Source organism: Sminthopsis crassicaudata, chromosome 3, assembly GCF_048593235.1.
Source record: "Sminthopsis crassicaudata isolate SCR6 chromosome 3, ASM4859323v1, whole genome shotgun sequence".
In the NCBI taxonomy this organism is placed as follows: Eukaryota; Metazoa; Chordata; class Mammalia; order Dasyuromorphia; family Dasyuridae; genus Sminthopsis; species Sminthopsis crassicaudata.
This window is the reverse complement of record NC_133619.1, coordinates 407,053,714-407,185,976: the sequence shown is the minus strand read 5'-3', so window position 1 is coordinate 407,185,976 and position 132,263 is coordinate 407,053,714. Positions and strand designations below refer to the sequence as shown.

The following is a 132,263-nucleotide window of genomic DNA, read 5'->3' as shown; positions in this document are numbered from 1 at the left end:
CATTAATTAAATTTTAAGGAAACAATTAATTCAATGATCCTCCTCTCTCTAAACAAATTAACTAAAAGGATACTTGATGTCTGTACTGAGTCTGACATCAATACTGGGAGCTCCTAGAAGAGGGGGATGACCAACCAAGATTGTAACTGGAACAGGTCAAAGATTCTATGCTGACCTGCAATAGGATAAAGCCATGAGTGGCTACTGAACTTCCAGCCCTCTTATGAAATAGGGAAATGCAATCTAAATACACAAAATATTCCTCAGTACCATCTCTCCAGTGGAGGCAGATGGAAATCTGAGGCAAAGTATTTGTAGAAATAAGAAAAAATATAAAGAGAATCATAAAGTATCCAACTGTTTGATGGCAAATCAGCTCCAGCTGCATTACACAGCTGAATGTTTTGATAAATCAAATCCTCATCAATACTGTATGTGTTTAAAAACAAAAGGAAGCATATTTTATAATTTGTTATTTCTTAGAAGAGCAAACTTAAAAGGGCTTTTTCCATGGTAAAGATCTGTTGTTTGTAGAAATAGAATGAAATGTTCAACCTTAATCCTCAAATTGAAGATCTGGGTCTCAGAAAGAAAAAAGAAACAATTAAATCCCTAAATTGAGCTTGTTGGAGTTTTGTATTAATTAACAGGAGGAAGACAGAGATGCTTTTCTCTCCATTTAAGCAGAAACAAAACATGGTCTGTCTTCTTCCCAGCATAATTTTATCTATTAAAATGAAGTGAATCTCCATTTGAAAAATTAACTGTATGTAACACATTGAAAATTCTGCCAATGAGGATTTCTGTTCCCATGAAAATAGAGGAATTATAAGATGTGGTATGTCCTTATTTCCCCTCTGGAGCATTGGTTCTAGTGTATATGTGTGTGTGTGTGTGTGTGTGTGTGTGTGTGTGTGTGTGTGTGTGTGTGTGTAACATGGGTCCTTTCACAGCCTGGTAAAGACTATGGACTTCTCAGAATAAAAATTTTAATTTCATAAAATAAAACATTTAGGATTATAAAGGAAATCAAGGCCTAGTGAAAAAAGATGTTGTTTTTTTGTTTTGTTTTTTGTTGTTTTTTTTTTCTCATCCAAGTTTATAGATTCTTCTCAACTCAGTCCACAAAAACATTGTTGGTTCCCTTGGGTGTAATGTGTTTTCTAGAGCCCCCATGCTGGGGTGCCAAAATATACTGTCTGAACTAACTCTCTGGAGGAGTCTTAGTGGAGGAGTGAAGGAGATGGGAGACTCACAAGGATGGATGGTCAAAGATGGAGTTTGGAGTCTGAGCCAAGCTCAAGCACACCCTCACTCAAGTCTGCTCATCCTCAAGTCCTCTCAGCCTTTAAATACCTACATTGCTACAGCACACTGAGCATGTGCCAACTGGAGAATCATTACATGCTAATGTACTAAATATATGTGAACTAAAGGACATTATCTCATCAATCACACTGAGTAAACACCCTTCTGTAAGTATCCTTGTTTCAAGTATACTTTTCCAAAGTTCCAGTCCTCTACATCTCCCCCTTTCTTTTGTTTTAGAATAGAGGTGGTCACGCCCTCCCTGACTTCTCAGGAAGAGAGATGAAAAAACAAAGGGAAGTGGGAAGTCAAAAACCAGATATTATTAGCAGGTTTCCTCTGGGGGTAAGGGTCTTACTTGAAACAAGTATACATAAATGCATCAGCATGGTAGATATTACACAAATATATAGTAATATAACACAGGATAGTAGTGATGTAACAAATAACATGAATCAACATGAGGAATTATACATGTCCATAAGTCCTAGAAGCATATAAATAACAATCACACATACACCTCCTTCAGCAGCCAAAAGATAGTCCAAAACCAATCTATTGTCCATTACTTCACGTGTTAGAGAATCCAATGATATCCGCAGGTTGAAGTCCTGCAACAGATTTATCAATTTTTGATGTTCACTGTCATGCTTTTTCATTGACACATGTAGTTAGAGATGGAACCACCTGATGTTTCTTGGATCTTTTCCTTTGTTTCGAGGGTCTTCTCTTTTTCTGTCTCTTTCCAATGGACAAGGCAATACGGCTCATTGGCACCCATCTGATTCCTTCTCCATCTGTGGAGATACAAGCAAACCCTCTCCCCCAACCAGTTAACCTATCTGGTCCCTTCCAATCATCATTTTCTGGATCTCTCCACATCACCTGGCGATTATCTAAAGATAGTGGAGCTGCTCACACTGGATACTGCCCTTCTGGTGGGTTATAAAAATTGTCTGCTGGAGCCAGTGCATCTTCGTCAAAAATAAAAATAAAAAAATAAATGGTATAAAGAGCTAAATTTAGAAGTTCTCTAGGATTACCTGTGGCTCCCCCTTTTGTTTTTGGAGGATTGTCTTGATTTTTCTGTTTCTCCTCTCTACTATTGCCTGTCCTTGGGGATTAAAGTAGTGTGTAAAATATTATACTGTGCACAAAAGTGTGCAAAATGTATAGAAGTATATACAGGTCCATTATCTGCTTTTATTGCTTGTGGCACACCCATTTGCAAATGCTTATTTAAGGAATTCAGTGACCACTCATGCTGTCTCTTTTGCTGCTGGTATTGCAAAAGTGAATTCTGAAAAGATATCTACTACATCATGGATAAAAGACAGATGATCAAAAGATTTATAATGGGTTGTGTCCATTTGCCAAATTTCACTGGGTCTCAAACCATGAGGGTTCTTCCCTAGAGAGAGTGTAGGAGTGTGGAAAAGAAGGCAAGCTGTACAGGCTTTTACTATGCTCCTAACTTCCTCTTTTGTTATCCCAAATTGCAAACATAAAGCTCGAACAGCCTGATGATATTTAGAATGATATTCTTAGGCTTCCTGAAATAAAGGAGTATTGTCCAACATGGTTAGAAGGCTATCTGCCTTTGAATTTCCATGAAAAATAGGACCTGGAAGTCCACTATGAGAATGGACATGCAAGATATAAATCTTACCTGAATGCTTTCTCACTTGCTCTTGAAGTTCCTTAAAGAGCTGATATATATTAGAATATACAAATTTTATATGGACTGTGGCAATTCTTTGTACTACGCCTACTGAATAGGCTGAATCAGATAATACATTTACATCTCCTGGATAATAAGAACTAGCATGATTTCATACAATTCATTCTGCTGAGTGGACTGAAAAGGAGTTCTGACTACTCTCTTTATAGTTAAGTCATAAGAGTATACAGCACAAATGTTATGTTTGGATGCATCTGTAAAGAGAGTTGGCACTTTAAGAGGAACTTTAGAAACCTTTTCTTTAAGAATCCATTGCCAATTATTTAACAGTCGGGTTATCTTTAATGGAGACCCGTGTGTAAAATTTGGAGCTGTGGCCAATAAAATTTGCCACTCTGGGATGGTTTCACAGCGTACATTAATTTGTACATTGGTATAAAAGGTGTATATCTTGTAAGGTCTTATCCCAGATAATTGTACTGCTCACTTAATGGCCTTTAATAAAATTCTAGCCACAAGCACTGGGTAAGGAGTAAGGCTTTGTTCTGGTTGTGCTGGGAGGTTCACCCACTCTATCACACTGTCTCACTGTCTCCTTGATGAAGGACTGCTGTGGGTGCCTCTTTTGTAGCAAAAACTGATATTTCCAAGGGTTTTTTGAGTGACTCTTTCAACCACATTGGATAAAGCCAGTTCAACCTCTCTCAAAGCCTCTTGATCTTCTTTTGTAAGCTGGCATGGTGAGTTTAAAGCACTGTCTCCCCTTAAAATGTCATATAATGGTTATAATTGATAGGTAGTCAAGCCTAACACTGGATACATTCATTGGATATCTCCTATCAATTTCTGGAAGTCATTTAACATATTCAGCGTCTTTGTTCTTAAGGAGAGTTTTTGTACTGTAAACACCTTAGGGTATACTTTATATCCTAAATATTGAAAAAGAGCATGTCTTTGAATTTTTTCTGGAGCTATATGCAATTTGTAGTTCCTTAATGTTTCTATGGTCTTTTGTAAACATGCTTCTAATATTTGCTCCTCAAGTACACACCCCAAGATATCATTCGTATAATATAACAACATACTTTTGGAAATGCTTTTCTTACTGGAGTAAGAGCAGCAGCAACATACATTTGACACATAGTAGGGCTATTTTTCATTCCCTGTGGCAAAACTGTCCATTCACATCTTTTATAAGGCTCAGCTAAATTAATGCTGGGTACTTAAAAAGCAAATCTTTTCATATCCTCCTTATCTAGAGGGATAAAATAGAAACAATCCTTAATGTCTAGAACCTAAAGAGGCCATTCTCTAGGCAAATGAGTAGGAGATGGAAGTCCAGGCTGAAGAGTTCCCATAGTTTCCATTTGTTCATTTACTTTTCTCAAATCAGTCAACATCCTCCATTTTCCAGATTTCTTTTTTTTACAACAAACACAGGGGAATTCCAAGGACTTAAAGAAGGTTGTAAGTGTCCTTAGTCAAGTTGCTCCTGTACTATGTCTAATAGGCCTGAATTCTTTCACTTTATAAGGGCCACTGTTCTACCCACACTGGTGTATCAGTTTTTCATTGAATGGGAACAAGTGAAAGTGTTGGCAGGCCTTCAACAGCAGCCCTGCCTAAAAAACCAAAGTACTCATTTGTAATCCTAATTGTTGTGAAATGTCTTCCCCACAGATTGATGGGGAATTTTTCAATTATAGAAGGAGTAAAAACTCCTGTTTCACCTTCAAAAGTCCATCTCAAAGGGGTAGCACTAACTTCTGCTGCTACTGATCCTCCTACACCAGACATGTAGGTGTCTGCCTTAATCTTTGGCCAATGACTGGGCCAGTTGGCACTTCTAATGACTGTACCATCTGCATCTGTGTCTACCAATCCTTTTAATGATATGCCATTTATATAGATAGTAAGCTTAGGTCGGTCAGCTATCACTGTCTAGAATATTCCTGGAGTCAGTTGCTTGGAGTCAGAATCTGGGGGACTATCGGCAGATTGCCTATTAGGAATCTGTATCAGTAAACCTGATGCTACTACTTCTCCTGGTTGATAAGTCACACATTGTCTACCTGTATTAGTGACTGGGATATTATCTACACATTCCCCAGTTCCCCACATCAATGTATGGATGAACACTGTTTTTGTTAAGAATTCTCAGGAGATGAAATGGTCAAGCCTATTGTGCCTGGAGGCAAAGGATCCATAGGCTGGAGAGGAACAGATTTCACCTCTCCAGGCGGTATCTCAGTTGTCCCAGCTGAATACAACTCTATTCTCCCCAATTGTAATCCCTTTCTCCCATTAGATTGCTTCCTGGTTGATTGGTCATATCTGGGTATTGAACTTCTTTTTTTTTAATTTTGTAATTATAACTTTTTTTGACAGTACATATGCATGGGTAATTATTTTTTTACAACATTATCCCTTGCACGCACTTATGTTCCGATTTTTCCCTTCTCTCCCTCCACCCCCTCCCCTAGATGCCAGGCAGTCTTATACATGTTAAATATGCATAACCTAGATACAATATATATGTGCAGAACCGAACAGTTCTCTTGTTGCACAGGAAGAATTGGATTCAGAAAGTAAAAATAAGAAAAACAAAAATGCAAAGTTTACACTCATTCCCAGTGTTCCTTCTCTGGATATAGCTGCTTCTGTCCACCATTGATCAATTGGAACTGAATTAGATCTTCTCTTTGTCAAAGATATCCACTGCCATCAGAATACATCCTCATACAATATTGTTGTTGAAGTGTATAATGATCTCCTGGTTCTGCTCATTTCACTCAGCATCAGTTGATGTAAGTCTTTCCAAGCCTCTCTATATTCATCCTGCGGATCATTTCTTACAAAACAATAATATTCCATAACATTCATATACTGCAATTTACCCAACCATTCTCCAATTGATGGGCATCCATTCATTTTCCAGTTTCTAGCTACTACAAAAAGGGCTTCCACAAACATTTTGGCACATGCAGGTCCTTTCCCTTCTTTAGTATCTCTGTGGGATATAAGCCCAGTAGTAGCACTGCTGGATCAAAGGGTATGCACAGTTTGATCACTTTTTGGGTATAATTCCAAATTGCTCTCCAGAATTGTTGGATTTATTCACAGCTCCACCAACAATGCATCAGTGTCCCTGTTTTCCTGCATCCCCTCCAACATGCATCATTATTTTTTCCTGTCATCTTAGCCAATCTGATTTTCCTCTTTTCTTTTTTTAATCAGATTTACTAAGGGTTTGTCTATTTTGCTGGTTTTTTTTATAGAACCAATTCTTAGTTTTATTAATTCAATAGTTTTTTTATTTTCAATTTTATTAATTTCTCCTTTTATTTTTAGAATTTCAAGTTTAGTGTTTGACTGGGGGTTTTTAATTTGTTCCTTTTCTAGCATTTTTCGTTGCAAGCCCAATTCATTGACTTTCTCTTTCTCTATTTTATGCAAGTAGACCTCTAGAGATATAAAATTTTCCCTTAATACTGCTTTGGCTGCATCCCACACATTTTGGTATGATGTCTCATTGTCATTTTCTTGGGTGAAGTTATTATGTTTATGTATTTGCTGTTTCATTCAATCATTCTATAGGATGAAATTACTTAGTTTCCAATTATTTTTTGGTCCACTTTCCCCTAGCTTTTTATTGAATGTAATTTTCATTGTATCGTAGTCTGAAAAGGATGCATTCACTCTTTCTGCCTTACTGCATTTGAATTTGAGGTTTTTATGTCCTAATATATGGTCAATTTTTATATAGGTTCCATGAACTGCTGAGAAGAAAGTGTACTCCTTTCTGTGTCCATTTAGTTTTCTCCAAAGATCTATCATATCAAACTTTTCTAGTATTCTAGTATTTACCACCTTGCTTTTTTATTAACCTAACTATGCATGCTATACACTTCCCTTGGGGTGGGGGAGACTCTTTTGTTAGTATTTTCCCCATTTCAGCTGAAAAATGAATGTGACTAGTTTAGCTATTACCAAAATTTCCTGCTTGTCTATTTTTGTATTTAACCTATTTCTAGGCCACAGGGACTTCTCCACTGAGCTTACGATCACGTCAGTCAAACTACTGAATATAGGTCCTTACATCCAGAGCCTCAAAACGCAGTGTGCTTCTTTCAATACATCTCCAAAATGTAATGTGCTTTCTAGAGCCCACAAGTTAGGGTGATAAAATATACCGTCTGGATTAGCTCTCTGGAGGACCTCAAGACCAGCCCTAGACCTTGGTCTTAGTGGAGGAGTGAAAGAGGCAGGAGACTCATAAGGATGGATGGTCAAAAGATGGAGTCTGAAGTCTGGAATCTGAGCTCAAGCTCAAGCACACTCTCACTTGAGTCTTCTTATTTCAAGTCCTCTCAGCCCTTAAATACAATTACATCACTATAACACACTGAGCATGTGCCAGTTGTAGAACCATTACATCACCATGCTAAGTACTAAGTATATGTGAACTAGAGAATGTGAAGTAGAATGTCATGAGAACTATCATCTCATCAATCACATTGAGTAAACACCCTGTTTCAAGTATACTTTTCCAGAGTACTGGCCCTCTACACTTGGGGACCATAGGTTAAAAATGTCCCCTATGTTAAGAATGCGTTACTCCAGAAGCAATCAAATGCAGTAGAATACTACAAAGAGCTACCTGCTTATTTTCTGTGGCATGCAGAGGATGTCATTTTTCCTTTTCCTTCTCAGTTTTAAGCTGAGAGCAATAGTCTAGTGATATGCAGTTCCTGGTGACTCCACGGGAAGTAGGGTAAAATGGAAACTTATATGGTTAGCTCCAATTGTTTTGTTCATCAAATGAATCTGAATTTCTCCATTCTTGTGAACTTGAATAATTCTATGACAAGTAAGCATAAAATAAAGCAACCTTGCTTCTCTCATTCCTTTTAGGAACTTCCTCTTGATGAGTTATTTTCCTGTGCTGATTGTCTTTCTTGAATCAGCAGAACTCTTTTTTGCGATTACTTCCATTCATAGAAATAATGCTCAATATACAGGAAAGGTATGAAAATCTATTACTACAGACATAGATTTCCTTTTGAATCCATTTGTCTGATGTTTGCAAGAAATTAAAAAGTACAAATTATTGTGTGTCCATAGGTGCAGGTATGGAGGAGGGAAATTATTTCCATTTCCTCTAACCATGTCACAGGTTGGCTGAGCATCAAGCCAAAACATAACATTAGATACAGTTTTCCACACATATAGTCCCCTAAATGTGCAAGAAAGCAGGGGAGAAATGGAGGTAAGTGAAGTATTTTCTGTTTCATGCTGAGCTGGCCTAATGCTGACTGATATAAAGCTCAACCAGTTTGTGACAGGAAAATAAAGGAATATCATTTAAATGGGAGGCAATATTTTCTTTCCTTTTGCTGACAACGTAATGAAAAAGTTCTATATAGTATTCCGAGGACAGAAGCATTAGAATAAAAATGAAAATTCATAAAAACTCTGTTCTTCTAGATCTCCCTCACTACCTTGCTGTTTGTTTTTAAATGTTTGTATTTATTTTGTTACATATTTTTCAATTATATGTAAAATTTTTAAACATTCATTTTAAAAACATTTTAAGTTTCAAATTCTCTCTTGTTTTTCTACCTTTTCTTCTCCCCTTGAGAAGGTAAACAATATGATGTCCATTATACATGTGAAGACATTCAAAACATTTTCATATTAGCCACATTACAAAACACACACACACACACACACACACACACACTCACATGCACACACAAAGCAAAAAAAAAAAAAAAGTATACGTATTCAGTGTTCATCAGTTCTCTCTCTGGAGGAGGATGGCATTTTCCCATCCCTATGGAATTGTTTTGAATCATTGTTTTGGTCAGAAAAGTCTTTCAGATTTGATCCTCCTAACAATATTCCTATTACTGTGTGCAATTTTCTCCTACTTCTGTTCACTTTGTTTTGTATCTTGCCAGGTTTTTCTGAAATCATTCTACTCATCATTTCTTATAGCATGATAGTGTTCCATTACAATCATATACCACAACTATTCAGCCTTTCCCAAATTGATAGGCATCCTCTCAACTTCTAATTCTTTGCCATCATAACCAGGTGCTATAAATAGTTTTGTACATATAGGGCCTTTCTCTTTTTCTTTGATCCTTTTTGTTTACAGACTTTATAGTAGTATTATTAAATCAAAGATACGGTATGCTTATGGGCATATTTTCAAATTGTTTTCTAGAATAGCACTAGTTCACAACAATAGTGCATTATTGTCCTAAGTTTTTTATATTCGTTTCAGTATTTGTAATTTTCCTTTCCTTCTAGTTTTATTTATTCAATGGTTTTCTTACACACAACCTTATTAATTTCACCTTTAAATTTTAGGATTTCTAATTCTTTAATTGGCTATTTTAAAATTTATCTTTTTTTTCTAATTTTAAAAAATTGCATACAGGATTTATTTGTCTGCTATTTCTCTTATTGCTACAAGCATTTAGAGATATAAATTTTCCCCTGATTACTGTTTTTGCTGTATTCCATAGGTTTTGATGTCATTTCATTATTATCCTTCTATTCAATAAGAATTATTTGTTTTTATGACTTATTCTTTAACCTAGTCATTCGTTAAGATAAGATTTTTTACTCTTAGTTTTCAATATGATCCCATATTAAATATAATTTTTACTGTAGTATAGCCTGAAAAGAATGAATTTAATATTTCTGCACTTAACTAGAAAGTTTTTATGTCTAACAAATTATCAATTTTATAAAGGTACCATATACCACCAAGAAAAAGGCATATTTCTTTCTATTCCTATTCATTTCTCTTCAGATATCTATTGTATCTAGCAACTTCTATTCATTTCTTTGACCTCTCTCTCTCTCTCTCTCTCTCTCTCTCTCTCTCTCTCTCTCTCTCTCTCTCTCTCTCTCTCTCTCTCTCTTTCTTTCTCTCTCTCTCTCTCATCAGGAAATGTATATCATCACATGTTTAAGATTGACATCAATAATAGGGTGGCTCAAAAGAAATATTGGGGTAGAGTTAAACTAAAAATACTAATCATATTTTACAAATTAAGTGCAGAGGAAGAATAGACACAGAGGATTGGGGTGGGGAGGTCCTTGTAATTCTGAAAACATGGGGAATGGGTTAAATAGGCAACACTACATGTATACCATGAAAGGTATAGCACCCTTCAAAATCTATAAAGAAAAAAGGGGAGAGATATGGGCAGATGAGGAAGCAAGGGTGGCCGAAGACGGGAGGGATTCATGGGTGAGGGGAGATTAAATAATAGCAAGGCAAGTTAAGGAGCAAAAGAATAAAGTAAAAAAGGTGTGCAACAGAGAGCAAAAGAACAAGTTACAAGGAAGTAAAGAAAAGATGGACACTAATGAATATAATTTCTTCTACTAATATGTGTATATACTTTCTTGAACTGGTAATTATTTATTATATATTTTGAATTCTGCCTGGATATTCTGCACATGACAATGTTCTCTTTTGTTTTGTATTCCTTTTCTGTTTTTATTTTTTCTTCTGTTTTTAAATAAAAATAAATTTAAAATTGTTTAAAGCGCAAAAAGATCAGTGAACCTAATAAAGCAAAACAAAACAAAACCCACAAAGGTAAGGCTAGTTGAAATCCTCTTGAAAGTTCTGTACTAACCTAAATTATATGACTCCTTACTCTCACTCATTCTTCTGTCATAAATAGATGAAAATTCTTTTTCATGAGTTGAGTTTTATCTTCACCAATCCAGGCTTGATTTTTAACAGAGGCAAATGTACCCATTTACATTATGTAGAGCAAGAAAAGTCAGTGGTTGGAACTGGCAAGTCAAAGTATTTCCTCTGAAATGTTCTGTCTAGGAACTGGTCTGCTTCTGTAGCTGAACTTTCTGGCGTGAAAATTTTAAGTTTTAAAGATTTATTTATTTAGAAAAAAGAGAAGAAAAGGAGACCGTTATCAAATTGTAAAGACAAAGGCTTTAATTATCATTTGTGGCTTAGTTTTTTTATTCTCCAAATTTTTAATAAAGAGAAATTACCTCTAAATCCCACCCATCCCTCCCTTTATTTTGAGACTGTAGGTTGTTTTTGTTTTGAAATAAGTGAATAGCATTCTGCTGTGGCTTTTTTCTGGATATCTAGAGAAAGTGTCTCAGATAAATGACATCATTTAATAATATGACATTCTTTTAGAAGCAAAGATGTACAAAAAGGAACATTTTTTTTAACAGAAATATCTGAATGAGTCGGGGTTGCCATAAAATACATAGATGTTGCAACTAAAGATAAATTGGTGAATTTCTACATATAGGAAAATAACTACTAGAAAATTCTTTCATTTAGGAACTATTTGTGAGATATGGGGCAATGATGGATAGTTTTCCAAAGGACTATTATTCTGGAAGAGTAGTTGACTGATGTAAGTCTAATTAGGAAATGTCTAGGGATGTAATGCACAAAAAGATGCAAAATGGAAGGACATTATTTCTTGATACACTAATGATAACTCATTTTGAACAGATGTTCTTAGTTGACAAGAGAAATATAAACATGACCCTAATTAAAGAATTTACTAATAATAGATCTTCTGCATTTAGAGGCAGGAGCCAAAGCCAGCACAGAGGAGAAAAATACATAAGTCTGGAGAAACACAGAATATTACATCTAAGTTTATGAAGTAATGTTCTCAATTCAGCATTGAATTAAATTTCTGTAATTATTCACAAGTCCTTTGAATTTAAGTATCTCCTGCCTCACATACAAGTGACCTGTGTCACCCCATCCTCCTGATCATATTGTCCATCATCCAATTCCCTCAGGACACTGTCACTGCTGCTGACCCCCGAAAAGCTGCCATAGGGTGCTGGTGTCCTTTCTCTGGTCCAAGGATCTTGAGAAGGAGAGAGATGATGTTCCTCAGACCAGTGTCTGCTTTCTGTAGGGCAAGAAGTAGCTGTGTCTAGCCCGATGCTCCGGCTAGTTACTTTGCTTTTCTCTTCTCTTGTTTTTATCTGCCTCATGGATCTCTTCTGAAATACAAGAAATATTCAAACATTAGTCATAACCAGACACTTGGCAACTGTTAAACAAAAATAGAGAGGCCAGTGGTGTAAATTCTGGTCAGGGCAATTCTGGATGTGATTTAAGACCCTATTTGAGACACCAACTGGGGGGAGGGGTCTGAAAAAGTCACATATCCCTTTAAGTTCTTCATTTATAAAATGATCTTGACCTTGTCAAGTTAGTACTTTAAGCTTCATGTTCCTCATCTATAAAATGATCTTGATGACCTTGTCAACTTAATACTCATCAATGCTAAAGAGAACCTGAGACACCTTTTAGCTTTAGGTCTTAGCCCAAGGTGAAAGGTAGGGCTAACTGAATTCTGCTTTGGTTTGTCCTCAGTCATGGAGCCCAAATGTATCTCCAAACCTGCTTCTCCACAGTCTGGGAAAATGGGGATGTTAAGCAATATAACAGTGCCTGTGCTTTAGAACACTTATCAGTTGTGGCATCCTTAACAATAGATGATTAATGAGTGTTCACAGCATCCTTGACCTTGTTCAGAATAAAGATAACATCACATGATCTCTTCTAGGAACACCAATCTAAGCAAGAAAAATAACCTGATGAAAGGAGAAGGAAGGTGGAAGAATTGCTGTCCCCAATAACTCACATTTATTGAGAGCTTTGAAAATCCACAAAGCATTTCCTTTTCAACAATTCTTTGAGGTAGGCAGTACAGGTCTTGTTATGCCTATTTTATGGTTCCTGAAACACAGTGGGCACTTAATAAATGTTTTCTGGTTGAAAGATTACTATGGAAACTGAGGCTCAAAGTGGTGAAGTCCAAGGTCTGAACAGCTTTTCACTGCTTGTCTGCTAAGACCAGTGTAGTACTTTCCCCTTGACATCATGCTGTAAATGTAGTAATGTGATGAAAGAGATGGATATTCAACATATGCTCTTGGAAGTATTGAGTTCAGAGGGTTTGTCACCATGCCAACCTGGTTTTTACATGAGTGATGAAGACGTGATGCTTATGGAGCCCCCTCTCAAGGCTCACTCCTCTCCAATTCCTACTTACCTAGCATATTGGGTAGCAGGTCCCTTAGATTCTAGGGATAACTCCTATTGGGGTTCCTGAGGACCCACTGGTCCTTTGCATAATTATCCTTTTTACTTTTATTTAAATACATATTAATTTATTATATGTAATTTAGTAACAAATGAGAACAATAGTAAATATAAAGATGTTTGCATATATGTACATATATACATATAGGGCAGCAAAGTGGTAAAGATCTGGAGTCAGGAAGATCTGAGAGCAAAACTAGCTTCAGATACTTGGCAGCTGTGTGGCTCCGAGCAAATCACTTAACCCTGTTTGCCTCAGTTTCCCCATCTGTAAAATTATCTGAAGAAGGAAATGGCGAACCATTCCAGTATCTTTGCCAAGAAAACCTCAAATGGAGTTGTGAAGAACCAGACAGGGATGAAATGTTTGAACAAGGTACAAGATACATATGTATGTGCAACATTTGGTTATGATTAATGTTACTGCCAAATTCATCTCGGGAGGAGATATTTCTCAGGCAACAAAAGCTATCTTTAGAGTGTCCCCGAGTTTCAAAGATCCAGCTTGGTAGAGAAAGAAGACCCAGGACCAGTGGCCTTCTTGCCATATGCCCCCCATGTGATGCTCAGTCTTCTAATCTTATGCCGTTTTATTGATATGGAGCAGCTATTGTTTGTCCTACATTCCTGATGAGGACTATGACATCAGGGAGGTGATTCCGTGACATGTCAGTGAGTTGGAGTAAGTGGGGGAGGGCTGGGCAAGGCCACCTGCCTCACTTTCCCTTCGGAGCCATCTGGATCTAGGGGCCAGACACAATCTGGACGGCTGGAGATGGCCTGGATGCACTGGAAAACCTTGGTCTTCTTAAGCGAAGGCCTTTAACAAGTCTCAGGTGACTCAGGAGACACCCATTCAGTGATTAAAACTAGGTAGCAACTGAGGCAAAGAATCTCCTCTCCAGTCTAGTCCCCCAAAATCTAAATAAATGGAGCAGCTAGCTGGGTTAGTTAGATAGAGTGCTGGGCCTGTATGAAAGATCTTCTAAATTTCAGAGTCAGCCTGTATGTACCAGGACAAATCACTTAATTTCCTCAACTGTAAAATTAGCATAATGATAGTAACCTACTTCCAGAGAGGATCAAATGAGAGAATATTTGTATTAACATAGTGCCTGACCCAGAGTAATAGCTATACAAATGTTAGTGACTATTACTACAATTATTGCTAATAATAATATTAACATCTCCAATTCTTGGAATGCTTTTCCTCCCCCATTCTGCTTTTGGTTTTCCCTGGCTTCCTTCAAGAAGCTCAAATCCCATCTCCTGTGAGAAGCCTTTCCCATCCCTCTACTTCTAGTGCCTTTCCTTTTCCACCGTATTGTTTTTTAACATAGTATCTCCCCTTTGAGAATATGAGTTCCTTAAAGATAGGAACTGTTTTTCCTTTCTCTGTGTTCTCAATGCTTATCACTGTGGTTAACAAATAGAAAGCATAAATAAAAACTGATTAAGGCAGATACCTTTTCTAATGGCATTGATTATGATCCATTCATGTTTTCTCTTCTAATGGAACTCTTGTTCACTCTGTACTTTATAGGCTTAGAGTGCTGCCCCTGCCACTGGGAAGTAATGTGTTTTACCTGTGGTCACAAAGGTAGTGTGTATGGGAAGAAGCCAGACTTAAGCCTGGCTCCCATGCCATCCTATCATGGCTTCACCTATATCCTCCAGAGAGGAGCCACACAATATGACAAAGATCTTCTTTTAGTTTTTAAACTTTCTCTAGGTAGTGGTGTTATATTTGGGCTTTCCATCTGTTATCATTTGCTCTACAAAATAACTTAGGGGTTTTAAAATTTTAATTTTTCAACTGTTTGGACATGTATACATATATTGTATTTAATTTATACTCTAACATATTTAACATGTATTTATTGGTCAACCTGCCATCGGGGAGTGGGGGGGAAGGAGGGGAAAAATTAGAACAAAAGGTTTGGCAATTGTCAATGTTGTAAAATTACCCGGTAAATAAAAACTATTAAAATAAAAAAAATTTAATTTTGTTTCTGACATTGTGCTTCTCAGTGCTTTTAGGGATAGTCTTTCTTCAATGCTGAACTTAAAAGATTAAAAGATTTTTAATATTGGAATTTTTTTAAATGTAAGAAAAATCTAAACTTTCTATAGACCATCAACAAGAATTAAAGAAAACTGATAAAATCCTTTATAATTATGACAATATATACAAAATTTCAGCATTTCAAGACACAAAAGACCTCAAAATTATTTTTACAAAAATTAGACAAGAACTAAACAAACAGCTTATTCAAGGTTATGCCACACCAATATAGAAAAAACTGCCAATATTTCTCAAATTAATTTAAAAATTCAACACAATACAAATAGAATTACCAGCAGTATATTTTATAGAACAAAATAAAATTATTATTAACATATGGAAAAGTAGACAGAAAATGCACAGAGAGAACAGAGAATGTTAAAAGAAAATTAAATGAAGACCAGAAGGAAAAACCAAATAAACAGGATAGTTTTGAAAGCAACATGTTAAATTTATTATATATGTAAAAAGAAAAGCAAGTTTTACATAGTAGAAATTCTCAATTTTATGATCCAGCTTTTTTTTCTGCTCTACTTTGTAAAATGGAAATGCTTATTTTATGTGGTCTTTGTTAAGGTCAGAATAAATACATTAAAAAAAGAAAAGTAGATTAAGAACTAAAAAAACGAAAAGCGTACTTTAAAGCAATAATTATAAGAATTAGCATTGGAAATAGAAAGAAATAGATAAATGGGACATAAAGAAAATACCTATATAAAAGAAGCTAATATTTGATAAATCTATGCTTTAAAATGTAATAACCAGCCTATCTCTGGAATGAGAGGACCTGGGTTCAAATCCCATCTCTGAGGACTGCTATCTGTATGAACTTGGGCAAACCACTTAACTTCCCCCACCTCTGTTTCTCATCTGTAAAATGAGATGATTTCACCAGATGGTTTCCAAGGTCCTTTCCAGTCTTAAATCTACAATCTTAAATGGAATAGGGAAAACTAGATAACTGTATGATGAATGAAAATTGAATTTAGATTCACATCATAATCTAGATTAGTTATGCAATTAGGGAAAGCTATTACTTTTCCTTAAAAGGTACTGCAACTGTCCTTGAGGCTTTATTGGCATAGGGAATTGAGGTTCTGGCTTCTGAAGGCATTTCCTGGTTATCTGAGGACAAAGGTCCCAGCACAAGGAGGTCCTCTTCTGGAGGCTTCTGATGTAGTAGCTTCCCACACCAGTAGAGGGAAACTGCACTCAGCTAAATCAGTTACCACATCCTTCCCTTGATACTGCTGGGTAAATCTCCTTTTGTTAATTATGAGATATACTAAAGCTGTATCTTTTTCCTCTGATTTTCAACCTGAGGCACTCAATTAATTGCTAGCTTGGCTTATTACACAAATGATCTAAATATATATTTATTTAATCATTAAAAAAAAGAGAAGAAAAAAGAATAATATTTTTGATTCACTGATAAAGAGAATTCCTCATGAAAAGTCCTCCCCAAATCCCTCAGCATAGTGTGGAGATGACTGAGTTTGTAGCAAGTTCTATAGAGATGGTCTATTTTGGGGACTAATAGAGAAAGTAAGTCAGACAAATCTGACTTTTTACTTTACATTCCAGCTCTGTGGTCCATGGAATGATCATTTTAATCTAAATTTAATATAGATTCCTGGGCAAAGATGATTATGGTGATATCTCAAATTTCAACTGGTATCAAAGTAGAGAGAACACTAGATCTGGAGTCAGGAAGTCCTGAATTCAAATTCAGCCTAAGACACTTATTTACTTGTATGACCCTGACCAAGTCATTTATATTTGCTTCCATGTTTTCAACTATAAAATAGAAATAATAGCAGCTCTCTTACAGGGTTGTTGTATCAAGAATATTTAAGTGTAGCACCATATCTGATGTATAGTAGGTGCTATATAAATCCTTATTCCCTTTCCTTCCCTTCCTCTTTCAATCAACTGACTTTAGTACTGAATTCACAAAAATCCTTTGAAGAATATTATGAGTGAGCTAGGAAAAAGCTATTATATTAAATAAGCGATGAATGCTGCCATTATTAAACCCTTCTGAATCTTATGAATGCAATTCTTTTTTTAAAATAATTGATTTATTAAAATTTTGCATTCATTAAAAGAATTTAGAATTTCAAATTCTTTCCCTTCTTTTAGCCCCTCACTCACTCATTGAGAAGGCAAATAATATGTATGTGAGGTCATACAAAATATATTTCCATATTAGCCATGTTACAAAAAAAAAAAAAAACCAGAACACAAACACATGCTTCCATCTGCACTCAGAGTTCATCAGTTCTCTCTCTCAACAAGGATAGCTATTGTGATACTGGAACTACCTGCCAGTGGCTGCTGGAAGTCTAACTCAGACCTGCAAAATGGGTCTCCTGTTGTGAGACGATGATACAAGGAAACTTAGAGACTTAGGGACCATCATTCTACTTCCTGAATAGGGATGTATACTTCCTATACTTTCTTGGCAAAGATACAGGAGTGGTTTGAAATTTCTTTCTGTGGCTCATTTTACAAATGAGGAAACAGAGGCAAATAGTTAAGTGACTTGCCCAGGGTCACACAGCTAGTAAGTGTCTGAAGCTTGATTTGAATCCAGCTCTCCCTGACTCCAGGCTTGGCACTGTATTCACTGTGCCATCTAGCTGCCCAATAGATTTAGGGCTAGCTGCTAATCACATGGTAATGGAAGGTTTAGGATGCATAATTAATTTTTTTATCTATGACCCTGCTACATGTATATATGTTCAATGTTGCATCATCCTTGACACAAAACTATGAACTAATGTAACACACCTTATAAAATAAAGAAACTTGGCAGATGATAAACTAGAAAATTCTTTAATTGAGCTTTTCCTTAAGCATCTGGTTCTAGGAAAGATCTTGCAAAATAAGAACTTAAATGACAGTGAAGTACACCACACCAGTGCTGCAATATATATATATATATATATATATATATATATATATATATATATATATATATATATATATATATATATTTCCCCCACCTGAGGCTGGGGTTAAGTGACTTGCCCAGGGTCACACAGCTAGGAAAGGTTAAGTGTCTGAGACCACATTTGAACTCAGGTCCTCTTGAATTCAAGGCTGGTGCTCTATCCACTGAACCACCTACCTGCCCCCTCCCCCAGTGCTGCAATTCTAGAGGCTAAAACTTACTTTAAAAAAAATCACAGCCTAAAAGATTATCTATAATTACCTATATTATTCTATATTCAAGAAACATTTATCCAATCATATAATGTAGAAATTGCCATAAAGGAAAGTTCAGTCGGTTCAGTGTAAGGGAAAACTTTGGGGCTATTAGATGGCTTAGTAGGTAAGTGTCCTGGCTTGGAGGCAGGAAGACTTAGCTTCCTGAGTTCAAATCCACCTTTACTTATTAGATGTGTGACTCAAGGTAAGACACTTAACCCTTTTGCCTCAGTATCTTCCTCTGTATAAGGAACTAAAGAAGGAAATGACAAACCACTCCAATAGCTTAGACTTTAAGAGATCTTTCTTTGAGGGAGAGGTTACTACAAATTCCCATTTCACTTGGACTACACTAAGGCACTATCGAGGGATCTTCTATCAGGGATTCTCAAGCTACGCCCCGGGCCAGATGCAGAGGGCTGAGGATGTTTATGCTGATTTAATTATCACCTCTATGCTGATGGTTCTTAGATCTATTATATACTCAGTCCTTCTAAGCTAGAGTCAGGCATCTCTATCTGGGTGGTGGCTGATGGAGGACCTGTGTTTTCTTGGTGTTAATTCTTAGGCCAAAATTAACCCAGGCAGCAGAGAATCCATCCATACTTTGTTATGTCTCAGTTTAGGAGGCTGCACTGAGTGCACAGCCATTTCACACTAAAAAAACACAGGTCCTCCACGAGCAGAGACCACACTATCCCACATGGAACTATCAGTTACAGCAAATGGTGAAGTTTTGGATGCTGTGGATAAGTTCTCTCACCTTGGAAGTGTTTTTCCCAGGGATGTCCACCCAATAATGAGGCTTACACACTCATTGCCAGAGCTGGCTCAGTGTTGGGGAGGCTCCAAAAGAAAGTGTGGGAGAGGAGAGTATTAGGCTGACTACCAAATTGGGGTGCACAGAGCCGTTGTGCTGACCCCTTTGTTGTACACTTGTGAAACTTGGATAGTACATCAGCACCATGGCAGGAAACTGAGTCGCTACCATTTAAATTGTCTTAGGAAGATTCTGAAGATCACGCAGCAGGATAAGGCACCAGACATTGAGGTCGAATGAAACTACCAAATATTCCAGCTCTGCTGCAGAGAGCACACCTCAGTTGGGTTGGGCATATTGTACTTTATGCAAATGTGCACTTGCCAAAAAGATTATTTTATAAAGAAATCACACAGGGCAAGCACTCACAAGGTGATCAGAAAAAGACACTCTCAAAGTCTCTTTTAAGAACTTTGAAACTGATTGTATGACATGGAAGACATTGGTACAGGACTGCCCAACATGGTATACCCTCATCAGATAGTCACAGTCGGACACACTGTGACTCAACTTTAACATAGTGACATCATTTTGGTCCTCTTCAAGAACAGAAGACTACAACCAACCACCAAAACATGCATCTCCAACTGCCATAAAACATCTTGAACTGGATATCCTAGAAATATCTCAAACTAAACATATACAAATCAAAACTTGTACCCCCAAATTCTCCCTTAAAAAAAAAAAAAAGATTTTCCTCCAATAACATGTAAAGATAATTTTAATAATTTTTTTTTAAATTTTGAGTTCTAAATTTTTTCTCCTTCCTTTATCTTTCTCTGTAATGTCTGGGCTAGCTCTCTGGAGGGCCTCAGGATCAGTCAGGGTCAGGATCAATCAAAGTCCTTGGTCTTTAGGAGGAGAAGTGAAGGACACAGGCAAGCTGTCACTCGGCTCATTAAAGATGAATCCTGGACTCTGGAATCTGGAGCTTGAAGTCTCCCCTCCTGAGAGTGCTATGGCAGAGACTCTTGACCCTCTCCCTCAGCCCTCCAAACCTTCCCTACCATTACCTCACCACAACACATTCAGCAGGCGCCAATCTTCAGGAGAGCTATCACATCACCATCTCATCAAAGTATATGCTTATGGAACCATTATCTCACATTGAGTAGGGACTTAGCCTTAAGCACTCTGCTGTCTTAGATTCAAGTACACCTTTTCAGAGTTATATCCCTCTGCAATCCTTCCAGCCCTCTACATTTCCCCACCAAGACAGTTAATAATTTGATATGTGCAATCATATAATACATATTTCCATATTAGTGATCTTGTAAAAGAAGAAACAGACATATGATAAAAGAAAAAAAAAGAAAAGAAAAATTAAGTGAAAAGTAGTATACTTTGGTCTGCAATCAAACTCCATAAGGTCTTTCTCTGGATGTGTTTAACATTTTTCATCATGAGTCCTTTGGCATTGTCTTAGATGATTGTATTTCTAGGAGAGTAGCTAAGTCACTCATAGCTGATCATCATACAATCTTGCTGTTATTGTGTACATGGTTCTAGTTCTGCTTGCTTTATTTTGCATCAGTTTCATAAATGTTTCAAGATTTTTCTGAAATCAACCTGATTGTCATTCCTTATAGCATAAAAGTATTCCATTACTATGCTATATCACAACTTGTTTAGCCATTCCCAATGAATAGATAATTCTCTCAATTTCCAAATTTGCCAACAAAAGATCTGCTATAAATATTTTTGTGCAAATAGGTCTTTTTCTCCCCTTCCTTTTAAAAAATTATCTTTGGGCTATAGACCTAATAATGGTATTGCTGGTTCAAAGAATTGTAGTGAAATCTTCTTTACCCAGGAGTTTCTTATAGCAATGAAATAATAGAACCAGCCTCTATCCCTGTTGCTGAGATTTGCAGAACCCAAATCTGGAGATTGAAATTTTCTAAACATATCAGACTCACAGAAAATAGTTTCCTTCATCAGAAATATTTGTGTTCACTTCCTAGCTGTGTGACCCTGGGCAAGTCACTTAACCCCAACTGCCTCAGGAAAAAAAAAAAAAGAAATATTTGTGTTTGTTGTCTTTTAATCATATTTATGCCCTATGGTCCAGTGATAGTTATTTCTATAATCTTTATACCTACATCCTTTAGAATGCAAGAGAATACTTTGAAGTTTGTAATTTAATATTTTAAAATTCCATATAATTGATTCTTTAAATATGAAGGAAGTATACAAAGAGGTTATAAATAAGCACTTTACCCAGAAGAATATGTATATATTAAAACTTAACGCTCAATTTCTAAGTAAATTTAACTTGTTTTGCTTTGATGAATGTCTGATTTTTCTAACAGGAAATCTCAATTTACTTAGTCATTTCATCATAGTGCATATGGGTGGTTCAGGCTGGAGCTAAAGTATCTTGACAATTATAATAGAAATACTATTCTATAAAGTCTATTATTTTCCTTAGTTAAAACAGAATATTTTTATGTCAAAACTAAATATAGATAATAGCACCTGGCATGTAATAAACACATAATAAATGTTTATTGAAATGTTGAATAAAGTAATGCCATTGACACTGGAGAAATTAAACTGTATATCTCATCATTTTAAATTAGTTAAAACTCATATTATCTTTCAGTGAACCAGGTATTTGGTAATAATTTCATTTATTATTATTATTTTTTTATTTATTTTTAGCATCTCTCTTTGTAATAGTAAAGAACTAGAAATTGGGGAATGACTGAATAATTTATGGTATGTGATTGTAATGGTATACTACTTCCTGAATAGGGATGGCTCACAAAATTACAAAATCTCAGAATTAGATAGGCTCTCTGAGTGCCACTTATTCAATCTCCACTTCGGCAGGAACTGTCTTCAAAAATTCCTGATAAGTAGTTATCCAAGCTATGTTCCAAGATCTCTAGTTTTTGGCAATCCAAAATTCCACTAAAGTAGCATATTCTGTAAGCCATAAAAGAAAGCCACTAGATACACACATGCATTTTTCCAATTATGCCAATCATCTTCATCTCTTGAAAAAGAAAAACAAAACATGAATAAATATTGCATGTGCCACTTTAGACATATTAAATTTCCATATTTTGGGAACATTTCTATAGAGTCTTTTTTGATAACATATCTGGAAAGGAAGAAATACATTTTGGCAGCATTATAATATTATTTCACAATTTGTGAATTATTATGAGTTGTTGGGAAGGTAAAGGGAAGAGAATAAGTATTCATTAAATTCTTTATTTATTTATTAAATTAAGCACTTTATCAATGTTATCTCATTTGATTCTCACAACCCAGAGAAGTCAGTGCTATTATTATTCCAATTTTACAATTGAGGCAATGGAGGAAGAAAGAGGTTAAGTGACTTGACCAAGTTACATAGCTAGTAGGTATCTGACACTGGACTTAAGCTCAGTTCTTCCTGACCCCAAGTCTGGTGCTCTATTCAGTGCCCCATCCAGCTGTGAATAGATGGTAATTTTCGATTTGAAAATGGAAGTCAATATACCTGTTGCTGAGGGTAGGCTAGCAATTGTTGGCATGATACTATATAAAAATAATACTCTTGATAGGGATTATTCATAACTAAGATCAGGAATGCTTATATAAATAATTTGAGGGTTTAAAACTTTCTTATATTTCCTAATTACTACCCCATTCTCTCATGATCATATCTAACTTTTCAGGGCACAGAGGAAAACTTTAGATCTTTGATTTTACTTCTCTGTAGGGAGACTCTGGAGGTGGAAACATCCTCTGTTGAAATAAATCAGTAATATCAGTATGTCTTGCTTTTATATATATATATGTCTTGGAAAGTTGACCTCTAGACCCAGAGAGATTAAATGATTTGGGGAATAAATGCTGATTTAGCACTGTGCTAAGTACTTTACAAATATTATGTTAACTCTCATGTTTGGCGATTAACTCCTTGCAAAACCCAGTTTCCTTATCTGTATCTGCTATAAGGAAATTGGGATGAGGAGATAAATATTAATGGAATTTATATTGCTGTTATGTCCAACACACACATGTGTATGAATGCATATATACATGTATGTGTGTATGTATATTATATATACTATATCTGTATAAATATACAAACAAAAATAAAAAGTTTTAAATTTACCTCTGGTGTTTGAACAGCTGAATTCCACATAATAGGCCTTTGAAGGAATACAACCTGCTTTGTAGCCAAATTCCCTTCACTGCAAATGAAAACAGACATTAGGTTTTGAGAGATGACAGTACTCCATAACTGATACCAAATTAGGATATTCATAGATTTAGAGCCAGAAATGATCTCAAAAGTCACCTAGTCCTTTTTGCCCTCCTCCAAAGTTATTTTTCACTTCCTCCCATCCTTCTCTCTTCTTTTACAGATAAAGAAACTATGCATCTGAGAAGTTAAGTGACTTAGAATTACATACATAATGGGTAGTCTGGATTTGAATCCAGGTCACTTGACTCCAAATTGAAAATTGAGAAAATCTGTAAGCGATTTTACTTTATATCACTTCTGATTTTGTAATTACCTACGTCATGTTTCACTTGTATCTAAGTTAAATTTGGAAGTTCAGCTTTCCTGTTAATCACTCACTGGCTCTGAGTTGAGAAGTTCAGTTTTTCAGCTAATTACTGTTCTATTCTTATGTCAAGGAAATCTGTTATCCTTGAAGGATGCAGATGGATGCTGGGGAGTCTGGTCTGTTATCTCTGTAACACTGGCTGTCCTTCAAGAAAGTCTGGCTTGCTAATGCTGTGACACTAACTAGCCAAGAAGGGGATTGAATCAGAATTTACTGGTGAAAAGTTGTGGCTAGCCCCCACATTTTCCATTTTCTAGTTAATCATATTGTGCTCCATGCTTCAGACTTTGTAACCAATCATATTGTTTTCCCCATCTATGATTCTGCATTATTTTGTCTATTTTGTCTCCTCCTTTTGTCTATAAAAATGATTGGTTGACCTTTATTTGGGGCCTTATCTAACTAAAGGGACTAATACCTTGCTTATTGGCAAATTCATGCTTTGCTACTAAATTGATTATGCTTGGAGCTTTATACCTCAGTTTACTTTAATTCCAATTGTGACAAAATCCAGAGTTTTTTTCATTATTCTGTCCATCTATGCGTTCATATGTCTTTTCCACATTACTATATTGGCTACAGAATTTTCTTGGTTTGGAATGGTATATTTATTAGTACAGGGGCTTCTGATGTAAAAATCCCCTTTATCAGGATAGATTTGCTATGGATCTGTAATTTATAGTTTAGATAGTTTTCTGGAGAGGTTGGGGACCTGCCCATGGTCACATGAGGCACTACTTGAAGCCTGGACTTCTTCCAATTTAAGGACTTCCTCTGTCCATTATGTCTCGCTGTTATCTCAGTTGATGAATATAAAACAGCAAATTAGATAGGCATGGAGACATTTAGAATGCATGTTCAATCTGGAGAATTCAATAGCTTCAGGGTTTTTTTCTTCATAGTCCTTCCTTGTCGTAGTCTGTCTTTCTGAGTTCCTTCCTTATTCAACTACCATCATGGCAAATTATCTTTTACCAAAGAGGGACAGAGGGCTGGATTCCTCTTGAAATGCTTTTCAGGCTATCTCTGTGGATTTGTGGGTTTTGTGTCTGTAGCTAATGTTGCTCAGTTACAACTTTTATTATGCAAAAAATCAAAACAAAACCCTACTATTGTAGATGTCTATCGAATCCTGACCTCTTTTATTTAAAAACAAATGCAGTATTGAAATATAACAAAAAATGTGGATAGAACTCCCACAAAATCTGAAATTCCATGTTTTATTAAAGTAGTTTAATGTTAAATAGCTCCATCTTTCCCTAACTGAAGTATATATCTCTAGTCTATTTTTAATCTTCCCTCAGGGCCAGAGCTAGCAAAAGTAAAAAGATAACATTCAATTCAACTCTTTATTTACTTATTTTGATAGAGAAAAATTTAAGGACCTTCTGAAAAGTGTACTGAAAGGGAATAGACCAGGCCCTATTGCCAATATGCATGTTGTCTTAAAGAAATATGAGATGGGAAAGAATGTCTCAGGGTATATCTCCTACAGTATACATTCTTTTTTAAGCTTTTCATTTTCAAAACATACGCATGGATAATTTTTCAGCATTGACCCTTGCATATAGCCTTGTGTTTCAGATTTTCTCGTCCTTCCCCCCACTCCCTCCCCTAGAGGGCAAGCAATCCAATATATGTTATACATGGCATACATTCTTAATATGGGGTTTATGAACTTAAAAAAAAACCCAACACCTGTTTTTGATAATTGTATTTCAATGTAATTGGTTCATAATTCTACATATTTTATTTTATGCATTTTAAAACATTATTCTGAGAAAGGGTTTATAGATTTTATCAGTGGTTAAAAGAAGCTTTAATTCAAAAAAATGAAATAAGAACCTCTATTTTACAGGGAGAAAGCTAGGAATATGAGATGAGGATAGAAAAAGATGTCTTTGGCAATGTCTCAGGGTATTGTCTGGGTTTCAGACTGAGGATTACATGAATGTCATAGAATTGGAAACCTCCAGAGTAAAGGAGAAGGTATCAGAGTTCTTGAGCAGAGAATAGGCCTTCCAAGATGATGGTGAATAGTCAGGGGGTATTTTCCTCTTCTAGCACATCCACACATATCATATCTCTGAGTAGATGAGGTGCCCTAGGGTGGGCTATTTGATTTAGAGCTAATGGGCCATGTCCAAGAGAACTCCATGTTCATGGATTATTGAAGTTTCTTGATACTCCTCCACTAAATTCCTGTTTCAGTGCTTTATCATAATGTGGAGGTGAGCCAGGGTTCTCAAAATATATGTTAAGAGATAATAAACTTTAGCAAGTAAGTCTTAGCAAGCTGGAAATGTTTTAAGCAAAGACCCAGTGACTCAAGACCAACTGAGATAAATTTGGAAAGACTTGTTCACAGAAAGGTGACCAAAAGTAGACTTTTTTCACACTAACTTATCAATTAAGAAGTATTTATTATTGCTTATTAATATGTGCCAGGAACTGTATTGGAGACACAAAGGCAAAAAGCCTTTGTTCTTAAGGAGCTTACATTTTTTAATAAGGGAGATTATAACATCGAGAAATTATCACATATAAAATAAATCCAGAGTAAATGAAAAGTTATCTTGGGGGGGAAGGCACAAGCAGCTGGGGGCATTAGAGAAGAGAGCTTGTGAGCTGAATATTAAATGAAGCCAAGGACTCTAAAAGTCAGAAAAAAGAAAGGAGTGCTTTCCAAGCATGGGGACAAAGGCATGGAGATGGAAGATGGAGAATTGCGTGTGAGGAATAGCAAGTAGACCATTATGGATGGATATAAAGAATAGAAAAGTTAGGAAGGGACAGGTTTTGAAGAACTTTTAAGTACCAAATAGAAATGATTCTATTTGATCCTAGATGTAATGAGGAACCGTTGCAGTTTATTGAGTGGGATGTGAGAACCAGTAACATGACAGCTATGCTTTTTTTTTTTTTTTTTTTTGAAAAAAAAAATCACTTTTGCAAGAGTATATATACTGGAATGAAGAAAGATTTGTGGAAAAGTGTCCATTTAGAACACTATTGTAAGAGTCCAGAAGACAGCTGATGAGGATTTGAACTAGGTGGAGGCTGTCTAATGAAGAAATGGGGCACATGTAAGAGATGATATAAAGAGATTACAAATTTTGGCAATTCACTAGGTATATGAGTAGATGATAAGAGTCAAAGATGATAGAAAGGTTTTTAACTTAGTTGACTGGAAGAGAGATAATAGCCTTTGTGTTTATTGTCTAATTAATGGAGGGAATACAGTCTATGTTCATAGAGATAGTACTCACACTGATAATGTAATGGATTTTCTGAAGAACTTAGATATTCTTCATATCATACATAGCTTAGTTGCCCTATTTGATTGGCACAATTTGGGAACTATTACAGATTAGAGAATTATTTATTTCTCCATACAAATACCAGTTATTCATGTTAAAATATATCAAATGACGCCACTTGCTCTTCATTTTGAAATGTGTTGGGGGGGGAAAGCCCAGTGTTTACTTATTAGGGCCTTTTTCACATAGTACTTGAACTTTACTATAGCAGCTAATACTAAATTTCCATGTCATTTGAACTGGGACATTAGTCAGTTTGGTTTTGTAGATAATTTAGATAGATCAGAATGAAGTAGAAAACAAATATATTTCGCAAATTTTATTTTATAATCCATATTCTATCCCGACTTGTCTAAAACAAAGATAAACTTTGGGTATGGGTAAGGAATAATTTAAATTCAAATTACTGATTTTTATTTCTATGTCTCTTTGGTGCTTGAACTCAGATAGACAAAAATAGTCTCAAACCATAGGAAGGAAACTTTTATTTTATTTAAATAAATTAACATAACTTTTCAGAAAGGGAATAGATCTGGTGAATGACAGGTGACTGAAATAGTAGAAATTTCAGGATTGAAGGCTTTCAGTATGTTTCAGGTTCCAAAGTATTTTGAGTTCCAAAATATTGGCTTATATACTTTAGGAATATGATCCAATTAAAACTTCAGGACTGTCAATATTGAAGTGTTTCACAATAAGACAGGATTTAGAATTGGAAGGAATATTGGACATCATCTCATTTGCAGGTAAGATAACAGGCTCATAAGAGTAGTAAACTGACTTGTTCAGGGTTATACAGGCAATACGTAAGAAGAGAACCAGATTTGAATCAAGTCTACTGACTCTAAATTTAGTATGTTATATATTTTTTTTCAAAACTTTTTAAAACAAAATTTAAGCTAGTACCAAAATTAAATTTTATTATAGAATAAGATAATGATGGTTGCTTGGATGAAAAAGATCACAAAGCCCTAAAGGGCTTAATTCAAGGTTTAGGATTTCCTAATATTCCTAATATTTCCTAAGTTTTAGTCTGAATAGATGGAAAAAAGATCACAGCTCTGTTTTAAAGAAAAGATAAAAACTTAAGCTCAGAAGGGCAATCAAGAGAGCTGGGAGCATATAATAGGCAAACTGGCTTTTAAAAAACAAAAAACAGCCTTTTAAAAATACTTCTCTGGGTAAAATTGCTATGGTTTAATTCACAGTAGAATTACACCATACTGAGTTTTTCAAAGAATTTAAATTAGAAAAAAAAAAAAAAAAAAAAAAAAGGACTAAGAATGATACTTTACAATATCCCCCAAACTCTCTTTAAATTTGCAATCTTTCTTTTAGGCTGATAGCTATATGTGGTTAAGTTGATGGTATGTTAGAGCTGAAAGTTAGTTTTATCCTTTCCAGAGTATATAGCTGTTTGAAGTGTAAAATTGCCCTGCCTCTCCTATAGAGGCAATAATTTGTTCTAAGGAGCAGATGTGAGCAAGTCTACTGACATCATTTGAAGAGCTGTAAAGATATGGTGCCCTAAGAAGAGAGAGGGACAAGATGAGGTGAGGAGCTATAGTGTTCAGGATGAGTAAAACTGGTGACAGAAAATTGTTCATATAGCTAATATGACAGAAAATCATTAATACCAAATGTAATGTTACTTGTCACTTCCTAGTAATGTCAGAATTACAGTAATGTCTTTACATTTTTACTTTTAAAATATTTTGTCTGCACTCATGGGACATTTTCTATGGTGGCATATTTGCTATCCTGTTATTTCAATTAAAGATGCTTTATTTTTCAACTCATGACTTTGACTTATTTCAGGGCTTCACACTATGTGTCTTTTTACTACTGAAACTTTTATTCTCAAGATATGTAGGCAAATAAATCTAGGAGTAAAACTGTCTCATTTAATGAAAGAAAAACATTTCAGCAAAGTTATTGTATGAGTCATATTTTCCTATTCCATTTTAAAGTTAAATATGTATTGCAATAGTAAAAATTCTGGCTCTTGGTTATGACAAAATAACAGTTAAAATGAATCAAACCTCTTGCAATGATTTTTTAAAAAATAAATAGTAAAAAATTCTCATAAAATTGAAAATATTCCTAACATTACTCTTTGAATTACAATACTATGCTGAACTAGACCAAATTATAATTTAAACCTATTGAAAGTTTAAAAATATAGAATTGTTCAAGAAATGCTGGCTGCATCAGGTTTTGTCTCACACTGTCTCATTTCCATACAGAAATAGAAATGTCTATATTTTAAATGATTCAACTATTATTTACCTCTCTTTCTTTTTGTTGTATTTTTTGAAAGGAGTCTGTGGTTTCTTAAGTGTAGAAAATTCCTAATATTGGAGCACCTAAGTGCAGTGGATAGAGCACCAGCCCTTAAGTCAGGAGAACCTGAGTACAAATTTGATCTCAGACACTTAACACACTTCTTAGCTGTGCGACTCTGGACAAGTCACTTTACCTCAACTGCCTCAGCCAAAAAAAAAAAAAAAAAAGAAAGAAAGAAATTTCCCAATGCCATCTTTGTGGCCAACCTAAATTCTGCTTGGATTTATAGAGCTACTCTGTTTTTGGGTTTACTTCTTAGGCTTTTCAATCCACAGTAGTTCTTAATTGTATGTGGTATTTTCTTTTGTTTATTCATTGTCTCTATGCTTAGTTCATAGAGTGAGACTTTGTGCCATAACTGTCTTCTCTAGCATCCTTATTTTCTGGGGCTGGATCTAATTTTATCTTTTTTGCATCCTGCCTTATTATTTCTATTGCCTGGTTGTGGTTGTAGATGGGAGGTTCATTGCTGGTCTCCTCCTGTTTCCCCATCTGTAAAATGAGGGGGTTAAACTATACTTCTGAGGGCAGAAAAGTCTGGTTCTGTATCCTATATTCATGATCTAAATCTTTTTATTTTTCAATAGTTTTTATTTATCAGATATATGCATGGGTAATTTTACAGCATTGACAATTGCCAAACCTTTTGTTCTTACCAATGAGACCTATTTCATAAATGGGCTACTTCAGGGATCAATCTTTGAACTACTGAGTACGACTAAAAAAAATTAAGAATCACTGTAGAATGTTACATGCAGATATTAAGCAAGATATTATTGTAAGAGCAACAAAATTTGGGGTGTTTTCAAAGATAGGTATAACACCACAGCACAGCGTCATCTAAAACTGCATGTAGCTCTGGTCTATATAATATCCCAATAAGAATTTAAATTCCTTGTGAGGAGACTATTTCATCCATTATATTTATATTCCTAGTACCTAGTATAGTGCTTGGCACCTATTAAGTGATTAATGAATATTTGTTAGTTGTATGATAGAAACAAAGGATCCAGAAAAAAAGCAAATGAAAGGATCAAAGAAATGAAGAAGTGACATAATGGGGGCACCCCAAAATGCTAGATGAAGTAGGATGAAGGTTGAAAGAGGAAATGCTGCAAGTCTATATCATCATGAATGACACAGGTAAATGTATAATGTATGTTTGGGGCATATTCTTTACCTCAGAAACCACCAAAAACAGTCCACCATATTCTTTTGCAAGTCCCATAGTGCCTTTGTTAAGAGACAGATAACTGGAGTAAAGCTCAGTAAAAACATCTACATGGCACAGTAACTTATTTTCAGATTGACATCGCTATTATAGGAATCATAAAGCCAATCTACTGATTAGACCTTGAACATTTATATTTCTTGAATTTTGAATTTCTTAAAATTTTGTTGTTATTAAATTACTATTTCAGGAAGTACTCCAGTGGAAACCATTTTTATGCATAAATGTTCATCTTAGCTTGAATTTCAATGTTGCTCTGAACATTGCAGTGCTTTGCTTTAGAGAATTAAGTGTGTTACTGTTAAATCATTATCTGTACACAGTACTGTGGTAAGACTCAGTTGTCCCAAGCTTGCATTTGTTGGAATTTCTAACACAAACCATGGAAAACAGAAAAATAAAATCAGTCAGTAAACTTTATAGGTTAGTGGTTTCTTAATTGGTACTTCTAAGAGCTTTTAATATTCCATCTGGCCTCAAAAAAGAACCCCTGTTTTAGAGTCTACAAAGCTACCTTTTGTAATTCTACACTGAACACTCATTCTCAGGGACCCTATAACCACAAATCATGTCATATTACTTAAGCTGGTCTCATTTTTTTTTTAAATAAATGCAGGGAACAGAGATATACTAATCATGAATAAAAAAATCAACTATTAACATTAACTCACTTCTTTTTTCTTAATAAGCTACTGAGACAGAGTGGATATTATCAGAAGTCCTTTTTAAAGCAACCCAATGCCAAGCAAATTAAAATAATACAGCTATACAACAACAACTTGAGAGGAATTTTATTTTAGAGCATGTATAAAAGAATCTCTTCGCAATCAAGGATTTGTTATCCCTCAGATTGACCAAGGAATAAAACTGTAAAGATGTGGCAAATAATTTTAGTTTTGAAAAGGATTTATAAGGATTACTTTGCAGAAAGGTTCTGAATCTTTTTAATCGCATGGACTATTTTGACAGTGTGGTGAATATCATATCAGAATGATGTTTTAAAATGCAGAAAATGAAATACTTAACATTCATTCACATGTTATGAAACACATAAGGATCTTTCCATAGATCCCATAAGGAAGGTTTAAGAATCCCTGATCTAGTCCAATTCCTTCATTTTGTAGATGAAAGAACCTGAGATCTAGAGAGAACTGAATTGCCTAATGGCACAAAGCTAGTTAGGTTCTAGGTTTTCCGAGTTCCTGTCCAGTATTTTTCTATCACACATATTTGGACTATTCTCCAGAAAAGCAACCTATCTTATCCTAAATTCTTGCCACTTTGGAGGCAACAGTTCCTGGTGAGTAGGGATTCTTTAATGCATCTGTTAAGAGTATGTAAAGGGATTTCAAATAATTCTTTAGAGTATTTAAAGGGCTGCCACTTCAAAGGGATAAGTGAAGAAGCTGGCAAGCCTACCTATAGAATCACCAAAATGCTCACAGCTGTTGGCTCAGCTGCCTTATTGATCCCTGAGGTGTAGGGCCATGACCCTTTTCTGGTTTTCATGTACCTCAGATTGATTTGTTTTTATTTCTACTAGCTCCCTTCTATGTGGGGGTTGAAAAGGCAGTCAGTGGGAAAAAGTAAATATCAGTTTAGATAAACAAGAATATTACTGTGGAATCAAGTCTCTAAATAGCACTTTATCTCCAAGAAACTATTGGGGAAATTTGAGATTTGGAATCTGACCAATATAGAAACAGATCCTATTGCCACAAAGCACCTATAATTACAATTGTTCAGTTAATTTTGAACTTAGTTTTATAGTGGCAAAATTACCCTGCCAATTTTTAACAAATAAAATAACCATCTTCACAGAGGCTCATAAGTCATAATTAGTCAAAGGTCATTAAAAACTGCTGATGAGGAAATGAACTATGCATGGTATTTAACTTTCCCAAGGAGCATAGACCATCATAGTATTTTAGAGCTGGAAAGGAATTTAGAGACATTTGGCAAAGCAACTCCAAACAATTCTAGGAAGTGACATCCAGGGAAGAATGTAACCTGTTATACTTATAGAGCAAATGTCCTCCTGTTCTTGTGATACTGTACTCCCTGTTGGACATTTTTACCTCTCAACCAAAATGAACACCCAAATGGCAATATTTCTAGAAAAGAAACAGAAAGCTGTGAATAAGATCTAAATGAAAATGGGGTACAGTGGGATGGGCACAGATTCTGGAATCGGATGACCTAAGATTAGATACTTCTGGTGACAAGTATCTTTATTAACCTTCTTGGGCTTCAATTTCCCCATTTAAAAATGAGAGAGTTGGAATAGCTGGTCTCTGAAGTTCCTTTCCTTTTTTGACCTAAGAACCTAATCAATTCAATTCAATTAGCATTTGTTTAGCATATTTTATGTGCCAAGAAAAGAACATCTAATGAGGAAAAGCAATAAGGAATCTATCTTGGTATATGTAAAGAACTGGAAAATGCTATTTTTTGACAAAAATGAGGGGGGGACAAAATGGATTCAAGTTTGGGGTAGAGGGAAGCAAAGAAGATAAGAAAATATCCATCAGCAGCTTTTCCTATAGTACCTTAGATAAATATATTACAAGGAAGGATAACAATTTTAACACACTATCAACCATTTCATTCTGATAAATTAATCTATGTTAAGTTAGTGGAGAGCAGAGTAAGACACTGAGGAAATGCAATACATACACATATATTCTACTACATTATACATATTCAATTGTATATATTTTAATAAAATTATATATCACATATTAAATAATTTCTGTCTCTATTTCTCTTTTCTCTTGGGGACAGGGAAGAAAGATGAGGAAAGAGTGCTTGGCATAAATAAGGAGAGGTCCAGAGCATAAATGTCACTTGGTAGAATTATTACAAGGAATCTGGAGGTAACATAATTGGGGCCCTTGGGAAAGGGCACTAAAGAGAATATGGTGACTTTGTGTCTCTATATAGTGATTAGAGGGCATGGGGCTTAGGACAGACAAGTCCTGGACCAGTGGATAACGATGTAGGAAAGAGCTTCTCTGCATGCTTAATCCTAGTATGTCCTGATTTCATGGTATTAGCATGATGTAGTGTAGACAACAGAGTCCCAGCGCCTGCGTTTACTGGCTATGCTACCTTATATACCTAGCCTCTCAGATAGTTTCCTCATCTGTAAAATGAAGATTTAAAAAAAAATGTTTTCACTGTCTACCTATTGTGGTTATTATACAGCTCAAATGAGAATAATCTATGAGGATCACTTTATAAACTTTAAAGTGCTTATATAAACATGAATTATCATTATTACCTTAATGAATTCTGAAAAGCTGGGAAACTCTAAGGGGCTACAACTTGCATTTTGAGAAATGCTTCATAGTCAATCTTACATATTGAAAATCTGAGTTTGTTGAGTAATATTTTGTTACCCAAGGATTCTTAATTCTCTCCTTCCCTGAAATGTGGGCAGCTGTGGGTGGAACAAGATAAAGCATGTTATATATTTGAGGAAAGCTCACTGGATTGTAGTGCTTGTCTTGCTTATATTGGCTAGAGAGTGGCTGTCATTACCTAAAATGGAAGCAAGTGCAACAGCCACAATTCCTTCATTTGATGATTTTGCTGAATAGGAAAGTAGAGGGTACCCTGATTTGTTTCTTCTTTCTTCAATTTTAACATACATTCATTGAATGGTTCCAGGTGACAGAATGAAAGAACTTGGACTTGGGGGACCAGTTAAAATCTTAGCTATACAAATGATTATCTTTATAATTCTGGGTTTAAATGGATTAAATCCATTTAATCTCTGGGTTTCCATTTCCTAAATTGTAAAATGAGGTTGGTGGATGAAATGATGTCTAAGGCTCCTTAGAGCTAGCTCTATATGGCAAAACACACATACTAAGATAGATACAAGAGTGAATAAGGCATGATCCTTGCCCTCATGCAACTTGGAGTCTAGATGGATGTTCAAATACATATACAAATAATTACACTACAAATATTACTTGCTTTTAAGGCATAAAATTTAGAGCTGGACCAGCTTAGAAGGCCTAATCATTTCTTTATACCCAGTAAGTAGTTAGCTTATTCAATGAGGAAAAAAAAAGACAAGTCTTAAAACATAAATGTTTACTACTGGGGAGAAAAAATAATTAGGATAGGATGAATGGGACTTTGCCCTAGGATTGTGATACAGGGAGTAAGTTTTCTTATTCTCCATGGGCACTACTGCTCTTTCACCTCACCTCCTTGCAGCTGATACACTCTAAATTCCATCACTACCTCGTTGGTCACTTTCTCTGCTGGACTCGTGGATGGATTGTCTGCTCTCTAGTATCTTCCCTCTCTCCACTTCACTCCAAAGTATTTTTGCTTTGATGAAAAAATTTCAAGTTAGGCCTCTTCTGTTCAAGTTCATAGGAAAAAGTAAAAATGATTCAGGTTTTCCCTATTTAGCTCTATAGTATTCCTAGGAAATGATAATGGTAGATTCAGATAAGGGGAAGGGAAATAGGATAGACATGAATCTATGAAATTTTAACATTTACAGTTGTATGGATGTAGTAAAGAAGAAACCAAGGAATAATATTCATAGCATTGTCACTCGTGGTGAAAATTCAGTAGTTAAAGGTGCATATGAAGCTAAGGTCAACTTAAAGCAGAACTGCCATTGTAGTCCTTAGACTGCCTGTTTCTCTAAACCTTATCTCCAGATCCCAGACCAGACAATTGTGTCCTGAGAAGAAAAGATGGACACAGACCTCTGTGATTACAATGCAGGATACCTAAGCATTGGGTTTTTTGGGGATGAATATATTTTTTCTATCTGCAGTTTCTAACAGCTCTTTCTTTATTCAGCTTGTCCAATTGAAAAACAAAGATTCAATTTTGTAGAAATGATTTCACAGCCAATATGCTTGTTTCAATTCCTTGTGGAAAAGTTGGAGAGAGAGTGTAATAGAATGGAAAGAGCTCTGGACCAGCAGACCTGGATTTTAGTTCTGGCTCTGCTATTAAATAGTTGTTACTTTTAGCAAATGAATTATCTTCTCTATGCCTTAATTTCTTTACTTATAAAATGACAGGGGTAGACTAGATTATGGTGGCACTATAGTGCACAGAGTGCTGGACCTATAGTCAAGAAGACTCATCTTCCTGAATTCAGATCTGGCCTAAGACACTTACTAGCTGTGTGATTCTGGGCAAGTCACAAATTCTGTTTACCTCAGTTCCTCATCTGTAAAATTAACTGGAGAAGGAAATGGCAAACCACTCCAGTATCTTTGCCAAGAAAATCTCAAATGGGGTCATAAAGAGTTGAAAATGACTGAAAACAACTGAACAACAAACTAGATTGTGGTTATTGTCTCTTCCACATCTAAGACTAACTCTATAAAACTGATTTGGAAAATCCTGCAAAGTCCTGGTCTCCAAGAAATTACTTATAACTAACTTTTAGAATGTAATGCTAATATTGAAACATGCTTTCATAGTACCTGTCATGTCTTAATATGGGTGTCGGAAGTACACTCGTCAAAAGCCATCCAAATTCAGCCAGAGTATGCAGTAGAGGACCATAATCAGTTTTAATCTCACAGCCCTGCATAAATAAATATAGATACATGTAAGTGCTCTTTATATCTATTTTAGTAACAAGTGATTAAATATATATTATATGAAACAAGTTACATTAGAAATGGTCACTAATGGATGATAGATAAACTTATATCATGTCTAGTTGTAGTAGAGAACTGTGTAACATATAATTCAAACAGCTAACATGATAAACTGAAAAATAGTTATACTAATTACCTTGTATCTAGTAACTATTTTTCTTCAAGAAGCTATTGGGTGGGAATACTGCATAAATTTGTCCTTTTCTACTCCATTTTCCCCTGCTCCCAAGACCAGATGGTCTTAGAATATAGACTGCCTTTCCTATTTAAAAAATTACTATCTTTTCATATCACCTTAATTTCCCAATATATTTTTTTCTGTCTGCCCCATCAAGAAAGTGATTTCCTCATTAAAAAAAAAATGAAACAAAGGTTGCTCAGTAAAATTAGCAAATGCATTAATTAAGTCCAACAGTACACTTTGTATCCACTTACTTAATCCCTCATCTCTTTAAATGAGGAGGGAGGTGAAGGTACAATTCTCATAGCTTTTATTCAGGGAAGGGACAAGACTTAAATGCCTACTACGAACTAGGTACTGTGTGTTTTACAAATATTAACTCAGTTGATCCTCAAGGCAATCCTATGAAGAAGATGCTATTATGATCCCTATTCTATAATTGAATAACTGAAGCAGATAGAGATGTGAGCACTCACACAGCTAATAAGTGTCTGAGTCTGGATTTGAATTCAGCTCTTCCTGATTCCAGTCAGGACTCTATCTACAATGTCACCTCACTGACAGGTTTATTTTTTATTTTATTTTATTTTATTTTTTTATTCATTTTTCCAAATTATCCCCTCCCTCCCTCCACTCCCTCCCCCCGATGGCAGGTAATCCCATACATTTTACATGTGTTACAATATAACCTAGATACAATATATGTGTGTAAATACCATTTTCTTGTTGCACATTAATTATTAGCTTCCGAAGGTATAAGTAACCTGGGTAGATAGACAGTAGTGCTAACAATTTACATTCGCTTCCCAGTATTCCTTCTCTGGGTATAGTTATTTCTGTCCATCATTGATCAACTGGAAGTGAGTTGGATCTTCTTTATGTTGAAGATTTCCACTTCCATCAGAATATATCCTCATACAGTATTGTTGTTGAAGTGTATAGTGATCTTCTGGTTCTGCTCATTTCACTCAGCAACAGTTGATTTAAGTCTCTCCAAGGCTTATTTTTTATAATAAAGATTTTATAACCATAGCATTTAATTTCATTTGTCTGTTGCTATTGTTCTGTTTTCAATTTGTTGTAGTCATATAGAATGTTATCCTGATTATTCCTTTGCCTCTCTGAATTTTTTATCTTCATTTCTTGCAGTTCACTTTTATTCTACAAAGTGTTTAGCTATTTCTCAATATACATCTATTTTGTTTCTAGTTCTTTGCTACTACTAAATATGATGCTATAAATATTTTGGGCATATATTGGATCTTTCTTTTCCTTGTTTGAGTATATATCGTTAGTGGGATCTCTAGGTCAAAGGATTTGGAGGTACAACGTCTTTCGTGATTTGTTTTATTACCACAAAGATTGCAAAAGAAGTACATTTAGTTCCAATTTTCTAGATAAGTTTTGATAAAGAATTCTAAATGCTTAGTCAACTGCACCTGTGAGGACAAGCATGAATGACATTATTCTTCTCTTATCTAACTGACTATAAAGGACTGAAAGCTAGGCAATAAAATTTGAGAGCCTGCAAATGGTTTGCAGATTTATTCATTTAAATTTTGATTGATATTTATTTATTTAGAAATTACAGATTTATTTCATTCAAGTTTTATATGTTTCTAGAAGAATTTTTAGTTTCAAAATTTGGATGAAATATAAAAAAATATAAAAAAGAAACACACACATATGTGTTCATTTATACACACACACACACATATTTTATTTTTGTGGAGGGTATTCTGGGCAAAGATACTGGAACAGGTTATCATTTTTTTTCTCCAGTTCATTTTACAGATGAGGAAACTGAAGCAAGCAGGACTAAATGACCTGCAGAGGGTCACACAACTAGTGAGTGAGGCCGAATTTTAACTCAGAAAGATGAGCCTTCCTGACTCCAGGCCCAGACCTCTATCTCCTACATTACTTTAAAGCTTAAATTCTGAATTTTCTATTGACATTTTACTATTCTTTTAAGGTTAGGATAAAAAGTTTGCCTCTTCTGGGAAGGCAAATTTCCTGCTAACTTCAATACCTTTCATTCTTCCTTTCTCTGAACTGTTAAACAATTATTTTTCATTGTTTCACTTTTCAACTGGATCATGTATATAGAGTTTCCTAAAATTCACTGTAGTTTTAAGCTACTAATGCTTATTTACTTGTATTTAAGTTTTTAAAATTTATAACTACACTAAGACTTTTGAGACACCCTTGTCAGTCTTGAGATATCCCCAAGTCTCATCTATGAGGCTATAGAAGTTTTAGATTAGAAAACCTCTATGGTCTCTTCCAGTTCTAAATTTATGATCTGATGATCCTCCAGGAATCTAGACTGGGATCTAACTGGGAAATTGAGAGAAGAAAGGATTTTATTTTGTTCCCTGAGGCTTTTGCTGCCTTCTTTGGGTTTCTATAGGAATTTCAGGCCAGGAAAACAGGCAGGAAGAAGATGAGAAAGACTTCACTGTGTGTTCAGGCTTAATTGAAAAGTTTGTGCTTGAAACTATCCTTAATATTTTACTGCCTGTGTATTTTCTAGTTTCATCCAAAATTGATCCTACTTTTTGGTATATAGCTTGTGAAGGTTAATGATACAAATAAAATTCTCATATATATAAAATATCATATCTAAAAACAGTACTAGTGATAATAGAAAAAGGCTAAAATGAATTATGAGGTAAATGATTGGGACATGGATAAACAAATTGTGGTATATGAATGTAATGGAATATTATTGTGCCATGAGAATGATGAGTCTGAACAATTTAGAGAAAAACTGGAAGATTTTTGTGAACTGATGGAAGCAAAGAATGCATTTTCCTTTTTTTTTTTTTAGAAATTGGTACATCTTGTTTTGACATATCAATAATGCCCCAGTAATCCACACTGCACACACATCCATGTGCATACTAACAGTTAAATAAAATTATCTAATATAACTAGAACTAGAATTAGGATTGGCTGGGGAGAGCTTTACCACTAGGCACTGAATTTAGAGCAGGCAAAAACAACTAAGATTAGTACCGCGTTAACAATATTCCTAACAAATGAATAACATTCATTAACTATAATAATTAGGTAAAAATAGAATGTATCAATTTGCTAAACATAATTACTCCACTTCTTTATAGCCACAGCTCTTTCCTAACTGAGCCTTTCTCCTCTTCATGGTGTCCCAAAGTCTCCATTACCTGTGGTCCAAGTTTTCTGGCTTTTAAAAGTATACTAAAGATGATTTTCTCATCATTTATCCCAGACACATTTTTGATGCTTGTCTCAGTGCTAGAATTGCTCATTATAGAGTTGATTATAATGCTTATAACTGACAGTATAACATTCTATTAATAGTTTAACAGTTCTTAACAAAAAGGAAGGGAAAGTGTTTTAATCTCAGTCATCTAGAACCTCTATATGACCTGAATGTTTTTGTAGTCATCAATGTTCTACCCTATTGGTATCTTATTTGTAGTAAGTGATCCTGAATTTTTTTTTTTTTTCTTCCTGAGGCTGGGGTTAACTGACTTGTCCAGGGCCACACAGCCAGGAAGTGTTAAGTGTCTGAGACCAGATTTGAACTCCGGTTCTCCTGAATTCTAGGGCTGGTGCTCTATCCACTTCGCCACCTAGCTGCCCCCGTGATCCGGAATTCTTAACAGTTATATTAGAAGACTGAAAAGTCTGAAACACTCTACCATATTAGAAAAATTTTGACTCTGGTCTCAGAAATAGAACGTCTGCTCTCCAAGGGTTAACCTAACTAATATGGCTTCAGAATGAGAAATGAGAGAAGTCAAAGTCTTGTAGACTATACAGAGATCCACACCTATATATTGTAAATATATTCTTCAAGAAGAGAGCTGGTCTTCAGATCAGTGATACATGATAGGTGCAAAATGAGGCATATATTTTCAGACATGGCCAATGTGTTGATTTATTTTGCTGTACTATTCTTATTTATTACAAGGTAGGTCAGTATAGAGATGGTACAGTGAATTAAAAAAAGAAATAAAAGAATATGAATAAAACATGTTTTTAAAAGAGGGAAGGTAAGAGACACAATACATATTGGGCACTGAAAAACAACAACAAAATGAAATTATTATATCCTAATTGTCAGAAAATGATTGATTACTGATGTGAGAAATCATTCTTCAAGTAACTATCTGTGTACTGACAACTAACTTGTTAGATTAAAATTAGCACCAAATTAGGGGGAAAAAATAAAAAGAAGCTAATTCATGTAATTAAGGCAATTCGGATTGAATTAAGTCATCGTATAAAGACAAAAAACAGGAAATGGTTAAAATGGACATTGATATAGATACAACAATTTTCTCAGTTACTTTAACATATATAAATCAATTGCAATAAAAAGATCAAAAGAATGTAGGAACCACTTCATCTAGCAAACATTTGATCTCTCTGCCAAAAGAGTAGATGGGTCAGTCAAGAACAACAATTAATGAAAGAAGGTAGTGAAACAATATGGCAAAAAGCAATGGAGAAATACACCTCTACCTTTTTGTAGACACTCTACAAATGAAAGATACAGTAAGCTTAGAATTAAGTAGGAAAAAGATTGTGGGTTGAATTGCCTTCGGGAAATTATTTTAGTGCTTTTAATAATCCCAAGAGTCTTCCTGAAATAGAATATCATCTTGAAACAACAATAATCTTCTGATGATGACATCTGCTCCAAGTCATAGAATAAATTCCACCGTTAATAAAGAATTAAAGATGCAAGTCACCCAAAGGATGATGAAGAAATACAAAGAAACCAAAAGAAGTCTAAAGCATATCATCAATGAGTGGTGTAAAAGATATTAAAGAAATGTTTTGACTATAAAGCAAAAGCATGGCATTGAGGGCTAGCTGTAAGAGTAAGGAATACATGGATGGGATTAAAGTTCTTTCTTTGACCTATTTTAGATGCACTGATAATCTACTCTTGTGGGAAGTATCTCTATTGTGTAAATTTTTCCACAATGATGTGGGAGATCACAGATCTGGGGAAAAAAAGACTACAGAAAGAAGTGAATTAGTTATGTAATGAGAATGAAAGACAACTAACCTATGGAAACTGGTGTACCATTTGGTACACCATTGGTAAGCCTAGTAAAGAGATCTAGAACTCTTCTCTCTCCCCTTCCTCCTACCTCTCTAATCCCAAAGTTGGATAGACCTCCTATGAAGGATTTTTTTAGAATATATGGGCAAGATTCAGGCATGGATGAGATGCAATATGAATTACAAATGAAATTGCAGACTTATTTAAATATCAAAAATGGATAGTCTATTAAAAATGACAGGTACTGAAAGGAATGGTCTCAGATGCATAACAGAGTGTAAAGGGCTAGAACTGAGCAATGCACTTGGATGATGAAGCACGTGAGACTAATTGCCAATTGGACGGTTCCCTATTAACTTGTTTAAGGTTGACCCTCCCCAGCTGTTCTGTGCTGACTTGATTGGTGAGACAAAGAGAGGGAAGTGACTTGTGTGGGAGGAGCAAGAGAAACTTGGGTGGTGGAACTCACGCTCACTTGCACTCGTGACCTGGCGTTGGAGGCCACGGTAAAGATCTAGAATAAAGACGTTTAGTGATCCTGACTCCTGCTGATTTCTGGAAAGATAGAGTTCCAGCAACAGAGTATATTTGTACTGGATAATTCTGCCAGCCACACCCTTGTTATCTCAAGATAATCTGTCCTTTAGAGAGCACAGCATCTATAGAATTATCATATCTGATTGGGAAGCCTGATGTTATTATGTAAATTTCTGTGCCAGACCAAAGGGTTTTTTGTTTGGTTTTGGTATTCCAAGGTCTTTAAACTGTGCCTACAGTAATACTGAAACAACAAATCAATTGAATTTTTAAAAAAATCAAAGTGATTAAATGGGGATGGAGCATTTTATAGAATAATAAGTCTGCAGTCAGGAATATCTTAGGTCAAATCTGGCCTCAGATATCACTAGCTTGTGATTCTGGGCAAGTCATTTAATCTCTTTGCCTCAATGTCCTCAACTGTAAAAGGAAGAATAATAATAGTACCTACCTCCCAGGTTGTTACATAAATTGAATGAGATAATATTTGTAAAGCACAAGTAGGTACAACAGATATGTTAATATTATTATTGCTGCTGTTCCACAAATCAAGTAGTTGACTAACTGTATGTAGTGTTTCTCCTTTTTAACCATTTGTTGTGGGCATTGTGTAGAGATAGTGCCACAAGCCTTTTCATTTTATACTAGTATATCAAATCTTTTGAAGGAATGATGTTATCAAATTCTTAGCTAAATGTTTGTGTTTCTTTTAAAAGATTGATTTTTGTTATATCTGACTAAATATAAAGGAAGTAATTTAAATTTGAGAGAAGATTGTCAAAACATTTTGATAATCTTCCAACTATAAATAAACACATATCTAAGAATAATGAGGCAGCAAAAAAAGTACTAACTTAGAAAACAAGAAATACAAATAAAATTTTTGCCAAATAATTGCAATTTACCTCAATGACAGTCCATTGTTCTACCACAATAGCATCATTTCCTTTCCTGTTAGCACCTGGTACTCCAGAACCTTCTTCTTCATATATAAATAATCCTTCCAAAGATTTGGACAAATGATCTGTAGAGATAAAGGATATATTTATGGCTTTAAATGTGTAATTTCTCATCATACTATCATTATCCTTAAATGAGTTTATAAAAGGCTGAAATGAAAAAAGAACCCCAAACAAATGGTTAATAAGCACTTATTTTGGTTGACCCAATTATATCCTTTTCCTTTTCAGTTAAATTATAGTTATTTTTCTTTTTTTCAAAGGATACAGACAATGAACATTAGAGTGTTCTAAAGTAATCTTCTGAAATTAGAAACAACAGGAAATACCTTTCAACTTGAGAAAAGATTTTGGGTCATGCACATACTTTGGTTACATATTATTTAAGCCAGTAATAGAAACAACAATACTCTTCCGTCTTCTCCTTGTCCCCCACCTTTGAAATATGATGCAACAAATAATATTAAGACAAAATTAATTCAAATTATGAAAACACAAAGACAAAATTTAATCCAATGAGCTTAATAAAAAACATTGACAATAACAACAGGAAAACTTTAAGCAGAAATCATTGTCAGGATTCCTAATGGGAAGGAAGTTATAAGGGAGTGTCCATCTGACTTGTTTCTTAAATATTCTTAGTCAATTGTAACCTACTGTCCTAAAACAGATCTATTTCATGTTAGTTCCTTTGTTTCTTATTGGGCCTTCACTAGGGAAGATCTTCATGGCCAAATGCTAGTTAAGCTTTTTGGTTTTTATAAAACAGTGCATATTTTAATGATCATATCAAAACTCCAATTATTTATAATCTAAACATTAAGGACTTTAGAACTACTATTTCTAAATAAAGTATTTTTAAAATAATTGTTAAATTTTTTTATCAATTGGCCACAGATATGAGGAACAGATCATTTCTCTTTGAAATGACTCTATCATAGTAGAATACCAAATAAGAATCTACATGTTTTTGGGAAGGAAAGCATTTACTCTTAGTTTAATTTGATCTCTTAAAATCACTGGTTATCTAAATATAACAGATATGCTACTTCCTTTAAGTGTAATTTCTAGTATCACACCAAAGATTGCCAGAATAGTCAAATGTTTTTTGAATATGAGCTTAAGGTTTGTCTAGGAAATCATTACAAATATATATTTTGATGTTTATGCAGCTGTACGTAATCTGCTTCTAATTTTCCTTGACATTATATGATGTAAAGATGAAGGCCTTGTAGCTTTAACCTCAGGTTTTCAACACCTGGGTTTCTATTTTTGTTGGAAAGAAGTAATTTAACCTCAGTAGATGATTTCTATCTCCTGTTTGAAAGAACAAGTTGAGAAAAACCTACAGCAAGCTGACTCAATCCATTGTGAGATGGGAGCACTCCAGGGATCTGTAGGGTCTGCATTTTCACTGTTTTGTTTTGTCTTTTTAAACAGAAATGTTAATAATTGAGTGGAATGGGGGCAGGGGTAATATTAGGTCAAATCTTTTCTAGAAAGTTATGTTTAATTACAATCTCTTCCCCATCTCCTTATTATCCATTCATTCCTTAACCCATTGCCATCTGATTTCTGACTCTACCACTGTACTGAAATTGATTTCTTCAAAGGCCATAGTAGTTACCATTCAAATGCTACAAAAAATGTACTTTTCTCAGTGTTTATCCCCTTTGACCTTTCCACAGCATTAATAGGGTTGATTATGTATTTTTTTCCTAAGTATTTTCTCCCATGACCTCTGTTATGCTGCCATCTTCTGGTGTTTGTACCTATACAAATGTTTCCTCTCTGTCTTCACTGGTTGGTCATGCTCCTCCTGCCCAACTTTAAGGTGACCCATAAGTTTTGCCTATGGCCCCTCTTTCTTCATTTTACTCTCCCTGAGTGATTTCATTAATTTCTAATGATCCAATTATGGCTGATTTCCAAATCTATATGCCTAACCCTGGGCATCTCCATCCTGATGTATCAGCCACAGGTCATTTGTAGAATAAATGGTCTGAACTGAAGGGTTTCTTCCATCTCTAATGATTCTAGGTCCCAAACTTATCATTCTTCCAACCAGAATCTGTCTGTCTTCCCAATTGACTTACTTTTTCTAGGTCATCAAGCTCAGAACGTTTAGAATCATATCTGAGTGTTCCTTCTCTTTCCCTCACAGTTAGTTTACTAATAGTTAGTACTAATCCTACTGATTCTACCATCAAAGTGCCTCTCACATTTGTTCCTTTTCTTTACTCATGCTGTCATCAACCTACTTTGGGTCCTTATTTCCTCCTTTATCTGGATTATACTTTATTAGACTCCAAATGGTTAGCCAACCTGTAATCTTTGCCCTTTCTACTCTATCCTTCACATTTCAATGAATACATAATCTCATCAATTTGGCCAGCCTTTCAAGCAAAAAAGATTATAATCCATCCATATCACTCTTAGAAATGTTTCATAAAAGAGCTATCATAGTGTGGGATAATGGACTATATTTAGATTCAGTTTAAATCTAAATCTCTGCTACCTGTTAGCAGTATGACATTGAGATATTTCACTTAGTCTCTTTGTGACTCAGTTTTCATCACTCTAAAATGAGGGTCTCTAAAATCTTACATTCCCTTGGAGCTCAAATTGCTCTGATCCTATGACTCCATGATCTGAAGGCCTTTTTCTAGGTTTTACAAAAGCTCTATGGATACCAGGATATCCATCCATCTCTTTTTCCTTGTTTTTGTTCTATGAATGATTCACCTTCCTTTCTGATTATACATTTCCTTTATGATATCTTACACATCAACATTGGTAATAGGTTTCAATTTACTTATGCAGGGTACTTACAATGTTGATTCTTTGGAGATGGGGTTCCTCCTTGATTTTTTAGTAGAATGATATCAAGGTTAAAAAAAGATGCATTTATATATTAGGGAGTTGTTTGGGATTGGATAGAATTGTTCAATCTACTCCCTCTCTTCCTCATTATCAGTTTTGGGTCAAGAGCTTATCTTCAGTCTGTATGAAACATACTAACTTATGGCCTACTCATTGAACTATTCTATCTAGGTACTTGTCACAGTCGGGATATAATTGTTCATCTATGAATTGTTCATATATTTGCTGTGTCCTCTGTAATTGTGAGGCTGATTTTTTTGGAGTGAGCATGATGTTCACTGAAGAGACGTCATCTGTAAACAAAAGCATTTAGACCCTCTCATCACTTATGGAAAATCCAATTTTTCACAAAGAAATGTGCCTGGAGCAGTCTTCATTTGATATTAATATTGAGATCAACAAAAAAAGTTATTCCGTGATTTTATCTTTCAAGGAAACTTATATGATCACAACAAGTATGGGAGACCTCTTGCTAGAGGACTCCAAAAATTTAATTTGTCAAATGCTTTTCAAAAAACCAATAAAGAATAAGTATAGCAGGATCTTGTATTTCATATATCTTTCAATTAACTGTATGTTGATGAAGATGTATTCTGCTATAGAAAATCACTTAGGAGAGCCTGCCTTTTCATATTCTTATCAAGGATGTCTTCTATATGTATGTAAATCATTTTTATAAAGATTTTATATCAATTATGAAATGGACATCCCACATAGAGCTGCCAAAATAATTTTTTAAATGCTCAAGTATGGTCATGCTATTTCATCATTGTTGAAAAACATTTGGTGGTTTCCTATTGCCTAAGGCATAATAAACAAATTAATTAGCCTTTCACTTAAGGCCTTCCACAATCTGGTGCTAAACTACCTTTCCAGTCTCATTTCAGTCTTATAATTTTGCTTTATATGTTCTACATTCTACAAAAATGGAACTACAATTTTTTCATCTTCTCTTTCATATCATCCATTTGTGTATTACCTGTTTAATATTTCTCTTCCTTTAATGGTAACTGAGATGCCATATTTTCCATTAAGCCTTCTTTAATTCCACCAAGATATAAATGTTTTCTCCTCAGATTTTCTTAGGGAACTTTGGGATCACTTATGTGCTCATATCATACTTTATTTTGATTTAAATCTCTGGACATTTCTATTCCTCCCATAGATAGTAAGCTCCTTAGGGGAACAAAGGAAAGGGAGCAAGCATTTATTAAGCACTTTCTGCATATCAGGCTCTATAGCAAATGCTTTACAAATATTATCTTATTTAACTTTTGGAGTACAGGAAATTTATTGTTTTCATTTTTGTGCCCAAAGCATCTAGCAGAATACCTTAGCCATGAAGAGTGATTAATAAATATCTGTTGAATGGACTGTGGTAGATTGAAATTAAGTTGAAATAATAATAATAAGAGGAACTTTGAAAGGGAAGTTATTCCAAGTAGAAATAGTAGAGGAATTTATGGATTGCTTTGAATTGCCAGGTTTTTCCTTCGGGAAAAGGCCTAACAATATTCTCCCCATGATCCTGTTAGTCGTGAAATTTTCCAGTCTTTATCGACTTTAAGTTCAGGGTTAAATCAAGGAGAAAGCATCAGAGGATGAGTTGGTTACCACACATGATCAATGGTGATTTGTGCAGTATAACTGATATAAAGAATCTTAAAGTATGATTGGAAAATAAAGTAAGCATTCATCTCATACAGAGAGAATGAGAGATGATTGGTGGTTAGTCTCAAGCAATGTCAAGAGATGTAGAGGAAGTCTCCCAACAGTCTGGTTGGATCCTTTATGGAGGATTTATGGGAAGACATGTATAAGAGATGCAGTGGATGAAAAGATATGAATGAATTGTGATCGGCACCATTGGCAAGAATAACAGTATTAATTAGAGCAGATCCCTTAGGAAGAATTGCAACCATGACAGAATATTTGTATCATTGAAGCCAGCATCCACAGGAATGAGGTTAGAGAGACAACAAAACAGGTAGCCTCTCATAGCATAGTAAAAGTTGGGAAATAGAAAAATAATTTTATGAAAAGGGTGGAAGAGACCCAATTATGACAGATCATCAAGGATAAATATATAATTTCACTATATATACACATATATACATTAAACACATATAGATACCAATACACATATACATATGCATACACATACATACATTCATACATATTAAACCTTAAAGATTAAAAAAACCTTTAAGGATGAAAATGTTAGAATTCTACAAAAAATGGCAAAAATCTATCAAGATTATTATTACAAACTATTTTCTCTATCAATGATAATGAAGATAGCCTATTTGAGGGGCTACATGAGGAAGCAGAAATCACCCTAAGGAAGACAAAGACACAAAGAACCAAGTATACACAAAGAAAGTTTGAGATGACATAGTTTTAAAGACATTCAGGACTTGATTCTTAAGATATCTGAGAGAAAAAAAAAAAAGATATCTGAGAGAAAAGCGGATACCAAATGCTAGGGGAAAAAAATCAGGAATCTTTATTACTCTTTTTAAAAAATAAAATTCAGAAAATATCAATAGCTATGAACCCCTATGGGAAGTAATGGCTTGGAGTCAGGAAGACCTGAGTTCAGATGTGGCCTTAGATACTTATTGCGTGACCCTGGGCAAATTACTTAATCCTGTTTGTCCCAGTTTCTTCATTTGTAAAATGAACTGGAAAAGGACAGGGAAACCACTCTAATATCTTTGCCAAGAAAACCCTAAATGAGGTCACAAAAAGTTGTACACAACTGAAATGACTATACAAACCTATCCTTGTGCCTATTTTCCTTTATGAGATTGTTCTATTTACATACTAGGGTATTCTTAATAAGGTGTGAGAGAAAATAGCCAAGTTTTCCCAAATAGTACTCCATATCATACTAATTCATCTTAAATGAATGAATTGTAAAGGAGACACAAGATACTACTATGTCAGTAATTAAAAACAAAACAAAACAATCTAATACAGTGCCATGTTAAAGACTCACTCCCGATTTTTATTAATATCTTTTATATTTATGTTGCCTACAATTTCCCTTGTATCTCTCCTTCCCCTCCTAAAAAATCATAACTTATATAATTGTTTTTTTAAAAAGAGGAAGAATGAATGAAAAAGGCAAATTTATTAAAGTGCTTACTATGTGCCTACCACTAAGTGCTGATTATAAAGGCAGAAAAAGCAAGACAGGCTCTGTTCTCAAAGAATCCACCCTTTAATTGGGGGAGACAATACATAAAAGGAAGCTCAGAGGCAGGGTTGATGGAAAGGCCTAGAAACCCTAAGGGTACAGCAGTGGAGGAGCATATGGCAAGGCCCAAGGATCACTACATCTCATCAAAGAATCAGATAACAATCCTAGGGGTCGTTAGGGCTTAGACACAGAATAGATAGATAGTTAAGATCTGGAGGACTTTAGGAAACAGGGGTAAGGTATCTCATCCAAGTTCCTGTGAATTGTAAAGCAATCAAGATAGGTGGCCTATGTTGGGAAAAAGGTGAAGGGGAAAGGCAAGAAGAATGAGGATAATGTCTTTTGGTGGCAGGTCTTCCCACTATCCAGCCACCCCAGACTGAATGTTTTAAGAGAAACAGATTTAATCTTGGGAGGCAATGCCTGGTTTTTGCTCTCATTATCATGTGAAATATCTATTTCCATAGTGACTTTCGTAACATTCATTAATTTAACTCTTTCACAATATTAGTATTGCTCATGAGTCCTGAGGCAATTAGTAAGTAATATGAATGGATAGCTCACCCAAGTAGTTTTCAGAGACAGAAATGCCAAATAATACTGAATTCAGTAACTGAGTTCAGCTGTGGTCTTTTAGAGTTTCCAGATGTCCCAGACATTTTTTCATAGTTTCCCTCTCTATTTTGGGGCATCTGGATAGTCTTTATATACTCTTCGTGAAGCCCCTAATGACACACCCAATGATCAAACTGCCAAAAGGCTAAAGCTAGTTAGGGGCTCTCTTCTTGAAAATCGGCTATGTAGGGCTCTCTTCTTGAAAATCGGCTATGTAAAATGTCTAATGAGACATTCCATAGCTGCTGAGAGTGATGATTTTCCCTTAAGCCCTGACTGTAAGTAGTTTGGGAGGCTTTGAAACACAAAGGACCCACAGAGTTTCTTTAGTATAGCATCTGCTGAGGTTAATTTTGTTGTAATCAGGCAAGGACCCATCGAAAGTGCTGTAGGATAGAATTAGCATGGGGAATACTTTTCTTTCTCCTCCAGTAAAAAGATTACCACCAAAAATTAGGAAACTAATCAAGGGAGGCCCCAACTTGGACTCTGGAGTTGTATGTGTAACTTTATGAAAGGTAAACAGTTGTCCAACTAGATGATCTGTGAATAGAAATATTGCAGCTACATGTCCTAAAAGGACCTTAACAGAAAAATTCTTTAAAAGTCAGCAATCCCGTTTGGAATATGCTATTTATATAACTTAGAGTCCCACTAATGGCTTCATACATGTATCTTGGTTACTAAGCAATATGACTTATTGAAATGTGAATTTTTGTCTCTTCTTCCAAAACATTTTAAAAGTAGCTCTAGTGTAAAATATTTCTATTTAAATAAATCTGCAACTGTAACTCTGAAATGCAAATTGATTTGCTCTTATTTCATTTACTTTTTCATTTATTCCTTTTTTACCTCTTATTCTGTTTTTAAAAATTTATTACAGTAATAATTCATAATTGGGAGACTTCCTAATGATATTCTGTGAAACATAGCAAAACCATTATTATCCTCAATTTGTGATGAAGAAATTGAAACTTATAGAAGATAAATTCAATGCATTTGTTATTGTATGTCTCTAGCCACATTTCTAATCTCTCCACTATCTCTGTCTCTTCCCACCCACCTGAACAATTTTTTCTTGCTGAGGCAATTGGGGTTCAGTGACTTGCCCAAGGTTACACAGCCAGAAAGTGTTAAGTGTCTGAAGCCAAATTTGAGCTCAGGTCATCCTGACTTCAGGTGTGGTACTCTATCCACTGTACCACCTAGCTGTCCCTTACCTGACCAATTTTTATTTTTTTCATGGTTTCTCTAAAAAAAGATCATTTAGGGAGTTTTGGGATGATGAGAGATTAAGAAAAAGGAAGGAAAGAAGTTTAAAAGGTCTCACCTTGTACTATATTTTCATCACTAATACTTACTTACAAAATCCAATTTATAGAAAAGGTCAAACATCAACCATAATATAATATAACTTATCTCCAAACTCAAGATATTTTACACTTGGATATTAACTAGTGCATATGGTGATAGATGCAAGATAACAGATATTTATAAAGACAATCTGGCCTAGAATAATTCCTTAGATTGGAAGAATAAATGGAGACTAGAGAGGGAAAACACACTAAGCCTCTCAATTAAAAATGCTCAATTCAAAGCACTCAGAATCATGATAAGAGTTTTATTTAACCTAATTATCTTCAGATCAATTGCTTTCATTTTCCTAGGAAACCAGCCATTATTCTTGACAACTGTTGTGAAGACTCCTTAGGTAGAGCTATTGTAAACTTTATATTTGTTGGTCATATTAGTCTGTTTATTTCAAAAAAGGAATGATCAAATGGTAAGTATTTATTAGAAATGCTTCCCTATATAGCAGGGGTCCATTTTGCTGCCAATGGCATCTGAAGGAATGGCTAGATTGAATCTGCATATCTCTGTGGCATTTGGTTATGTAATTATCTTAGAAACCACACCTCTTGTTATAGGTCATAGAACTTCATTCATTTAGCACTTATTAAATACTTGTTATACATAAAGCACTGTGATGGGATTACAAAAAAACAAAATAAAATCTAACAGTTCCTGCTCTCTAGTAGGAAAGAACAATCAAATCACAATTCTTGACACAGTTGCAAAATCTTTTGATATCACAAGATCCCTTTCTGAAATAAGACTTACCTTTAGAAGTTTCCCAGGATACAAAGGAATCGATTAAGGACAGTCCTTGTTTATAATAAAATGTCGTCAGCTCTAGCCAGTCAGCATCCAGTGTGCTAATTACAGATCCTTTTTTTGTGATTTTCATTGATAGAATGCCTTCCTGATAGGTCCAGCATGTTGATTCATTATCAAAAACATTGAAGACTGTATATAATTTACTATCTGAGGATGAATATCCAGGAGAGAAAAAAAAAAAAAACTTTATAGGGAAATCTTTCAAAAGTAATTTAAATAAAAAGAAAACAACTTTGATAATGGCAGCTAAATAGCACAGTGTTTTGCTCTGGACTTGGAGTCAGAAAGACCAGAGTTCAAATTTGACTTCAGACATTTATTAGCTACAAGTAAATCACTTAGTCTATGCTTGCATGGAAAAGGAAATAACAAACTACTCCAAAATCTTTGCCAAGGCTCTTGGGATCATAAAGATTTAGACCTGAACAACTTGAAAGTTTTTAATTAAATCAACAATGTCTTGGACTCACATTGAAAGAAAACCAAAATATTTTATAGTCATCAGAAGCAGGTATTAATGGTGTTTGAAAACCAACATAGCTTTCAGTGAGATAGATAGGGGAAGGAAGGATGACACACTCTCTTGGTACATGCATACCTGGGTGACTCTATATAAAACATAAATCAGGGAAAAAGAAAGCTGGAAGAGGGAGATACAGCATAAGGTAAGCAGAACGAAGAGAGTGATGTACACAGTGTAGTTGTTTATCCACCATGACAACAATCAAGATAGGTTGGGCAAGGTCACCTGCTTTACTTTCCCCTCCAGAGCTATCTGGGTCCAGTGATCAGATATAGATCAAGATGATTGGAGATGGCTCTGGAGGCATTGGGAGACCTTGGCCTTTTTAAGCTAAAGTCTTCAACAGTATAGTTGATGGAGAACAAAGTTTAGGAGAGAGCTCCATGGATTTTTGGTTGATAAAAGGACCAAACTAGACTGTCTGAAGGTCAGATCGTGCCTCCTTCATGAATAAAGATATACAGCAAATTTTTCTTACTATGACTCAGAAATTTTATGAACAGGTGTTGCCTTCAATTACCAGTACTAGCAATATAATAGGATTCCATGAAATCAACTGGAAACAATACTGTAGTTTTTGCTTTCTTATAAGGATGTTTTCTTTCATATTAAAAAAGGAATCAGACCGCTACACAATTGCTAATATATGCATATTCAGTATCATCCATTTTGGGAAAGACTAACCATTCTTGGTCACTGGAAACAAAGCACAAAATATTGCAAGTAATAGCATGTGCTTGAATCCCATCTGTTTGCTCGTATCTTGTCTCCATGTGGTAGACACTATGGAGCTGATGGTATCTCCCCCAGAAGATACCAAGAACACTGCTTCAAGGAGAATCATGATGACATGTAAGGGAAGTGCCTTGGAGAGAGATGCATGGATGTTGAGTAATTGGTTAAATCTGGCTAAACCACATTTAGAAGAGGCTGTCTTTGGAGGAATTCAATAAAGCCTTGCAGTTTCCATAATTTCCTCTTTGCCTTTGTTGTGCTTTTGTATCTAGGGGAACAAGATGATTCTTTTACTCTTCAAGTACAGTGGCAAGACCATGATATAAGAGAAAGAGCTATGGTGCCTTCCCCACCTATCCCCATGGCCATAAAATAGGGCTTCTTTGGACTATTCAGTTTTTTCTGTTATAGATGCAAGGAGAGAAATTCCTGATCTCAGCCAGAAGAATGAATTACAGGAATATGGTAGTTATAATCCAGGTTGAGTGTTATACTTGGTCTAGTTTCAGAGGATTGAGGAGAGATCTTTGGGCCTGACAGGGACCCTAGTCCAGTGGAAGAAATTATCCGAACTGATATAATTTGATGATATAATTTGTAAACTTGGTAGAACCAAGGAACTGAGTTAAATTTTTATCTCAATTCTACCCTGCTTCCACTCTCTGACCTCGTATGTTTGTGTGTATGTTTTGGGCGGATTTTTATTGGGGGGAATTTTGCCCTGAGGAGTTCGGAGAAATGTTTGTTATTGCTATATCTTTTAAATCTCTCTTTGTAAATGCCATTTGAGATTAAGTAGTTAACTGGAACTGGAGTCCAAGTCATTAGGAAGAACACACATTGGAGAGTTGAATCATTAGCAATTGAAAGAAATTTGCTCCTCAACCCCTCAGGGTACACTTGAATCCAGAAGTAGCAACCTTACATATTTAAATCCCCTTATATAGCTCTGAAGTCTTGATTTTTACACAATCTATTTGTTCATATAGTATTTAGAGCCATAGTCATGTTTTAGTTAATGATCACAGTAGGACAGTAAACCTCAGAGAAATGAAAATTATCAAGTGGGAGAATTTTTGTCTAAAATTTTCACATCCTACTTGTAAGTAACATCTTAAAACAGAAACAGCTTTTTCACAATCTTATTGATGCACATTTACAGGCTGCATCTTAGAAGATGGTAAATGGTGGACAAAGAAGATATGACTAAATGCTAACAATTCTCTTAAACTGAGTGCCATGCACAGTTTGTTGGAATAAAGTCATATGGTAGAGGATTCTCTGAAAAATAGTTTCACCTTAACCACTTATTCTGCTCTTGGAAAAGGCAAAACAAGTTGGCTTTACACTACCCTTGAAATCTGTGTGCAAAGGTATATATGATGCTTGTTGTCCATTCCTATCATAGACAGCCTCCAAATTATGCTATAAAGATTAGGTTTTTAGGCTAGTTCAAAAGACTATAGTACTGAGATTATAATACAAACAAATAAGTATAAAGAGCTTAATTTCATAATAATAGGGCCATGAATTTAGAGTGAGAAGAGTCCTTACAAGTCATTTGGGTCATTTGGTGTAGACCCTTATTTTATAAACAAACAAATTGAGGTGCAGAAAGATTTATCTCAGATCCTATGTATCATAAATAGCAAAATTAGGATTTGATCACTAACCTAAATTCCTAAATCCTGAGTCTCTCTATGCCCAAGAGGAGCAGAAGTGTGGTTAAAAAAAAAAAAAAAGAAAGAAAGAAAAGAAAGAGTGGAGGCTCTGGTAACTGGACACTATCAATGGAATTGGAGGGAAAAGGTTTCCAGCTGGAAATAAGTGGGAGTGCTCTTTTGACTTTCACAGAAGTGTTGGAAAAGAACTTCAAAACAAAGAGAACACTTATAGTAGATGATGGATCAGGTAGAAATCTGCACTAATGTCAGAGAGGAGTGATAGAAGCAGTAGTGAATACACATGGGTTATTTTCTAAATCAAATGTGCACAAAGTAGGAACTTTCTGAATCTTATGTTCAATTCTATCTTTTCTTTATCAATTTTTAACTCTGGTAAATTTCTACAGATAGTGATATCCTTTAAATAATTTTGTTTGTGGATGGCACTGTAGCAAGCTGAGGATCTCAAAAATTAAATCCAAGAATGCCTTCCAGAGGAAGGCTCCCAGCATATTGAGTGGATCCCAATATGTGGAGGATTTACAAGATGGATAGGATGTTGAGCACTTATGAGCTACACTGTGAGAAGTAAATATCTACAACCAGGAGGTCATAAGTCTGTTAAAATCTTTTATATTTTTATAACTTGTAGAATGGTAGAGAAAGGTCATACTCAAAATGATTTTAAGGCCTTGGTGAGGGGGCTCTATTCACCTCTATTTGTGAAATGTTTAGTATAATATGTGACACTTAGTAGGTCTAAATAAATGTTGGTTATACTTTACTTGCCCCACTCCCTCTACCCCCCCATCTTTCCACCATATATGGATTCCTATCATATTGTTACCAAAGAACTATTAAGTAATCAATGACTGAAATATACAATTTTAGGTATTTTTAAATTTCACTGCTGTGCTGAAATTGCTTTAGTTACAGCAAGGAAAAAAATTGGTTAATTTGAGATAATTCAAATCTTCCTCCAAATGACCTCAGGAAGATTATACCTTTGGATGGTAATTTTTCTTATTTTTTCCTTCTTTGGATGGAACTTATCTTCTTGATTACCCTTCTTCCTTTTCCCCATTGCTCCAAAGCACTTAATCATCTTTATTTGGCACCCATATACAAGACAAGTGCATATGGTAGGCAAATCTTTCCTGGAAAGGGAAGGTCAAATTTCTGCCTACTTAGCAATTATTCTCCCTCTTATTGCAAGAATGGTTAAAAAGACTAGGTGCACCAATTGTTTATTGATGCATGAATTTTTAAAACAATTGTTTCATAATTTTTATGTTTTTACTCTGAAATCTATTTTTACAACTGTACTTTATATGCAAATAATTAAAGGAAATTATAATTTTGCTTTAAACAATTTTTATACTATTATTTCTATTTTCCTTGCCTTTTGGATTAAAAAAAAATATTTCCCCAACTGATAATTCTTTGATGCTTTGAGTTATTCTTAAATTTTGGATTTTTTAGAGTTAAAAGGATCTTTGTGAAACTACACCGATTTTTTAAAAAATTGACTTCACAAGATAGAACAGTAGTGAAAAACCTAAAGTTCCTTTAAAACGGTGTGATTTCATTAGAGGATTTTAGTATAGGATATATGAGCTACAGTTTAGTTAGTTGATGAAATTTTGAAGAACAGTTGTTTCACATAGATCACAGCTGTTCCTTACATGTATCTATAAATAGTGCTAATTTGAAAGTAGCATGATAAGGAGGCTTAGTTTTGATTGTAATGATGTTATAAAAAACCTCAGAGGTTTATATTGTGGCCTGGTGGAAGGGAGGAGGCCCCTTTCCCTAGAACCTAGGGCAAAGGATTTCTCAAGCTTTAAATTTCTCAAATTATATATAAAACAAGAAGGTAGGACAATGTGATTTTTAAGATTCCTTTCAGTTTAGAATATTTTAAAACTGCTTACTGTTTTTGGAAGGGCAATGCTGGAGACAATACATTTACTAGCTGGGTCATTACAGATGAATCATTTAATCATTTAGTCTCTTTTTTAAAAAAATCTTTAAAATAGGGATTATCATTTTAGTAGTACTTATCTCTTAGAAGTGGGGTGAGGACCAAATAAAATTATATATGTGACATATAATATATTAATATTGAGGGCTTTTATTTTCATTAGGGAGATCTATATATTTTTTTCACACAACTTGACTTTTATGAAAATGTTTTGCAAAACTTCACATATTGTTAATTGTGGGTAGAGATAAAGCAGAGAACCTAGACTTAAAAATGTTAAAAACAAATGTAAAAAAATTTGCTTTGAATATAACTAGGGAAAATATTAAATAAATAAAAATTAAAAAAAACTCTTTCAAAACTTATTCTTACCTATTTGCCTCTTCCCTCTTTCAAAATTCATGTTTTTCTAAATTTAACTTAAGAATGTATTCTAACTCTCCTTTTCTCATTATATTTTCTTTTACCTTCTCCCTTTCTTGATTTAGAGGGAATAGGACTTCCTTCTCTTCCCATTTGCCACGGTCCACTTTCATGATGAATTTCTTCTTCAATTCCACTTTCAGAAGATTGCCCACTTAAAGTTCCTTCATTCCAAGTTTTACAGTTTTCATCTGAATTGTGTCTCTGATGTCCTTGAGTTTTATATAGGATTGACTCTGGTTCTACATCTCCATCAGGGCTGGTGCCATTGCAAACTTTAGAATGAGTACATTGTTGTGTTACAAATCCAACAAATTTCATTCCTCTCTTAGCAGCTTCATTTATCTGCAGTTTTAAATGAGATGAATAATGAAGAATGAGTATATCAGCAAACCTCATTTTTCATTTTATTTATGAACATTTTAATAGTAAAATAAGAAATTTTCATGGAATAGATCAGACTCCATTGACCTTTATTAGTTATTGAGTATCTCTACCAATAGCTTTCTTGGTTATTAATTCTCTTGACCAAAGTATTTTTAAGTACTTTGTAATCCTTTTGCAAGGAGATATGTTATATTAATCTTATATCCCAATTAATATAACTCATGAGATATGCTATGCCCTGATATATTCATCAAGTGAAATTTTCTCTTTGAGCAATAAAATCAAAAGTATAAACTAGGTGCAGGGAAAAAAAAGTGTAATTAAAGTGAGAGGAGTAAAAACAAATAATCACTGAGTAAAATCAAATTTTTAGGAAAAGCTGTATTGGAACTGGTTGAAAGAATTAAACACATCTACAGATATCAGAGAATATGATTTTGGCAATCGCTTAAAGAGCTCAGCTTAGGAAATGTTTTGAGTAGCCAGATCCTTGCATCTATAACCAGAGAGGTCAGTGAAAGGAGGTGGAGAGAGAGTCCATTAGAAAAGCCACATTTCCTTTTCTCTTCCCTCCTATCTTTCCAGTTATTCATGTCATCTCAGAAACTGGATCAGTAACAATGCATCCAGCTGGGCACTGAGAGAGGACAAACTAGACAAACTGAGGAAAGACAGCTTCAGAGAGCATGATTTCAGTGAGGTGGAGAGAATTGCAGCTCCAGAATGTCAAACTCTCTCAGAGCTCAACAGAAAGCTACTTACTCCCACACTCAAGGGAATTTATTAGAGCATGAAGGGGATTGTGGGGTTTTGATGCCTAGATCAATGGAATGTTCCAAAAGGTCTTACAAAAAGTTGAAAAGACTTCAAGTATTAGTATGAAAATGATCTACATATACATTACCTGTAGGACAGCCTAGCTAAATCTTTAATATATATATATTTTCTGTGAAATAGCTTAGCTAAATCCTTAATATATTCTTCATTGCTAGAAAGTTGGTTACTAAATGATGAATTTTAGGCCAGAACAACTTAGGAAAACTGTGTCTACAAGGATATGATTTATATTAATGAAATCATTCTTAAAGTCAGAAGAATTAAGCATCTAATTATTATAATGGCTGGACCAGCTCCTTGGAGGGCCTCAGGATCAGTCAGAGTCAGGATATAGGATATATCAAAATCTTTGGACCTTAGGGGGAGAAGTGAAGGAGGCAGGCAAGCTACCACTTGCCAAAGATATATGCTGGATATATGGTCTCTAGTCTCTCTCCTCCTCATCCTGCCACCAAGTGCCTCTGACTTTTCTCCCCCAGCCCTCCAATCCTTCCTACATTACCTCACTACCACCCATTCAGTAGGCTCCAATCATGAGGAGAACCATCATCTATATATATATGCTAGTAGAGCCATTATCTTACATCAAATAGATAATTAGCCTTAAGTGCTCTCTTGTCTGATTCAAGCACACCTTTTTTAGAGTTTCAGCCCTCTACAAATAAATAACTCTAAACCTTTTTCTGTTCTTACTTTCCTTATCCAAGTTAGCTATTTTATTATGTTCCTTCCTTCACACTTAAAATATTTGATCCCCCTCCCATTCTTCCCATCTTTTCCTATCTTGCTAACCTCTATCTAGCTTTGTAACTTGAGTCATTCCTAATTCTTTATTATACTTCACCATACTACATATGTAGTTTCTAAAAATATTTATTATTTTATTTCTCCCCAATTACACATAAAAACAGTTTGTAAAATTTTGAGTTCCAAATTCTCCCCTTTGCTCCCCACTCCTGCCATTGAAAAGGTAAGAAATTTGAAATCGATTGCTGATAGGATGCCAATTCTTGCTATTTCTAGCTCTACTTCCTTCTGCTAACATGGATACCACCCTACTTCAATAACTTTCTCACTTGAATTATTGCAATAGTCTCTTAATTGTTCTCCCTGATTCCAGATTCTCTCTTCTCCTATCCATCTTCCACAGAGTTGCTAAAAATAATCATCTTAAAACATAGATCTGACAATATCACTTAAGAATCTTCAGTGGTTCCTTATCAACTCCAGGGTAAAGTATAAAAATTCTTGATTTAGTATTTAAAGTCCTCATAATATAGTTTCAGACTGATTTCACTTTAGTACTTCCTACTTTACTTATATACTTTATGTTCCAGTCAAATTGGCCAATTTTTTGCTTTTCAGTCTAGGTATTGTATCCTCTATCTCTATGCCCTTTTACAATTTACCTTCCCTCACTCATACCTGAAATATATTTCCTTCTCACCTCCATTTCTTTTTTTGGGAGGGAAGGGAAGGGTTAAGTGACTTATTCAAGATCACATAGCTAGGAAATATTAATTATCTGAGGCTGGATTTGAACTCTAATCTTCCTGCCTTCAGAGCCAGTGCTCTATTCACTGCTTCATCTAACTGTACCATTTTATTCATTTTTTTTAATCATCATTTTTAATCAAATTTTAATTTTCCTTCAAGGTCTAGACCAGATGCACCTCCTACTAGAAACATCCTATGATAAATGTTAGTGTTCTTTCTTTTTTAAAATTATATTTACTTACTTGTATATTTGTTGTATTCTCATTAGAATATAAACTCCTTGGGGCCAAGGACTATTTTTTTGCCTTTGTATCCTCAATGCCTGACTTATAGTAGGTGTTTAATAAATGTGTGTGGAATTTCAATTTGCTTCCATTCTAAAGTAGCAAAAATGCTGTTGGAGAAAAATCACAAGATCATGTCCACTACCAAGCTATTTTATTAGACTAGGCCTTCATAGCTAACATAACAATCTTTTTATTCATTATTTATCACACATTCCCCACAACAGGTGTTCTAAACTTTCTCTTCTTTCCTCAAGACTTCAACCTGATTTACCCACTCCCTTTTCATTTTCAGCAGATGATTTCACTCTATTTTAATGAAGAGATTAAAGTCATCTGATTTAAATTTCCTCAACTTTTTTCTTTCAAACCCTCTAAAAATGATTACCTGGATCTGCCAAATTTTCTCTTTCTCTCTCATGTCCTCAACATCTCCCATTTTATGAGTTCCTGTCTCTATGCTACAAATATGCTCAGGACTTCATAATCCTAATGCATAGTTCTTATCTTGAATCAAAAAATCATTTATTAAGCACCTACAAAGAAGAATTACACAGTCTCTAAAAGTTTATGTTGTATTGGGGAGTGAACATATATGTAAAAGGTATAGATAGTGGTAGTGATAATAGTAATAATGATGATGATGAGGAGGAAGATAAAGAAAATGATGACAATAGGTAGCATTTATAGCACTTACAATATGCTAGGCATTGTGCTAAATATTTTACAATATATCATTTGATCCTCACAATCTCTCTGGGAGGGGGATAATATTAATATTCTCATTTTATAATTGAGGAAATAGAAGCAGACAATAGATAAAAAATAAATACAAGGTAGAATTAAAAAGAGGGTGCTAGCATTTGCTGAGAGGGAATTTGGAATCAGGACTGAAATGATTTAGTAATTAATCATAAAAATAGCAAGTAGCAGATCTTGTCATGTCTCTACTTAAAATCCTTCAATGGTTCTCCAATAACTTTTGGATGAAGTATAACTTTCTTATCTTGGCACTTAAGCATTGGAACAATCTGGCTCCAATTTATTTTTCCAATCTTATTTCATACTATTTCTTTTCCATATACTAGTAATATATTTCTATTATGAGACTACTTTTCTTTCTTCTTGTACTCTCTACCCTTGTCTCCATGCTTTTCTTCATATTGTTTCCGATTCTTAAAAAGGACTTCCCTGTCACTACCACCAATATTTGTTAAAAGTCTCTTCCTTTCTTGAAACCTTCCCTACGATAAAAAAATAAAATAAAATAAATTTTTTTTCTACTCACTTTTTCCTAGTTTAAAATGATTTCTCTTTAAATTTAATAAGTATCCATGGCTGGATTTAAGTTGAGATCGTCTTGACCTTTCTGCTATCCCAAGCTGTCTTCTAACAGTAGCTTCTCTTTTCCAGGTTAAAGATCCCTAGTTTCAACTGATTCTCATATGGTATAATCTCAAGTCCCTTCACCACCCTAGTTGTCCTATGTACAATTTCTAGATTATCAGTGTTCTTCGCAAAAGGGGGTGATTAGACCTGAACATAATTCTCCAGATATGGCCTGCACAGGGCAGAGTACAATGGGTCTATAACACTTTTAGAGATAAAGAAGAAGTGGAAAAAGGAGGGTAGGATGAAATTGGTAGGGGGAGAATAAAGGCAAATTTGGAGAGGACTAGGAAAGAGAGGAGAAATTGGAGAAAAGAGGGATGGAATAAATGAGATAGACAAAGAATTATGGTTAATGCAACATCATTTTCTTATAGCAAATGAAAAAAAATTGAAAATAGGACAACTCATGAACATTTTTCTTCTCAATGATAGAAATATATCTAAAATAGGTGGTGGTAGGGAATAATAGAAAATGAGGGATAAAGTAGAAAAATGGTTTTCTATAAATGTTTTAATTACAAGATTACAGTTTGTGTTTATTTTCTACATATTTAGGTCACAGCTTTCAGTGACAAAATACAAAAGGGTTAGCCTTTGCTTTGGGTATTAATAAACAGTGCTGATTCTTTTTTTTTTTTTGTTTTAAAATACGGGCCCTTGATATTATTCTATAATTTTATTTTCATTTAAGAATTCTGAATAATTGTTTTATCCTCACTTTTAAATTTAAATTGGTATAAGTATCAAGTTATATTCTACCTTAGCAACTAGTTGTTTTATATTGAAGCCCTTATACAATGTAGTTTTCCTAAAATGTTAAATGGCTCTTATCCATTACTACTGGTCATTTATACAAAGATTTTCAAATACTTTATGTGCTTCATTTCCTGAAATGTCTTTCTTTCTGAGAAAACTCCAATATATAAATGCTGAAATAACAATAATTTTCTGCTTCAATATGTCTTCAATAATGTTCAGGAAGTTAGAGACAAAGTAAGATTTCTGAGTTTATTCCACTAGGAATATATATCAGGAGTTCAACTTTTAAAATTCAAATAAATTTTTGTTTAAATGGACATTTTTTTCCAAATATCTTTAAAAACTTGAAAATCTGATATGAATTACTCTTCATGAGTTTATTTATGCTATTTATATTTTTTACAGATAAATATATTTGTAGTATTTATGATTAATTTTATGAGTTTCATGTATTAATCTAATGTGTTTCCAAAATATTTGTAAACATAATCCATTTCCTTAGTAGAAACATACCATATATGCTGATAGCTATTACATCTTTATTCATAAGTAGTTACCAGTTTGTATATTCCACTGCATATATGTGTATATCTATATATTCTTTACTCATCCTCATCTAAGTCAAGAGAACAATAGAAACACTGACAAAGTTGCAAGAAAATGTCACATTTCTTTCTCACCCAGAAAACAAAAACTGCAGGAGTTTTTGATGTCCACCAAAATACAAGCTAAATCACATTATAAAATCATGATCAAAAGCATTAATTAAACATAAAGGTGCAACTTGAATATATTAGACACTGTCCATGAAATCTAGCAGTTTGTGACATAAAAAAACTTAGAGATAGTGAGCAAAGAGAATTTTGGTGGACTTGGGATTTTATCAACAAAGGTACTGTCTTCAATGACAGATTGTAACCCCTTTGTTCCTTTTCATTCTGTGTGATTCTTATTCATGTTCTATTATAAATCATCTACCCAACATCACAGAGACATTCCTCTAGATCTCTTGGGATGATTAGGGATACCAGTGGAGCTCTTAGTCTGTTCATCAGTTTTCCTCTGCTCTAACTTCATGATGGAATCACCTCTTTTTCCAGTTATAAAACTTTCTAATGGCACCCTTTATGCTGTCACTCCCATTCTTTGAACTGTGGTGAAGACACTGATATGTAGTACCCTATTCACACTCACCATGTCACTTTTCATTGCTTTGGGTAAGGTAAAACCTTATTCTATGATCCACAGGCATAAGGCATCATCAGAATAATATTAATGTTACAAAGTTGGAGACTTTGTTTCAGGGAGAAGTCCTGGGCCAGGGGAGGGAAGTGTCATTTTTTAAAAATGCACATTTTTTCCAAAGGCAATCCAGCTCTCTCTAGATCCAAGTCATTGTCTATCCCCAATATCTATCCAACATACACATATCATAGAACTGTTGAAAAAAGTTCTGTTATGCTATTCAAAAAACATTGTATGATTTTGACATATACTTGGGGGCATTTGTTGTTTAAGATGACACTTTGCTCCATCAAATCAACTGCTTTTTAAAAATAGTTAACAATAAATGCAGTAGATTCTTATAATCTTAATATTTTTCAGCCAATTACAAGATTATAAAGATGCAGACTGATATAAATATTGCTTGCAGAGTGATTGCATTTTTATCAAGAATGCTCCTGGCAAGTATGCAGCTATCTCCTGTAAATATTTTGTAGAGATGGTAAAGTAGGTCAGTAGTTTTTACAGTTTTTTGATTGGCATTTTTGGAGTAATAATAAAATCTGTAATTTCTCCCCCCCCCATAATCATTTGGATTTATTACTCAAAAACCTTTAATGTTGTTTCATCTTTAGCAAAATGTTCTTTTTGTATACTTTGCTTTTGTTTAGCTGTTCTTCCCATCTTCGTTCTCTTTACTGTTCCTTCTACTTCTTGATTCAGCATATTTGGGATTGTGATATTAGAATCTAAATGAAGTAGCTTCACTGTCACTGATGAGAAAAAGTTTGTTACAGAAATTTTTATAATTCCTCACTACTTTCTTCTGTTTCTCCTCTCCTTTCTCCTTTGTTCCTTATTTTCTCAGTCCTTTTTCATCTTAAATGACCTTGGTATGACCTGACCTAGGTGGATCTCACCAATTTTCTGTAAATTAATTTCTTCCCCCATTGCTTTTCATAGTTTTATGAAGTATTACTTATCATTGTCTTCTACTTTCTCTACTAATTTTACAAATTATTTTATGTCCTAAAATAATTTGATGTTTCCCTTTTCTGTCATAGCTGTGTAGTTGGAAAAGAAATGAAATATTTGTTAAATGAAGGGATTTCTAGGATCTTCTGTTCTCCCTGTCATAGCATTTGGTTTACATCAGTTAAAATTGCTTAGGAAACAGTGATAGTTTTTGTCAATATTTGTTGTATGAAAACCTAATTTAAACAGTCAAGTGGGAGTTGTCTCAATTGTGTGCCATATCCTTTTTTCATTTTTATACATTTTTCTAATTTTGATCAGTGGCCAAATGAACACAGACAGCTAGTTTAGAAATGCCTTCTATAAAATAACTTGATCATTTCCTACTTGTTAAAATATTACCAACTTTATTTTTGGTTGTACTAATTAAGTATCCTATGGTGAATGCTCACCAAATCTCTCTCTCTCTCTCTCTCTCTCTCTCTCTCTCTCTCTCTCTCTCTCTCTCTCTCTCTCTCTCTCTCTCTCATTTATTTATTTATTTTTTGCTGAGACAATTGGGGTTAAATGACTTGTCCAAGGTCACACAGCTAGAAAATGTTAAGTGCCTGAGAGCAGATTTCAACTCAAGTCCTCCTGACTTCAGGGCTGGTGTTCTATTCATTGTGCCACTTAGCTGCCCCACCAAATCTCTTTTTGAAGAAAATATCCATTATATAGAAATATGAGCTTTGGAATTAGTTTGTAAGCCGTAGTTTTTCTAATATTTTTACTCATATCTACTTTGACATTAAAGTCACTGCATTTTAAAGTTTGTGTTGATTGTATCTAATGGTTTAATAAGGTCCTTTATAGAATTTCTTTACCTCCTGTGCAACAGATTTATGGCATATAACCTGTAATTATATTGACACTGCCTTTTTGTAAGTGCTTATTAGGACCATTGATATGTGAGATGAACAAATAAACTATGAAATAATGTTTCTTGCTATATTTGGATGCATGATAAAAACCATTTTGTCTACACTTTTACTTGCTTTCTTAAAAAGAACTTGTGAATTTACCTTCCATTTAATCACAATTTCCATTTTATTCTGATTTTTGTTATATTGAGAATATAAGACTTATAGTTAGTTCTTAAATGGTATGTTTACTCACTGTACACTGAGCAAGAATCTTACATTTAGAGTGCCATCAGTAGATAATCTGAAAAAAAATGTTATTCTTAGTAACCTCTGTTACTTAATAAACTTATTCCTAATCATGAGTGTCAGGGCAACTTTGGTGATGAAGAGTCTTTTAACTGACTAAAGGTACATACAAAAGGTTCAAGTAGATGATCTCTCACTTTCTTCCTTGATGGCTTTTGAGTATGGGCCTGGTTTCTCCCATCCTGCCACCTACCACCCAATAAGCCTATATTTCTTTTGTCTTTTTTGTGCTTATTCTTTCTTAACCATGGGGTGAATGAAACTCATAGATAGAAATGACCCTATTATAACCTTGTGAGCACTGACATTTTAAAAGAACCATCAAAAGGTAGCAAAGACCACTGAGGCTGGCAGCAGTAATAGTTTAGTTTGGTAAGTACCCTGTCCTAAAGAATGATCTGATTGACCAGTCTAGTAGTGAACCATCCTGTTAGCCAAACCATGGAATCTGGTAAGGAGCTAGTCAGCTGACAAAGAAGCTATTCCTTTGCCAATGATGAAAAAAAAGAAGAAAATTGGACAGAGGCCCCACAAATGGGAAAAAAAAGGATTCTCAGGGCCAGGAATCACAAGATAGTCTTATTCTTAAGATGGGTGTCTGATCACCTCTCTTTGTACTTTTAGCTTGAGCTGCTCTTCCTTCCCTGAGTTTGAAGATAGGCAAAAAGTAGAGTGCACCTCCAACCTGGGGGATAGTTTTATAACTTCTGTCCTTGCTATAGCTTGGGATGGGTAGGACTATCTTGGATGGGAACTTGTGCTTAGAATTAGGGTAGGAGGAGTTAGCTGCCATTTGGGGACCTATTCTGCTAGTGAATTGGGAGAGTGAGTTAGAGGATGCGTTACAAATGCAAAAAAAAAAAAAAGCCACATAAAATTGAAGATTATTTTATATTTTTATTTGTTCCACAGTTTATTATGGCTAAACGCCCAGGAACTATCCCATTGCTAATGAGTCTCTGTATTAAGTTAGATCAGTCCTCAGAAAATAGTTATATGGTCTGTTGTTAGGACCATGCTTGGTAGAACTTCCAAGTTTGGAGAGAATGGTATTCTAGGTCTGAGGACACTGTAAGGAATGACGAGGCAATGGAACAGGATTTAATGTATAATATAGATGTTCCTAAAAGGCTAAATATCATTATATTAAATTTCAAGGACAGTTCAAGTTTTGAAAAAGGTTTTAAAAGAGCAACTAGGGTTTGGAAGTCTGTTGTTATTATTCAGAGGTTTTGTTATCATAGAGGTCAATCTTTTTTTTTTTTTTAAGTTAAAAAAAATTACAATAGAATAGAAATGGCCAAGACAAATGCAGTACCTTTTCTACCAATCCTTTCGCTCCTTCATTTGTTAGAATTTCATTCGTCAAGGGACATTCTTCAATTACGAGCCTGGGTCGACTTTGTCCTTTGGGCGTTGTCTGGGTTTGACTGTGACAGAGAGAAGATCTTGGGTCAGAGATCTATTGATGACTTTCACCTAAACATTTGCCCATCAAAATACCTATGTTTGTAGATGAATGCTTACATGGCTAGGTTTTATGTGTAGGCCAATCTATAAATAAAACCTGGCAATAGTTTTTCCACAACTTTATATAAGGCTTGATGGTTTTGCATTCTTATTGGAGACATCTTGAAAACACATTATAAAAATGCTTAAACTTTTCTAATTTTGAACACAAGCTGATTTCATGTCTAAAGAAATATTATAAAGAAAATCAGATAGTTTCTAACACTGATATATAATCTTTGTATAACAAAATTAATCAAGAGCATAAATAAATGCTACATAGTGAAGATTTTATGTGGAAATAATTTATTTGATATCAGAATGGAAAGATTATGCATACATGGCTGATCAGATTTTAATTAGGACACACATATTACTGCTATGTCATGTTTGTTTAGTAATGCTTGAGTTACTATATAGATATGTTAGGAACAGTATTCTTTTGGAAGCTAAAACATAATATAGTTAAGTAGGAGATTATTTACTATAAGGCAGTCAGTCTTTCTTGAAAGGACACATCAGGTTAATTCATAATTTTTTTTTATCAAAAATATTGCTAGATTTTCTTTTTTTTTCCTGTTTTCTTTCCCTCCTTTTTTTTCCCCCCTCTCTTCTTTCCTCTTTTTTCCCTCTGTTTCTTGGCTGCATAAAAATGTTGCTCAGGGCCTGTAGGGCCATTCTAGGCTAAAGAGGCTGTTGATATTTGCTCTCAATAAAATCTGAAGCATTTGCCCTAGATTTTTAGATGAAATCTGGAAAATTGTGTTTAAAAAATTGTTAAATTCAGATATTTAATTAGATTTGGGGTTTATTATGATGGAAATGAAATACTTAATTATTATTATTTATTGGAGACTTTAGTGGAGACTATTAAGTTTGTGTATTAACCATAAAAAACTATTATTTTGAAAAGAAATCATTTCAAAAACATGATGGCTATTTTTTTTTTGAATCCTACATTTGGGTGGGAATAGAGGAAGGAAAACAAGTCAACAAATTTCAGGAATTAATCTACTCTTGGAAAAGTTTGAAATTTCTCATTAGTCCAATAAGCACATTTTATAATTTAATGATAGTTTCAGTTGCTACCACTTAATTCAAATTAATTAAATACCTTTATTAGGTTCTTACAAAGAGTAAGGCATTATGATGGATATTGGCGTTACACAAATAAACAGTTCTCAAAGGAAAATCTTTAGTAGGGAAGGTAAAACATATACATAAATAACTATAATATCAATTAGAATTTGACAAAAGAGGATCCAGCAGAGGTTGGGATAAAATTAGGAAAGGTTCTATGGAGAACTTGGCACCTGATTTCCTGATTTCCTCCTTTGAAGGAAAAGAAGGATTTTGACAGATGGGAATGTCAGAGGAACCCAGTGAAGGCTTCAGGAATGATAATAAAGGTTTAGAAATGAAAGAACATAATGAGAAAAGAGAATAGGGAATAATCTATTTGATTGTAATGCAATGTGTGTGAGGTAGAACATTATTAACTAAAGCTCAGAAAGTAGGTTAAAGTAGGAGGTGTCGGATGATGGTTAAGGAGTTTGTAATTTATTATTAATTAGACTTAAGAGCCACTGATAGTTATTTTAATAAAGGATGTGATCAAAGCTGAATATTTGGAAAATTATTTGAGTAACAGTGTCGACAGGGTTAGAGATAAGGTGATCAAGAGACTAGTTAGCAATTATCTAGGTAAGAGGTAATAAAGACAAGAATTTAGGCTATGCAACAGTACAGATAAAAGATATTGTGGAAGTACAATATTACATGACAACTAGTTGGATGTAAGAGGGGAATGAAATAAAAGGAAGAGTCAAATAAAACCCTGTGGTCTCATTGTGACTTTTTTGGGAAGAAGAATAGTGTCATTAAAAAATAAAAACTAGGAAGAGGGTCAGGATATATAAAAAGGGAATCAAAAATTGATGATAACATGTCCTAAAGATTTGACTTCTTAACCAAATGTCTTATTACTAAAACATATTCATGACAGTTTAATTCCTTTTATTGACCAGAGGTGGGAACATTCATTCCTCTTCTGTTAAGAGACAGGTTAATTCTCTGAGAGCCTCCACAGCTGTGGATCATAACACCTGAAGGAGTTGCAGGGCTGCCTTTGCTGACACAGGTGTTGCCAACTGGGAATGAGATAAATTGGAGGCAGAGGGAAGAGGAGAGAGGTCAGAGAATAGCAACTGCCTCTCAGTCTCCTTGTATCATCCTCTTACAAGAGGAGACCCATTCTGGGTTGGATCTCCAGTAGCCATGGTCAGATAGGTGACTCCCCTGTGTTCCAACAGCTCTCCCATGTATTCCTCCAAACACAGAAAGCCAATAAGAGATTTGAGGAAATTCACTTCAGACAGCCTTGATCTTAGAGAAGCAGAAGAATTCATTTACTAAATAGGTAGACAAAGAGAACCTAGGTGTGGATTTGAGGAAAGAGGGATAGTTTCTATGGAGTATATGTCAGTGATTAAAAAAATAAAAAGTGAATACAAGAATCTTCATAAAATAATGATCATGCTGAAGTCAAATAGGACAGATTTGAAAATTTATTCACAGTTTCTTAATTCCTTCTAGAAGCATTTGACTAATTTAGAGTAGGAATGGAGATGAAAGATGTGGTTGTCAACAAGGTAGGAATAATGGATAATCAAGGTTTGGATAGTTTAATGCTGTTCAGTTGTAGAATACTGAATACTGAAATAGCTCGTCAAGCTAGTGTGAATTTATTAAAATTTATTAACTTTTTCCAAATGAAATAAGTAAGGGCATTCTGGAATAATCCTTCTTTCTGGTATAACGTACCTTAATTTTAAGCGAGACAGTACAACTCTATACAGATGGCTTGCTGGCAAGTGTCTTCTTCTTCCAAAAGATAATATGATAGGGTGAACAGCTCCTACAATATAGCCTTTAATGTAATATTCTTCAACTTTTGGTGCTATATCCAGAATTGAGCTGATCTTGATAACTTCTGGATTTGAGGAAGCTGAAATGTTCAAGGAAAAAGGAAATTATGATAGTTCAGTTTAATTCACCAAATGTTGATTGAACAACCTATAAGTGTCAAGTATCATACTAGTCTCTGAAGTAAAGAACACGATTTTCACTTTCTAGGAACTTAGTAGTAGGTTTTGCTCACATGGTATTGCCTATGTCCATAACAACAAAAAAGAAATATCAAATATCAACATGACTGTGGTGATCACACACATATATGCACACATTTTGGTGAGGCAATCCGGGTTAAGTGATTTGCTGAGAGTCACACAGCTAGTAGTGTTGTGTCTGTAATTGTATTTGAACTCAGGTCCTCCTGACTCCTGGTCTGGTGCATTTTTCAACCACCTAGCTATCCCTGATCATATTTTTTTTCTAACAGAACATATAATAATCTGACAAATATTTTCTTCTTAAATGTATGTTCCCCCCACCCACCCACAACTGTAGATAGTGCTGGCAAATCTGTGGCATATAATTGCCACAGATGCAACTTATTTTCAAATTAGGTTACAATAATAATTTTCTAAAATTCCTATATTCTGCATGGTAATTTGTTACAGAAAATCTAAAAATTGCCTAAATATTTTTCAGTTAAAAATCACATTAAATACTTTTCAATAAGTCATAACTCAAAATATAAAGGAACTTAAATGTATAAAATGTACAATTTTGCTAATACCTAAAATAGGCTATAGTTAATACTGTCTATGAAATACAAAACAGAAGGGATATAAAATTAGAGAAAATGTTCTGAATGTTGTGCCAGCAATACTACTACAAAAACAACTTAAAAAAAAATCCTCTAACAAACTTTGTCATTTTCCTGGAAAACAATCAATTTAATTTGTAATTTAATGATCTCCTTGAATAATAAAACATGAAATAATTTCCAGGTACAGTCATTTAAGACATTGGCCTCATGAAGCACTGCCAGTGCCTTATAAAAAAGAAATGCTGTTGAATGCATTTGCACAGGAAGGAGCTTAAGAAACAGATGAGGAAAAAAGATCAGAGGAAATACTCCACCCCCTACTACCAGCCATTCAACACCCACGAATTGACCCATGGAATTGAAATAGAACTACACCACCAATTGGAGGATATACAAACTTCTTCCAAATCTTTACAAACATTCAAAAAAGAAAGCTATATCAATGCAGGCCACTTCATTTCCCACAACTTTTTATCCCTCTTTTTGCTTTAAAATAATCGTCTATTTAAGTATTTCCTCTTCATCATTAACAGGAGGAACGAAAACAAAGAGAATATGTTGGGCTTTTAAGAAACAGCTGGGTTTCATTTTAAATAATGCAGCCCTGTTTGGTTATAGTTACATCCTTTAAAATATCCCATTTGTTTTTACTTTGGGTAGTGTTTTGAGTACTAGCCCTGATTTATAAATAAAACTATTTAAAACTTAAAAAAAAAAAGACAATCATAGTTGTGGTTGATTAAGGGAGAAAATTAAATTAGCTGATTTAAAACAACAACTGATTTTAAGAACATATGCTATCCAAAGAAAGCCCTATAGGATTTTTTTTTCCTAGCAAATATAGTCTATTTTAAAATGTTTTCAAGTATGATGAATTTTTATCATTTGCGCCAGTAGTTAGAATTGTATTTCAATTACTATGCATCTATCATATAACTTTTGTGACTCAAAGCTATTAGACAACAGATATTTTTAAATGTACATATGGCACCTACAGTCATATTTCAGTTACTTACAGGGAAGCCCATACCTTGGGTTTTTAAAGACTATATCAGCAAAACACAAGCCTGGTAATCCCTATCAAGCTGGAAAGATTTCAGTTGTGAGCCTGGAATGCTGGAAAGATTTCAACTGTGAACCTGGAATGGGTTGTATGTCTAATGACTGAGAATTGGTCTAATATTGATTACATTAAATTAAAAACTTTTTGTACAAACCCAATGCAGACAAGATTAGAAGGAGGCAGAAAACTGGGAAAATATTTTTATATCCAAGGGTTCTGATAAAAGGTCTCATTTCTAAAATATATAGAGAGAATTGATTCAATTTATAAGAATACAAGGCATTCTCCAATTGATAAACGGTCAAAGGATATGAACAGACAATTTTCAAAGAATTAAAGTCATTTCTAGACATGAAAAATGTTTTAAATCATTATTGATCAGAGAAATGCAAATTAAAACAACTCTGAAGTACCATTACCTACCTTTCAGATTGGCTAAGATGATAGGAAGAGATAATGACATATGTTGGAGGGGATGTGGGAAAACTGAGACATTAATTCATTGTTGGTAGAATTATGAAATTTTCCAACCATTCTGGAGAGCAATGTGGAACTATGCCCAAAGGGCTATCAAACTGTGCATACCTTTTGATCCAGCGGTGTCTCTACTGGGCCTGTATCCCAAAAAGATCATAAAAAAGAGGAAAAGACCCGCATGTAATTCTGCACATGCGGGTCTTTTCCTCTTTTTTATGATCTTTTTGTTTGTAATGGCCCTATTTGAAGTGGCAAGGAATTGTAAACTGAGTGAATGCCCATCAGTTGGAGAATGGCTGACTAAGTTATGATATATGAATGCTATGAAATGTTATTGTTCTATAATAAACTATCAACAGGATGATTTCAGAGAGACCTGGAGAGTTACAGGAACTGATGATAAGTGAAGTGAGTAGAACCACATACAAGGCAACAAGAAGATTATAGGATGATCAATTCTGATGCTTGTGACTCTTTTCAACAATGAGATGATTCAGGACAATTCTAATAGACTTGTGATGGGGAGAGCCAACCACATCCAGAAAGAAGACTGTGAGGATTGAATGTGGAACACACATAGTATTTTCACCTTTTTTTGTTGTTGTTTGCTTGCTTTTTGTTTTCTTATTTTTTCCCTTTTTTGATATGATTTTTCTTATGCAGCATGATAATTGTTTTAATATGTATGGAAGAATTGTATATGTTTAACATATATTGAATTGCTTGCTATCTAGAGGAGGAGGTAAGAGAGGAAGAAAAATCTGGAATACAAGGTTTTGCAAGGGTGGATGTTGAAAACTATTTTTGCATATATTTTGAAAATAAAAAACTATTAATAAAATGGTTTAGAAAAACAAAAATAAAATAAAATAAACTGAAGTGATAATTAGTAGAGATTGAAGATATGAAAGAGAAATAAAGAAAAAGGGGGAAAGGATAAGGGAGGGAGAGACAGAAAAAGAAACACAGAAAAAATAACTGCTGCATCTAGGCCCCAAGACCTGTAGAAAGATAGGAAGAAATGGAATTGAGGTTACAGGTAGAGTGATTAGCTTCAGTGAAAAATAGCGATTCTATCTAGAAGAAGAACAAAGGATATATTAATATGTTGATACTAAAAAGGAATAGAGGAAGGCAATTAAAGAAGTTCACTTTAGATACCCTCAATCTTTTCAGTGAAGTAGGGGCCTACGTCATGTATTCTGAATGTTGGTCCAAACCAACAGTTTGGGATCTACTGTTAAGAAAAGAAGCAAAGTTTGGAATGATTTCCGTGGATGAGATAGGAAGTCAATGATAATCCTTCCATATCCATGAGAGTCACACAGCTAGTATGTTACAAGCAGTACTTATATTTAGATCTTCCTAATTGGAAGGCCAGACTTCATATATGGCATAAACTTGTAGTGGGTCAGATGGATTTCTTAATTTTGTACAGCAGTGCCCATCATCAGGTTTTTGTTTTTTTGTTTTTTTAGTAGGAACAAAGAAATAAAATAGCAAGCATTACCCATGGATGAGAATTTGGAATGTCAGGGACAGGGATTCTATCGTGGTAGCTAGTGAAACATTATCATGGCTAACTATGGAATCAGGGCTGAGTCTGAAGCCAAGGAAAGTCAGAGTGGGACAAATGGGATGAGAAAATATTAAGAATATTAAGGGACTGAGTGCAGTTACAATAATAACAAAGAAAAGATTTAGTGGGAATGAAGGATATCCTTCCACCACAAGTAGAAGGATAAAAGGTAGTGGTAAAGTTTGATGAAGGTGACAAGTGCACACCAAAGTCCATCAAAATGATCACTTCGGTATGAAAGGATCTACATTTACCTCTGATAATCTTAATTCTGTGCTGATAACATCAGTGAATGGTTCTTTCAAACTAAGGAGTATTGGAATGTGAGGATCGTATCTGAATCCCTTTGCCCTTGTTAATTCAACAGTGGCCACCTCCTTTTTCACAATTCTTTAAAAATATAAACAAATAAAATTGCAGGTTGCTATTGATTTTATAACTATAAACTCTAGAAACATTGTTTAAAACTTTCAGTGATATCCCATTGCTTAAAGAGGAAAGTCCAAATACTTTGTAAGCCTATCATTCAAGGTCTTTCACAATCTGATTCAACCTATTTAGCTAAATTTACTTCTCACTACTCTTATATACATCCCTAGTCTTGTTAAACAATTTTACTCATTTATTCATGAAGTTGCCACCACATGTTCCTGTCTTTTTATGCCTTGGCTCATGACATTTCATATATGAGGACTGCTTTCTCCTCTTGTCTATGTTCTACTTTTCTTACAAAAGCCAGTTCAAGTCCCAGTTCCTTTATGAAATCTTCCTTAATTACCTGAGTTCTCGATGATATCTTTTTTCCCTGAATTCCTGAAGCATTTTATATATATATTTATTTAGCACTTAGATGTTACCTTATATTATAATTTATCTTTTTCACCTATAGGTTCTGCCTCTTCTTCTAAGGTTCTTTTTTTTTTTTTTAAATTAATTTTATAATTGTAACATTTTTTACAACATTATCCCTTGTACTCCCTTCTGTTCCAAATTTTCCCCTACTTCCCTCCATCTCCTCCCTTAGATGGCAGTCATTCCCATACATATTAAATATGTTATAATATATCCTAGGTACAATATGTTTGTGTAGAACCGAATTTTGTTGCTGTTGTTACAAAGGAAGAATTGGATTCGGAAGGTAAAAAATAACCTGGGGAGAAAAACAAAAAAATGCTAACAGTTTATACTCATTTCCCAATGTTCCTTTTCTGGGTATAGCTGATTCTGTCCATCATTGATCAATTGGAATTGGATTAGCTCTTATCTATGTTGAAGATATCCACTTCCATCAGAATACATCCTCATACAGTATCATTGTTGAAGTGTATAATGATCTCCTAGTTCTGCTCGTTTCACTCAGCATCAGTTGATGTAAGTCTCTCCAAGCCTCTCTGTATTCATCCTGTTGGTCATTTCTTACAGAACAATAATATTCTATAACATTCATATACCATAATTTAACCAACCATTCTTCAACTGATGGGCATCCGTTCATTTTCCAGTTTCTAGCCACTACAAAAAGGGCTGCCACAAACATTTTGGCACATACAGGTCCCTTTGCCTTCTTTAGTATTTCCTTGGGATAGAAGCCCAGTAGTAGCACTGCTGGATCAAAGGGTATGCACAGTGTGATAACTTTCTGGGCATAATTCCAGATTGCTCTCCAGAATGGTTGGATTCTTTCACAACTCCATCAACAATGCATCAGAGTCCCAGTTTTCCCACAGCCCCTCCAACATTCATCATTATTAGTTCCTGTCATCTTAGCCAATCTGACAGGTGTGTAATGATATCTCAGAGTTGTCTTAATTTACATTTCTCTGATCAATGATTTGGAACACTCTTTCATATGAGTGGAAATAGTTTCAATTTCATCATCTGAAAATTGTCTCTTCATATCCTTTGACCACTTATCAATTGGAGAATGGCTTGACTTCTTATAAATTAAAGTCAATTCTCTGTATATTTTGGAGATGAGGCCTTTATCAGAACCTTTAACTGTAAAAATGTTTTCCCAATTTGTTACTTCCCTTCTAATCTTGTTTGCATTAGTTTTGTTTGTACAAAATTTTTTTAATTTAATGTAATCAAAATTTTCTATTTTGTGATCAATAATGATCTCTAGTTCTCCTTTGGACACAAATTCCTTCCTTCTCCACAAGTCTGAGAGGTAAACTATCCTATGTTCCTCTAATTTATTTATGATCTCGTTCTTTATGCCTAAATCTTGGACCCATTTTGATATTATCTTAGTATGTGGTGTTAAATGTGGGTCCATGCCTAGTTTCTGCCATACTAATTTCCAGTTTTCCCAGCAGCTTTTGTCAAATAATGAATTCTTATCCCAGAAGTTGGGATCTTTGGGTTTGTCAAACACTAGATTGCTATTTTTATTCACTATCTACTACCAGGTGGATTTACATGTTTATTCTACCAAACTTTCAAAGAATAACTAACTCCAATGCTATATAAACTATTTGAAAAAATAGGGATTGAAGGAGTCCTACCAAATTCCTTTTATGACACAGACATGGTACTGATACCTAAACCAGGTAGGCTGAAAACTGAGAAAGAAAATTATAGACCAATCTCCCTAATGAATATTGATGCTAAAATCTTAAATAAAATATTAGCAAAAACACTACAGAAAATCATCCCCAGGATAATACACTATGATCAAGTGGGATTTATACCAGGAATGCAAGGCTGGTTCAATATTAGGAAAACTATTAGCATAATCGACTATATCAATAACCAAATTAACAAAAACCATATGATCATCTCAATAGAAGCAGAAAAAGCATTTGATAAAATCCAACATCCATTCCTACTAAAAACACTTGAGAGTATAGGAATAAATGGACTATTCCTTAAAATAATAAGGAGCATATATTTAAAACCATCAGTAAACATCGTATGTAATGGCGATAAACTGGAACCTTTCCCAGTAAGATCAGGAGTGAAACAAGGTTGCCCACTATCACCATTACTATTCAATATTGTACTAGGAACGCTAGCCTCAGCAATAAGAGCTGAGAAAGAGATTCAAGGAATTAGAGTAGGTAATGAGGAAATCAAACTATCACTCTTTGCAGATGACATGATGTATACTTAGAGAACCCCAAAGACTCTGCTAAAAAGCTATTAGAAATAATTCAGAACTTTAGCAAAGGTGCAGGTACAAAATAAATCCACATAAATCCTCAGCATTTTTATACATTGCCAACACAATCCAACAGCAAGAGATACGAAGAGAAATTCCATTCAAAATAATGGTTGATAGTATAAAATATTTGGGAATATATCTACCAAAGGAAAATCAGGAATTATATGAGCAAAATTACAAAACACTTACCACAAAAATAAAGTCAGATTTAAATAATTGGAAAGACATTGCGTGCTCTTGGATAGGCAGAGTGAATATAATGAAGATGACAATACTCCCTAAACTAATCTATTTATTTAGTGCTATACCAATCAGACTCCAAAGAAACTATTTTAATAACCTAGAAAAAATAACAACAAAATTCATATGGAAGAAGAAAAGGTCGAGAATTTCAAGGGAAGTAATAAAAAAAAAATCAAATGAAGGTGGTCTAGCTGTACCTGATCTAGAACTATATTATAAAGCATCAGTCACCAAAAGCATTTGGTATTGGCTAAGAAATAGACTAGTTGAACAGTGGAATAGGTTCACAGGGCAAGGTAGTGAATAAAAATAGCAGTCCTAAGGTTCTTGAAAGCAGGCATATGTTTTTGCCATTTTGTATTTTCTTGTACTTAGCACAATGCCTTGTCTATAACTGACTTTTCTATATTTTTTATTGTTCCTGATGATGAGAATCCCTTGTTTTATTTCCAATGGAGGAAGTTAGAGAATTAATAACATTTTATTTAGTAGATCTTATGTTTCCTAGAAGACAAAGGAACCTAATTTGATCTTTTATTATATTCTATGACAAATTCATCTGCCTCAGCAGTCAATGAATGTTCATAGGAATTCTAAAGAAATTCATACATATACCTAATTTTGCTATGACTGACCGAATACTGGAAGTCCAGTTTGAAAAAGAAAAAGAACTTATGTACATATATGGACTATTTTGCAGTTTTATTGAATGACATTCCATGATCATATCCCTACATTTAGAAAATAGATAACTTACAATCTCCTTTAATAAATGGGAATTTAAAAAGTATGATATTATGCATTCTGCTACCTTTAAAAAAGGTATTAATAAGTAAAGAATCATGAATCTGCATTTTGAAAATCAATACATTCCAGTAATCAAACTGGCAAATTGAGTATGGCATCACCTAGCATATAGCTCAAGGCAAAGCAGATTATGATGATCCTATTCTAAAGTCCTTAAAAGCATGGATACAATTTTCTCAACATCTGTATAAGCCCAACAGCACCCAGAACAACTGTCCCTTCAGGAAGAACTTGACAAATATTTGTAATTGAATGTTGAGTGAAGGAAAGATGGTATCTTCAACAAAAGGTCCACTTTAAATAGGCATATAAATAAAGAATTTTAGCTGAACAGAGAATAAAAATAATAGTAATTGGAGTTTAGAAAGCTTATGCTGAAATGATCTCAGGAAAGATCTGAGTTTTGAAGGAGGAGATGAAGTCAGAAGAATATACCAAAAGGAAGAATACTATATGGAATAGCTTAAAGGCAGAAGCAACCTATAGTCTGCAGTTTAGTCTCTTACTTTGTAAGGTTTTCTGATTGCAGCAGAATGTAAACAAACTTATACTGAAAATTAAGGGGAATTTCCAGAATGGGAAGGATTGGAAAGGGGAGTAGCATGAGTAACAAGTGCTCTGTTTGTGTGTATATATGTTCAAAAATAGATACTTGGGGAGTTTAGGTTTGATTTTTTTAAAGGCTATTGTGAGCCTCTCTAGACTTTAAAGACTTTTAAAGGAAGTGATATGATAAAAATGATGAAACATTTCATTCATTTTAGCTAAAAGAGCACATTGGAAATTTCATGTAACCTTAACTGCAGTTTAACCTATAACATAGTTGACTGCAAAAGGCCATAGAATAGATTAGAAAATCAACAATTCAGTAAAATTATAATTAAAAAAAACAAACAGGGTAGGATAGGAGATTCAGAAGGCATATTGCATTCTCTGGAAGCTCAGTCCCAACCTCACCTTTTGGGATAAAAAGTAGAGAAGGAAAAATATGGGCCAGACTGATAAGGATAATGAAGTTGAATGAGGTAGAAACCAGCTGTCTCTTAGAAAGAAGTGAACATTTTGATGGACTTTGGTGTGTACTGTAACCTTCATCAAATTCTACCACTACTTTGTATCCTTCCACTCCTGGCAGTTTCTTTCCCACTAAATCTATTCTGTGTTATTGTATCTGCACTCAGTCCCTTAATATTCTTTTGGACCATTTGCCCCACTCTGGCTTTCCTTGGCTTCTGATTCAACCTTGATCCTATGGTTAGCTGTATAATGTTTCACTAGCTGCCACAATAGAATCCGTGCTCCTGACATTCCAAATTCTCAACCAAAAGGTTGCTCTAAAAGTATTCTCTATCAGACAGCAGGAGAAATCACTACAATCCCTTCTGTATAATCAGGATATATAAAAGAATCAAATGCACCATATGGTCCTCTATGCTCAGTGATGAATAGGAGGCAGAGAGTTTTGAACACATCTCTCCATTTCCCTTTTGTCTATGGAGGTGAGATCAGGCAGATGAAAATTATACAGCACAGCAAAGGTTCAGAAAATGTATGGAGTGGGAAAGTTGTGGGAACTTGAATATGTTTTCTAATTCACAGGCATGGGCCAAATGAAAAAAGATCATGTTTGGTAGAGGTAGCATGAGGAATGCAGCATGAAGAGAAAGGAGCTACATCAAATGGAAACCTGGTATAGATATGAGTGCATACATTAAAGTGTGTATGTTTATGTACATGTATGTATTTGCACTCCTAAGAGCATCATTTTCATTTGAACACTCTAGCAATCACCAAAAGTAATTCAAGCAAAAGGTAGTTGTGACAATTCCCACAGAGAATGATTTAGATTAATGGAACCAGACTAAATTCTTTCATTAACACAAACTTATTTAAGATTGTTATGTTGTATCTGGGAGGGAAAAGTATGAGACCTTGCCAGGATATTTTGAGTTATATGGTAGATTTCATAAAGAAAAAAGCAAATAACAAGTCTTATATGCCATTTCAAGATGGTTCTAGTCCCCATTTTTCTAAAAAGCTAAAAGTCTTGAGGGGTACTAAGTGTGAACATGTGCACAATAAATTTAGGAAAACTAGTCTTAAATCTCAAAGATAACAGCTATTTGGAATATAAACAAGATAATTTTTTTCCTATGTGACATTTCTGGAAAAAATGTATAGTTTTAGAAAAAAAATTACTTAATTTTAGTACTTAGATCTTTCATTTACAGTTGACTATGATTATCACAACTGATTAACTTTTACGATTAAAATAAAATTAAAAGCATGGTAATTTAAAAGAATAAAAGTATCTTAAGAAAAACAGGCCCTTTTAAATAGACCTTAAAAAATACAGGGTGTTTCAAACATTTTGGTGCTGCTTTCAAAATGTAGAAAGACTTTTTTGAAAACCCTGTGTACATACAGATACCTATATATATATATATGTATATATATATATATATATATATATAAATAAACCATTATTTATAGCAAACACCACAATGGAATTTATATGTTAGCAAATTTTTGATAAAGAAACATAAGATACTCTACCACTATTATTATTTTATTATTAGTAGTAGTAGTAATAGTAGCTATTCTTGCACAAAGGAATGTTTGCTGGGCAAATCAAGCAAATTAATAATGTGCTTTTATATTGGGAAAAATAAATATGATTTTTTTGTCTGGTGTGATAATTTAGTTTAGTATTAAGCTTCATCCATAAATAATCATGTAGCTGATTAAAATTCAACAATAGAAACTTCTGGTATAAAAGTTTTACAATTGCTATTATTTGAAAATCCCAACAACAAATGATTTCTGTTTTATCTGTTTAAAAAATTCTAGATTAAAGGGGTGTTTCTGTTCATCCCTTTATCAATGCAGTTACCCACTATTATAAAGCCAATAGAAAAATAGTTAATTGTAAAATGTAAGGCCAAAGTATCTATGGAGTACAGCAGCCTCTGTTCCCAGAGGGCTGCCATCTGGGGTTGTTTATTTGTGTTTTCAACTTTCTAGAACAGGGAGTTTCTCTGTTAGAGACAGGACATCCAGCAAAAGGAAGTATCCTGCACTGAGCTGGCTACCACTAAGCCAGTTTACTTCAAGTTTACCTTAACCAAAATATGAAATGATCACTTACAATAATAATACACTTTAAAAAAGAAATAACTTTTAAAACCTGAAAAACAGTTCTTAGCAAGCCTACAGGACCCAAATACATCTTGTGTTTGTCCCCAGGCTTTTCTTTCTTTCTTATACTGTCACTATGGTTATGGCTAATTCCCCTAAAAACTGAACATATATCATGGATCCTTCAGAAAGTTACTGGATTCAGTCGGCAAAGAAGATTTTCCAAGCACTTTTCCTCAATTTACAGAAAGTACAAATAAGCTAGATTTAAGAAAACTGTTAGAAGATAACTAAATATTGAACATGCTTACTTACAACATTCAATTTAAACACGACATTCAATTTAAATTATAAGGTTCTGAATATGACCATCTCTTTTAAGAAATACATAAACCAACATCTAAAAATCAGTAGCGGCTTCTCTTTGAAACACTGAATTTAGGAGACAAAAAGAAGATAAAAATACCTTCTAAAGTAAAATCCAGCAATACATATTCATAAGCAAAGTCTGTCTTTGTTTCCACTTGTGGTCTCTTCAGTGTCGAAAATATTTTTCCCGGGCTGCTATCATCAGGGTCTTCTAGTTTTCTAAGTCCGCACCCCATGGCAAGATCTGCAAGGAATTAAATTGCAGGAAAGGGGGGGAAGCGCTGCAAATTCTGTTGTTCAAGCTGCGAAAAGAAAATCACCAACTTAACTGCCTGGATTTTGCTTACAACTAAGCCATAAACTCCCAAGAAGAAAACTTTTGGGTCCCCGGTAAAAAGCTGAAGGCATTTTCTAGCCATTTTTACGCAGAAGCATCGAACCCATGATCAAGCGACAGCTTCAGGAGAGTGGGCTTATTCTTGGAGAAACACACAAGCTGCAACAACTTAGCTGAGATTTTCCATGCCACGTCAATTTATAGCCAGCCCCCAAACAGTGAGGGCTCCGTTGCACAGGGCACTAAGAGTGCTTTGTCCGTCCTTGTTGGCGGAATCATAAGGAGGTGGTGGAGAACTGAAATAAAGAGGCAAGAGTGAGACTTGGGTATAATTACCTACAATTAGAAGATGTATTCATACAGTAGCAAACAATTCTCCCTTGCCTTGCTCTCTTCCTCCAATTCTACCCCTCCTCCCTTTTCCACTACCACCAAGAAGGCAAGGGAGGAAAAAAAAAAGAGAAGGCTGTAGGATGAAGGAATGAAAAAGCAGATTTTCAACATGGTTGGAAATGAAAATCATTTCCAAAAAGGAAGTCGGCTTTGAGAGGAAACAGTTTCTTGCCTTGCAAAGGGGAGAAAAGAAACATATTTTAGTCCCTGTTTAAAATAGAAGGATTTGTTTCTTGCTTTCTTTCCACATTAATTTTCTTTTCTTTTCTTTCTTTCTTTTTTTTTTTTTTTTGCTAGAAAGGCACAAATATATTATAACAGCATAGGACTAGAATAATGAAAGCCTCAAACATAATGAAAGTGTGAACATTAAAACAACTTAATTTCAAAGGTGAGACTGTTTTGTGGATTCCCCCATCCTAAATTCTCAAAATATGCTAGTATTTCTCTATTGTCTGAAACTTTACAATACTTACTAATTAATTACAATATCTCTATAGCACCAGCAGTATTATTATTAATGAACACTGATATTACAGTTAGATATTTAACTTTGGTCAGACAAAATTTGTGTTAGATAAGTAGTAATGATTGTTGATTTCATTTTATTATCTATGCAGTGAACAGAGGATTGATATATTTTTATGCAGGGAAATGAAATGAAAATTTTAGTAGAAAATATTTTAAATAACATACATCAATAGAACATTTGAAGTTTACAAGCCTTTTAAAAAATAATCCTGTGAAATAATGCAAATTTTAGTAGCCCCCTTTTACAGATGAAGAAAACCCTGAAACTCAGGGACTTTAAGTGACTTATTCAGGGTCATATACCTGGTAAAATCAGTGTCAAATTCTGAATTTGAGAGGTCTTACCTGATTATAATTAAATCTTCATTATTCTAATTAGGTTAAAGTCATCATCAAGTTTCAGTTTCTAGAGAATAACTTAGCAAAGAGTACATATCTGTAATATGTAATGGAAAGAACCCTGAATTTTAAAATTTCCAACATGGCTATACTCCTCTGTAGTTCTTTGGGGTTCTCCATCATGTATGTGTCCAGGAACTTCATTATTGAGAAATCTCTCTGTGCTGTGAGATCCAATAGTACTCATACCTCTTCCTCTCTGATTGGAGGGTAGTTATGTTCTCCCAAACCTCTCCTTAAGGAAAGGGGCTAGGTCACCCATCTCAGCATTTTCAATGAGGCCACACTCTGATCTTCGTCATGCTCATGCATTGGGTACCTTCTACTTTTCAGTTTTCATCTGTGTAGTTTCTCCCATTAGATTATAATCTCTCTGTGGGCAAGGACTGTGTTTCTTTTTAGTATTTGTTTCCCTAGGTCTTAATATATCACTAGCCTATAGCAAGCACGTAATAAAAGTTTCTAGACTGAATGACTGATTTGGAATCAGATAAGTTGAGTTTAAATTCTGGCTCTGACACTTATTGCCCATGTCACCTTGCACAAAGTTAGTTCCCCTTTCTATGACCTCAGTTTCTTCATTTGTAAAATTGAAGGGTTGAACTAGATGATTTCTAAGATACAAACCTGAGATTATGTGAAAATGTTTGCATGGGATCTACTACAATGCTTGTTTGTGAGCATAGGATACTCCTGTGGCAGATAATATTTGAAGCATTTGGTTTGGGATTTTGTATTGTTGAAAGAATAATGATTAAAAAAAAATAAACACTTTGTGAATAGTTTATTTTATGCCCAGCACTATTTATTGATTGGCTGAAAACACTGTACTAAGCAATGAAAATAAAAATAGATGCTTTCAAGACAATTCCCACTCTTGAGGAGCTTATATTCTATTGAGAGAAGACAGTGCATAAAAGAGACCTAGGAAGGGATAGGCACATATGGTTCAGGAATGACTGGGAGATCTGGTTTTAGACTACAAAAGGTTTTAATGTCTTATTAGCAGTTTGGGCAGAGGAGAAAACTTACCTTTTAGAGCCTGGCATCCCAGGGGTAGGTTCCAAGGTTCTAGTGGAAGATACTTAAGGAGGACAATCAGAGTATAGGCAGAATTTAATGGAAAATGGCAAGGAAGTAGAAACAAAGTGTGGTTTAGGCAAGTAAGCTTTTCATGTGGGTGGTTATATATGTCAGATAGGTATGTTGGAAACAGGTTGGAAACTGGATCCAGGTCCAGGAAATAAAAAATCCCTTAAAAAGGAAAAAAAAGAGAGTATCAAGAAGTCCTGAGTTTGAATCTAGTTGTGTCACTTTCTGCCTGCCTGAGCTTGGGCTAGTGACTACTTCCAAGCCAGTTTTTTCATCATTTTATAAGGTAATAGTCCTTTCACATATGAACAATATGACTCTTAAAGGAGACAAAAGATTTTATGCATGAAAAATGAACAAATTTCATATGTGAAGAAAGTTTGCAGATAAAATGTAAAGAAGGTAGAGAAACTGACTGACAGATTGAGAGGGGTACTGCTGTCAGAAGAATAGACTGAGAACTTGTTGGAGAGCAGAGAAATAACTAAGGCTTCAGGGCATTGTGCTCTCCCAGATAACAATGACTTGTTTTTACAGTTTTGAAGGTGATAACTCACAAAATGATAAATCAAATACCAAAATATTTGGAGATTGTGAGATTAAATAAAAATGTCAATTTCGTAACTAAAAAAAAAGGTGAGTCACTGACTGCCAAGGGTCTGTGATTTGAGGGAATCCTAGCAGTAAAGAAGCCAACAAGTGTGTAGTGAAACCAGAAGGAGAGTAAACTGACAAAACGGTTCCAGCTGTTGTGTTAGGAACACATAGTGTTGATTGGAGGAGGGGAATTACTTAGAGGATTGAAGAAAAAATTGTGGGCACTAAATGGAAGGAGCAGAACTCTGGAAGTGTGAGATATTGCTCTCCAGTGCCACCTACTGTTTGAGAAAGGGGAAACTCAAAAAAATTTTTTTGTAAAGCTTCTTTCCTTATAAAAAAGAAGCTGAAAGTAATTGGACTAGGCAATTTTTTACTTAGGGAAGAGCAGGATGAGTTTGTTTCAATGACCAAATATCAATCTGAGTAGTTTTGCAATTCTCTAGATTAAAGTAATGATTTATTAATACAATGACATCACATGCTTAGTGCCTTGTTAAGGGTGATGATTGTCAGTTAAAAGAGCTTGTCACTTTTTCATTAGTATGAGAAGAAAGGATTTACCTTCCTGAAAAGTGATTTGGACTAGAATGGAAGGGGGTAGCAGAGAACCTGCAGACAATTCCTGAAGGGAATAAAGCTTACCACTTATAATTATGAACTAGCCTGAGCTCCTGAGGAAAAGGTAATAGGCATATTATTCCAATTTACAGTTGAGAAAACTGAGGAAAACATTAAATATCTGAGATGGGATTTTAATTTGTTTTCCTGATTCCAGGTCCAGTTCTCTAACCACTATACTATCAGTTACTACTGGGAAAACATGAATTTCTGTACTCAGGTGCCTCTCCATGGGTATTATGTACCATGATGAGGACCAAAAGATGGGGTTCAGCAACAATTCACATGTAAAGAATACAAAGGGCCAATTCCTTTGCTAAAAGGTAGATTTATTTACAAGAGATTATGGACAAAACAAAGAGGTAAAATTGTATGATTTGGGAGAACATATGGTTAGTATGGAAAGAGGTTTTCAACAATTAACAATGGAAAAGACAAGTTCCCCAATGGAACTTATAAACTAGGAAAACTAGGATCACCATGAGATAGTGTATGCCATTAACTGGCAGGCTAAATCCATAGCGGAATTTGGCCCTCCAAAAGAGTTAATTGGCTATAGCAAGGAGAAAAACACCATGAGGCATGGGGGAGGGGATGAGAGGAAACCCACCACTGTGTCAGCTAACCCAAAGGGGCTCAGCAAAGATAGCACAGATCATGGACAAAATGATAGGGAATTTAATCTGGGGGGGGCGGTGTTTGACATAACAACTTGACTTTCTGATTGGTTATTGTAAGGTGGAATTTCCTAAGACCTCCACAGGAGTGGGACTATAAGGCTGAACTGATTCCTATAATGTTCTTCCCTGCTTTCCTCTATAAATATTATAATCTTATTAAGACTTCAGGGTTTCTCTGCCAGGACCTAGTTACCCAGCACCCCATTGCAACAATGGGAGAATGTATCCAGGTTTATGGTTGAATTGTAATGCTTTTAAAAAAAAATATTTAATTGCCTGATATTGATGAGGTCCTGGGAAGCTAAAAAACTATAACTATAATTATACATACATATATATATATATTTGCATATATATATATCCAATATAGTTTTGGCAATATTACTCCATGTTCTCCAACAATTGGTGGGTAACAATCTGTAGCCCATAACTCCAATAATATTGAGAGTTTTGATATGATTGTTCTTTCTTTTAGCATAACATTATGTATATGTTTTGTTTTATTTTTTTAATTTAAAAAATTTTTATTTTCAAAACATATGCCTAGTTTTCAACATTCACCCTTACAAAACCTTGTTTTTTTCTCCCTCTCTTCTCCCCACCCCCTTCTGTAGATGGCAACCAATCCAATATATGTTAAAACACGTGGAGTTCTTCTATACATATTTCTACAATTATCATGCTGCACAAGAAAAATCAGATCAAAAAGGAAAAAATGAGAAAGAAAACAAAATGCAAGCAAACCACAACAACAAAATGAAGATACTATTTTGTGATCACATTCAGTCCCCACAGTCTTCTCTTTAAATGTATATGGCTCTTTCCATCACAAGACCATTGGAACTGGCCTGAAAATGTTGAAAAGAATCAAGTCCATCACAATTGATCATGGAATAATCTTCTTGTTACTGTACACAATGTTCTCTTGGTTCTGCTTATTTCACTTAGCATCAGATCATGTAAATCTCACCAGGCCCCCTGAAATTATCCTACTGATCACTTCTTCTAGAATAATAATATTTCATATATGTTTTATATTTTAAGAATTGATGGTGCCATAGTGATTTATTTCCTAAGAAATGAAGCTTCCATGGTTTCCTTCAAATCCTAACTAAAATTCTATCTTCTACTACAGTAGCCTTTTTTCTTTTTCTTTTTTTTCCTCTGAGGCTGGGGTTAAGTGACTTGCCCAGAGTCACACAGCTAGGAAGTGTTAAGTGTCTGAGACTAGATTTGAACTCAGGTCCTCCTAAATTCAGGGCTGGTGCTCTATCCACTGTGCCACCTAGCTGCCCCTACAGTAGCCTTTTTTCAACCCTTATTTCTGGTGCCTTATCTCTATTTGTTATTTCATTTTTGTCCTATATATTTAGCTTTTTTGTACATTTTATTTACTTTTCCCCCCTACTAAACTGTTAAGTTCCTTGTGAGCATTTTTATATCTTTAGTGCTTAGCACATGACCTGACAAAAATGTAGTTAATGCTTATTGACAGACTCTCTAATTTTGTGTGAAGGAGAATTAAATTCTTTAAGGCTCTAGAGCTATAGTGGTGAATTAGATTGAACCCTTGCCACAGGAAGGTTGTCTTTAGGACTACAAGGCAGTTTGAGTTATAACCACATAGTGGTGGCAGATCTGTGGGATCAATTATTATCTATACAGTTCACTTTAATAGAATTACTGTTCAACTACCACTGACATTTGAAAAACTATTATTTATCTAATTGCTAAGTTGATTTCTAAGTGTTTAATTTTTTTTGGCCATAACCACTCATGGACACCATCTACTAAACCATGGAGGGGCTGTATGATTTATCTATGTGCATGGAGATAGTATCCACAGATCCTTTAAATGTTGAAGCATTGACTTTTTCATGTGTTTGTCTTTTGTTTCTTCAATAAGATTACAGATTGTATATATGTGCAATATACATGTACAATTATTTTAAATATATTTCCATATTATTCATGTTGTAAAAGAAAAATCAGAACAAAAGAAAAAAATTACAAGAAAGAATAAACAAATAAACATAAAAAAGTGAAAATAGTATGCTTCAAATCTGCATTGTCTCCATAGTTTTTTTTCTAGATGAGAATGGCTTTTTCCATCCAAAGTCTATTGGAATTATCTTGGATTACTATATTATGGAGAAGAGCTAAGTCTATCATATCTTATCATCACACAATATTGCTGTTACTATGTATAATGTTCTCCTGGTTTTGCTCATTTCACTCAGTATCAGTTCATATAAATCTTTCCAGATTTTTCTGAAATCAGCCTGTTTATAATTCTTTATAGAATAATAGTATTCCAAGTAGTACAAATTCAAAAAGCAGCATAAAACATTTTCTAATCTAATTTGATGATAAAATACATTTTGTTCCTTTCAGTAAAGAGATGGTGGGCATGGACTGGGGGTTGAGGGTAGGTGAGAGTATTGTAGAACATTAACTCACCACTTTATTTTGCTTAATTGTTTTTATTATAAGAGCTGATTCTAGGATAAAAGGGATCATTGGAAAATTATTTTTAAAAATCATTTTAAAATGTAAATAGCACCAATAAAATCTTTCAACATGGATATGAATTCTTTTTTAAATAGTATTTTATTTTTCCAAACACATGTAAAGATAGTTTTCAACATTCATTTTTGTAAGACTTTGTGTTCCAAATTTTTCTCTCTCCCTCCTTCCCCTTTTCTCAAGAAAGCTACCAATATGATATTTATTAAACAAATGTAATCCTTTTAAATAGATTTGTCATGTTGTGAAAGAAAAATCAGACCAAAAGGGAAAAAAGCATGAAAAGAAAAAAAAAACAAAAGAAAAAAGTTAAAATACTATATTTTGAATGGATCTGAATTCTGTCCCTGACATGCATTTAACTATGTAACCATGAGGGGAGTCATTTAACTGTCATGAAATGTAAAATCTGTAAATTGGTAATAAGAATAATACTTGTAAGTACCTATATCACAGAGTTGTTGTGAGAAATGTGTATGAAGCACTTTGCAAATTTTAGGCTTTCTAAATGTCATATTATTACAAAATTATTATTATAAAGGAATGCTACTACCAGTGTCCACTTTACTTCTAATAACAAGTTTAGAGTTAGAAAGGACCTCAATCAGAGATAATCTAGTCCAATCTTTTATTTTGGAGGTGAGAAAACTGGAGGGCAGAGAAATTAAATTACTCAACCTATGACACATATGAAGAAAGTAGCAGATTTTAACTTGGGTCCTCTGATTTCAGATTCAGTTTTATTTCTACTATACCAGTGGTTCTGTACATACAGATAAATCTTAGAGATCACAATTATTTTTGAGGCATCCACAAATCCATAACTATACTGTCATTTTAATATTTAACTAGCTCTAAAAATAGTTTGATTTTAATAAGAAAATATACCTTTACTAGTATGATTAAAATTCATATGTACAAGTATTTTTCAAAATATGCAGATACAATTATTACTATTGATTACCATATCTAGAGAATATTCCAAAAGTTTTAGTGCATTTCAGAAACTTTAATATATTAAAATTTACACTAAGACTTCTCAGATCCCCAATCTAGTATTTTGTTTTGCTTTGTATATATTATCTTATTTTATTTCCACAAGAGCTCTGTATAGTAAGTGCTACAGATCCTGTTATCCTATTATAGATATGAGGAAACTGAAGTGATAAAAGTTAAATGATTTTCTCCAAATAATAGAACTAGTATGTGAGGGAGGATTTGTTTTCAGGTCTAACTCAAAGTCCAGCACTACACTCTTGTCATTACTCAATAGACGGGAGCTTTTTGTCATCCTGTATTTTCTCAATACATACATATCTTTATGACTCACTATCATGATGGGATTAAAAAACAAAACAAAACAATGTTAAAAAGGATTTCTTTTATATAAAAAAGCTGGAAAATTTCTTTGCTATATCATCCAGTCTTTTCTTTTAAGTCCTAGTCAGAATAGCTACAATATCCACTAATTTCTAAATAAAATGTCAGCAAAAGGACATCATTTTTAGTGATTTTACCAGTAGAGTAGCTATGTGGATTTGGACAAATTACTTGATATCTCTGAGTTTGTTTCCTAACATATGAAATGAAAAGATTGATTTATATGCTCCTTTTCACTCAATTATAAAATTGAATATTAAAAATTCTCTGTGAAATTAGGGAACACAAGAATGTGTTAATATATGTTTATTAAATTGCCTAAGACTTAGTTCTTACTCTAGAGGCCTATATGATCATTTTGGTGATACAAGAACTATTATATAAAGAAAAACTACATATGCTAGATAATTTCTAAATGGATGGTAGATATGTGTTACTCAATAAAAGATAATAGTATAGACTGATGGAGTTAGAGAAGATCTCACTGAACAGGTGACTTTAATTAGACTGTGAAAGGTTAGGATCTTTGATTTCAATTTAGATTAAATTTGTGTTTATCATAGTGAGTTACCTTCAAATGGAGATTTTCAAACAGAGACCTAAAAACCACTTGTGGATGATAATGTAGAGGAATTCTTGAGTACTAATGGATTAAATGACTTGTTAGATTCCAAGTGAAATTCTGTGATTCTATGTTTCTTCCTTCTCTAATAGCAGTACCCCCTAGAAGTAAAAATAAATATTGCTCTGGCTTTTAAGAGTTGAATTAAATATTTGTTTTTCCTCAGAAGTCAATAATTGTAAAGATTTCATACTATATATAGAGAAAACTCTTCCTCTTTCAGTGTTAAATAGAAATTATTTCGGGATCAACAGATGAAATTTAATAACATATGAAGATTCTGCTTATATAGTTTAATCAGATATTATGGTATAAAAAATTGCTTGGGATTTGGGGCCAGGAGTTTTGGGATCTTAAGTTTCAGTACTTTTTAGTTATGACTATCAGGGAATCACTTCATTTGCCTTAGTCTCCCATCTTTCTCACTTATGTATATATATATATATATATATATATATATATATATATATATATATATATATATATATATATATATAATTTGAATCCCAGAGCCCATTGGTATGGTACTCTCCCCTCTTTGGTGAAGATCAGTGCCTTGCATCCATTTATGTGAGGAGCTGAGTAGAGTTTCCAGAACAGGAAAAAGTTTGATTTTCTAAGCTCAGCAATCTTTTCAAATCTTTGAACTTGTTTCAACTCTCTTTGGACTCTACAATCACTTTGGGTACTTCTGGTTTCTAGCTTTCAGGGAAGAGATGGACCATAACAACCCCACTTCAGATTGCAGAAGGGAAGAATTTGGGAAGAAGATGCTGTGAGAGAAGCTGGCAGTCTCCACCATGTCCCCATCCATAGTTTGCTATACCAGAGACTTAGGGAAATTTCTCTTTTGGGGAGATGCAGCTTCAAGAAACTGTTATGTGGTCAGGGAAAATGGTCCCAAATAGAATAAGATTGGAACCCTGGAGCTCTCCTCTATCTGGCTCCTATCAAACTTCATGGGTCCTCAAGCAAAGCAGGACATTAATTTCCAGAAATGACAGGAGAGTCTCATACTAATGACTTTTGTAACTTGGGATATATTCAAATGGAGAACAATACTACTATTTATCTTACAGAGTTATTATAAAGAAAGCACTTCATGTGATGAAAGGACTTTATAAATATTAAAGTAATATTTAAATGTGAACAATGGTTCCCAATCCAGTTTTTCAATACCATGATATGTGGCTTGATGAGCAGCTTAACTGAGTTGATCTGAGCATATATATATATTTTGGACTGACACTGTTGATTGTAATCAGGAAACTGTATTAGGAAGAATAAGGGATTAGTAAATGCTGCTTTAAAATGGGAAATCAGAAAGAAAATAGCAGAGAAAAATCATTTTAAAAAGAAGGAAAGCATTATTTTGAAGAAACATGTCAAATTTGAAAAATACAAATACCTAAACTGAAAATATAGAACTTGAGGCAACTAAGTATATAGAGGCAGCTAAGTATAAGTAAAGTCAAGAAGACTTGGGTTAAACATTGTACTTCATCTTTCTATTAACTGATCCCGGGCAAGTCACATAATTCCTTCAACCATAATTTTCTGTCAAATAAGAGATAACATTTATATCACCTATTTGCCAGCTTTACAATTATTTCATTTGATCTTTACAACAATCCTGGAAGGTTAGTGCTACCATCACCCTCATTTTACAGATGAGTAATTGGAAAGAGATTAAGTAATTTGCTTCGGATCACATATCTAGTGAATATCTGAGGATGAATTCTCTTCACTGTACAACCTAGCTGTCTCTTGGAGATAATCAATACAAGTTAATCTGGAGATATTTGTAAATTTCTTTATAAACCTAAAGGGCTATACAAATATTGGATGTTGTTGATATGCAGGGTTTTTTTGTTTAAGAAAGATGTTCATGTTTGTCTAGTTTATGATTAAACTAGTTTATGATTTTTTTTTTAAGTCCCTGACAAAATTTTAAAAAAAACCAATACCAGTTTTTGTTAGGATTCTTACAAGGTGCTAAGTCGGTTGTCTAATTTAGCATGGTACTTAATAGTGCTCTAGCTCAGAGTTCACACCTTTCACACCTTTCAAAGAGCATATAAAAGGGCACTGGGAACTTCGGGAGAGTCAGTCAAGATTCATTCCCACTTCCACCTTTGTGGTGGCTGGAGAATTTGGGACAAGAGCTCTCGGGAACCAAGGAGAGAGATAGGCCTCCAAAAGACTAGCTGAGCCCCAAGTGAAGGAGACAAGACTTGAAGGAGAAAATAAAGGAGTTGGACTTTAACTCCTGGCTGCATTTGGGGTGATGAAACTGCTGAAACTAAGGTTGCCTCCAGAGACCCCCAAGAAACCTGCCCCAAGAGAACGATTATAATTTAGACAACAGAACATTGCAAGTTTTCTCTAATACTTAATGTGGCAATGCAAATGGAAACCGTGCTGGATTTGGGAGTTAGATTCTAATCCGGCAAATCGTACGACCTTTCTCGGTTCTCGGTTTCTTCCTCTGTATAATGGGGATATTAACTGGAACTTTGTGGGAAAATTTCTTCATCTTACTGTGCCTCGGTTCCTTTATCTGTCAAATGGGATAATAACTGCAGGGACTTCACTGGGGTGGTGACATTCTAGAGGGCTGTGTAAAGAAGCAATACTGATACCACGACGGCCGTGGATCATGGATCACCTTCGTTCTTTTTAAAGAATTAAAAATCCAAGTTCATCCGCTCGTCCACGCGTCTAGGAGAAAGAAGGAAAATTCTTCCCCCGACTCTCCTTTCACCTTTTCCGTCCGAGAGATCGCAGAGCCCTTGGGGCTTTTTAAGCCTCCACTCCTAAATCCCGGCGTAGATTTCCAGGCTCCCTTCCCCGCCCGGCCCTACGCTCCCCAAGGTCTTAGATAGACAGAGGTTAAGATCCAATTCCTTCGTTTCCTCCCCGATCTATCATAGCTATAATTAAGGTGGCTCTTCCGGTAGGCGGGGAGACGTCACCGTGTTCGCGCGCTGAGATAGCCCTGGTCGGTGATTGGCTGGCTCTGGATAGGCGGAGTAAGCGCATGCGCTCTTTTTTTACTCCGGCTTGTTCCATGCCGCAGTCCTCTCCGGCTTGTTTTTGCCGGTGCTCTGGTGTCCCTACCCATGCTTCAGGCCGTGCTTCGGGGGCTTGGGCACTCAGTGCGGCTAGGGCCCAGTCTTCGGATTCCTGTCCTGGGGAGCCGGGGCTGGTGTGACCGTGGCGACGCTGGCGAAGGGCGTCCAGGGCCCCCGCGGGCCCCGGACGATCGCGTCTACTTCACGACCCCCATCTTTTACGTGAATGCGGCTCCGCACATCGGACACCTGTACTCGGTATTACTCGCCGATGCGCTGGCCCGCTACCGCCGCCTTCGGGCCACGCCATCTCAGGGCCCGGGTCTGGCGGACTCCCTCGTCCGTTTCTCTACTGGGACCGACGAGCACGGGCTAAAAATTCAGCAGGCGGCCACGGCGGCGGGGCTTAGCCCTTCAGAACTCTGCAACCGGGTGTCCGCCCAGTTTCGGGAGCTCTTCCAGGAGGCGGACGTCTCCTTTACCGACTTCCTCCGCACCACGGAGGCCCGGCATCAGCGCGCGGTGCACCACTTCTGGGGAGCTCTGCGAGCCCGGGGTCTGCTCTACAAGGGGCTCTACGAGGGCTGGTACTGCGCTTCGGACGAGTGCTTCCTGCCCGAGGCTAAAGTCACCTGGCGCCCAGGTCCCGATGGGGAAAGCCACCCGGTGTCCCTGGAGAGCGGGCATCCAGTCTGTTGGATGAAAGAGGAAAACTATATCTTCAGGCTCTCCCAATTTAGGGAGCCTCTCAGGCAGTGGCTCCAGGGTAACCCTCAGGCCATCACTCCGGATCCTTTTCGCCTTACTGTTCTCCAGTGGCTGGAGGAGGACCTGCCAGACCTCTCAGTGTCCCGAGGGAATAGCAGTTTGTATTGGGGCCTCCCAGTTCCAGGTGACCCAACACAGACCATCTATGTGTGGGTTGATGCTCTGGTTAACTACCTCACAGTTATAGGTTACCCTGACTTGGAACAGAAGGTGTGGTGGCCTACCACCCATCACATCATAGGCAAAGACATCCTTAAGTTTCATGCCATCTATTGGCCTGCTTTGCTCCTGGGGGCTGGGATGACGCCCCCTCATCGCATATATGTGCACTCCCACTGGACAGTACACGGCCAGAAGATGTCTAAGAGCTTGGGTAATGTGGTTGATCCTTTGACTTGTCTTAATAGGTTTACAGTAGATGGCTTCCGGTACTTCCTCTTAAGGCAAGGTGTTCCTAACTGGGATTGTGACTACTATGAAAAGAAAGTAGTCAAGTTACTTGATGCTGAGCTGGCAGATGCACTGGGGGGGCTCCTGAATCGATGTACTGCCACTAGCCTGAATCCTACAGGGATCTTCCCAGTATTCTGCAGTTCCTGTTTCCCTTCCATGGAGGGTGTAACAATAGCTCCCACAAAGGCCCAACCAGAAGACTATGCCTTGGTGAGGTCAGTGTCAGCTTTGCCTCTACAGGTGGAGAACTACTATGAGAATTTTCAAATCTACAAGGCCTTGGAAGCAGTGTCCAGTTGTGTTCGTCAGACTAATAGCTTTGTCCAGAGGAATGCACCTTGGAAGCTTAACAGGGAAAATTTGGCAGATCTTCAATGGCTGGACACAGTACTGCATGTAACATTAGAGTGCCTTCGGGTGTTCGGATTATTGCTTCAGCCAGTTACCCCAGCACTAGCTGACAGGCTTCTTTCCAGGCTAGGTATCTCAGAAACAGAGAGGGGCCTTCAGAACTTATGCTTCCTTCCTCGATACTATGGGCAATCTTGTCCCTTTGAAGGGAGAAGACTGGGACCTGACACTGGACTCTTATTTCCAAGACTGGATAAATCTAGGGCACGTTTGGCAAAAGTTCATAGCACTTAGCTGTTTTTAAAAGCTATGTTTTAAGTCAGGCAAACATCTTTGATATGTTCCAGAAAGCTGGGTGGAAAGTTTCTCAAATGACTTCTTCAAGAGGAAGGGGATAAGGGATATAATGTGAACCCAGTACCTGGGAGAAAGGGTTTATGAATTCAGGTGCACAGTGCCTATACTCTTTAATCTTTTCATCCCATTTACCACTTTACTTAGTACTGGCAATTGAGTATAGGGTAGGGAGGAGAGAGAAAATAAAAGCCAGAGCTGCTGGTACTTCCCCCCCCTCTTCCCTTTTCCCTTCCCTCTAATTGTGCTACCTTAGCCACTACCAGCTTTTCTGGACAAATAAGTTGAATTTATCAGGTAATTATTTGCTTAGGCTACCTCACTCATTTTCCATAACTTAGGACTTTTGTCCCTGTCAGGCAAAATAACTAACCTAGGCTAAACTGTGGTAACTATTTTTTGGTGATTAAAAATATATATATACTTTACACAGTCCCTTGAATAAATTTACTTTCTTTTTTAAAAATTAATTTTATAATTATAATTTTTTTTGACAGTACATATGAATAATTTTTTTTTTAACAACATTATCCCTTATATTCACTTTTCCAAATTTTCCCCTCCCTCCCTCTACTCCCTCCCCTAGATGACAGGCAATCCCATACATTTAAATGTGTTAAAGTATAACCTAGATACAATATATGTGTGTAAATCCAATTTTCTTGTTGCACAGTAAGAATTGGATTCCGAAGGTATAAGTAACCTGGGTAGAAAGACAGTAGTGCAAACAGTTTACATTCAATTCCCAGTGTTCCTTCTCTGGATGTAGCTGTTTCTGTCCATCATTGATCAACTGGAAGTGAGTTGGATCTTCTTTATATTGAAGATATCCACTTCAATCAGAATGTCTTCATACAGTATTGTTGTTCTCCTGGTTCTGCTCATTTCACCCAGCATCAGTTCATGTAAGTCTCTCCAAACCTCTGTATTCATCCTGCTGGTCATTTCTTACAGAGCAATATTCCATAACATGAATAAATTTACTTTCAAATGGTTAGTTTGTAGATTTCTTATCTATGAAGTGCATAGAATACCTAAACCCATTGCAAAGGATTATGAAGGGTTGCTGAATATCTGAACTGTTAGACTCTCTCCCTGACTGAAATGCCAGTGGCACCCATTTCCTACCACTTCACTGATTAGTGCACTTGAAGTACTAATTAGTATAATAGGTAGTGTGAAACTTGGAATCAGGAAGACTTAATTTGCAAATCTTGTGTATCCCTTGTCCTCAAATATTTTTTTTCTCACTGAGCAGTAAAAAGGTTTCTATCAATTTGAAGATAGTTTCTCATTAGGCACTAATTTTTATGAGCAGGTGCATTTGTGTGACCTTTCAGCAGGTCACTTGTCTGGTCTCAACTTGATGGCCTCCAAAATTCTTTTCAGCTCTAAAGTTGAATATAATTTTATGAATCCTGTGGTGGTTCTATAGTTTGCTTAACCTGTCTGGGACCTTAATTAGTGATGATGACTAGTTGTTTCATTTTAGGCAACTGGTTGAGTGAAACCTTTATTGAAGTTTATTTTTAAATTTAGGTTAACTATTGAAGTTACCTAATTAATTTTGTTGATATAACTGCTAATGTGAGCTCTCATTGTCATTGCAGTCAAATGATATTATACAACAGGCTTGCCCTAGAGAATAGCTGGTACAGGGGATCCTTAGGGGTCCTGAGAGATGAGATATTGTTTAGGAAATTTGAGGAAAACTTTGTGTTACCAGGACTCTTAAATTATGTTAGTGGATTATAAAGTGTTGAACATGAAATCACTTGAGTTTAAATCCTTGCTCTGTCACTTTAATAAGTTTGTGACCTTTTATAATCTCCAGGTGTCAGTTCCTTCAAGTAAAATAAGCTTGGTGTTGTGACTATGTTAGAAAGGGCTTGGATGGTTCAGGAAATGCTGTACTGGTGCCCATTGGATGTGGTTGTGAATTTCAAAACTTTTAAACATATCACTGATAGGCATTTTATCCTAGTTCCACTTCAAACTAAATGAACATTTATTAAGTGATTACTATTTGCAAAGCACTGGAGCTACAAAGAGATGAGTGGAAGAGAGGCAGGTTCTGTGATTTTACTGGTATTGGGAATTTAACAGATGAGGAAACTCTGCCAATGCAGGTCAACACTTTAAAGACATCTAGGCTTGGATGCCTAGGGCACAAAGATGTTCAGTTAATTGCCTGGGGAGATATAGCTAGTGTGGGTCAGGGCAGGACTTGAACTTCTGTCTTCCAAGCTCCAAGGACAGTTTTCTGTTTGTACTACTGTCCTGCTACAAAGGCTACAAAGGAGGCTACAAAGAGAAATAAAATGGTCCCTGCCTGTAAGGAGTCTGGCATCCTAACAGTTTGTAGAACAGTGATGTTGATAGAAACAGATCTCTGCAAGGAATGCAGAAATCAGAAATGCAAAATAGAAATCACAAATCAGCATTATCTATATTATACTAATGTATATTTTGTTAAACATTTCCCAATTCTACTTTAATCTGGTTCTCGTTATAATATTTTTGAAAATTTTGTTGGCTGGAATTTGATACCTCTGCTGTACAAAGCATATAGTATGGTGGAACAAGACATTGGTTGGACCTAGGAGATCTGTGTTAGTGCCAGTACTGGTTTAAAAAAATCCCACCTAATAGACCCAAACCATGTCCTCTTCCTCCTCTCCCTTGAGATAATGAAAAAAATCATTTGATATTGCTGGGCCTTAGTTTTTTTATCTGTAAAAAGAGGGTCTGGAATAGAAAATCTTTTGGGTCTCTTCACACTTTAAATTTCCTAGCAATTAGATTTTGCTTTTACCATAACAAGAGCATATTATAAAGGAAAATACAACAAAAATTATATATGAATATTTTTAGACCCATTGCCCAAGTAATTTGAGCTCTTGTGATTTCTTTTGAAATCTTGGTCACCTAACAAGTAGAGCTGAGTATATACATCCATGTGGCTGTCTTGTGACTGAAAAACTGATTTGATAAACCCACTAAAAAACTTTAGCTGCCATGTAGTTACCAGAACCCAGAAGGAAAAACACTAATCGAAATTAAAAAGAATAAAGATTTGAGTCCTGGCATGGATAAATCATATGAGAGTTTACATAAATTAGACCTAGCAAACTGCCCCAAATTTGATCTCCTCTCCTTTTATCTTATTTCCTCATGGAATGATATTTTCTAATTGTGCTCTTCCTGTCCATTTCCTCTCCTTCCTTTTCACCCCCCTCCGCCACTGATTACAGGAAAAGCTTCTACCCATGTGAAGGTGGTATGCCATTAAGGTGTACAAAACACTGGTAGCTGGAGAATTCTTTGAGAGATACTTAGGAGCAAGTACAGTGCTCATTTCCACTCAATGTTCTATTAACACTATTTCACTTCTCTGGGCTTCAATTTCAATTTGTAAAATGAGGGGTGTTTGGATTAGATCAAAGCTTCTTAATGGGGGGGGGTTGCAGAAAATTTGGCAACAGTAAAAGGTTTCTGAACACAATGACCAAAAATTAATTGGGCGACTTTACTGAAGCTTTGTTTTTGAACACACAACATGCACATTTTGCACTGCACATCCATAAATGCTGCCAAGAAACACCTCAGATCAGATTTGACATGGGGTTGTGTAAAAATTTCTCAGGAGGAAAGGGGTTGCAAGTGGAAAAAGTTTAAAAAAGATGACTTTTTTGGTTCCTTCAAGCTCTAAAATTACAAAGTACAAAGAAAATAAGACAAAAGTTCCTCTGACCTTGGGTGCAGCTTATCCTGGAGGAAGATGGCATTTTGTCTGGTGGGTTGTTTTGCATTTGCCCCACAGCAACACCTTCCACTTTCTGTTACCATCTCAGCTGGGATGTGGAGAATCACTAGGGCAAAGAACAGCAAGCATTCTTTGACCTTAAGCCTTCAGTCTCCTTCCTAAACCGTCTGCTTCCTGAACCCTTACCTTCAGGGAAGAGGAAGAGGAAAGTTGGTGGGGAATGAGACTTCTTTCTCCTGCTGAGCCCTCCCCCCCACTTTTTTTTTTCCAGTTAAGCCTGCATCTTCAATCATTCTAGGCTCATTGGCTGAGGCAAGGCAGTTTTCTGTTGCCTCTTCCAAGTTCTTTCCCTACCTCCATTATACAGTAACCTTTCTTCGAGGTTCATGCTATTCATATTACTACCCATTCAAAATCTTGGTAACTGTTGTCTGTAGACCAAGGTCAGTACCTTTTTTTTTTTTTTTTTTTTTTTTTTTGAGGCTGGGGTTAAGTGACTTGCCCAGGGTCACACAGCTAGGAAGTGCTAAGTGTCTGAGACCAGATTTGAACTCGGGTCCTCCTGAATTCAGGTCTGGTGCTCTATCCACTGCGCCACCTAGCTGCCCCAGGTCAGTACCTTTCCTTCCTCAATGAGTTCTATATATATGGTTCAAAATTTTCTCTCCTGCTCAACTCCTGCCTTCATACTAGTAGGCTTCAACATTCATAAAGACTCTTCCTCAAATACTCTTGATTCAGTTCCTCAACCTATTTACCTCTCGTGAGCTACATGCCTTTGATCTTGCAGATAATTTTGAAATTCCTTTATCTGACCATAACTTTTTCACCACAAAGTTTTAACCATTTTGCCTTTCCTTACATCATGATTTCCAATCTTGACTCCTCAATTTTCTCCTAGGCCATCTAGCCACTCTCCTTGTTTCCCCATCTTAACTTCTTGGTTGAAATCATCTTTGCACTATCCTCTCTTGAATCCCTAGTTCCCTCAAGCTTGTTGAGTCAGGGGAAATGTCCCCTGGATGTAAAGACTTTCCTGCAGAATAAGCGGATCAAAACTGTTCCAATGGCCATTTTGAAGGCTCTTGAAGCAAGTGCTGTAAAATGCTTAGAGCTTAGTCTGACACAGATGACATCCTGCACTATTACCAGTCATCCTGACTTTTTGTCTTACTACTAGACTTCCAACAACTCAAGAAGAGAGAAGTCGATGTCTGCCTCACTTTAAATCCAATTCATGTCTGATGCCCTTGGTACTCTTTGTAATGAAGGACAAACAACAAAACTCAACAAAATCTCTTTATAAAACCAAGTAGACTCTTCCAAGCTTCAGTCTTGAATCACTCCTACCATTTTCTACCTTTGTTTCTAAACACTTGCTGAACAGAGATGGGGAAAATCACACTAGTTTTGTCTGAGTCTACTTCAAACTTATGTCACACAAGCTCAAATGGGCTAGGCAATCCTTTTCCAAACCTTTTCATACCTTCCTTAAACTTGTCTTTCCTTTCCCCCATCCTCTTACTTGAAAACTTTGCATATTTTACAGAAAAAATTGAAGCCATTCACCATGAATCCCCTCTTCTTCCTCACCTTCTGCCACTCAATGCCTTTCACCACTGTCTCCTTCATTCCCGTCTCTCATGATGAAAGATGCCTTACTCCTTAACAAGGTCATCCCCTCTGCCTGTTAAAATGATTCCATTCTATTCTATCTCCTCCAACAGAATACCCCTTCTGTCATCATTCTTTCACTAACTTTTGTCTCTCCCTGCATACTAGCTCATTCCCTGATGCCAACAAACATGTCCATGTTTCCCCAACTTGGAAATATTTCCCTTGGTTTTTCTGTCCTGATACTATCTTTTGTCTTTACTGTCCTTTGTAACTAAACATTTCAAAAAGTGGAGCACAGGTGCTTCACTTTCTCTCCTCTCACTTTGTTTTTAACTATTTGCAATCCAGTTTCCAACATTATAATTCTACTGAAAATACACTCTTCAATGTTATCAATGATCTTGAGTTGTCAAATTTAATTGTCTTCTCAAACCTTATTTTCCTTGAAAACTGCAATTTTGGACCCATTCTGGATATTTTCTATGTCTCCAGACCTGAAATGCTGTCCCTCCTCAAACTCATTTATTGACTTTCTTGGCTTTAAGACCCAAATAAAATCCCATCTTTTATAATCCTTTTATAAGCTTCCTTTTTCAAATATTTTGGCAATTGAGCCAAGTTTATAAAAATGAGCCATTCTCCAATTGATAAATGTCAAAGGATATGAATTGGAAATTTTCCAAGGGAATCAAAGGTATCAATAGCACATGAAAAAAAATGCTTTAAATCACTATTGATTATAGAAATGCAAACTAAAATAACTCTGAGGTATTACTTCACAATTATTAAATTGGTGAGGGCCTTTTCCAGTTGTTCTGATGTTTATCTGGCCACTGGACCCAGATGACTCTAAAGGAGAAAATTAAGGCTGGTGACTTTGCACAGCCCTCCCTCATTTCAATTTAATTCAGTCATTATATCACTTCCTTGATATTATAGTTGTCTTCAAGAGTAAAGGACAAACAAGAACAACAGTCAAATAGGTTAACATGATAGAAAAGGAAAAGGACAAATGCTGGAGGTGGGGGCAAGGGCAGAAAAATAAGAAAACATTGCTAGGATTATGAACCAGTCCAACCATTCTGGAAAGCAATTTGAGACTATGCCCCAAGGGCTATAATATTATGTAAATTCTTTGATCCAGTAACCACTAATAGGCCTGTTTTCCAGAGAGATAAAAGGAAAAGGACTTATATGTAAAAAAAAAAAAAAGTTAACTTTTTTTGTGGTGGCAAAGAATTGGAAATTAAGGGGATACCCAACAATTGAAGAATAGTTGAATAAATTATATAATTATGATGGAATGTTACTGAGGTATAAGAAATGATGAGCAGGATAGTTTCAGAAAAACCTGAAAAGATTTACATGAACTGACAAGGAAAGTGAAGTGAACAGAACCAGATCACTATACACAACAATGGTAATATAAAGACAATTGATTAAAGGATTAAGCTATTCTAATCAATCCAAGGCAATTCTAAAAGATCCTTACTGAAAAATGCTATCCATCTCCAAAGAGAGAACAGATGGAATCTGAGTGCACACTGAAGCATACTTATATTACTTTCTCTATTCTTTTTTTAGTAATGACTAATTTGAAAACATATTTTGCATGATTTCATCTGTAAAAAAATAATTTTTCCCCAAACCCTCTTAATTCTGGTTCTTTTATATCCTGTACATAGCTTGTTTGAATGTATTTGTATGGTGTCTTCCCCATTACATTGTGAAGTCCTTAAGAGCAAGAACAAGTCTTTTTGCCTTAAATTTTTTTAAAACTTAATTTGAACTTAAATACAAAAAGTAAAAAAAAAAAAAAAAAATTTCATGTACTCAGCACAACATGGATTCAATTATAAAACCATGAATTTATTTCATACTGTTGATTTTTGAAAAAAAAATACTACACATTGTTTTCAGTTATCCTGCTTTTCTGTGAAGATACACTATTCCCCTTATCAGTTCTTTCTCTGGATGTAAATAGCACCTTCACAGGTCCTTTGGAGTTAATTTGAGTATTAGTAATACTCAAGGAAGACTGTTAAGAATCCTGTCAGCACAATTCTTAGATGAAGAAATTGAAACTATTCCTAGCCATAAGAAAAGATGGTCCAAGTCATTATTAATCAGAGAAATGCAAATTAAGACAACTCTGAGATACCACTACACATCTGTCAGATTGGCTAGAATGACAGGGAAAGATAATGCGCAATGTTGGAAGGGATGTGGAAAAACAGGGACACTGACACATTGTTACATTGTTGATGGAATTGGGACATTGTTACATTGTTGATGGAATTGGGAATACATCCAGTCATTCTGGAGAGCGATTTGGAACTATACTCAAAAAGTTGTCAAACTGTGCATACCCTTTAACCCAGCAGTGTTACTGGGCTTATATCCCAAAGAGATCTTGAAGAAGGGAAGGGGACCTGTGTGTACAAAAATGTTTGTGGCAGCCCTTTTTTTAGTGGCCAGAAACTGGAAACTAAGTGGATGCCCATCAATTGGAGAATGGCTGAATAAATTGTGGTATATGAGTATTATAGAATATTATTGTTCTGTAAGAAATGACAACAGAATGACTTCAGAAAGGCCTGGAGAGACTTACATGAACTGATGCTGAGTGAAATGAGGACCAGGAGATCATTGTATACTTCAACAACAATATGATGATCAATTCTGATGCATGTGGTCATTTTCAACAATGAGATAAACCAAATCAGTTCCAATAGAGCAGTAATGAACTGAACCAGCTACACCCTGTGAAAGAGCACTGGGAAATGAGTGTAGACCACAACATAGCATTTACACTCTTTCTGTTATTGTCACACCACCACCAGTGCGTTGGCTCAACTTATCCTCTAAGTTTATTTTCAGCCATGTTGTCAAAAATCTTCAATGAGGACAAATATGGAATCAAAGTCAGCTACCTCATGATGGTAAATTCTTAAACTTGAAAAGGCTGCAATCCAAAACTAAAGTGGAGGGAGTATTGGTGCATGATATTTTGTTTGCATTAGATTATGCACTCACTGCATTTCTGAAGCTTGAGATGCAACTAAGTATGAACTGATTCTCTGCTACTTGTGCTAATTTTAGCCTAATAGTTAACACCAAGAAAACACAGGTCCCTTATCAGTACTACACCATCCATATGTGGAACCACCAGTTACAGGAAATGTGAAGTTCTGAATGCTCTTACCTTGGTAGTATACTTTACAGGGATGTTCACATTGATAGAGGACTTACACATTGATAGAGGACTTACACATTGCCAGAGCTTGCTCAGTGTTTAAGAGGAAAAGTGTGGAAAAGGAAAGATAGTAGATGGATTACCAAAATGAAGATCTACAGAGCTGTTGTGCTGACTTCATTGTTGTCTGTGAAACTCAGTGTATCAGCGCCATGCCAGGAAATGGAATTGCTTCCATTTGAATTGTCTTAGGAAGATTCTGAAGATCACCTGGCAGGATAAAATACCAGATACTGAAGTCCTTTTTGGACTAAACTGGTAAGTATTCCAGCTCTACTGAAGAAAGCACAACTTCCCTGGGCTGACCATATTGTTTAAATGCCAAATGTGCACTTGTAAAAATGGTATTTTATGAAGCAGTCATACATGGCAAGCATTCACAAGAAAAAGTGACACAAAGACTCTCAAGGCTTCCTTTAAGAACTTTAGAAGTGATCGTACGACCTGGGAGACACCGGCAGAGGACCATCAAGCATGGCGTGCCTTCATCAGACAGGGTCCTCTGCTCTATGAGCAAAGCAGAATTGGATTAATCCAGAAGAAATGTGATATGCACAAAGTTAAAGAAGCCTCCCCACATGTGTTCCTAGGGACAATTTGTGTCTTGACCTGTGGCAGAGCACTCCAAGCTCATAATGGTCTGATCAGCCACAACTGGACACACTGTAACTCAACTGGAACATAGTGATGTCATTTTGGTCTTTGAGAATGAAGGACAACCACCAACCAACCAGAATATTCAATGACTTTGCCATTCAAAGTTGTTCTTTTACTATGTATATTTTCTTGTTTTTAATCATTTTGCTCTTCACAATTTTGTATAAATCTTTCCATGTTTTTCTATAACCAACCAGCTCATCATTTTTCATAATGCAGGAGGAGTATTCTATCATAATCATATACCCCAACTTGTCTAGCCATTGGGCATCCTTTCAATTTCCAGTTCTTTGCCACCATGAGAGCTGCTATAAATATTTGAGAACATATAAATTCTTTTCCTTTCCTCCTAATCAGGGGGGAAATAATGCTAAAAATAATGCTAAAAAAATAATGCTATTGCTGGGTCAAAAAAATATGCAGTTTAATAAGTCTTTGGGATAATCCTAAATGGCTTTCCAAAATTGTTGGATCACAGTTTCACCAATGGAGAATTAGTGTTCCAATTTTTCTACATCCCTTCCAGAGTTTGTTCTTTTCCTTTTCATTTCAGTCAATCTGATATATATAAGCTGATATCTCAATAGTTTTTGGTTAGTATTTTTCTAACAATGGTGATTTAGAGCATTTTTAAATGATTATATAGTTTTGTTTATATTCTTGACCCGAACATGAAAAACTGTATAAAATTTTTCTCCCAATTTTTTTCCCTAATCTTGGTTACCTTGGTTTTATTTGTATTAAAATTTTTAAATTTAATGTAATCAAAATTATCCATTTAACATCTCACAATGCACTCTCTTATTTATTAATAAATTATTTTCCTACCTCTAAGCCTGATAAATATATCTTCCTTTATATGCAGATCACATATCCATTTTAAACTTACATCAGTAAATGGTATAAGATATTAGTTTATGCTCAGTTTCTGCCAGATTGTTTTCCAAACTTCCCAAAAAGTTTATCAATGCATTCGTATCCCCAGAGCTTAAATCTTTTTTTTCCCCTGAGGCTGGGGTTAAGTGACTTGCTCAGGGTCACACAACTAGGAAGTGTTAAGTGTCGGATTTGACCTCGGGTCCTCCTGAATTCAAGGCTGCTGCTCTATCCACTGCACCACCTAGCTGCCCCCAGAGCTTAAATCTTTACAATTGTCAAACACAAGTTTACTCATTTTCTGCTGTAAATTGTATGTCTGCTCGGTTCCATTGTTTTGGTGATTTTTAGTTTTGATGATTGTTGCCTTTTAGCAAAATTTAAAATCTGGTACCTTTTTCCTTTATATTTTCCCCCATTAATTCCTTTGATATTTTTTACCTTTTGTTCTTCCAAACCAATTAATTTCATTATTATTTTTTCTAGCTCAGTAAAATTTCATAGTAATATAATTGAGATGGCATTAAATAGGTTAGGGTGTCATTTTTATTATATTGGCTCTGCTTCCCCATGAATAATGAGTATCTATCTAGTTATTTATCTGACTATTTGTATAAAAAGTGTCTTATAATTATGTTCATGTAATTCCTGGGTTTGTTTTTGTGGGTATCTTTCTAGATATTATACACTGTCTATAGTTATTTTATAGGGTATCTCTTACTATTTCTTCTTGAAGGGATTTGTTGGTGATATGTGGGAATGCTGATAACTTATGTGGTTTTATCTTATAACCTGTTACTTTGCTAAAATTGTTCCAACTAATTTAGTTGAATCTTTAGGATTTTCCAAATATTTCATCTTATTGTCTGCAAAAAGATTGTTTTAGTACTTCACTGCCCATTCTGATTCTTTCGATTTCTTAATTCTTCTCTTATTGCTATTGCTGGAATTTCTAATACAACACTGAGTATTGACCATGGGAATCCTTTTTTCACTCCTGTTCTTACTGTAAAAGCTTTTTTATTTTTTCTTTAATAAGAATGAATTGTGTTTTAGCAAGTTTTTTCTGCACCTATTGATATAATCACTTTTTGATTTTTAACTTATTGCTATAAACATGTAAACATTTAACTTAATGATATAAACATTACATTATTGATATAAACATTGCAAGAATCAGTTATATAATGTTACACTTATAGTCTTCTTACGTTAAACCATTTCTGTGTTCCTGGCACAAACATTACTTGGTCAGAATATATAATTTTTGTACTGTACTGTTAATAGCTTTTTAGCTAGTATTTTATTTAGGATTTTTGTATTCACAATCACTAATGAAATTGGTCTATAATTTTTTTTTTTTATTTTTGCTCTTCTTGGATTAGGTATGAGTACATATTTGTTACAAAAAAGTTCTTTGGTAGAACTCCTTTGTTATTTCAAATAATTTATTTAATTTGGAATTAGTCAATCTTTAAATGTTTGGTAGAATTCACTTGTAAACTCATCTGGTCTTGATACTTTTTTCTTAGGAAGCTCATTTATGACTTGTTGAATTTCTTTTTCTAAACTATTTTTATTTGGATATTCTATTTCCTCTTCTATTAATCTAGGTAGGTCATTTTTGCTTTTTTAGTTAGTATTCTTTCATTTCACTTAAATTGTTCAATTTATTGGCCTATAATTGGGCAAAATTACCCCTTGTAATGCTTTATTGTTACTTATCCTTTTCATTTTTAATACTAATGATTTTATGCTTTTAAAATCATGCTAACCAATGGTTAATCTATTTTACTGTTCCTCCTTCTCTCCCCTCCCAGCCAAAACCAACTTTTAGTTTTATTTATTAATTCAATTGTTTTCTTATAGTCAGTTGTAGTAATCTCACCTTTAAGTTTTAGAATTTCCAATTTGTTGCTTAATTGGGACTTTTAAATTTGTTCTTTTTCTAGTTTTTTAAATTGTGTATCCAGTTCATTGCATATCCAATTCATACTGCTCTTTATTTTATTAATATAAGCATTTAAGAGATAAATTTTTCCTCAGCATCCCTTGGGTTTTGATGTTACTGTTTCATTATTGTCACTCTCATTAATGAAATTGTTTCTATACTTTGTTCTTTAAGCCACTCATTCTTTAAGATGAGGGTTTTTTTAGTCACCAATTATTTTTTAATGTGTGCTTTCATGGTTCCTTATTAAATGTAATTTTTATTGCATTATTATTTGAAAATAAGGCATTTAATATTTCTGCATTTAAACAAAGTTTTTATACCTTAATATGAGGTGAATTTTTGTAAAGGTACTACCATAATTGCTGAGAAAAAACCTGTATTCTTTTTTATTTCCATTCAGTTCTCTCCAGATAGCCATAATATCTAGCTTACCTAAAATTCTATTTGCCTTCATAATTTTTTTCTTATTTTTGGTTGAATTTATCTGAAACTAGAGTGCAGTTCCTTACTATTATTTACTTTTTTTTTTTTCTTTAAAAAATTAGATGCTATAGCATTTGGTGCATCCAAGTTTAGCATCATTGTCTAATTTTCCTACTTATCTCTTAACTAAATCTATTTGAGCTTTTAATTTTGTCTGATATCATGATTGTTACATCTGCTTCTTTTTTTAAACATAGTCTGAAGCATAATCAATTTTACTCCAGCCTTTAACCCTGTGTCATTTTTTAAATGTTTCTGGTAAAAAAACAAAATTAAACAAAACCCAAAACAAACATATTAGCCCATTCTGATTTTTAATACACTCTGCTGTTTGTTTTTTGGTTGAGTTCATTCTAATTCACCTTCAAAATTACAATTACACTTTCCATATTGGTGAGGTTAGAGGCGTGACATCCTTGTGCTCTGAAAAATCCACATAAAACTTTTTTGACTCTCTTTATACAAGAAAAGTTTTTCCCTCTTTCTTTTATAGGGTATTTATAGTACCTTAATGTCAAATTTGGATATATTTATGGTATTAAAATAAATTGATATTATACTATACATATTTGTATGCATACACATATATATTTTATATTATAATATACATAGTATTTTATGCATTTCTTGGTTTCAGAAATTTTCCTATATTGTCTTCTGACTTTCATGTCTTGTCTGCAACATTCTGCAAATTCCCCCTCTAATTCTCCTTTAATTTCTTATGCTGAAACTATGATATATCGAAACTGGGAAAATCATTACATAGAAGGGATAATTGTAATTCTAGTTGTATATTTCCCTTCATCCTATTTTTCCTCATTATTCTTCTCACAAATCTGATTTGCTTGTAACCATTACCTCCTTAATCCACAACCTTTAGAATCCCTCCCTTATCTTCTCCCCATCTGTTAGGATTCTTACAAGGTACTAAGACAGTAGAATTGATAGAGACAAAAAATATCTAACTTAGCATGGTTCAGTATAATTGATCTGATCCTACAAGGAGATGTTATGGGCCAGAACTTGAAACAAGGTACTAAATGGAATTGAGGAGACAATGGTTAAATCTAATTTAGCATTGATTTAATCCTACAACAAAAAATGGTTTCCTAGTGATATAATGATTGATGTATACACAGTGTACAGCATATAAGCAAGAAGCTCTCAGGGCCAGACACACAAGCCCACTACAGGACAAGCCCACTCTCAGAGGCAGAGACAGATTCATTCCAACTTCCACCTTTGTGCTGGCTGAAGACATTTGGAGGGAGCTAGAGGCTGAAGTTGGCAGAGGCAAAGAAGTAGCGGCAAGAGCTCTTGGGAACCAAGGAGAGAGATGGGCCTCTAAGAAAGCTAACTGGGCCCCAGGAAGGAGACAAGACTTAAAAGGAAACAATAAAGGATTTGGACTTCAACTCCTGGCTGCATTTGAAGTGATTATTATTCTGAACTGAAACTAAGCCCCCCAAGAAACCTGCTCCAAGATTATAATTTAAAGAAGAACATCACACCCACCTTTCTACTTTTTGATCTTTACACTCTTCTAAAAGTTCCATCTTTATCATATTGCCTTGTCTTTCTATTTCTTTAGAAATTTAGAAGACATATACCCTCCTAGATGTATATATTAATTCTCATTAAGAGGTCTTTGAGTCACATCCTGTGTGAATGAAATAATTGTTTTATTTTTATCTCTCCTTACCCAGTTTTTTTTTAAGAGCATCCCATCATACGCAACTTAACCTCGTTTTATCTATATAAGCTCTGCTCTTTCAAATTTCCCAAGTAATGAAAATGTTCTTAATAGATTAACACTTTTTTTTTTTAATATAAGAAGTAAAGAGTCTGACTTCCCTTATACTTGGTCTTTTGTTTAATGTTTACCTTTTATTTCTCCTGGATCTTCTATGTCAAAATTTCCATTGAGTTCTTGTCTTTTTGTTAAAAGTATCTGAAAGCCTTTCAATTAATTACATATCCATTTTTTTTTATATTCAGTTTTGCTGAGTAAGTTATTTTTGGTTGCAAACCCAACTCCTTTACTTTTCAAAATATAATGTTCAAAGTCTTCCAGTCTTTTAATGTAGAAGCGACTAGATCCTGTGTTATCTTGACTGTAGCTCCAAAGTATTGGAAGAATTTTTTTTTTTTTTTAACTTGCTTTGTAGTATTTCCTCCTTAAACTGGGAGCTTTGAAATTTAGCAAAAATTTTCTTGGGGCAGCTAGGTGGCGCAGTGGATAGAGCACCAGCCCTGAATTCAGGAGGACCTGAGTTCAAATTTGGCCTCAGACACTTAACACCTTCCTAGCTGTGTGACCCTGGGCAAGTCACTTAACCCCAGCCTCAGGGCAGGAAAAAATATTTCTCTGTGTTTTCATTTTGGGATCTCTTTCAGGTGGTGAATGATGGATTTTTTAAAAATTTGTGTTTTATCCTCGTGTAGAAATTTGGGGCATTTTTCCTTAATAATTTCTCATAATATTATGAGAATCCCTTTAAACTTCAAAAAATCACAACTTTCAGGTTCCAGCAATTCTTATATTGTCTTCTCTACCTATTCTTCAGATCAATTGTTTTTCTAATCAGGCATTTTAAATTCTCTTCTGCTTTTTCATTCTATTGATTTTATTTCTTGATATCTTATGAAGTCATTAGCTTCCCCTCGCCCAATTTTAGTTTTTAAGGAATTTTAAATCTTTGCATCTTTTTCCAATTGGCTGACTTTTTTTTCCTTAATTTTCTTGAATTGTTATTTTTTTCCTCTTAATTTCCCTTCAACCTTTCAGATTTTTAAAGTTCTTTTTAAGCTTTTCCAGGATCTGTTTTTGGGCTTGTGCCCATTTGCCATTTTTCTTTGAAGTCTTCTCTATCCCTATTAGCTATTTATGTCTCCTTTGATTACTTAATATTACTACTATTATTTTAAGTACCTTATTATTTTAGTCAGGTTCTAGTTCTGAGATGTGGAAAATGATACCTCGGACTTCAGGTTTTTTGTAGCTGATTTTTGAGGGCCCAACCTTGGGTATGCCTCCATTTCTAAGCCATGGCTAGGGCCCCTCAGCCACACTGTCACAAATACTTCCACTCTGTTCAATTCCCTTATTAGCCTATCATTTCTTTTTTGTATTACCATTAAAGTTAGATGCAACTAACAGCCCCAGGTACTACCCTGTCCCAGACACTAAATAGGCAACTTGATGTAGAAGAAAGCCAAATAGTTATGTTTGATTTGTGGCTGTTATAAATTTTCCTCTGAACCTCTTTCACTATCTTTAAGAAGAGGGTATTGAACTACATTAATTCTGAGGTTGTTTTACCTCTTGTGATTCAGATCAGAGGTTCTTACCCTAAAATTCAAATCTCCTAAGAGAATTCAAGGAAAATATGAACTTGGATGGGGGCAAAAAACCAAACATCATTATTTTTGTTAACCAATAGAAGTTTAGCATTTCCTTCACTTATTTAAAAATATTATTTTAAGAATCCATAGGCTTTGTTTGTCAAAGTCCATGACATAGGAAAAGGTTAAGAAATTCTGACTATGCCAAGTTTTTATATATCTTTGTAAAGTTTGGACATTACTTTGAGAACTATAAACTTTGGGTTTGGAGATCTCTCAAAAATTAACATAATGAAACCACAATCCTGTATACTTTATTCAACACAATACACTAAAAATCTAGAATTATATCTCATAGTTTAAACAAGTTTGATTTTGACTAGCATAATTTAGGTGATGGAAATTCAATCTAGATTCTATTCCTTGCTACATCCTTGATTTGGTAATGTAAGCTTAGTTAACAGCCTGATCTTGTAAAAAAGGATACATCCTCCCAGGATTATTGTGAAAACATAAGGAGAAAGTGGATGTGAAATTCCTTTTTAAAAGTTAAAACTGCTATACAAACTTGTGCGGCTAAAATAGGCAGTCTCTGTTCTTTGAGTTTTCATGACCCTAGACGCTCCTGCTTTTCCTATCTGCTTCCTCAGTTATCTTGCTGGCTTGCCAGGCACTATCAGGGGGTGTAAGCATTACCCAAGATTTTATTAAATGTCTTCTATCCTTTCTACACTTTCAGGTTTAATTACCATTCTTATGTAGAACCTAATTATGGGTTCTATATAGCAAATTAGTCTCTTCTCCTTTCCTCCAATTTTGCATCAATAGCAGTTGTTGGATATTTCAAATTGGATGTCCAGAGACATTTCACACTCAACATATCTGAATAATTAGTCATTGTCGTTCCTCTCAAACCCACCCCACCTTCAAATTCCTCTATAACAGTTATAGTCTTTCAGGTATGTACCCTATTGTTCTCAGCTACTTACTCTATCATACCCCATATAATCTAAACAGTTGACAAATCTTACTTAAAATTGACATTTATTAAAGCATTCTACTATATGCTAAGCTTTGTGGAAATAAATACAATGAAACAAATCATACTCCTGAGCTGCTTCTGTTCTACCTCTTTAGCATGTCTTTCAGTTAGATGAGCCATAACTTCTCACCTCCTAATTGGTTTCCAATTTAAGTTTATGTTTCTCCTTATAATACTTCCTCCAAAGCTACCAAAGTGAATTTTCTTTAAGGGCAGATCTGTCTGGCTAGGTAATTTCTTTACTCAGAAAACTAAAGGGAGAAAAGTTCCTTATTCAATACAAATACATTGTATTTGTTGCAAATTGTAACAAAAAAATTGCAAATACAAACTTCTCTATAAATCCTGTTAAATTTGACCCTAACTTCTTTTTCCAACTTTACTGTACATTAATATTTTGGGACATAAATTAACATTTTGTTCATGAAACATGATATGTTATCTTGTCTAGGTGCCTTTACATCTATTTTTCCCATGGCTCAAATGCACATCTTCACTTTTGCCTCTTAGAATCTTTCTCTTTCAAGGCATAGCTTAAATACTACTTTCCACAAGAAGCTTTTCTTGATTCTAACTAGACCTGTTAAGTACCATATTTATTTTCTTTGTATGTATTCTATTTAGAGAGGCAATATTGTAGTGGATCTGGGTTCAAGTCTCACTTTTGACATTTACTGACTGTGACTTCCTGGGCAATTCAATTAACTCTCAATGATTTTTTAGACAACTAAGACTATAAAATTGCAGAGAAGGTGACAAATTGCATTGGTAGAAGGAGTTTGCTTACCCAGTAATTCTCAAAACCAATGAAATCAAAGGTCTAGTTCATATCACTATCCTTATACTTACATATGTTCTTGTTTCATCTTTTAGAAGATAAATTCCTTTTAAAGCAGGGATTATTTCAGTTTTTATATTTGTATCTCCAGGCACATAATACATTACGTTTGTTGATTGATTAAAGAAGTAGTAGGTCCAACAAGGTTAGGTGATGTGTCCACACATATAGCAAGTGATAGAACAGGTACTTGAAAAAGGTCTTTTTTACTCCAAACCTTTTGATGAAAACAAAGCAAAAACAAACAAGCCCATATTCAAGTAATTGATATAAGATTAAGGGATCCTTTCCAAAACTCCCAATTGAAGTATTTAGTGCTTCCTTCAAATATTTAGACATTGGAAATTGCTACATTTTAAAAAGGCTCTCAAATTTAAGAGAAGCAAGACTCTTAAGTTTAATAGAATGGATCAAACCCTATTTCCATCCAAACTTTCCTAATTACAAAGGCACTACTATTTTTGCAGTTCCTTAGGATTACAACCTAGTTGTGCATCATGACTCATGTTCTCATCCCCATATTTAATCTGCATTAGTTATAGTTTATTTTCTTTCATGACAAAAACATGATTTTTATAAAAAAAGATATACCTGGCTTTTAAGGCTGTATTATAGCAAAAGATGGGCAGTTTATATATATGATAGTACTGTCAAGGTGTCTTGAAAAAAGCAGCAATTGCTAAAATCCTATGATATTGAATATGTACAATATGGAATATGTATGACCAACACCAGTGACTTTTCCATCCAAATGTACAGTAGCGGACATTTACATGATCCTTTTAAGGTTTTCAAGGAACTTTATATAAACTATCTTATTTGAGCCTTCTTTTTGAGGAAGATTCTGAAGATCATCTGGCAGAGTAAGATACCAAAGGCACTGAGGTCTTTTCTTGAACTAAACTGCCAAGCATTACAACCCTATTGCAGAAAGCACAAATCTATTGGACTGACCATATTTATGAAAACCAATGTATGCGTATAAAAAAAAATTATTTTATGGAAAACTCACACAGGGTAAGTGCTCATAAAAAGTGACACAAGGACATTCTAAAAGTATCTCTTAAGAACTTGTTTGACATGGGAAACACTGGCACAGGACTGCCCAGCATGCTATGCCCCCAATCGGAGGTGGTGCTATGTTATATGAACAAAGCAGAATTGAATTAGCCCCGCCTCCCAAAACACCCCAAATGTTCATAGGGATTATTTTATGTACGATGTGGCAAAACATTCCAAATTTATATTGATCTGATCAGCCACAGTTGGACACACTTTGTTAACTCCTCTCTAACATAGTGATGTCATTTTGATCCTCTTCAAGAACAAAGGACAGCAGCCATCATAAGTACATGTATCATTATCCATATGTTATAGCCTTTAGAAGCTAATTTGTGGCTTTTATTGTCACATGGCTTTATATTTTACTATTCTCTTTAATGCTATTGAACTCTAGAAAACAATGATAATCATTAGTATATCAGAAAAGCCCTAGGTTCAAAACTTACCTTTCATATTCACTAGTTGTGTGGCAACAGGCAAGTCATCATCTTTCTAAGCTTCAGTTTCCTTATCTGCAAAATGGAGATAATACCTGTAGAACTCACCTCACAGGGTAATGATCAAAAGAAGATATTTGTAAAGTTCTTTGCAAACTTTAAAGTATTATATACATGACAGCTATTTTATTTGAATAGATGAGGTTTTTTTGTTGTGGTGGTTGATGTTGAACATCCTATCATTTTGGCATGCGTTAAATTTAAGTTTTCAGCAATGTTTTTCTATCGTTTTTCTTGGTGATTCTCAGATAGGCTTTTGTTGAATTAAAAATTATGAAAGTTATTCAGTTATTCTTGGACTCATATGCTGACTGGTTGTTCTCACCATATATAGGTACAGTCCAAAAAAGATCAGTCAATTTTAGGGCTTGAAAGAAACTATACTATTTCAATGAGTAAATTATTCAATATATTCAAATTTTTCAATAGATAAAATTATGTTTGCATTCAGATTATTGCTAATAGTACCTTATATTTATGTGCTACTTTAAAGATTATTAACATTTTTATAATAATGCTGTTAAGGTACATAGTGTAATTACTTCTATTATTATAGATGAAAAATTGGGTAAAGAGTTATATGACTTATTCAGATTCACACAACTAATATCAGAAGACTTGTACTTTCTCATTTTAAAATCAATGTTTTTACTGGTTTGTGATGATGCTCAGTAATAAATATATTTTTATAGAGACACTGGCAAATGTACTGAAGTCTACTGAGACTTTTTTAAACAGGTAAAAATTGTTAGAGACTAAATTCAGATTTGAAGATAAAAGGGACTTTAGAGAATTCTCAATTTATAGATGAGAAAGCAGAGGTCCAAAGAAGTATAGTCTAAGATCACATAGCTATTACGTGGCAGAGCCAAGATATAAAATCAATTTCTGAATTAAATCTGTAATCAATTCTAAGAATCTATATGCCAGGCTGAATCATGCTAGACAATGGGATGAATGAATGAATGATGAATGAAATAATACCTATTATGAATATTAAAATGTAATATTATATTCTATGAAACTTTTAACATCTAGTATGTTCTTTTCATTATGCTAAGGTGTATTTCTATTAGTCTCTTTCAGACTGTTTCTTAATCTAAGAGTGATCAAAACAATTCATTTGTTCCTGCCTCCTGAATCTGCATATTCTTAATGGATCCAGTTTCTCTGTAAATTCTTAATTATAGTACCAGCTTTAGTCACTGATTAGACTTCTCTCTTACCAACTAATGATAGCTTTGGCCAATTAAGCCTATTAAGAACTCAACAGTAAACACAAATAGGTAACTCAAAGTTATGTTTCCATAATCAAGACAACATGAGCAGAAGAAAATGATTTCTTGTTGATGGCTGAAAAATGTGAGCTTGCCTTCTCAAAATTTGGAGAGTTTACTGAGTGCAAAAAGGAATGAAAACTTTTCAGAAAAACGTTTTCTACAGTTAACTGCAGAAATTTTTTTACAGTTAACTATGTGCTGCTGGGCAAGTGATCTAGAAGTTCAATAATTTTTGCAGGACCTTGGAAAATAAATGGGCAAAGTAGTTTGGACTTTTTTTTTTCATTATACTTTATGAGTTGTTATCTCTGGAATTTACCTTTTTTTTCTCTTTTATGTTAAACTTTATATTAAATTTTTATGTTAAATTTGGATAACTTCGTATGTTTTTAGTTATTTCAAATATAAGAGGAAAAGCTGAACTACTAAAATAATGAAAACGTATTAATGTTTAAAATTTACATTTACCCCATAAGAACACACAATCAATATTAAAAAATTTTATTGGAATTAACTTTTTAGTTACAAAAACAGAATTTTATTAGGAGTTACAAACTATAGAAACTTGGTTTTTCATGACTATTACATACATACAGTTTGAATACAAATGAGCTATATAGTCAATTATGCTAAAGAATCATATTTACTAACAACTTAAGTTCTATGAATTTATTAAACATTTATTGCTATACACTTATGATATTTTTCCTAATAAGCCTGCAGTAACCACATTAAATGCCCCTGGATTCCATTTATTAACAAAGCAAAACAGCTACCCCATTAGCTAAAATGTTGCATACTGGACAATACTTGATAAATTGCATGTCACACGACAGTTCTGTCATGTTCTAACTTCACAAAATTAAATATTTAGAAACTTTATTATGAATCACATAAAGAGCACTCATTGTTATATTTAATTGATCCATTTATTATGAAATGTAGCTATTTTGATGGATAGGCTACATAATAAAGAAGTATGATGAAAACCTAAGCCTATGGCATTCTTTTAAGCTATTATTTTAAATATATTTAAAAAATGTATTATAATATCAAAAGGTTCACTAAGTCCATGCTAACATGGAAGGCCCAAAAGACCTGTCTCTTTACATTGTGTCTTAAATAAATTATTTAGAACTCTGTTTAAAATGTGAGCAACACATTCTTACAACTAGCTAGGCATGATGGGTGCTTATCACATTTTTTTTTTTTTTTTTTTTGCACAGTAGGTTATAGCTTGCTGACAGGATCATCAGACTAATGCATCATAAAAATGACCTATATATATATATCATAGTTTGAATTTATTTTAAAAATGACTTTTTAAAGGTTTTTTTCCTTTACTTAAATAGAAGCTGTCATAAAATGAAGAAAGCTTCAATCCAGATGAGCTGAAATTACTGCACTAACTTACTTTAATACTTAAAATGTCTATGTTAACTTTTTTAGAGAAGACGCATCCTTAAAACTTCCTAAATCTTTTCATCTAAAATACAGAAAAATTTTAACCTATGTGTTCTGGTTGATTTTTATTAAATTACTGAAATGTGATTGATTAAATCAAATTATGACAGCAAAAGTTACCATATTAAGGAAGCCTATTTTGGTATTCAGAGTCATTAAGTACAGAGAAAAATAAAAGATATACCAAATTACAGAAAACACATGAATACTGGTTAATTGAATGGAGTTTAATGGTTGGGTTTTCATGACATTTTCTAAACATCTGAAAAAAGAATTTCCTGTTCAAATGTAAAAAAATATTATTTTAGTGATCATTATGACATTGCTTGACCAAATACATAAAAATAGTTGGTAATTAGTAATCAAAATTCAAAGTAGCATTTTTTTCTCCCATAAAAGCATCTGGTATTATTGTCCATTGTCTTCAGAATCAATTGTCTTATTTTCAGATGTAAATGATGCCCTTAAGATCAAGTCTGTTAGCTCAAATGGATGCATAATATTTTTCTATTTTTAATGGTTCATGGAGACCATCTTGTGGAGCCAACATTGATTTTACTTTAACAGCTCTGAGGCAAAACAATCCCTGTATAGCTAAATAGAGAAATTAGGAAATGCAATTTTTCCTCTAGATCTTGGGCAGAAATGGAACATAAATATAGAAAACATTGCTTTTTGCTAAGGGTAGCAATAATTCCAATCCAGCAGAAGTTTACCAGGATAACTATAAGTCTAAGTATTAATAACCAAGACGTTTAATAGTCATTTTCCAAAGAGAGGGACATATTAGGTTGAAATGCAGAAAAATGCATATATTTAAGGAAAGATATATAGCTACACACATTAGAAACTTAAAGGGTAGCTTTTTAGTGTAATGGCGTTCTCAAGATTTTAAGTATTGTGATAGTTTTAAGAAAATAAAACTTTTATTTTCTAAACTGAAATTAAGTGACCAAGTTTACTTTTTGGTATGAATATAATTTTATGAAGCAGAAAAGGTTACTGAATTGTAGAGCTCTTAGTAAACAAATCTAACTACTTTTAAAAATTCTGAATTCTTAATGTTCAATTAGGACCTCCAATTCACAAGGATTTTATATAGCCCTTTTTACTTATAATTAATTTCTTTGATTTGTTACAAATGTTGAAATATTTTCCAAAAACCTTCAGAAGTTTCTTAAAGGTTTCATGAACGTATGTTAAATTATTTTTTATCCTTTAAACTGAGGTGGTTTCTCTGAAGCACAAAGAATAATTTGTAGCAATACTTTATATAATTCAACCTTCCCTTCATATACAATTTATAGTTTTTGAATCATATGAGGACCAATAAAAAATATTAGTAGTTAGTCCCTTTAATTTAACATTCTACATATATGGCCATTTTTATCATGACTTGTAAATGAAAAAGGCAAGGCCACTTAAAAATAAAGCCAACACACTGATCTGTAAAATAGTTAAAGTTGCTTTCTGAATACACTGGGATATGGTACATCATTTGTTAAAATGCAAAATTACAGAAATTAAGCATGACAATTTTCCAACAGATACTCTATTGCCTTCTTTTAAGATTGGTTTTGTTACTTTTTTTGTGTGCATTAATGAATTTTCAAAGTTGCTCAGTCCTTTTTTACTTATACAGTTGGAGAAAAAAAGTATTATATTACCCTCATAAAACTGAATGAAAATAATAATGAATCCATGGAAATATTTGGGTTTTTCCAGATAATACTTTCCCTGATATACATTTTAAATAATAGCACAATTGTTCACGAAATTAGAAAATACTTCAAATGTAAATGTTTTTGGAATACAATTACTCTTGGACCTATAATTTACAACATTTTTAGAACATTACATGCCTTGGTATGTACTTAATAAGCTAGAAATGTGAAAAAGGACTAAAACTTATCCTGCAAATACCAGACAAATGGAGTAAATATACTGTTTCATGATATTTTGAATATGGCTCTAATATCAGAACACAAGACTTTCTACACAGGATATTGTTCTCACAAATAATTACAGTAAAGGAAAACATGTACACATAGATGGAGTGGCTTTAGGATGTGCCAAAATACGCTTGAACGTTCCTACATTGCTAAATTTTAGTGCTCAGCTGAAGTATATTATTCCAAAACATTAAATTGACATCCCCAACAAATTATATACATCAATAGACAGTTTATTGTCCTACATGACAAATGGGGTAATAAGAGAGGATAAAAAACTGTCCTAAATTACAACAATTGGGCGATTACCTTTTGGGATATTTATTCCTGTTCAACAAGAGTGCAAAAAAGCTTTAGGTAATATGAGTGGACACAAAATTATAATATAGTTGAGAATATCTGACTCCTAACACATAGTATAATAAGATTTCATTAAATGTTAGATTGGATCATAAAAAAATAATTTCAATATTATTAATTTATGTAACCACTGTTGCTATAATGCCCACTCTTTAAGAACCTAATTTTGTTTAAGAGGAAGATAATGTTTTCTCTAAGAACAGCTGAGATGTACCTAAACTTATGTAAATTTTAAAAAGACAGTTTAACATTTTATAAAAAATATCAACTCTTCCATACTACATTAACAGATGATCCTAAATTCTAGTTTAAAAGGTTAAATAGAAAATTCAGTGTTTTTTTTTTTAAATTCAAGACTAATTTATTTTTTAAAACTGTAAGTCTTATAAGCCAAGACATGAAAGCATAGACAGGTGGATGATTTACTTTCAATAAAGAAATATATATGTTCTCTCAAGATATAATATGTATATATATATATATATATTACATATATATGTGAAACACACACACACACATATATATATATATATATATATATATGTTGCATATATAGGTATAAAATATTTAAACTGCAGAGATGCCAGAAAACACTTACACTTCATATATATCAGTGACAAAAGGATCAGTAATAAAATATACATGTATTATTAACTGTATTTTAAGAATGTCAGCTTTTGGCCATGGAATATAGTATGAAACAAATAGTCCTTACCTGACAGACCCCTAAAATTCTTAATATAAATTATTTAAAAGATATATTTGGATAAGAATTCAAATTATAAATGAAAAATATTAGATATTTTAGCAAAATATTTAAAATAGACAAAACATACATAAAAACTTAAATATAGTGAAACTGGATAATATGAGAATGAGTATATATCTAAACATATTCTATATCAAGATATGGCCTTTTTGAGCCCAGCCTATCTTACAAACAGTTTGTCTTAACTGCTTTAATACACTGTGGTTGTGTTTATACAATATAAAACACATTGGATGAAAACTGAGAAATTTAATCACTTAGAGGTTTTTAAAATATCTGTGTGTGAGGAATCAAGTAGATAAAATATCCAGATGACTCAATTTTCAGTTTTTTAATCTAGACATGTACTGTCTTGTAGCTGTAGTCTCTGTTCTACTTATCAGAGATAAGTATATGTTACCATAAATGTTTATGAATTAATAAAGGAAACCATGATTTTATCCTGCACCTCTTATGTTCTGAGCAATGAATTGCAAGATTCCTTTTATTCCCTTTACAAAAAGCAAAGACACTTTTAACTTAGGCACATTCATTAACTCAGTACCAAACCACATATGGAGCTAGTAGCTATTTAGTGTTTGGTATAATAGCCAAGATTTTACTTAACAGAGTCAGTAGAAGAAGGTGGAGTAAGAATTGAATCTTCTGCTCTGAATTCTTTCCTAGGATGAAAGTGAGGGCTTCGGGTATATCGAGGTTTCAGTCCCACAGATGAAGGCTGAGAAAAACTTCTTCTCACAGAATGTAACCTTGGTTCCTATCATGATATTAAAAAAAAATAAGGATTTTTTCCCCCAATCTATAAATATTAGAACAATATAATTTGCATTCAGTGAACTCAAAAATAAAAAAATGAACATTTTATTTTATATACTGTTTTGGGGAGGAAAGAGAATGGATGGTCTCGACTTGATTGGTGTGGTCAGAAACTTTTTAGTGTGGAAACTTTTTAACAATAACAGATCATCAACCCATTCTCCAATTATAGTCTTACAATGTTGCTTAGGGCATTAAGAGGTTAAATGATTTGTACATGATCATATAGCTAGTATGTGTCAGAGGCAGAATTTGAACCCAGGACTTCCTTCTTCCAGGACTCTATCCACTATAGCATCCTTTCTATCATTTTATGACATATATTTGGATAGAGTCACATTACATAGAGAAAAAACTACCCACTATTTGTGGCCTTGTGAGTAATAACTTAGCACAGTGACATATAACATGTAATCTAAATGAGAAGTGCTTAATTTGACCCCACTAAAGGTTGGAACACATAATATTTTGCTCAGGAATCAAAAAGGCATGCTTTGCATTCACTATGTACCAAATAAAAACAGAAGGGAAAGGAGTCTATAAATTTAGAATAAAAAATCTCTGAAATCTAATAATATGCTCAGGCTATTTTTCTGAGATCAGGTATTTGTGGACTCAAAAGGTAGCAGTGAGATCCAATATATTTTCTATATGTAAAAGTAGGGAAAAATTATTTAAGTGGTGCTCCAGTAAAAATAACTTTCTAATGTTGAATGAATATACAATAGTAATTTATCAAATTATATTTCTAAAATAGTTCAAAAGCTGAAATAATTCTAAAAGTGCTCCATTTAACAATTGATATAATGGAGGGCATCGACTATTTAAATTACTAAAGCAAAGTAATTTATATCTTTCAAAAAAGATGCTAGTTGATTATAAAACTTTATATAACTTCTAGCATTTTTTCAGGCAAACAATTGTGTGGACATTGCTGAAATTATCAGGAGTTAACTATTTTCAACAACTTTATTCTTAAATACTTGTTAGCCACATAATTTTCTGCCTAAAAAGTTTTGCAATTTGTGTAGCTTTCTGTACAATTCATTCATATAATTTCAGGACTATACAGCAGTTTTTAACCAGAAAAGAAACAAATTTAAAGATATATTTTACATTAGATTTATGCTATCTAATTAAGAGAAGCTTAATATATTAATAAAGTACCTTGTCTCACAAAATTAAAAAAAATTGTCCATCAAGAATTGCCATAGTTCCATTAAAATGAACACCACAATAACTTTCAGCTATGCACTTCATAGAGTTGTGAGGAATGTATTATGATTTGATCTGTTTATAATAAAAATTATTTTAATTATCTGTTTATTCTCAATGCTATGCCAAATTTTTCTAAAACAAAAATTTTAAGCAATTAAGTTTAACTGTGTTAAGAAGGGTAGCTAGCTAACCTATCAGTGTGGTGATGAAGATATTAATATTATAAAAAGCAGCAATGATTACAGCTTAAAAGTGGACAGAATGTAGGGCCTGGAGTCAGGAAGACCTATGTTTAAATCCTATTTTAGACTTTTACATTTTACTGTGAAAGGGAAATCCTACCATACCTAAATACTTAAATATGTATACTGCAAATATAAGTGATTTAATGGCCAACCCTGGAAAGAATTCTATTCTTATTACTCTAACCATAGCTACTCATATTTATGTTTACAGGCAATGATTACTTGATAATTAAATTAATTTTTCTCCATTTAAAAACAGTTAAGTTGTTTCAATAAACATTTTCAAATGTTCTGATGCTAGTAACTATTTTCTGATACTTTAGAGATCAAAATATTCTAGTGACTTGGTGAAAGTAGCACGTGGTGATGCCAAAAGTGATTTCTTAGGATTTTAAAAACCAAGCTTGAAAGTGCATCCTACAGCTGAGTCAATATGGCAGCAGTGATGACTTTGGTATCCATTAGGAAAAACTTATCTTCCAGAATAAGTTGATAACCCTTTGTACTCATTCTTGGCTAGGCCAAATCTGAAGTTTTAAAATGCACATTGATAAACTGGAGTTTTTACAGTGGGACAAGAAGGATGATGAAGGCCTCTGAACACATATCATATGGGAATTGGTTAAGAGAATTTGGGATATTTAGTCTGAAGAATACAGGATTCAGAGTTATCACATACAATAAGAATTAACAGTTGTTCTTTCTGGCTTCTGAGATCAGAAGCAATAGCAATAGGTAGAAATCTATAAAAAGACAAATTTGGGCTGGCTCAGGTTCTCCCTTAATTAGAGGTCTTTTTGCAAGTGGCCGATTATTTGTTGGGTATAATCAGTGGAGATTCTTTTTTTGGGGGTGAGTTGAAGATAGCTGCTAAGGTCTCACTGCTCTTAAACATTTATGATTTTATTATAATTCAAGCAGAAGACCCACATTCAAGTTCTGTTTTGAATATGTACTAGATAGATGATCTTGGGCAAGTTTTTTAGCCTCTCAGGGCCCTCAGGCAACTCTTTTAAGTTGAAAAGTGGGTTCAGATCTGCATTAATAGAGCTCCTCATAAGGATCTTTCTATACTAATCAATTATTGGGCTAGTTTAAAAAATAGATTAGTGGAAAGAATGTTGAATTATGGCATTGTAATAAGCCAGATTATGAGGCAGATGGGTAGAGTGGGTAGAGTACTGGGCCTGGAATTAGAAAGACCTGAATTCAGATGGCCTCAGATACTTAGTTATGTGACCCCAAACAAATGTTTTAATTTCTTCTTGCCTCTATTCCCTCAAAACTGTAAAATAGGAATGATAACAGCAGCTACCCCCCAGAGTTGTTATGAAGATCAAATGAAATTGTAAAATTCTTAGCTTTACATATAGGAGCAGTTTAATATTGATTCTGAGTTTGATACATAACAGATATGTGACTTTATCACTTTAGGTGATTACCTAACCTCTTTGAAACTTGTTTTTCTCATGTCTTGGGATATCTACTCTATCTGTCTTAAACCCCAAAGAATTAATGCATATGAAGGTATCCTAAACTAAAACAATATGTAAGAAACATTATTATCCTGAAATGTAAAAATATGGTCGGCCATACTATGATAAACTAATCAGAGTTTTGAAGCATAAAATTAACATCAAGACTGCTAAAGTCATATTTATCAAGATAAGATTTTGGATACTTTTATATCAATTTAATTATATTCATTCAACAAACATTTATAAAATACCTCGTATGTGCTTGATTGTGCTGAAAGGCCGAAGAAAATCAAGACTTTAATTGCACAATGCTTATCCACAAGAAGCTTAGATTTACTAAAAGAGATAAGATAAATGAATACATGTGTAGTGATAGTTGTAGTACATCATGGAGTGCTGAGCCTACCACCTTGGCCATTTTCAGGGATACAACTCAGTACTCTATGGAGGGTGTTTCCAATCCAACACCTGTTATATATGAAGAGAACAAAAATTGGATGTGATTAATGCACAAGAAACATAAAAAACAAGTTTTAGAAGAGTTGAAGAGTGATTATTTCTGCCTGGGGAGTAGAAAAAAAAACAAAAAGTTTTCCAGAGAAGGTGGTATTTTAATTGGGCCTTGAAGGATGCTGAAGATTTTAATAGGTAGAGATGAACACACGATAGGTGGGACATTCCAGGCATAAATAGTGGCCTGAGCAGAGACAAGAAAAGTGATTTGGCTAGAGCACAGCACATGGGAAGAGCAGATATTGTATGAAGGCAGATGGGAACCATACCAATTGTGGACAGTCTAAAAAGCCAAGTTAAGCAATTTAGATTTTATTCAATAGACAATGGAAGATCTCCAAGTCAAGTATTTTGTGTAGAAGAAAAATTAATCTGTAAACAAAATGGTGCTTTTTTCAGGAAGCTGTAAGTTTCAGATTCAGGAAGAGGTGAATTAACATACTTACTCCCTTCCTATATAATTGAACAAATGATTTACTGAGCTTTGGTTTCCTCATTTGTAAACTGAGAATGATACTAGCACCTCTCTCACCAGAGAAGATCTAATTATTATATATACTTTTAAAACCTACATATATATTTTAAAGAGAGAGAGATCTAATTATTATATGTACTTTTCAAACTTACATATATATGTATTTTAAAGAGAGAGGATCTAATTATCATATATACTTTTCAAACCTATATATATATATATATATTTTAAAGATAGTCTTAAATTTAGAGTCAAATGACTTAAGATTTGGATAATGGCTCTGCTACTTACCATCTGTATAAATAAATCACTTTACTTTTCTGGGCCTCAGTTTATTAATGTGTAAAATGAAGGTGTTAGATTAGATGCTTTCTAAGTCTAATTCTATATCATAATTTAATGGAAGACGGAAAGCTTAGGAAACTACTTAGTCCAGATAAGAAATAATTAGAATCTGAATGAAAGTGGTAGTTTTTGGAAGAGAAAGGAGATAAGTAAGAAATATTGTTAGATAGGGCTGACAGGACTTAGTGATTGTTTTTGTTGGGATGAAGACGAGGAAAAGATAAACAGGCTCCAAGGTTTTGAGCCTGAATGAAAAAATGGTGAACAATTGGATAAGAATATTGAGAAATCTACCAAGATCTTGAAATTAATTTACACTTGCATAATTAACAGGATAATTGATATTTGTATCTCTTTCCTAATAATACGTAGATTTTATGTCTGATGAAATTGAAATAATTTAATAAATAGATTCATTTTTAAAATTTCCTTTTGGTGCCTAGCATAATGCCAGGCACTCAACAAGCATTTACTGAATGAACAAACTATATAAAAGTCAGTACAGTTGTTCAAGAGGCCCTAGCACTCCTCTCTGCACTAACTCTTGATTCTATTTTGATGCTGTACTTCATATGTGATATTCCAAAATCATAAAGTATAAGTCACAATATCACAAATAAACACATTTCTAGTTTTGAAAGGATTTCCTAACTTGTGAGAGGGAATAAGGGAAATTATGAAGACTTGATGTGGCTTCAGGAAACAATTATTCAGAGAATCATACATAAGGAGGCAGGTTATAGTGGATCTTCTTAGAGACATAATGATTAATTAGATCTATACCACTTGCTGTGCAAGGCTGAGAAGGTAACATTTCAGATTCTCTTCACTGATTATATGACATATGGGTCCTATGGAAGCTTTATCCAATTCCCTGTTGTTATTATTATTTTTTTTTTAATTAAAGTTTGGAGCCACTTTTATAGTAGTATACTAGAATTAGAAAAAAAACTCTTGTATGATGCCTTATAGATTTCTAATATATATAGATTTGCATGGGAAAACTTATTTCAATACTGTAAACTTTTGTTGAAATAACTGCCCAGAACAGGAACTGAAATATAATTAAGAACTTTTGAAGTTCATATACCTTATTAACACAAAAAACCTATTAAATTCTGTTACATTGACTACTCATGTGGATATCAATTATTTACTGAAACATTCTGCAAACAAATTTGAGTGACTTAAAGAGTTTTTTTGTAGTTAAACTTCAAAGCTTTTTTTTTTCTACACTCACATTTCCTATCATAGAAAGCCTTCTTCATAAGTGCTTCTGTGCCAAAACACTAAATCTGCATTACCTAAGTGCATCTTTTTGGGGCTATTTTTATCTGGAAACATATAGACTAATTTTTGTCTCTGTACCTCCAGCACTCAGTACAGTGCAGGGAATATAGAAAGTGCTTAATAAATGCTTATTGACGGATATACAGAAGAACATACAATTTCCATTTCTAATGTACAATAGACTTCTGTTAGAGGACTATAAGCTATGTGGAAATCAAACATAAGAATTTAGTTGGACAAGAGGGAAAGTGACAAATCTAGGTAGTCAAGAGATCTTCAGATTATGGGGTAATCAAATAAAACAAGGATTTAGAAGGCAGGTAAACAGGGCCAAAGATCAGGGAGGTCAAGCAACAGGGAACACTAAAATAAGCTGGGATATTTATGAAGAAAATATCAGAAGACCCAGGAAAAGATGTGAACAGATCAGGGGGCCCAGAAGAAAAGATCTGGGCAAGAAGCAAGTATCTAGGACAGAATTCTGAATAATAATCATAGAACATCATTATGAAAAATGAAATAAAGATGTGATTCAAGAGTATGTTACACAACTCCTGTTTAAAACTTGTTTCAATAATTTAAGTCTTAATAAAAAGAATGACTTCAAAGAAACTGGGAAAACTTGTATGGAATTATGTATAGTGAAGTGAATAGAACTGGAACAATTTATACAGTAACAACAGTAAGTCTTGTTTTGAAAGACAAGAATTTGTTGGCCACCTGGACTGTTCCCTATTAGGATATGTCAGTACAGAAAAAAGCAATGGGAAAAAAAACAAAGAAATTTTACCCAGTCATCTTAGTATCCAATTCCCTCCATTTCTCCTTTTTGTACCACATGGCCTTGATGGGATTTGTGGTATAAATAAGTTACACTGTGGGTTAAATGAGTTTTGGTGGATATGTATGGGATCTTATTCATTATAAATGGTTCTATGGGAAAATACACTTCAAGTTTTAAATAAACCAATTAATACTTGCATTTTTAGAAAATAATACCCATCTGCTCAACTATAAGAGATTTAGCTCTTCTTAGTAATACATTGATGTGAGGCAATTCCAATAGACTGGGGATAGGAAATGCCCTCTCTGTCAACTATAAAGATTGAACGTGGACTAAAGCATGCTATTTTCACTATTTTTTGTTTGCTTTTTCTTGTGGTTTTATCTTGTTCTGATTTTTCTTTTATAACATGACTATAATAGAAATATGTTTAAAAAGATTGTACTAGTATTGGATGGCTTGCTATCTTGGGGAGTGAGAAGGTAGAGGAAGAGGGAGAAAAGAAAATTTGGCACTCAAAATCTTACAAAAATGAATGTTGAAAGTTATCTTTACATGTAATTGGAAAAATAAAATACTATTGAATAAAAATAATAAAAACAATATCATCTATAAACTTGTGACTACCTGTAATATTCAAAATGAGTAATGATGGAAAGATAACCAGGAAGTACTTCTGTACCATCAAGTAGGAGAAAAAAGGATGAGAAAACATGTATACTTTGGAGAAAGTCCATGTCAAATAAGAGAAATTCTTTTTTGATTTTCTAATACCAACTTGAATATGCTTGATAGTATCTACTGTTCTCTTTTTCATGCATTTAAGAATGAGGTAAAAGGGGTAACACCAGAACAGTATGATGCTGAATAACACTCAAGTTTAAAACCCACCACTGGGTTGTCCTTCTGAGTTGGGTGCAAGAAAATGAAGAGGAATGTTGAGAGAAATGACACCTAAATAAATATATGAAGAAAAAGAACCACTCTAGCTACTAACATATAATAGTTATCCAAAATAGCATCTGAGATTAAAACAATGGCTTCTAAAATCTCATGAAATACCATGTAAATTTCTATTCTTGGGCAAGATTGACGGTTATCTGGGAAAATAGGTCCTAGAAACAAGTGAGGATGATATTTAGGAGATGAAACCTACATTTGAAAGGAAAGGGAACCATTTGTATTTTAAAAATAGTAGATGGTCATTAAATTTAAAATCTTCCATAAAAGGACAATTGAGATACCAATATCCTAACTTAAGATAAATCTGAATCTCATCAAGAAGATATTTTTAAGGTTGGAGTGAAGACAGGAGAGAAGAGACTCAAATCTACATCAGTTTCCTAAATCTATAGCAATGAAAGAACGTATAATGCTACAAACATTGACTGGGAGGCACAAAGGGGAAAAAAAAATCAAACAAAAATGATTGTAAAGGCATTCAACATAGGTTGGCTTAAGGTCCTAGAGGCTAAAGATTAGTCTAGTCTCAAAAATGGGTATTTTAAAAAATCCACTCAGGAAATCTTAGAAGTGAAAGCATCTAGGAGGTAGAGTAGTCATACTATCTGAGCCAAAGAGAAATGATACATCAACTCAATTAAATAAAAAAGTTATTAAACCATGAATAAAAGCACTATATTAGGCACCAGGGATAAACTAAAAATTAATTCTCGTTCTCTAAGAAGTTACTTTATGTTGGGCATATATGTATATGTATAAATGACACATACAAATAAATGGCATATCATGATAGGAACAAAGATACTTAGACAAAATACTCTAGAAAAATTTGAAGAGAGAACACTCTTCTGTGGAGAAAAAGGGATCTGAGAAATCTTCAAGAGCTTAAAAAAGGACAAGGTAGATTCTGAAAGATGGAGATGAAGAGTGAAAGCATTCCAGATGTGGGGGATGATCTAATCAATTATGAAGGAGATATGAGTCAAAGATGGGTAACAGCTGGTTATTCTGGTCAGAAAATGGTGTGTGGAGAAGTAAGGAAGAAGGGGAAAAAGAAGTAGAAAATAAAACTGTCAAGTAGGCTACTGTCAGGCTGTGAAGGATCTTAAGTGCTAAACTAAGGAGTTTGCACCTAAATAGAAGCAAGACATGGAGAAGCATGAAGTAAAAAAGGAATTCAAATAACTAATTATTCATTTTGTTTTCTTTTTTTCTTTCTTTTTTTTTTTTTTGAGGCTGAGAGAAATCCAGTAGGCAGAAGGTCTAAATATTATATGGCAAAACCTCCAAAATCTGTAATAAATGGCAGAAGACATATGGTATGTGTGAGAGGGAAGTGAGGTATGTGTGTGTGGGAAGTTAGGGCTTAAGCCATTGGCTTTCTAATCCCTCAGATCTTTACAGCTTCCCAAAGATGAGGGTAAAATTACCAAAGTGATGACTAGTGACTTTAATTATCTTTAGAAAACTACTAAATTCTTAACAGCTGTATCCTTATGGGCCCATGGGAAGATATACAAAATTGAGGTCAGTACTATACTGTACATAATACATGATAAAATAATACATGATCAATGAATTTTACTATATCAGAAGTACACTATTAAGCAAAAGACTAATAAAACTAGGTCCTAGAAAATATAAGAAAATCAGTATGTTTTTCGAAGACTAGAAGATAGTTAGGGGTCAATATAGTATAACAAGAATCCATCTAACTCCAAAGGGCTATTCAATTTATTACACAAGTAAAATGTTCGGAAAATTCAGATTTAACATTAATTTTGCTATCAGTGTTTCAAGCATGGAGGTTAAAAAAATGATGTCACTAACACTGATATCCTAAAATATAGTTATTTGACTGGTATAAAATAGTAGTAGTAGAGTAGACAATACACATTCCAAGAAAATGTCTACTAGCATAGTGCTTTGCACAAAACAGGTGCTTAACAAATGTTTGTTGAATAGAACACAATCTATGTCTGCTTCTGTTAAGTTTTGTTGTGTAAGAAATTTGCATAAAAATATAACTGATAAATGAAAAACAATCAGAATGCTTAAGTGGAGAAAAGAAACAAAATTAAAATATTATCAAATGCACTTGGATGCAATCTGGAATTGCTATTGCTTGCTGGTTGAGAAAAGAAAGTAGTATAAAAGGATGATGACATTTAAAATGAGGCTAAACTGAACAGATATTATATAGCCTGTAAGGCAAAAACATAGTGTATAGTGAAAAATAGTTTCAATAAATGACTGATACTATAGCTTTTAGAGAGAAGTATGAAAGGGATGCAGACTATCTTTTTAGGCATTTATACATATGGATGGCAAAATTATTAAACGAATAGCATCCAAATAGAAAAAAGTGAAAGAGTGTGTGTGTGTGTGTGTGTGTGTGTGTGTGTGTGTGTGTGTGTGTGTGTGCGCGTGCGTGCGCGTGTGTGTGTGTATCTGTTGGACAGAACTAGTCAAAAGTAAAAATATCATTAAAAAAAACCCAAAACCTTTTCTTCAGGAAGATATCAGAATCCCAATGCAAAGAGATCTGGGAACATTTAAAAGAAGTCACTAAATTTGGTTTTTGCTTTTTTCAGATAAGAGAAGCAAAATGGGAAATCACATTTCAAGATTACATAAATAACCATCTTTGGCAAACACTGGAGATGCTTTTAAAAATAGGAAAAGGTAATGCTGAAGGCAAGTAAGGGTAGCAGTTTCAGCTCATTTTCCTGTTAACCTAAAACATTGTTCCTTTCACTTTTGTGGATCCAAGAGATTTGTGAAG

At 34.3% G+C, this 132,263-nt stretch overlaps 3 protein-coding genes across 3 annotated transcripts in view; 1 reads left to right on the top strand and 2 right to left on the bottom strand.

Moving 5' to 3' along the window:
* Positions 1-10,953: 10,953 nt before the first annotated feature.
* RFTN2 (raftlin family member 2) lies at positions 10,954-82,758 on the bottom strand. The gene is made up of 10 exons (XM_074302777.1): positions 82,629-82,758; positions 82,053-82,257; positions 70,204-70,387; positions 67,190-67,301; positions 57,350-57,650; positions 51,920-52,123; positions 43,042-43,160; positions 36,174-36,277; positions 23,346-23,424; positions 10,954-12,025 (listed from the first exon to the last, which is right to left on the bottom strand). The coding sequence occupies exons 2-10, from the start codon at positions 82,189-82,191 to the stop codon at positions 11,750-11,752; spliced, it is 1,518 nt and encodes a 505-aa protein (XP_074158878.1). The 5' UTR covers positions 82,192-82,257; positions 82,629-82,758; the 3' UTR covers positions 10,954-11,749.
* An 11,426-nt stretch (positions 82,759-94,184) lies between these two features.
* MARS2 (methionyl-tRNA synthetase 2, mitochondrial) lies at positions 94,185-97,127 on the top strand. Its single transcript, XM_074302776.1, has one exon. The coding sequence runs from the start codon at positions 94,256-94,258 to the stop codon at positions 96,071-96,073; it is 1,818 nt and encodes a 605-aa protein (XP_074158877.1). The 5' UTR covers positions 94,185-94,255; the 3' UTR covers positions 96,074-97,127.
* A 24,678-nt stretch (positions 97,128-121,805) lies between these two features.
* The window catches only part of BOLL (boule homolog, RNA binding protein), a 185,053-nt gene continuing 174,595 nt past the window's right edge, over positions 121,806-132,263 (bottom strand). Inside the window, 2 exon segments of the mRNA XM_074302775.1 lie at positions 121,806-122,108; positions 125,360-125,444. Coding sequence (XP_074158876.1) covers positions 121,950-122,108; positions 125,360-125,444 — 244 coding nt within the window. The 3' untranslated portion in view covers positions 121,806-121,949.

What these genes read in the sequence shown, in the direction of transcription:
- RFTN2 (XM_074302777.1), bottom strand. Translation starts at nt 82,191, where the DNA reads ATGGGGTGCGGACTTAGAAAACTAGAAGACCCTGATGATAGCAGCCCG. An exon ending in CGAAAGGATTGGTAGAAAAG is followed by an intron (nt 57,651 to 67,189) that starts GTACTGCATTTG and finishes TTAAAACTGCAG; the next exon opens with ATAAATGAAGCTGCTAAGAG. An exon ending in AACAATGGACTGTCATTGAG is followed by an intron (nt 36,278 to 43,041) that starts GTAAATTGCAAT and finishes TTATTTATGCAG; the next exon opens with GGCTGTGAGATTAAAACTGA.
- MARS2 (XM_074302776.1), top strand. Translation starts at nt 94,256, where the DNA reads ATGCTTCAGGCCGTGCTTCGGGGGCTTGGGCACTCAGTGCGGCTAGGG.